This window comes from Tenrec ecaudatus, chromosome 14, assembly GCF_050624435.1.
Source record: "Tenrec ecaudatus isolate mTenEca1 chromosome 14, mTenEca1.hap1, whole genome shotgun sequence".
NCBI lineage: Eukaryota > Metazoa > Chordata > Mammalia > Afrosoricida > Tenrecidae > Tenrec > Tenrec ecaudatus.
The window spans coordinates 29,019,546-29,163,100 of NC_134543.1; the positions used below are offsets into that span (position 1 = coordinate 29,019,546).

General features: G+C 50.9%; 1 protein-coding gene, 1 long non-coding RNA gene and 1 other non-coding gene across 3 annotated transcripts; 1 reads left to right on the forward strand and 2 right to left on the reverse strand.

The window, feature by feature from the left end:
• Positions 1-2,245: 2,245 nt before the first annotated feature.
• JDP2 (Jun dimerization protein 2) lies at positions 2,246-51,478 on the reverse strand. Its single transcript, XM_075531339.1, has 4 exons — positions 51,338-51,478; positions 41,740-41,960; positions 8,445-8,549; positions 2,246-3,240 (listed from the first exon to the last, which is right to left on the reverse strand). The coding sequence occupies exons 2-4, from the start codon at positions 41,938-41,940 to the stop codon at positions 3,055-3,057; spliced, it is 492 nt and encodes a 163-aa protein (XP_075387454.1). The 5' UTR covers positions 41,941-41,960; positions 51,338-51,478; the 3' UTR covers positions 2,246-3,054.
• A 588-nt stretch (positions 51,479-52,066) lies between these two features.
• Positions 52,067-61,861, forward strand: LOC142426033 (uncharacterized). The gene is made up of 3 exons (XR_012779717.1): positions 52,067-52,789; positions 54,507-54,722; positions 58,291-61,861. It is a non-coding gene; the product is annotated as an uncharacterized LOC142426033 (long non-coding RNA).
• Positions 61,862-94,803: 32,942 nt separating this feature from the next.
• Positions 94,804-94,944, reverse strand: LOC142427172 (small nucleolar RNA SNORA48). Its single transcript, XR_012779986.1, has one exon. It is a non-coding gene; the product is annotated as a small nucleolar RNA SNORA48 (small nucleolar RNA).
• Between the last annotated feature and the right edge of the window lie 48,611 nt (positions 94,945-143,555).

Here is a 143,555-nt window from a genome sequence, read left to right on the forward strand (position 1 = left end):
GGATGGAATAGGAAGCTGTGGCGAGGCAGCGGTTAAAGCGCTTGGCTGCTAGCCCAAAGGTTGGCAGTTCAAGCCACCGGCCACTGGACAGCCTGCTGCTGTCAAGAGTGCAGCCTGGGAGCCCCGTGGGGGCAGTTCCACTCTGTCCTGCGGGGAGCTGTGAGCCAGCATTGGCTTCAGGGCAGTGAATTTGGTTTGTCAACGGGGATTACATCACCAACTTCCAGGTGAAGACTGATGGAGGTGACCTGCGGAAGATACTTCCCAGGTAGAAAACACTGAGAGGTTAACAGGAAGGTTTAAGACAAGTGAGCGCCTTCCCCTCCCTGGTGGGGCAGAGTTACAGAGTTCAGCTGCTCATCAGAAGGGTCAGTGATTCATACCCACCTGTGATCCATGAGAGAACGACGTGGCGGTCTGTTACCATAAATAGTGACAGTCTACGGAGCAGTGTGCTCCGTCCTGGGGGTTTCTACAAATTGGGATCGGCTTGGCACAGTGAGCAGGGTCTGGTTCTTCATGGTGAATCCTTCTGGTTACCCGCAGGAGTGGTGGTCATGGTAACGAGAAAAATCCCAAGCTGGGAGACAGCATCGAGGATGGTCAGGAGCCTCTAAAGTGGAGAAGCTGACTGGGGAGGCCCAAGTCTGGGACCCGAGGGACCTCGGCCAGCAGCAGGCAGTGACCCTGTGGGAATGCCCACCAGGTCTCTCGGAAGCCCCTCGATGTCCACGTCATTGTTTCTCACAGCTCAAAAGATGTTAAAGGATTACAGTCGAGGGCTTGTGGGGATCTGGCCACAGCTGAGAGTCCTGTTTGGCAGGCAGGGCTCAGCTGGAAGCCCACCCTGGCCGTACTGGTTGGAAAGAACCAGAGCTGGATAAGTACAGGGTCCCAGAATGTCCCACCTGACTTGGGAATCAACCCAAGGTCACCTGAAGCCTCCTTATGAATCCCCAATTATCAGACTCCAGGGATAGAGGAGAAAGAACAGGGATTAATTAGAAGGTGGGAGAACTGGGTCCAACTCCCAAGCACCCCTCTCTTCTTAGCTCGGTGAACCTTTGAAAGTTCACGCTGCACAATGGAACTCACAGAAGGGTCAGGGCGTGAGGCCACATGAAAGTGCCCAATAAACGGCATCGAGTGTGTGACATCTCCAGCCAGGCACACACTCCCCTCCATGATCACACAGCTGGGGTGCCCAGCAACGGAAACTGTAGTGGCGGCCTCAGGCTGCTGCTTCTGGTGCAGTGAGACATTCAACCACAGGGACCGGCAGGGAGCCCTGGGCCTTTGGAGGTAGTTCTGTAGCCTTGTTAGCTGGTGGCCTTGGACAAGTCGTGTAACCGCTCCAAGCCTCGCTCGCTGTAAAATGGTGGTGACAATGCTGTCATGGTGCAGTGGATGGGGCTACATATGCTTGGCACATCCGAAGTCCTCTGGAAATGATGGCTGCCTGGTGCATCTGTCTGGGCCTCGAATCCTGCACCTGTGAAATGGGGCCGATCGCTGCCCTGCAGGTAGGCTCTTGTGAAAACAAAAAGAGGCCTTGTATGGAGAAGCACGGGACTGGGCTCAGGTCTGGAAGGTTCCTGAGGGCAGGCTCAGGCCAGTTTAATCCCCCGGGGAGCCCTCAGCTGTCTTATACAGGGCCTAGCACACACGGTGGGCCCGAACCAAGCCTGTTGATTGCGACTCGTGGCAGCCCCCCCCCCCATCCCCCATGTGGTACAGGGTGGGACTGGCCCACGGGGTTTCCTGACTGTCATCTTTGTGGATCTATAGGTTGCCTGGCCTTTCTTCCACGGCACTGCTGGGTAGGTGCAAACCACCAGCCTTGAGGTCAGCTCTGCTGCCCAGGGTCCTTGCGCACACGGTCGGTACTCGGTAAACATTGTGGAATGAACGACTGACTTTCAAAAGACGATAGCTGCAGGGTTCATTAACTCCCCTTGGCCTCAGTGTTCTCATCTGCAAAATGGGCATTATGAGAACCAGCGACCTAGAAACAGATGTTCCACAAATTCTCCCGCACTAGGCGGGGGCAGGAGGCACTGAGTATGCCTGGCACCCACCCATATCCCCCAGGCACCCCTGTTCCCTGGGTGTTCCTGTTTCCCAGGCAGACATGACAAGAGGCAGCGAGCAGGGTAAGTAAGAGTAGCGTTTACTGAGAGATACAAGACTGAGTACTATGAAGGGTTTACAAGGATGGAAATGCACCTTCCCCTCCCCCACCCTACCCCCCAGCCCCCCACCCCCCCTTAGAGACTACAGTACTTAGGACTACGCACAACAGCCTAACTGGTGGGTAGCTGTTCATAACAAACAAACCATAGCATATTTATACTGTATCACATCGAGTGATTATAGAAATCCATATATATAGTGCTTGTATAAAACCTTTTTTTCCTTTTTTTGGTAAAAAATATTAAAAAACAAAACAAACCCAGAAAGTATAAAAACCATGTGCAGTTAAAAGCACTGCCAGGACAGCCAATCTGTAAACATTCGAGTGAGTATGTGCTTCGGAAGGGCGCCCGCGCCTAGTGCCCGCAGCAAACTCCAGCAGGGTCGGTGGGGTGGGGAGGGGGGATGTCCAGGCAGAGGCAGAGCCGACGGTGCAGCCGGGGATCCCCCGCCTCAGCCCAGCTCGGTGGTGGGGGTAGGGGCAGGGACAGGCATGAGACAGCTGTACTCAGTCCGATCCCCAGTTGCCTTTTGGTTCTGACCCATGGCTTTTCCTGGCAGCTCAGAGATGCCCTGGGTAGGTCCCCTGGCAATAGAGAGACCAGAGATGTGCCCGGCAGGGCGGCCCTCCATTCCTCCAAGCCAGGTCCCAGGCAGGACAGCCCCCCCGTGGTGGCTTGACTTTGGTCTCAGTGCTTGGTCCCCCTGGGGTCCTCGGCCTGCCCTCCCGCCGTCGGCACCTGAGTCTCACCCAAGAGCTCGCCGATGCTGGCTGCGCTGGGCCTCCTCATAGAGAGTGTCCCCATCCAGAGGGCCCGTGGGCCCCTCCTCGTCTGCCCCCTTCGCTCCTCCCAGCCATGGTCACTTCTTCGCTAGCTGCTCCAGCAGCGGATTGCCTTCGGACTCGGGGGTCTTGACGCTGTCGGTGCGCACGATGCAGGTGGGCCGGTGCCGGTTCAGCATCAGGATGAGCTGCTGCCGCTCCTGCTTCAGCTCCTCGATCTGTGTCTTCAGCTCCGCGTTCATGAGTTCTAGTCGCTCGGACTCCTGTGTGCAAACAGAGACAGGGCTTTAAGCACCACCAGGCCAGGGTGGGCTCTGGCCACTGCACCTGTCATGGAGCCCAGGAGAGCGGACCTTCTGTGGGCCTGTCACCTGGGACACTTGGGTCACTGGCAGCACGAGCCTGGGTCACATCCGTGGCCAGCCTGCTTATCTGCTTGGCTCCTGGCTCTCTTGGTCCACCCCAGCCACACCTTGCTCCTCGGAAATGCCCCACCCTCCCCTGCCCCTGTGGCCTTGGCCTGAGGATCAAAGGCTGGGAGGAGGATGGAGGCCACGTGGCACAGAGCAGGCGCAGGGAGGTCACAGGAAGCAAGCACTCTGGTGTGTGAGCCCTGGCGTTGTGGGTTCACCAAGCCCAGCGAGGGCATGTAAACCCCCCCCCCCCCTGAAAACACCTGCTTCCTGGCTATGGCGTGCCTTTGAGCACAAGTTCTAAGTCCGAGCGGCCCAGGGAACCGGGAAGGGTTCAGAGACCGATGCACCCCCAACGCTGCTCCCATGGATGTCAAGATGGAATCCAGGTGGCCAGACTGTGCTTAGAAAAACACTGTCGGCATAACTGCCTGGGTTTAAAAGACCTCTGAGAGGGCTAACAGCCAGACCTGATGTTGGGCTGGAAGGACAGATTGACTCTCGCTGCATGGAGAAGAGCGGTTTGGGTAAGGAGGCTCAGGGTCCTCCTTCCAACAGGTAATAGTCAGTGAAATTGCCACAGTTCAGTCAGCGCACAGCCCTGTCTGCAATAAGCAGGATCCTCTTGATGGTGGTTGTGGGGCACCTTGTTTTCTTTTTTAGGATCAGCCAGGTAAGTCCTGGATTGCTAACTGCAAGGTCAGTGGTTCAAACCCACCGGCCACTCCAAGGGAGAAAGATGAGGCTATCTGTTCCCATAGGATTTACAGTCTCAGAGATCCTGGAGGGGTTTCGCTAGGAGGATCGACTCCACTCAACGGCAGTAGGGGTTTGGGGGCAGAACGGCATTATACTTTGTTGATTTCCAACTGCTAGGGTACATCGTAATATAAGGGTCTGAACACGCTGCTAGAATCTGGTTTGGGTTTCACTTCCATCCATACTCAAGAGGCACTGGTCAATGCTACAATGTGCAGATTTCTTTTTTTGCGTGCACGCATGTGCAGAAAAATCTGCTTTGAGCCTCGGTTGTCAAAGTGGTGGACATTTCTCTAATAGCCCAAAGAACCCAAACCCACTGCCATCGAGGCGATGCCAGCTCATTGTGGCTGACCCTATAGGAAAGGGCAGAACTGCCCCCTGTGAGTTTCCAAGCCAAGTTTCCAAGGTTCTCAACCTTCCTCATGTGGTGGTGACCCCCAACCATCAAATTATTTTCACTGCTACTTCATCACTGTCATTTTGCTATTGTGATGAATTGGGCGACCCCTGGGAAAGGGTCGTTCGACGCCCAAAGGGTCGGGACGCACAGCCTGAGAACCACTGCTGTACGTCTTTATGAGAGTGGAAATATTGGTCCTGCGGAGTGGCTGGTAGTTTTGAACTGCTGGCCTTGAGGCTAGCAGCCCAACCTGTAACCACTGCGCCACCAGGGCCCTCTGCTTCATAATGTGCTGCAGACCACGGGCTAGGGTCTTCGCGTTGATGAGGAAGGGGACTGTTCTGCTCACATCTCTGTTTGCCACTTGACTGTGCGAAATAGAGAAAAAACACAGGCTGTGGGACCTTACCGATCTCTTTCCCTCTCTGGGCCTCCGCTTCCTCCCAGAAAATGCAATTGACCAAAGGGACTTTAAGCATGAGAACTTCTTTGCATTTAAAGGAGTCCCTTGACTGCTCACTGAACGGCTCGGGGGTTGATTCTACCCAGGGGTCCCTCAGAAGAAAGGCCTGGCCATCTAATGCCTTAAGGTCCCAGCCATTGAGAACACCATGGAGCGTAGTTCCATGCCAACACACAGGGGGTCGCCAGACATCAGCATCAACTCAACAGCAGATGGGGGTGGGCCTTCAAAAAGCTGCTGGAAAAACCCCATTATCTTTCATCCCATTTTCCCAACCACATATCTCCTTTGTACCCCGGCACCCCGTAAATGTTACACTCTTAAATAATACCCTCCTGACACAGCCAGTCTGCGGAGTGTTTGACTGCTGTGGGGGGTCCTAAACCTCACCTTGGCCTTTGCTTTCCAAAACCAGAGAGGAAGAGGAGAGGTGAAAGGCAGGGGGAGAGCTGGCCTAGGGCCCAGACAGACCCGCCCACATCTCCCTTCCAGCAGCTCTCCCCCACCCCCACCCTGAGTCTACACATTGCCTTGTCTCCTTAGCTGCCCCCTTCCCTCACCGGCCACAGAACTGGCCTCCCTGCTCCCCCTTTGCAGCTCCAGTCCAGGCCCCAGGCTACGGCCCTGTGACCTGATAGCTCATCACCCTCATGGGGACACTTGGGAGAGGGACAGATCATCCGGACAGCAGGCACAGACGGACTGGTGCAGGCAGTGCGGCAGCATGTACAGGCTACCTGTCAGGGCCCTGCCCGCCTTCTGCATGCATCCCCTCCAACACGCAGCTGTGGCCCTTCCGGTGCCTCTAGCCTTTGCCACAGGTGTTCCTGGTGCCTCCCCCCCCCCCGCCCCCACCTGCCCTTCACCTTCTAGCTCTGGTGGCTCTTTTCTGTCTCAATTGAAGCAACTCTTCCGTGGCCTGGCCAGGCAGCTCCCAGCTCCCTGGGCCATCCTGCACCCCTCAGCCGCGAAGATACCTCACATCTGTCGTTCCCCGGGGGCACAAGTCTGCACGGCCACTGAGGCCCTTGGGATTCCTCCGCTGACTCACCGTGTGGCCTCTCTGAGCTTTGGACCCATCTCGAAGATGGAAATGAGTAGTATCGTCTCACTGGGCTTTGGTACGGATGCAAGGAGACATGGAAAGTGCCCAGCACGCAGAGGGCACACCTGGAGTGGGACGAGAAGCCACTGCCGTTCCTCTGCCTGCTTGCTGCTAAGGAAGTGTCTACCTGGGCGCACCTGGCCTGCTTCCTGGTTGACGAAGGCCCGGAGGGCGGATCTGCTGTGGGCTGTCTCCATTCCCTGCCGGAGTTCTTCCAGGAAACCAGCTACACGATATGCCATCTTCAAGGTCCCCCGTGAAGCCCATCTCTTAGAAACTTCTGGAAGACCTCCAGCCTGGCATGGTACATCTCTTCCAGGGGGTCTCCCAGCTTCCTTTTAAGTCCTGCTATTTAACAACAGCTATTCCCTGGCCCTGGGGGCTCACAGCACACAGGCATCTGCACCTGTGGCCGAAGGATCGCCCTCTGCTCCTTGTGAGCCTGAGGAGGGAACTCTTGGTCAATCTCGTGCCCCAGCGCATCTGGCACAGAGCGGGTCTGGCAGTTCCTGATTAAACAGACTTGTAGGATCAACAAATGAACAGATGAGAGTCAGTATAGCAGAGTGCCAAGGTCTCAGGCTTTGAAGTTAGGCCCACACTTGGACCTCACTCCTACCGCCCAGTGGCTAAGGGATCCTGGATATGTTACTTGACCACACTTTCAACTCAAGTTCACCCTCTGTCAAATAACAAAGAGATCCACCTCGTTGGGTTATAGAGAAGAAAACAAAATATGCATATAGCGCTCCGAGGTGCATCCAGTTTTACCACTGCCAGCCACTGTGGCCAGTGCGGACTATATAGACACATGCCTGACCCATTCGTTATGTGAAGGAGCCGGGGGCTTATGCACTGGGCGGCTCAGCCACAAGGGAGCAGCTCTGATGGAGAAAGATGTAGCCATTTGCTCCTGTGAGGATTTCCAAGCAAGGAGCAGTTCTAGTCCGTCCTACAGGACCGCTACACTTTGGACTGGATTGTGTTATGATGATACACTGACACTGTTCTTATTTAGGAATAACACAGGCGGTGGAGGGGCACTTGGGGGGACTGGAGATGACAGGTCTAGACTAAGGACTAATTGGCTTTCCAGTCACGTTCCTTCACTGCCGAGCCCCCGTTCTGTGACGCAGAGGAGGCAGCAGAGACAGGGCTGGGAGAGAAAGACGGAGCACCTTGCCTGGTGCCTTCTCGGGGAGGACAGGGAGCTGCCCTGAGGGCGCAGCAGATGAGCAACCCTTTGCTGAAAGACCTGAGCCTGCGAAGCTGACCTTGGGGCTCTAGGAGCAGCAGCAAGGAGCTTGGGGTCGCCATCAGAGGAGCCGAGGGGCAGGCATATAGGATGCAGGATGGGCAGAGCCCCCTAAGAGAAGGAGCCTTTCTCTGCACACAAAGTACTAACTGGTCCAGGAAGTCCACAAGGTACGAACTGGCCCACTGCCCACAGGCATGTCCCATCCCCAGGCTTCATTAGCAACCAACCCGGCAACTGATTGACCACGGTGCCAATGTGGGTGGCTGTGGGACTCAGCCAAGGGGGCCGTGGCTCCTCCTACCTCCTGACAAGATTGAAGAGTAAGTCTGTCCCTTCCAGGACTGAGATGCGTCCGTCCCATGCCATGGGCTTCCCAAAGACCTCATCGGCATGTGAGAGCCGGACACTGACTAGGGAAGAGGCCGGAGAAGAAGGATGATGCCTTTGAAATGTGTCGGCAAAGAAGACTGACAGCACCACGGGCTGTCATAGGGACAAATGAGGCCCCCTTGGAAGAGGTACAGCCGAAAACGCTCCTGTAAGCAAAGATGGGTAAGACTGCGTTGCTTTAGACATGTTGCCAGGAGAGACCAATCCCTTCGGAAAAGGACGTTCATGCTTGGGTAAGGGAGGGGGGCAGGGCATCAGTGAAAAAGAAGACCTTCCACAAGACGGATGGACACAGTGGCCGCAACTGCGGGCTCAATCATCACAACTGGCCCAGGGCTGGGCCCAGGGCTTTGCTCAGTTGGGCAAAAGGTCACTATCAGTCAGACCAGACTTGAAGGCTTGTAAGGGCAACAGCACCTCCTCGGGAACTTTTGGGGACCTGGCAGGGGACCAGCCCTGCCTAACTTGCTGATGGAGGCCTGAGTGGGGCATGAACGCTTGCAGAGATGCCAGTAGGAACACTGCTTCCTCAGCCACCTGGTGATGTCTCCCGGTCCAGAGTGCACAGGCCACACAAACATTACAGGCACACACACACACACACACACACACACACACACACACACACACACACCTCACACACACCCCCAACCCCTCCACCAGCCCCCAGGCTCACCCGCTGCAGAAACTCCGTCCGCTCCTTCTTCTTGTTCCTGCACCGGGCCGCGGCCACCTTGTTCTTCTCCCGGCGTCTTTTCCTTCGCTCCTCCTCCTCATCGAGCTGTGAGCGCAAAGAGCCACCGGTCAGGGCCCTCCTGACACACAGACAGATGGCGATCTCTTCCCGCCCCTCTGAGTACACCCACTGTCTGCCATCCACTGGCTCCTGACTGAGAAGATGGCGCTGTTTCCCAAAGGAGGGCACACTGGGGGTGGAGTCTTAGGAAGGCAGGGCCCAGCTTCTGTGGGTTCCTGAGTCTACTCCCATAGACGGACACGGGAATGGGGAGGCTTGGGCAGTGGGGCCCTGTTTTCTCTTCCTGCCCGCCCCCACCCCACAAGCCCTCAGGGCACAATTGTCCAGGACAGTGGTTACCAGGCACTTCCTTTAAAAATGCCTTGGGCCTGGGCATAGACTTCAAGTTCACACCCCTTTCTCTTGCTGGCATGCCTGCACCTGCCCCTCTCGCCCTCCGTTGGGATTTTCGCTCTTCACACTTCTCCCCATCAGCATCCTTCCTTCTCACTCCTTCCAAACGCGGAGCTCTCTCCTTTGGCGGCTTCCCATCCCTCGGCTTCCTGCATCTGCACATTCTGCCCCCAGGATGTCCCAGGGGCTCCCGAAAGTGGCCTGCATGGGGCGCCAGCCACAGGCCTCTGGTTCGCCACCAGGCAGGGTACACCCAGGACACACCAGGGAATTTGCCCCGTGTGAAAGCCCATGCATTACACAGGCAGGAGAAACTCTGTCCTTCAACGCTGCCTTTTTGTTTTGTAATTGCTTTGTGTCCTCGTTGAGAATGTGAGAGGGGGCTTCAAAACATCCCTGGAAACATTCCATTATATATATTTTTTTCATCTTGCATTTTCACTAACTTTAAAAAAATTAAATACTTTCATTGGGGGCTCTTACAGCTCTTATCACAATTAATACATTAATCCATTGTGTCAAGCACATTTGCACATATGCCGCCATCATCATTTCAAAGCATTCTCTTCCCACTTGAGCCCCTGATATCAGCTCCCCATTTCTTCCTCCTCCTTCCCTCCCTCATGAACCCTTGATAAGTTATAGATTATTATTTTCATATCTTACATCATCCTCTGTCATCCCTCACTCACTTTTCCATTGTTTGTCCTCCTGGGAGGGGGTTATAGATTGATCCTTGTGATCGATTCCCCCTTTCCTCCTCCCACCCTCCCCTAATCCTCCTGGTGGTATCTCTACTCTCATTGTTGGCCCTGAGGGGTTTATCCATCCTGGATTCCCTGTGTTTCAGGCTCTTATCTGTAGCAGTGTGCATGCTCTGGTCTAATCTGAATGGAAGTCATGATAGTGGGGGGAAGGAAGCACCAAAGAACTAGAGGAGAATTGTGTGTTTCATCGGTGCTATACTGCACCCTGACTGGCTCATCTCTTCCCTCTAACCCCTCTGTAAGGGGACGTGCAATTGATGAAGAAAGCTGATGGTGAATAAGCTGATGGGTGAATAAGCAAATGTGAAGAAATCTGATGGAAGAAAACTGATGGTACCTGGCTATCAAAAGATATAGCATCTGGGGTCTTAAAGGCTTGCAGGTAAACAAGCGGCCATCTAGCTGAGGAGCAACAAAGCCCACATGGAAGAAGCACACCAGCCTGTGTGATCACGAGGTGTCATGGGATCAGGTATCAGGCATCTAAGGCACAGCACAAAATCATACCCAAGGTGAATGGAGGTGTGGGGAGGTATGGAGTAAAGGCAAACAAACACACCTTGAACTATTTATAGGCTTTTCCATTTTTGTCAGTGACGTTGTTGTTGTTTTTGTTATTGTTTTGACTTCCTTTGTTGTTTTGTTTGGCTTTGCCTGGTTTTTGTGCTTATTAATGTCCCTGCATGTTTATCTAGATAAGAGATAAACAATTCGGAGATGAAAACAACAGAGAAAGGAAGGTGGGTGGGTGGGGTGGGTAGGGTAGAGGGAGGACCAACCCAGGGACAAGGGAACTACAAGTGAACTAAAATCAATGGAGAGAGGGGCATAGGATGCCTACGGGGCTTAATCCACTAACTTTCAAAAGCCCCCGGCGTACAAAGCAGAACAGATTCCACTTAGACAATTTCTACATGGACAATTACGGGATGCTGATTATATTCCTCAAGGGATGCATCCATTCTCGGCCGCCCCCCCCTTAAACACGGTTCCTCCTCCATTCACATAAAACTCACTGCCCGCTAAGGTGCCCATTTAACCTTTCACGTGGTCCTTGTCAGTGGAGCCCGTGGAGATGGATCTCCGAGAGGAGCACAGGGCTCGAGGCAGACAGCAGCCCTGACTCTGAACCAGAACTGCAGTCAGGTCTCATTAACAGGGACCAACGCTCCTAGCTGCCCCTTCATTGCCTATTATTTAATCCTCACAGCCTTACGATGAAGGAGGGGGGAGAGGACCTCAAAAATCTGTGCGTGGGGGGTGGGGGGGTGGAAAGCCATTCATTATCTTGGACTTCTGTTTTTCCATGAATCTTTTAACACGTGCTTGTCCTGTACGCCACTGGGCAAGCTGCTGCCAGAGACCAAAGTGTTGAAGGCCACGATGTCACATGAGGACTAAGGTGTGCCTTGCCCACGCTGAGGCTATTCCAGGGCCTCGTCTGCACGCGGAAGCTGGACGGGACATCAGGAAGGGGAGGGGAAACTGGCTGCCTGTGAAGTATGGCGTTAGCAAAGCCAACACATCCGTCTTGGAGGAAGCCCCGTCAGAATGCGCCCCAGATGCAGAGATGGCCAGACCTTGCCCCTGCGATTTGGACGTGTCTTGGGAGGGCTTGGTAGAGGAGACCCAGTACTGAGGAGGGCGGTGCAGGACTGGGCGCAGGGCTGCATCCCATTGCACACAGTGCCGCTGAGTTGGAACCGACTCCGAGGGGCCTAACAAGGTTGTGTCCCATTTTACAGATGGTATGAAGGAGGCTCAAGGGCCCCATCTGCCCAGGGCCAATTAGCTGTATGACTGGGAAATGGCGGAGACGGGTTTCAGGTTCAGCTTTCTAGCCTGAAGGTTCTGAGCCTCCTGCTTCGGACACAGGGACCACGTGGCCCCAGGCCACCAGGATTGCTTTGATGCGGTGCCTCCTGCTGTCCATTCCCTCCCAGGAAAATCTGGAGGACACACCTGGCCAGCTGGGCCAAGGACAGCCTAGAGTCAGGGGCCACTAGCAAAGTCTCTGGCCTGCCCTGAGCCTGCCCGCTCTCTCACTTCTGGGACCTGGGGAGTGGCCGTGTGGCCTGGGGCCTGGAACGAGACTTCGCAGCCAAATGGGCTTTAGGCCATGAACACAAACAGCTTCACTGCACGAACTCCCAGCATGCTCTAGGAGCTCCGGACAGAGGGCCCAGGCACGAGGCCGTGGACACAGCCCCTGGCAGGGCAGCCCTCTTCTTCTCTGCCACCTCTTCCAAGCTGCTCCCTGACGTGCTCCCAACAGACTGCGCGTCTGGCTAGAGAGGCAGTTTGTCAACACGCCTCCGCCCGCACACCACCCTGCCCCCTGGCCTCCTTTGAACGCAAGCCAGCAGTGACAGCCACTCTGGCTGACCCGTATCTGGGGAAACAACCCTGGGCAACATGCATTCTGCGTCACCTCGGCCTCACCCCAACGCGGCCGAGGTAACCGTGACGGCCGGTGGAGGGAAGCAACTGGAGGAAGTGGCTGGCCGTGCAATCTCCCCTTGGCCCAGGGGGTTTGCCCACAAACTGCCAAGGTGATGTGTGCAACCTGGGCATGGCTGCGCACAGGGCCCCAGCACCTCCCTCCGAGCAAGACCGGGCTCTGGGAGGGTGGTGCTGGCCCAGAAGACACCCTTTCATCCTCCAGAACCTAGCTCCTGACTGCCGCTGCTGCACCAGGCCTCATGTGATTGCTCAAGTGTCCTGGGTGCAAAGAGGCTCAGAGCTGGGAGGAATTTCAAGAGCTGAATGAGGCCAGGCTGAAGCTCACTTCAGGGGCTGGCACCCACACCCTCCCTGGCCTCAGCCTGCCCACCCTTCAATCCCTTATTGCATGCCTCCCTGCCCCTAGCCACCTTCTCTAAGCGGAAATGACCTTCCTTTCCCAATTGGCAAACTCCTGCTCGAGCCTCAAGAGCAAATATCACCTTCTCCAGGAAGCCCCCTCTGACTTGCAGGTGGGCCAGGCTGCTTTCTCTCTGCTGCAGTGGCCCTAGGAAGAGCCCCTTTGGGAGTCTCTACTGCCTCCCACCCAAGTTCTGTTTACCAGGGTGTCTGTCTGTGCTGCTCAGTTGGAGGATGGGGAACCTGGGCATACCCGGTGCCTGGCATGGAATGTGGCACTTAGGGGGGACTCCCCGGGGCACCGAGTGGAGTGTCTAGAAGGACAAATGCCACTGGCTTGGATTCTTTAAGTCCGAACGCTGTTCCTGGCCTGGTTAGCCTATGCATTAACCCTTTCGGCCAGCTTTCCTAAGGAGCCTTCTCTGCTGGGGAGGATGGTCCTTGTGTGTCGGTCTGTCTGATGCAAAGCTTGGTCATGGTCACCCTAACTGCACCAGGTCTTCACTAGCTCTCAACTCAGGCCACCAGCCCACAAAGGTGCCACAAGGGGTGGCGCCCGTCTTGGGCTATCAGAGGCTAACCTCAGCGGAGGAAGCTCCAATTCAGATTCAGAGGCCCAGAGCCCAGACGCAGAGGCAGCTCTGTCTGAGGCCTGAGCAGACTCTGAGACAACCAGGCGACCACATGTTCATCCTAAAGACCCCAGGTCCACAGCCATCAGCATCCCAGGTCTCTCCTGCACCCACACCTTACCAATCTCCCCCCAAACCAGAATGTTCCCAAAAGCCATGGCCACGCCCACTCCCCTGGAACTGCAGAGCTTCAGGGCAGACAGTCTCCCGAGACCCGCCACCCTCTCTGCTCCCCGAGAGGTCCCCACACCTTCCTTCCGCCTGGGCCCAGCCTGCTCTAAACCTTTGGAGTCTCTCTTGTCCCACCCCCAAATCCAAGTCGCTGCCTCCCCACTCTAGATGCTTCTTGAGTTCTGGAAAGCATTTGGCTACAGGAGGCTGAAAGACAGCAGAGAGTGAGACCAGCACACACGTGCACCGATGACGTCGAAACCCGGGACTGAGTACAGCTGCTGGGCTTTCCCATAGCCACAGCTGGCCGGGCCAGGTGATAGGACGGGGAGGCAGCCTGATGCTTAGCACACAGGCAGAACTGTGCAGTGGGGGCTGAGGAGACAGAGGGGAGCATCTTGCCTTGTCCTTATACTGAGTTCTGGCTCTGCCCACCCCCAAATCATTGGTCACACATTGAGTGTGACCAGCCCCTCCTTGGTAAGCCCATTCCTAAGCCCCTGCTGATAGATCAAGGTGTAGCCCCACACTCTCCTGGAAACTTGAAATCAGACTGGGGTGCTGGGTCGCGCCAGCCCACCTCAGCCAGGTACACATGGAGTAGAAAGATGGGGTTGCTGTTGCATGAAGATGTGTCGAGGCCAGAGACCACAGGACACAGAGAAAGAGACACTCAGGCACAGCAAGGGAATCTCAGAGATGAAGAGATGAAGGAGTGGCCGAGGGAGAAGCAGGGCCAGGGGCAGCGGAGGCCTGGAGATGCCCGAGCACACATTTAAGGGGGTCCGCACTCCCAGGCCGGTTCAAATACAGGCTCTGCCCTGAAGCATCTCCTTAAAAGGTGTGAGCTGGAGCTCTTGCCTGTCTTCTAGTGCAGACAGACGGAAAGAAAAAGACAGGAAGGACAAGGGACAGCAAGGGAGTGAGACGGGGGCAGGACAGAGAGCACAGCGTGATGAAGAGGGCCTCAGTGAACCATGGGCCCAGGGGGGTGAGCCAGACAGAGGGACAGACAGATTAGGCAGGCAGTCAGGAAGCATATGCAGAGGAAGAAACGACCAGTGAAGGCCTGGGGGACCAGGGTGTGTGCACCTGAATCTGTCCTGGAAATTCTTCTCTGGCCTGGGCCTGAGAGGGCTTCTGTCCCAGGACCCCACGGTTCCACTCTCATGAGGTCAAGCGACCCCACGCGATACTAGAGGAGCAGTAGTTGAGGGGTTGCTGGGGGACACCCAGGTCAATGGGTCTGGCAGAGTTCTCAGAGACAACGTTCTGCATCCCGCTTGGTGAGTAGAGACGGGGTCTTAAAAGACGGGGTTCTTAAGCAGCCCTCTCAGGTGCAATTAATTGTGGCAACAATTATACAACTCTTCCTGATATGCATGAACTATTGAATTGAATGGTTTGTGGATTAGGCCCCAATAAAACTGGCTTTAAAAAAATAAACTAAGGTGCAACTATTGGTCGGAAGAGCGACTAAAAACCAACAGACACGTGGAAACAATTAGTCCAACGGACTCTGGGACCACACCAACCTCAGCCTCCACCACCCGGAGACCAGAGGAACTAGGTGGTACCCGGCCACCACGGCCAACTGCACAAAGGACCACATTAGAGGGTTCTGGACAGAGTGGGAGAAACATGCAGGAGGGAACTCAGAATCACCAGCGAGAAAGGCTGGGGGGGACCCCAGAATTTGACCCTTACCCTTCAGGGCTGGAATTGGACTCCCCTCCATGTTAGAACAATCAACCATTTAAGATGCAAGGGCAGCATGTACCAAGGACAAAGCCTCAAGGGCGAGGAGAGGAGGGAAGCACAGGAGAAAGTGGGGCACGTGCTGTTGGCTGGAGGGGGGGGAGGGGGTTTGGCAACACATGAGACGAACCCAAATGTGTAAACTGCGGAAGGTGAAGCTGATGGTGGGTCCACTCTGTAAACCTTCACCCAATGCACCAGACAAAGTCTTCTTAAGTAACAACACTCCGAGAAAGTGGCAGCGGCGAGGCAGAAGGGCTCCTGAGTGACAGCTATGAACCAAGGTTTGTTGGTTGTTGTCCTGGTGGACCCTGGGTTCGGCACCGCAGCAGAAATCAATGGTTCCTGGCCCCACTATGAGAAATGATGCCCCTCAGTGACTAAGGGCGATACAGGGGACAGCACCGGAGACACAGTGTGGGAATTGCACCTGACCTGATCCCACCACACTGAGGCAAAGCACTGGGGGAGTGCAGTGGAACAGCAAGGGAATGGAGTGGCAAGGTCCCCAGGGAATGCTGAAAGTGGACTTTGGGGCCAGGGCGTGGTGCCCCAACAGACTGGACTGGAAAACGCTCCTAAGGGCCAGCAAATGATCCTTGAACGAACTACAAGCTTTTCTTTTGTGAAGTGTTTTGTTCTGTTCTTTGTCAGTGGTTTGTTTTTGTTGTTTTGTTGTCTGGTTGTATACTGTTGCTTTGTTTTCCTCTGTCTTGTTTTTGTGCATGTTAGTGTCTCCACAGGTCTGTCTGAATAGGACAGGCTGGATGAACTATCTGGAGGAAAAACAATGGGACCGACAGTTCCGGGGGGACTTGGGGTGGGGTAGGGGGGTAAGGAAGTGGTGTTAACAAACACAGGGACAAGGGAACAACATGGGACCCAAAATGGTAGAGAGGGGGAAGTGGCAGGCCTGGTGGGGAATGATCAAGGGTAAGGTTGCGTAGAGAAGAAGTATAGCTGTAGCCCAGATGGGGACGGAGCATGGTAGTGGGGCAGGAGGAAAGTCAAGGGAGATGGAGGAAGGAGCTGGGAGTCAAAGGGCATTTATGGAGGTCTAGACAAAGTCATGTACATGCAAATATATATATGAGGATGGGGAAATAGATCTATGTGTCTATATTTATAGGTTTAGTATTAAGGTGGTGGAAGGACCTTGGGCCTCTACTCAAGGACTCCCTCAATGCATGAATACTTTCTTTTATTAAATTTGCACTCTATGATGCTCACTCTCCTGACACAACTGCTGAATCCAAAGTGGGTGAACAAGTATAAATGTGGTGAAGAAAGCTGATGGTGCCCGGCTATCAAAAGAGATAATGACTGGGGTCTTAAAGGCTTGAAGATAAACAAGTGGCCATCTAGCTCAGAAGCAACAAAGCCCACATGGAAGAACACACCAACCTGCGTGATCGCATGGTCCCAAAGGGATCAGTTATCAGGCATCAAAGAACAAAAAATCATATCATTGGCTGCACACCTCCATGATACGATCGCCGAAGACAAACGGGTGCATAAGCAAATGTGGCGAAGAAAGCTGATGGTGCCCGGCTATCGAAAGAGATAGTGTCTGGGGTCTTAAAGGCTTGAAGGTGAACAAGCGGCCATCTAGCTCAGAAGCAATAAAGCCCACATGGAAGAAGCACACCAGCCGGTGCGATCACGAGGTGCCAAAGGGACCAGGTATAAGGCATCATGCAAAAAAAGAGAATATATATATATATATATATGTGTGTGTGTGTGTGTGTGTGTGTGTGTGTGTGTGTGTGTGTGTGTATACCATAGTGAATGAAGGGGGAAGTACAGAGTGGAGACCCGAGGAAGTTTCTCTTCTTTCCAAACCAGACTCACTGTCATGGAGTGGATGCTGACTCGGAGACCTCTGAGACAGCGTAGAGCTGCCTCTGTGAGTTTCCAAGACTGTAACTCTTCAGAAGGAGTTAGAAAGCACCCTCTTTATGCCACAGAGCAGCTGGTGGTTTGAAACTGCTGACGTTGCAGGTCGCAGCCCAGTGCATAACCACTCCACCACCGGAACTCCTCCTTGTCCTCATTTCTGGAAACAGCAGCACCATCTACTTCAGCAGTTCTCAACCTGTGGGTTGCGGCCCCTTTGGTGTGTGTGTGGGGGGGTGTCACACGACCCTTTCACAGGGTCGTCCGATGCATCGCAGTAGCAAAATGACAGTGATGAAGTAGCAACAAAAATAATGTTATGGTTGGGGGTCACCACCACATGAAGAACTGTATGCAAAGATTCTGGCATCAGGAGACCGAGAATCTCTGGTCTACCTGGTCCTTCAAGCAGAACACATCTGGGAGTCACTATGAATGCCAACTTTCCTCTCCGGCAGTCGGATGGGCAGGGAGCCATGATCCCTCTCAGGGCAGCTGCACATCCACCCTGGTCCATGTCCCCGCCACCTCTGTCCAGGACGACAGCAGCAGCCTCCTGCGTGCTCCCCATGCCCATTCCAACCACCACAACCCACGCCTCTCTCTCACACACCCCACGAGAGCCGTGTGGTAACTGGATGTCATTGCATTCCCACACAGAGCCACCCCGTGTGACAGAGCCCTGCTGCTCCACAGGGAGGGTTTTCTTGGCTGTAATCTTTATGGAAGCCAACAGCTGGCCACAGCTTTCTCCCACGGAGCCGCTGTGAGGGTTTGAACCGTCAGCCTCCTGGTTAGCAGCACAGCACTGAACCCTTGTATCACCGCCCCCCCAAAAGAACAACACCTCTTGCTGCCATGAGCCATTTCCCGCTTACAGCGGCCCTATAGGCAAGAAAGGTGGAAGCACCTCTGTGGGCTTTTGAGACGATGCTGTTATGGGAGCAGAATGCCCGGTGTTTCTCCTACAGAGCAGCTGGTGGTTTTGAACCCCTCTCCTTGTGGTTGGCACCCACCATGCCACCAGGACTCTTTTGTACACCTCTAGGCTCTACCTATGGGCCATAGAGTGGGTTTATTCAAAACCAAAGGCCGCTCATGCCTTTTCTCTGCCTAGACCCTCCAATAACTGCCAGCACCCTCGGAAAAAACTCCTGGCTCTCTGGAGGGGCCCACAGGGTTGAACTAATCTGCCCCACCTCTCTAAGCTTCCATTGCACCCCTCAATTCCAACAGCAGGGCCACCTGCTTTCAACATGCGAACCTCTTCCCTGTTGCCAGAGTTTGCACTTGCTGCTCCCTCTGCTGGGGCGTCTTGTTCTCGGGGGCCCAGAGAAGCCTTTGCTGGCCAGCTGGAGGTCAAAGAATGCACCTGCTCCCGCTCACCTCCCTGCCAATGCCTGTTCAGGTCCATGTCACGCACTGCACTCCCCTGTTCCTTATGCATTTGTCTGCCAGTTGTCCATCTCCACGACTCAAAACCAACCTCGCTGCCAGCGAGTCGATTCCGACTCCGAGTGACTCTGAGACAGGGTAGAACTGTCCTTTTGTTTTCTCAAGGCTATAACTCATCTTTCCCCGGGGAGCAGCTGCTGGGCTCAAACTGCTGACCTTGTGTAACCCACTGTGGCACCAGAGTTGCAGGACCTTGATTTGTCTCCTTCACAACCACCCGGGCCCTGGAGTTGAGCGTGGCACAGAATGGGGCCTCGGTGAAGGGGACTCCTTAGATCTGCAAGCTCCTTTCGTCTTCCACCCCAGTAAACCACGACCCCCAAACAGCCCACGCCAACTGCTGTGGAGGCAATTCCGAGTCATGGTGTCTCCCGCACTCCACCGGGGGTGGCTGTCCAAGGCCCTCAGTGGCATTCTCTTCCGGCAGATGGCCAGGCCTTGCTGATGGGTGGACTCAAACTGCCAACTTTTCCATTCGCGCCTGAGCACTCAGGCACGAAGGACTGGCTCACGCATTGCCCTGACATCAGTTTCCACTGGTGTGACCCATGAAGGACAGGCCCCCATGTTTACACGGGAAGAAGCAGATGATCAGGGATGTTGTCCCCAGGGCTTCCCGCCTGACTTCGGCGAGGGGTGTCCGCCTGCGCCCACCCATAGGGGCTGTGGCTCTCCTCAGTGGGCTTGCTCAAGACCTGCCTGAACCCCCCGAGATTCACACACAGTGGCAACAGGAGCCCAGACGTGACTTTGAACTCTGACTTTTCCTAAGCAGCTTAACAAATCCACCTTGAGGGGCCCACAAATAGAATGACAAATAGAATTGGCACTTTTCAACCAGAAGCATCACAAATACGGCAAGTCTCAGATGAGCAAAGCAATAGGACAGAAGAACCCCGGAGAAATCGGGGGAACCAAAGTGAGTCAGCTAGGCCATGGAAGGAAGGAAGGAAGGAAGGAAGGAAGGAAGGAAGGAAGGAAGGAAGGAAGGAAGGAAGGAAGGAAGGAAGGAAGGAAGGAAGGACTTTCTCTCAGACAACTGTCAGGGGCACAGAGAATCTGGGGGACAGCATGGGCTTTGGGCACTTAGAGACCCGAGTTCCCCAGGAACTTTGCAGCGGACTGGCAGCACCTCCTTTCCTCCCTTGTCACAGGAAGGCAATAAACCTCGCTGCACAGGCTAGCAGAAAAAGACGACGTTCCTGCCCAGAACCTGGAACACATCTGTAAACGCCAGCATCCCTCCTTCCTTCCACGTGCCAGTGGGGGGCGACTGCTGCCCACACAGTGAAAGGAGGCCAGGGAGAAAGGGGAGCAGGTCGGGTGTTTCAGGGCCTTCCAGGTGCCAGGGATTGGGCCTGGAGCAAGAGCACTGTGTTTTCCTGTCCTGAGCAGAAAGCCACATTTCAACACCAGGGACCCACAAGCACCCTGGGAAGTAAATAGCCGAATGCCAGGCATACCAGTCATTCTCCCACTAGAATATGGCTGCCTGGAGCAAGGGGCTGTGGTCCCTCCCTCCCTGCTCCCCTGTCACTCCCAACACACACACACACACACACACACACATACACACACGAAAGCAGGGAGAGATCTCAGCTGGCTGGACCCCCAGAGGGAGGCGTGAGGAAATTCCAGAGGCCAGTGACCAGCACTGATGGAAAACCGCCCCCCTCCCCATGGGTCAGGCCCCTGCCACTGTCATCTCCCCTGGGGCGGAGCTGTTGGAGACAGCCTACCCTCCGCCCCCTTCTCCCTGCGCCTGGCCAAGGTCTGGACCTCAGCTGTGAGGCTCTGGCTGGGTCCGTGAGCAGTGGGTAGAGCTGAGAGAAAATTCGAGACCAATGGCCAGTCCCCGGCTGAGGCTGCAGACTCACTCCCACGGGCCAAGTAAGTAACTTAGAACAGAGGGACTGACACACACCCCAGGGCTGTCGGGCCATCCACATTCTCAAGACAAGCAGAAAAGAGGAATTTGAAAGCCGATATCTTCCAGTTTTTAATGTGGGCGACTAATTCCATTTTGGAAAGAACCTTGTGTGAACCAAGAAAAGCACATCTGTGGGCAGAACCAGCCAGCCACGGGACACTCGTTTGCAACCTCTGGCAAGTGACCACCACAGCAGGGCTGGTTGTCAGAGGCCTGAGTTCTAGTCCCCAAGAGGGTCTCCTTTGTGACACTGGGGCAATCAGTCAATCCTGGGTCCTGCGACTCATCTGTAATAAACATAACAGCTTCTACTCGTCACTCACCAGGAAACACTTCTAAACCAAACTCTAGCTTTTAGGACAGAGTAGATATTTCAGAAACTTAAGAAGAAGAAAAAAACTTTACAGGAACAGACAGCCTCATCTTTCTCCTGAGGAGTCGCTGGCAGGCTTGAACCGCTGACCTGGTGGTGAACAGCTCAACTATACCACCAGCTGCCATAGAAGAGACCCTAACTTGTGGTGACCACATGTGTCTTGGAGCAGAACTGTCCCAGGGGGGATTTCAATGGCTGTTTTTCTAGGTTGCCAGACCTTTCTTCTGAGGTACTGCTGGGTGCACATGAATCTCTAAATTTTTAATGTAGCAACTGCACACACTGTTTGTGCTACTTAGAGACTCCTGAGTTGCCCAGATGGCATAGTAGATTATGAGTTGGGCTATAAATCCAACTGCAAGGTCAGCAGTTCAAAACCAGCAGCCGCTCCACGGGAGGAACATGAGACTTTCGACTCCAGTAAAGAATGAGTTTCAGAAACGAAAAGGAGCAGTTCTACCCTGTCCTATAGGATCTCCATGAGTCAGAATGGACTCGATGGCTGTGAGCAAGAGCCTGGTGGTGCGATGGTTAAGTACTCGTCTGCTGACCTGGAGGTCAGCGGTTCAAACCCACCAACAGGAGAGAGGACCTGGGGAATCTGTTCTTGTAAACCCTCGCCCGGCAGGCAGTTCTCAGTGGCACAGGCAGAGCTCCTGAGTCAGAATCATCTTGATGGCCCCCAACCACAACCAAGGTGGGTGCTGGGGGCCACATTTCACAGATCAGAACACTGAGGCTCAGCAAGTGTCTTTTCTGAGGTTGCCAGACTTGGGCAAGGGCAGAGCTGGGAGCAGCCTGTCACAGCACGCCTCATGGGGTCTTCATCCAGCATCCAGGGTTTGCTAGATGGCAAGGGACGTGCTGTGGGGCTTAAAAGCCCTTTTGAAGAAATTTCTACTTTTTCAGAAATGGTCACAGCTAGCTTCATAGACTCTTAGAGTCAAAAAGGGGCATCTAGCTCAATCCTGAGATTTTAAAGCTGGGGAAACTGAGGCCCAGGGAGGGAGGTGGCATGCTCCAGCTCACGCTTGAAGACAGGTGCTGGGGCCCTGCTGGCAAGTCCAGGAGATACGGTGCATCCCTCCCACTGGGCTTCCAGCTGCGTCTGGCTCTGCTCCGGCCCCTGGTCCTAACTCCCTCCTCTCGGAGCCGCAGCTCACTGCCCTGTCCTCCGACGCCCTGACCTTTCCTGTTCTGCGTCTCCCATCCCTTCCAGGAGGGGCCCACGGGCTACACACTCGCACCCTCCTCATTCTGATCACGTAGTTTCAACCGCCACCTGTACACAAAGGCCACCCAAACGTCCGTCTGCCCACTGGACCGCTCAGCCCGATTGTTCCTCAGCCCCTCCCATTCTTGAGCATGTCAAAATCTTTGCTCCCCAATCAGTCAGTTCAGCTACACTCACCACAACAGTGGCCACCAACATCCACCCAGTCTCTGGAGAGAGAAATGCAGGCTCCCCCTTGCCTGGCCCGTTACCTCCAAACTGGATCACTCGGGCCACCCAGACCTGCTTTGGGTTTGCTCCCCACTCTCTCCAACCCAACAACCTCCTAAGAAGCCTGCAGACCCTGCCCATGTGCCGGCCCCAGCCCAGCCGCCTGAGGGGGGTCTTCCGAAAATGCAGCCCCGCCCACTTAGAGGCCTCCACGGGCTCCCAACCCCCCTGGGAGGAAGCCCACGCTCCTTAACCTGGCAAATCAGGCTCAGGGGAGCTGCTCCAGCCTCCACCTGACCCCAGGCTCTCCAAACCCCACGCTCCCTGTGCCAACACCACCAAGCTTGTCTCCTTGACTCCATACCAGCTCCTGGGCTTACACTTAGCTCACCCATCACCTCCTACAGGAGGTCCTCCAGGTTGAGGCGGGGCCCCTCTCGCGGCCTCCTTCACCAGACTGCAAGTCCATGAAGGCCGAGGCTGTCTGCTCCTGTTAAGATTTACAGGCTCGGAAACCCTACATGCGGTTGCGAGGATGCCAGTGGGTTGGTTGGTTTGTTAGCATCTTATAGAGTTTTCTTCAGGAGCCCCTGTGGCATAGTGGTTAGACATATGGCGTCCATCCAAAAGGTCAGCAGTTCAAAACTACCAGCTGCTCCTCAGGAAACCCCACAGGGGCAGTTCTACCCCGTCCTACAGTCGCTGTGAGTTGAAGCCACTGGATGGCAGCGGGTGTTTTGGGTCTGAGGGAGTTTGCAGCATGTTGGTAGAATTCAGGAAATGATTGCTCCGGGGAAGACATCCCTGTGGTCCAAACGTTAAGCACTTAGCTACTGACCACAACGTTGATGGTTCAGATCCAGTCAGAGAAGTTTGGGAAGGCGAGGAAATGGGCAATCTACTCCGAAAGGTCACTGCTGCTGGAAGGAAGCCCTGCAGGAACCGACGAAACAAACCCATAGATTCCACCAGTCGGACTCCCCAACAGCAACTTTTTCTTTCTTTTTAAAACAGCGGTTCTCAACCCGTGGGTCGCGACCCCCTTGGGTGTCAAATGACCCGTTCACAGGGGTTGCCTAAGACCATCAGAAAACACATATTTCTGATGATCTTAGGAACCTCCAAGAGGGTCCACCCACGTGCAGATGCGCCCACATAAGGGAGTTCCGGGAGTGATGACAGTATCGCGCCAACCCCAGCGCATACACCTATACAAATACAGGTGTATGTGAGAGGGTTGGTGCCATAATGTACTTATGGGGACCAGTCACATGTGTGTAGAGAGCAGCTACTGTGTAGACAGCAGTTGCTATGTTAAAAATCAGCTACTGTGTTGAAAGCAGCAGTATTGGAGGTAAAATGACACTTCATGAATTATCATTACTGGGTAAATGCTTTAGTTAATGCTTTTATCACTAGGCTTTAATTATGTTCCACTTGTAACAATGAAAACACATCCTGCATATCAGATATTTACATGGCGATTCATAACAGTAGCAAAATGACAGTGAAGTAGCAACAAAAATGATTTTATGGTTGGGGGTCACCACCACATGAGGAACTGTCTGAAAGGGCTGCGGCCTGAGGAAGGTGGAGAGCCACTGCTTTAAAAGGACCAAGGGAAGCCGAGTCTCCGAGCTGGGAATCAGTGCGAGAACTCGGAAATCCCTGTTCCCTGGCCCGCATTCTTTCCACCTCACTCCTTCTATCCGAACCCAAGTCTAGGAGCGGGCTTCAAAAAGCCCCTAGGAAAATGGAAAGACAAGTTCTGGGATTTCCCTACAAACTTTTCAAAGCCCCCTCGTACAACCACTCATTCACGTACGAGCAGACCCCTACACCGGACCCCATGCTCATTGAAAACATCAAACCAGCCCAGCCAGCCAACCCCAGGTGAGGCTCTGAACCTGAGGGAGGTGACTCCCTTGGCCTCTCCTGGCACCGGGCTGGCAGTGAGTGAGTCCCTCCCAGACCCAGCTTCAGCAGGAAGTGGCCCAAAAGGGTGGGGCTGGAACAGCTTGGTTGGTCCAGAGGCTCCAGAAGGTGAAAATTCCAGACCCTAGATCACTCAGCATCCTTAGGCAAGGGACTCTAGTTCACTGGGCCCCACAGTAGTAAGGCCAGCCCAGGACACCACCGCTTTCTGAAGGGAAAGTATGACCCTCTGGGCCCATGGGTGTATCAGGAAGGCTAGTCACAGGGGACCCACCTCCTCACCGCTCAGCAGTAGAGTTTTGCTCTGAGCTGGGCCCTCCTGTCACCTGGTCCCCAGTGAAGTTTTCTGGGTGAAGAGAGCCGTCTGGCAGTAATCCCTGAGTTTTGGGGCTGGCTTCTTTGGGTGGAACAGGGAAGCGCCACTCAGTCAAAACACTGAGAAAGGTCTGGACCTGCTGCTCAGAAAAGACAGTACTGTTTTTATAAGTCTGACAACGCCAGGCGGGCAGGGTGACTCCCACCAGTGGGGTGACTTCCCAGTGGCTGCTGGGAAGTCCCAGGCTGCAGAAGAGCTACTCAGAGAACAACTGCTTTGTCCGAATGTGTCTACCTGGGGTCCTTTTCAGTGTATGGCGTCGTGGGATTTGGTTTCCTGCTAGGCCATCAATCAACGCGCTTGCCCAATTGGCAACCGCGTCAAAAGACAGGCAAAGGAGAGATATCCGCGGTTCCCCCAAGAGGGGTGAGGACCAGAAGAGACATGGCCGCGCAATCTGTTTTCTGCTCACAAACTGGTGTGCGTCTGACAGGTCCCCAAAGACAGTCAACTGCTTCCATTCATAAGAACAGCAACCGCAGCAGTGTGTGCGTGCGTGTGCATGTGTGTCTGCCTCCATCACACCGGGTGGGGGCACAGCATCAGAAGGAAACGAAAATGCAGTCCTTGCCAGGAAGAGTGATGGCCCAGACTCTTCGGAAAAGCCCTGCGTGGGCCAAAGTGGCAGAGCACTCCAGCCCCGCCCTATGAAATAAAGCCTTTGGAAGTCATTCGTCTTTCAACGTCAAGGTGAAGAACAAGGTCTTTGGCTTCATTCTCCTCCACCAACTCGGTTGTGTTTCATCTGTATTCCGGGCAGGCAGTGGAAATGGAGATCCCAGCCAATTTAAGGCAGGCATCAGGCGCAGCTCACAGACAAATTACCTCGCAGGGCGGCTGCCTCTCCTTCCCAGAGACAGAATGCCAGCTCATAAAAACCGCCCCAAGGGGACAGGGCCCAATGGGTGCTCAGCCAGGGCTGCCTAGAGGGCGGAGGGTGGAGGGTGAGGTGGCTGTTATGTGCCCTCTCGCCGTTCCAGGCTCACAGCTCCCCGCAGGACAGAGTGGAACTGCCCCCACGGGGCTCCCAGGCTGCACTCTTGACAGCAGCAGGCTGTCGAGTGGCCGGTGGCTTGAACTGCCAACCTCTGGGCTAGCAGCCAAGCGCTTTAACCGCTGCCTCGCCACAGCTTTCTACTCCATCCCTGGCATGGAAAGCAGAGAAGCAGTCACTTGTCCACGATCACAGACCTCTTAGGGGCTCGGTGGTTCTGCCCCCTGGCCACCCCCTGTGTGCAGAGGAGAACAGCTCCCTGGGCTTTCAGAAACACGGTGCCAGGCTTGTCTTCCCAGGATGCATTACCACCATGGTGTGGGCTCGAACCGCCCACCTGGGTGGCACATCAGGTGCTGCTGCAGACAGTCTGAACCAGGTGGACCAGCAGCAGAAGGACTGCTCCTTGTGTGTGATGGGGCCTCCGTGCCAGCAGCACTTGTGTGGGGTCAGGAGAGACAACACAGGCGTACACCTAGTCACAGTGCACATTGAGACTCCCCGGCTGTCAGAGCCCTGCCGCAAGTGGGGGGACAGAGGGTGTTGGGGGCAAGTGGGCTGGAGGTCCAAGCTGCCCTTCCTAGCACTGAGCCTCACTGCCCTTCCTTATCTGTAGCGTGGGAGTGGACGGGATCGATCCAAGTCTGTCTCGAGCAGGTGTGTCTGGAGGAGCAATGAGAAGTGGATGCACAGGTGTTTGATCAGCAGCTGAGTGCTCAGCCTTTGTGCCCCGGGGTCCCTTCCATGGCGCTCCCACTGCCATCAAGTCAGCTCTGACGCCCAGAGACCCTGTAGGACAGGGGAGCACTGCCCCGGCGAGTTTCTGAGACTCTCTGTGTGAGTTGAGAGCCCTGGTCCTTCGCTGGTTGGTTTCAAACTGCTGACCTTGGGGCTCACATTGCAATGTGTGACCATCCACCACCAGGGCTCCTCCCATGAGGGATGGATATGAGGAGATGGAAGCTCAGAGAGGGGTGAAGAAGAGTTTCATAGCGCCGAGGCCGGTCAGCAGGCACGGTCCCTGCTCGCCCAGTGTGTGGACCAGGGGTGCGGGGACCTGCAGGCTGATGCAGTGAACAGGGACTCTCTGGACCAGACAGTGTAGCACGCAGCCACCCTGGAAAGGGTGAAGATTCAGTCCCATCCTGAGGTGCCTGGAAAGGGAAGCTTCACCATCGGCTTCCGGAAAAACCCAGGCATTAAAAACCCTCTGGAGGGCCCTGTTACCGGGACACAGGTAGATTCGGCCTTATAGCAACCGATTTGTTTTGTTGTTGTTCTTGGTCTGGCATCAGAACAGCTTATCTGAGCCTCCCTTCTAGAACAATAAAGAAGCAGGCTCACCAACAAGCTCGGCAGCGGAATTCATTCGCTGGGAAGTCCCTTCGGGTGTGAACACCAGCAGGGCTGCAGATCTCCAAACACGGACATGCTAACTGGCCTGGAAGCACTAAGGCGTTTGCTTACTCAGAGAGCAACCCCTGGTTTCTGCAGACCCAGGCACTGCACATGCACACACACACCACTGACGAATGCACACCTACCTGGTGGGGCAGGTGGAGCGCTACTGAAATCATGAACTCAGCTCTGGAAGGAAATGGGCTTTGAGACCCCACGGCCATTCTCAGAAAAAAACACTGCCACCCAAGCTGAAGGGAGGTTGGACGTCAACTGGCACCCAGGAGCTATCAGAATTCTCTAGAAGGCTGTTGTCCGAGCTGCACTCTCCCCAGCCCAAGCCTCGGATCCAGGAGGTTTGGAGAGAGATCACAGAGCCTGGACTGACAAGCTGCTAGAGGCTGGCACCCACTCTGCAAAGCACCGAAAAGGGGTCTCACCCTGGTTTGGGCCTTTCAGGAGCAGCCTCTTTTTAAAGGAGACTGTTTTTAAAAGTGTCTTTAAAACAATTCCACAATATACTCCACATATGAAGGTGGCATTTTCTTCAAGGGCTCAATGGTACCACACACGGATGGTTCCAGGAAGGCAAACAATACCCAGTGTTTTGTCCGATACAAAACCTTTAAACCAGAGGTTACAGGGGACACCACAGGTTAGGACGCCTCCGAATATGGAAAGTACCACAGCACGCTGAAAGGACCGACACAGCTGTCTTGGCAGGACATCAGGACTGGTAAAGCCGAGGGGCAGGCCCTCCAGGAGATGGGTCGACACTGTGGCTGCAACAGTGAGCTCAAGCAGAGTGACAATAACGAGGATGGCCCGGGCCCGGGCAGTGCTTCCGTCTGTTGGGCCCAGGGTCGCTGCGTCAAAAGCATCGACTCGATGGCATCTAACAAGTGCACTCAGGTGACTCCTGCCTATTGTTTGTTTGTTTTTTTTAAGGAGCCCTGGTGACTCTGTTGGGTAAATGGTGGACTGCCAGTTGCAAGGTGAGCGGTTCAAACCCATGAGTCACTTCTTGTTAGAAAGAGGAGGCTGTCTGCTTCCGTGATGATTGACAGCCTTGGAAGCCTTATCTCGGGTTGCTAGGGGCTAGAAATGACTCAAGGGGGCGGGCGGGGGGTGGGGGGATTGTTCTTTGCTTCTGTGGGTCTCCTTTGTCCAGAACCTCCAAAAAGAAAAAAAATCCCGATTCACAGTCGGCAGTTACAAAAGGTAGTTGGAGTTACATGCAGGGGTCGGAGAAGAGAGGTCGCTGGGCGGCTCCAGCAGTTGCAATTAGCTGCCCGTCTGAAGAGGAGCGGGTCAAAGCCATCCAGAAACAGAGTGGACAAAGGGCTGGCGCCCTGCTTCCATAGAGATGACAGGTAACAGAACCCCAAGGGAGCGGCTTGACTGCGTAACACAGGGGTCGCCATGAATGAACTGAGCGCCAGGGGGTGGCAGAGGGGAAGGGCCTCTGAAGACAAGCCACAGGCGCCTGTGCCACCTACAGACTTAGTGCCGGGGACCCTGCCCTCGCAGGCAGAGGGCAGCCAATGGGTCTCTGTGTTCACAGAGGGCAGGATGGTCACAGACTCAGGGGGTCAGTAAACCCAGAGGAGGCTCATGCTCTCACTCCCAGCCCCTCCTCCATCTTTCCAGCTCTCTCCGGGCAACGTTGCCTTGGGTCTTTGGGGGACAGTGGAGCAGGGAGACCTGGCTGAGAACCTGTGAGGAGGCTCAGCGTCCCAACACATTGCCCACGGGTCTGAGGACCCCAATGGATAAGAGGGGATTAGAATGGGCCGGAGGAGGCTGAGGGCTAATGGGAACCCGACACTGAGCTTAGCACTACAGGAAACAAGACGAGGTACTCGGGGAGCAGAGGCCTGAAGAGCCTTCTGGTTTGCAGTCTGTGTTAACACGCACGCGTGCGCGCGGCACAACTAACCAGAAACAGGAGGCGCGGTTGACTGCCTGAAACTCAGCTCCCGTGCGCGCCACATGGGAAAGGGCGGCCCTGTCGTAATGGGAGTCCACGCCGGTGGACCGCTTCCTCACGGGGGCCTCCTCCTTCACTTACGATACAGCACGGCTTTTCCTTCCCAGCGAAACTGATGCTGGAAAGGTCCTCTGAACCCGCCCCAGGGCGCACTGGGAAAGTGCCCCCGAGTGGCCCGCTATCCGCCCAGCTGGTGCCCACAGCCAGTGTGCTGCCCGGGCCCCGGAGCCAGCCCTTTTGCTTCCCCTGGGCATCCCTCAGCCCCCCTGTCTCCCTCTCCTCCAAAGGGCAGGAAAGAAAGCCCAGCACAACTTTCCGACCTATTCTGAAAGGGAATCACATTTCCAATTCAAACCGGCTCTCTCGTGTGCTGTCTTCCTGAGTGCCAGGCATTATGAGAAACGCCTGGAGCTACATTCGGTCATCGCCACAGCCCCCCAAGATTCGAACTGTGATCATTGCCACTTTATTAGACGGAGACTCTAAGAAGTCACGGAGTGCCCCTGAACTTTCCAGAGGGGTCTGATTTCGGCTGAGCCCATACAGAGCCTACTGGGGGGACCAGCTCCTCTCCAAGGGAATGCCCATCGGGCAGCCTGGGTCTGACGAGTGCCTGCTGCTGACTGAGAGCTCAGGGCCCCCATGAGTTCTCAGGGGCTGACATCACAGAAGACTGGACACCAGACACCACAGTGATGGGGAGGCTGCTGGCAGAGCCAGTCAGTGCTCAAATGCAAACCAAGGCCAGCAAGGCTGTGACTCCCGCCGGTTCCGCGGGCCCCGCCCATCTGCTTCCGCAAAGACCCCGGGCAGCAGTTCTTCTCTGTCCATGGGCTTGCTCAGGGTTGGGCTCTGCTCAAGGGCACTGAGCCACCACTGCCGCCCCGGGGAACTCAGGTACAGCTGCCTTAAGCGACCACCGTCCTCCCTGACGTTTGTTTCTTTAAACACAAGCACAAACTCACAGCTTAAAAACAAATTTTTTTTCTAAGTGCTAACAAAATGATGGGGCCTAAAATGGAAATTCAAGATTTCAAAGGTGAGCGGGAAGATTCTGTTCAAGAAGGGGCAGATTGTCTCTCTCTCTCTCTCTCTCTCTCTCTCTCTCTCTCTCTCTCTCTCTTTTCTCTCTCTGCCAAAGAAGGATGAGACAAGAAAAGCGTCTGAGTCAGGAGGAAGGGGGCCAATGCTATTCCAAACAGCCGCAAATTAAAAACCAATTATGCAATGCTGGCTAAAAAAAAAGAGGAAAAAAATCCGTCAGTGGCGTGCCTCTACATTTGAGTCCTAAAACACATGCATGCCAGGGCCAACCTTCCTCCAGAGCATCCACTGGTTTGAAGCAACTGCTTGTGTGTGCGCATGCGCTCTCTCACAGGCACAACACGGAGGAAGGACCTGTCTGCTTGGTGAACAAACTCTGGGAAGGCCACCTGCTGCTGCAAGCAGACAAGCCTTCCTGGGTCCCTCCAGTGCACAGCTTTCCGTTCACACTGCATCCCGGTGTCCTCCAGGGTCCCTGGAGGGGTGGGAGAGCCCAAACGTGAACTCCAAGAAGAGCTTACGTCTCCTCCCCGGCTCAGAATTTGACCAGGAGCCACACCTAGGCACCAGGTGGAAATCACAGGAAACGATACCGTTGCCAACAGCCCAGCACGCAGTGCCAATCCCCAGAGGTAAGCGTAGGAATTGGCCGGAGGCCAGGTTGACACAGGACCCCCAGCATCCGAGTAACCGCTGCATCTACTAACTGGGCAGAGTCCCTGGACTCCACATGACCCTCACAAAATCTGATCCTGAGGACTTGGGTGGGATCTGGACAGCTGGATTTTTTTTTAAATAAAGAAATTCCCAGACCGTTTTCATGATCAGCCACGTTTGAGAATGGTTAGCCTGATTTTCACTGTGTTTTCCCATCCGAACGCGCTTAAATTCAGAAGTAGAAAAAACAAAGGGACAAACTGCCCTTGGTGGTTGAGTTGAAGGCTGTGAAAATCGGGAGGAAGACAGTTTGACTTGTCGGCTAACTAATGTTCAAACCAACAAACACATATGAAACATGCTGACAATGAACATGGAGAAGTAAAACCACAAATGCAGTATGCCTTGGGACCTAACACAGGACACAGACTCAAAAGCAGGCGGGTGACGCAGGCAGCGGGGAGCGGGCTGGGTGCAAGGCAACAGGACTGTGGGGAGCTGAAGCCTGCTTCTACTCCTCGCCTCCGGCGTCTCCTTATGTGGGAGGGTGTGGCCCTCGCCTGGCTAGGGATCCTGTGTTTGATTTTTAAGAGAAACTAGAAAATCCACATTTCTTGATTTTAAGCATAGTAAGCCATTCACCTGCAAAACCAAACAGAAACCCCACACTGTGAGGGCCAAACAAGATTCATCTCTAGAGTAGCTCCTGCCCAAGGGGTGACAGTTTGCAAGGTACCCAATCCGACCTCCCCTGAGCCCTTGACTGGAACAGGGGAGGGCTGCTGGCTTTTGGTGAGTGAGTGAGTGAGTGAGTTTGTGTATGTGGCTGAGAAGAAGAGAACGCCAGCGAGTGACTTTTCGGGGCTCAGGTTAAACAGGGGTGCCCATCTTGGGGCTTTTAGACTTCAATGGAAAATGCATTCCTGGCCCAGAGGAGCGGGGTATCTGCTGCCCCAATTGCTACTCACTTTGAAGCAGCTGGGAAGACCAACAGGGACCGGCCGGCTGAGGAGCCCAGCTGTCAGGGGCTAGGGAAGGAAAAGCCAAGGAAGCAAAGCTCTGGTGGAAGTCAGAGGGGAAAGTTCCCTTGGAAAGTCACACCGGACAAGAAAGAATTCCAAAGAGGCAGCAAAGAAGTCACACCCTGAAAAAACCCAGAATGTAGCATGCTTAGATCGCTGACCACCCATCACAGCCGGCAGTCCTGGTCCCTCACTCCCTGGCCTGCTTAATGATCCCTCCCGGTGCTGATTACTACCTGACAGATTTGATATTAAAAACAGACAATGCCATCCTGTCAACCATGTGTGTTAGCACAGCACCATGCTCCATGGGGTTGTAAATGGAAGGGGAGTTTTTGAAGCTCGATCCCCAGACCTTTCTTCTGAAGCACATCTGGGTGGATCCGAACCTCCAACCTTTTGGTAGCAGCCAAGCATTTAACTGTGTGCACCACCTAGGGGTAGTGATTTGTTTGTTTGGGGACACGCTTCCTGCCCCAAACACCATCCACAACGGAAGCTCCAGGAGCGGGGAGGCTTTGACCGTTGGATCTGTGGTTCCCTTCCCCGTGCCCAGGCTGGTAAAGGGCATGGCGGCTGTGCTTGAGAGATAGCAGCTAAACCAGCGGAGTTCGGGCAAGCAGCTGGCACCAAACTCACTGCCGTCGCACCCATCCCAACTCATGGCAATCCTACAGGACAGAGTAGAACCGCCTCTGAGTTTCCAAGGCTGTCAGTCTTTACTGGGGCAGAGAGCCTCGTCTTTCTCCCTCAGAGCGCTGGTGGGTTGGAATGCCCAACACTGCAGGTAGCAGGCCATAACCCACTGCCCTGCCAGTGGAGTTTCACATGATGTGTTCGCCAAACGACAAGAGCCCTGCCAGCACACGACACTTCATAAGTTACCAAAGCTGTCGCTCAACTTCATTCCTCTAACTCTCTTACCAAACTGTTTCATGCATCTGGCCGGGGCCTACGGAGAGGGCTCGCCTCTGCCAGGCCCGTGGCCCAACAGCCAGGCCTCGCAGAGCTGCCTGCAGCGGTAGCTGGCTGAGTTCTCCCCAGTCCGGGAGGGTTGAGGCTACAGAACTGCAGGGTTCAGCATGAATCGGGGCCACGTCATCAAAATGATGAAGCGTGCTGAGGCCAGGTTCATCTGGCCTCCCCAGCCGAGGAGAGGTCTGATTGGAGGCTTGGGAGGGACTCAGAGGCCGCAGGAATGAGCGGCACACCATAGGTTAGAGTTCTGGCTCTCAAGTCGGCCTGGGCTCCTTGCCCAGTTATGTGACTTTGGACCTCACTGACTGACCCTTGCTGGCAGGCGTAGAGGGGGCACAGTGGTTAAAGAGCTCAGCTGAGAACCAAAAGGTCAGTGGTCCAAACACACCAGCTGCGGCCGTCAGCTTTGGCTGAGAGTCAGAATGCTCTGGAAGGGAGTGAGTTCTACCCCTGGCTGAGGACATCCATCACGGGGGACTAATAACAGCAACCGTATGACGTCACCAAGTCCTGAGGAGAGTTACACAGATGATTTCATGAGCACTGTCTCGCACCATGCTTGGTGTACACAGCTCGGCCCAGTGAGATGGGGCGATGGGAGCGTCATTATGTGGAGCCGGGAAAGTGTGTGTCTGCGGATGGAAAGGTGGTAATCAAACCAACCTGGCTTCTCATGAAGACTCAACACCAACAACAATCTCCCTGCCATCAAATCAACACCCACTCCTAGCGACCCGATAGGATGGGTAGAAGTGTCCCTGTGGGATTCTGAGATTAAAACCCTTGACAGGAGTAGAAAGCTCACCTCCTCCTGAGGTGGGCGGTCTTGAACTGCAGACCTTGTGGGTTGCAGGCCAACGCATAACCTTTAGGCCGCCAGGGCTCCTTCGTAGAAAAGCCTACAGGGCCGTTCTCCGATGAGGTTGAAGTCGGCTCAGAGGGGCCTCAACAACAGCTCTGGGTCGCCTTCAGCATCCAAACTTCAGCTCCGCCACTTGGCAGAGATGTGACCCGAGTGACTTAACCCCACAAAAGTCTCTTCTCTCAATGGAGACCACCTGGCGGCCAGGAGGGGTACAGAGGGAATGGGAGCAGCGGTTGAAGTGCTTAGCACAGGCCCTGCTGCCTGTGATGGACAGGCCGACTTTGAGACAGAGCGGGTTCAGTGTCACAGCAGAGCGAGTCATGTGACCGTCCTTTGGTTTCTCGGTGCGCGTGGGGGTTATGAACACACTGTTCCGGAGTCCTCTGTGTGTGCGGTAGCATGATGGAAAATGTCGGGAGAGAGCCCCAACATGTGACGCCGAGACACAAAACAGACACGTGCTGCTTGGAAAAGGGCACCCAGAGATGTGCTTGACGCAGGGCTGCTGCCGGTCTTCAATTTCTGCGAAGAGCAATAAAGCCAAGCTCACGAGAACAAGACAGGAGGCGATTCCACCACTGGCCCGTCAGTGCATCAGACGGTGGGGCCGTCACCGTTCACTGCACCAGCATGTTACTCAAGGGGGAGACATTTCGGTGGAGCGGCCAGACCAAGACCCTGGTGGTCTCCTTCTGACAGGACGTCGGTCAGTGAAAACACCGCCTGACACAGCGCCGGAAGACACGTTCTGTAGGTTGGACGGCACTTGAGATATTGCTAGGGAAGCGTTGCCCCCCCAAAGTAGAGTCGGCTTTTACATGAGCGTGGACTAAAGCTCTCAGAGCCTTCGTCTGTGAAGTGGCATAACTGACAATGAGAAGAAGCCACGGTGAACACCTAATTAGAACATGGAACATTACAAAGCACCCATCAAGGAAAATTGGAAATCTTCAAAAATGAAGTGGGACACCCAGAACAATGTGCTAGGCAGCACTGAGCGAAAGTGGACCAGCACTGGCCATTCTGAATGCAACAACCGCATGGGCCACCGTGCTGGAATGACCCGCTGAGGAGGGATGCTGCCGCCCGCACCGTCAGAGAGAATGTGTCCTAAAGCAAGCTGGCGGTGACAGGATAATATCCGTCTGCTTGGAAAGATCCATCAATTATCCACATTTCGGCACCCACCGCTGATACCACAGATGAAATTTCAGAGTTTTGCAACGTCTAGAGTCTAAAACTGATGGAGCATGCACTCAGGACACACTGATAGTGACTCGTGACTGGAATGCAAACGTTTCAAACAAAGGATCAGCAGGTGGCAACTCTGGTCTTCATGACGGAAAGCACGCCGGCGATCCCATCCTGGAATGGCGCGCCACCAATGACTTATTCATCGCGAATGCCCTTTGTCCAGCAATACAAATGATGACCCTAACACACGGGAAGCCAATTAATGACATCTGTGGAGAGGATGATGGAGATGCTCAATATCATCAGCTAGAACAAGGCTGGGGCTGCCGGCAAAGAAGACCACCAATTGCCTGTATGCAAGTTCAAGTTGAAGGTAAAGAGCATGGAAATGAGTTCACCCGAGCCAACATATGCGCTGACTGTATCCCACTTGCACTGAGAGACCATCTCCAAGAGAGACTGGCAGACTGAACACGGATGACCGAAGAGCACACTCGTTGGGGGGGGGGGGCGCCCAGGACATCATACATGACGAACACAAACGGGTAGGAAAAGGACAGAAATAGGCAAGGACCGGTGTCAGAAGAGACTCTGAAATTTGCTCTTGAATGGAGGAGTTCAAGCAACCAGAGGAGATGCGGAGATAAAAGCTGAACAGAACATTGTAAAGAGCAGTTTAAGATGACAACGTATTATAATGAAAGATGAAACGACCTGCTGTTGGAAAATCCAAAGGAAAGAGCATGCTTGGCATTTCTCGAGTGGACACAAGTGGAGAAAAACCCAAGCCCAAATTCCAGTATTAAAGGAGCCAATGCCTAAAGTTGACATGCAATAAGGAAGAACGAAGGAAGACCGAAGAATCTGAATTGTGGAGTTGGTGCAGACTACTGAAAGGACCATAGTTTGCTAAAAGGACAAACAAATCCGTCTTGGAAGGAGACAGCCAGAGAGATCCTTAGGAGCAAGGATGGCGAGACTTTGTCTCACATACACGAGACACATTGTCAGGGAGACCAGTCCCTGGAGAAGGACAGCATGCTGGGTAAAGTCGAGGGGCAGCGAACGTGAGGAAGGTCCTCCAGGAGATGGATGGACATGGTGGCTGCAACCAGGGCCTCAAGCACAGGAACAAAATGTGAGAATGGTGCAGGACCGGGCAGGGTTTCGTTCTGCTGGGTCGGAACCGGCTTGATGGCCCCTAACAACACAATAACAAGGGCAAAATATGGAACGATGCAGGCAACATCAAAAGATGGTGGAAAGAATACACAGAGAATGAAGGAGCCAACAGACTTGGTTGACATTCAGTCATTTCGGGAGGTAGCCCATGATCAAGAGCTAGCAGCACGGAAGGATAAAGTGCAAGCTTCATGGGCGGCACTGGAAAAAGCAAGGTTCTAGGGGTGGACGGAATACTAAGGGAGACATTCCCACCAAGGATACAACATTGGAAAGAGTCACTCACCAATGCCAAGAAATTTGGAAAAGTGGTTCGAGGGCCAACCAGCTGGAAAGATCCAAATCTGTGCCTGTTTTCCAAAGAAAGGTATTTAACAAAATGTGGCTATCGGCCAACAATAGCATTCATATCACATGGAAGTGAATGTTGCTGAAGATGCGCCAATGGTTGCAGCCACACTTGACGGAGCTGCCAGAGAACCAAGTCAGAGTCCGAGAAGGCTGTGAGAGGAGGGCTATTGCTCCCGATGTCCGATGGATCTTGGCTGAAAGCGGAGCAAACCGGAGCAATGTTGAGCTAGCTGTGTGTTATTGACAATGCAAAGGCATTTGAGTGTGTGGATCACAGTAACTTACAGATAACATTGCCAAGAATGAGAATCCCAGAACATCTCATCGTGTCCACGTGGGACCTGCACCTAGACCAAAGGGAAATTTTAAATCGGGAAAGGTACGTTGGGGTTGCGCCCTTCCACCATACTTCTTCAATCTGTACGCTGGACAAAGACGCCAAGAAGCCGGTGGGAGGAGCCTCATTCACAAGATGTGAAGGATGCAGATGACACAACCTTGTCTGCTGAGCACAAGAGATGGGAGCATGTGCGGACGACGGTCAAAGACGGCAACCTTCAGGACGGACTACACCGCAACTGACGAGAACGAAGATCCTCACAGCCGGACCGACAGCTAGGGAAACGAGGAGGCTGCTGGGAAGTTCTCTTTCCTTGGGTCCGCAATCAATGCTCACGGACGCAGCCGTCAAGACATTGAACTGTGCCTTGCCTTGGGCGAACCTGCTACCAAGCACCTCTTCAAAATTATAGACCGCCAAGGTGTCACTTTGAGGACCAAAGTACACCTGATCCAAGCCGTGGTGTTTTCAATGTCCCTTATGCTTGTGAAAGCTGCTGCTGCTGTTGTTGTTGTTGGGTGCCTTGGAGTTGGCTCTGACTCATAGCTTTCCTGGACACGACAGAAAAAAACACTGCCGGGTCCTGTGCCAGCCTCACAATTGCCCCCTCATGAGCCCACCATGTGGCCACGGTCCATCCGTCCATCTCCTCAAGAGTCTTCCTTTACTTTGCTGCCCCTCTACTTGACCAAGCAGGAAGGTCCTTCTCCAAGGGCGGTCTCGCCTCGCGACATGTCCAAAGGAGCTGACAGCGAGTCTCACCCTCCTGGCCTCTAGGGAGCACTCTGGCCTTAGTTCTTCCAAAACACATCGGTTATAGCTTGTTCTTCTCGCAATGAATAGTAACCCCAAAGCAACTCCTGGCACGCAGGAATGGGGGAATGAATAAAGGAGACCCAAAGGGATTTGAGTGAGGGGTGGGTGAGCAATATCGGACATACCAGGAACTGCCAGGAGAGCAAACACGTATGGAAAACCCTCGCCGCCAGTATTTGGGACAGGTTATCCGGAGGGGCTTGTCCCACCAGGGAAATCGTGCTCGGTAAAGAAGAGGGTTGGCAGAAAGAGGAAGGCCCTTCCGCGAGACGGACTGACGCCGAGGCAGTGAGAAAGGGCTCAAACAGAGGGGCGATTGTGAGGAGGCTGCAGGACCCAGCCGGGCTTCTTCTGGTTGTGCGTGGGGGTCTCTGGGAGTTGGAATCTACGTGGTGGCATCTCACAGGAACTAGAGTGGCTTATTCTTATGCGGTAGACTTTTAGCATTCTAAAATGCCAGTGCCAATCTGCTCAGGGCAATTTGCCACGCGTACATCAATCTCTGGAACACGAGATTCTCCAGCAGTGGGCGTTTCTCTCCATCCCCTTTATTTTTGAATGACTCCCAAACTTGGTCTTGCTAGGGTCCCAGCAAGGAGCCTGTCCTTGGTCAGCTCTCACTGCAGGGCTGCCCTTACTTGGCACCAGCCCCACCTCCTCGGCTCTGCCGTGGTCTCAGCCCCCACAGAGCTGCAAGCTGACAGCACAGGGGAGGACATGCAAATAGGCCTAAAAAAGGCTTGCTATTTTCACGGCCTAGATGGTATACATTTGTGGGTGCCTGTGAGGACAGGACGTCACTGTCAGGTACAGGGCATATGCCACCAATTTGGGGTGTGTGTGAAATGTAAAAATACCCAACCCAAATAAAGGCCTTCTACTCCCTCAAAAGGAGACACTTCCAGCGCCTTGTGTGAAGGGAAAAGGGGGTGATGCTGCACCCCACCCCCACGGGCAAATCCCGGCAGGGCCAGCGCCTCCCCAAGGTGTCTGCCTCCTCATCAACACCACGGCCTCAGCACCCCGAGGAGACATTCCGCCGGTGCCTTTCAGTGGCATTATTACTACAGAGCAGCTGAGAAATGGATGCTTTCCAATCACGCAGGTGGAAGACAGAACGCCGGAAGATGATGGTCCTGCAGAAAGCACCAACCCCAAACCCCAAATCACTGCCATCGGGTCGATGCTGACTCATCTCGACCCTATAGGACAAACAGAGCCATGCTCCGGGAGACTCCGAGACTGTAACTCTTTACGGGAGTAGAAAGCCCCGTCTTTCTTCCTCGGAGTGGCTGGTGGTTTCAAACTTCTGGCCTTGTGGTTAGCAGCCCAACTCACAACCACGACACCATCAGGGCTCCTCCAGAAAGCCCACGACCTACGCCAGGACGCACCGTGTGGGTTTACAAACTCCATTCAGAAGGCTAGAATTCCAGACGCTCTCACCTCGTCACCGTCTCCAGTGAGCACCTACACTGTGCACCTGACCCGAGTGTCGTGAGCTCAAGTGTGTACAGTTCAGGGCAAGGCAGTGGCTGGGGCTAAGAACAGTCAAAGCGGTCATGCAACGGAAGGGAGACGACAGGGAGGAACGGGGGCATGCGGCGAACTGGAGAGAGGACACCACACAGTGCGGTCTGCAGCGGCCCTTTGCAGTCGCCGAGCAGCTGCCACACCAGAAGAGGGCACTGTGAAGACTGTGGGTGTTTTCTCTCATTTATATGTACCCCAAGTCCCTCCTGGGAACCTCTAGCCCTCCTGGCTCCATCCTTAAGGAGAGCGAGATGGTGGGGCAGAAGGAAGGTAAAAGGAAACAGAGGAAAGATCAGAAAGCAAAGCTGTAGATAGAAGTATAAACAGGTGGTACATATGTATATATTAACTCATAAAAATAAGACATATTGGCCTATGTATATCTATATATATTTATATGGCAATACATTGAGGTAGTGGTTGGACTGTGGTCCTTGACTCAAGCCCTTTCTCAACGGAAAAAACACTTCATACTAACAACCTGGCATTCTGTGATGCTCACCCTCCCGGCACAATTGATCATTAAAGACAAAAATGGGTGAACAACAAATGTGGTGAAGAAAGCTGATGGTGCCTGGCTATCAAGAGATACAGCGTCTGGGGTCTTAAAGGCTTGAGGTTAAACAAATGGCCATCTAGCAGAGAAGCAACAAGCCCCCATGGAAGAAGCACACCAGCCTGTGTGATCATGAGGTGTCAGTGGGATCAGGTAACAGGCATCAGAAGACTCCAAACAACCAAACAAAAAACATGTTGAGAAAGAGAGAGGCTGGAGCAGAGATCCAAAACCCATCTGTAGACAATGGGACATCCCTCACAGAAGGGTCACAAGGAAGGGATGAGTCAACCAGGGCACAATGTAGCTCCGATGAAGCACACAATATTCCTCTGGTCACTTGAGGCTTCCTCACCTCCCCACTCTCAAGACCCCAGTCCTGTCTTTCACTCAGGGCTAGACCGGAGCATGACCACTGGTACAGATAGAGCTTATGACACACAGAATCCAGGTCAGATAAACCCCTCAGGAACAGAAATGGGAGTAGTGATACCAGGAGGGTAGGGGGAAGGTAAGAGGGGTGGAGAGGGGAGGAGGAGGGAACCAATCACAGTGATTGACACATAACCACACACAGCACTAGTGGGAGGAACAACAGACAGCGTGGGTGAAGGGAGACAGCGGTCGGTGTAAGAAGTAAAAATAATAATCATTTATAAGTTCTCAAGGGGTACTGAGTGTGGAAGGGGGGAAGGGAGGAGTAAAAAGAGGAGCTGATACCTAGGGCTCAAATAGAAAGTAAATGTTTTGGAAATAATTATGGCAACATATATACACATACGCTTGTTACAATTGGTGTATGGATTACTGTAAGAGCCCTCAATAAAATGATCTTACCAAAAAAAAAAGGGTGAGCCTCGAGCCAGAGCCAGAAACTCACCACTCCCCCGTGACACAGCTACTCCATGTCTGATGCTCAGCTGCTTCCCTGTCCTCTCCCCTCTGCGCCCCCCACCACCCCACCCAGCCACCTTTCCACCTCCCATCACCGGCTCCCTCCCATCCCGTCCAGGGGCAGCTACTCTAGCTGGCCTCCTCTGAAGACCTGGTTCTCTTAGGGGCCTTTCCAGCACAAACGGGCAGCCCTAGGCTAGTGGCGTGGACAGCATCAGTGCTGAGCCAGCTGGGGACTTCTCACAAATCCCCAGGAAAAAGCTCTTCTCCTGCAGGTGAGCTGAGAGGCCTGCAGCTGTAAGGGCTGGGATGAGGGGGAGCTCTCTGTGGGCGTGTTGGGCAAACCCCTGCTCAGGAACACCACAGGGGGTGGCTGAGGCCCCCACCCGTGTGCTTGGGAAGGCAGGCCACCCCACCCTCCTTCCAAATGCTCTCCTCCAGCTCCAGGTGGGGGTCTGACGGGCAGAGGGGATGATGTCAGTAGCAGTGTCATGGTCAAAGTTAGCCCAATAATCTTGGCCCGGCCTTACTTTTGCAGCTGCGTGTTTTGGAGTTTGTCATTTCTTTTTCATGTGTTTGCTGGGAGTCACACAAAATATATATTCATCATTTGACAGACCCATGAGGACAGTGTTTCCCAAAGTGGGTGACATCCCCCACAGAGGGGCTCTGGAATGATTGGGGGTGGGGGTAGGAGGCTGTAAAAGCAGATACCTACACTGTTTTCATTGCTTGGGGGACAGGGGGAATAGGTCAAACCAGTTTGGGCACCTCTGAACTGAGGACCCGTTTTAGCAGTCCTAGTAAGAAGTAGAACTTGGACACCCATCTAAATTTTTTATACTTTAATTTTTTTTCTTCTTTCTTTCTTTCATTTTTTGTTTAATAGGAGCCCTGGTGGCATAGTGGAGTTATTCATTTGGCTGCTAACCATAAGGTCAGCAGTTCAAATCCAATGGCCGCTCCAGGAGCGAAAGTTGAGGCTGTTTGCTCCCATAAAGACTTTCCATCTCAGAAATCCTAAGAAGCAGTTCTGTCCTGTACTTTCAGGGTCCCTCTGAGTCAGGAGCGACTCGGTGGCAGTGGGTGGCTCTGGGTGCACTACCAAGCTGGACAAAGCACATGCACATTTGCACTGTGTCTCCTATACTACTGTTCATTTTTACTATCATCCTTCTCCGGCCCCTTGATGGGGGAGATGTGTGGGTGCAGCAGCAGCCGGCCCCAGCCGAGTGCTCCTCCGATTTCTGTGTCAGGGAATTCTCCTTGGAATCTGAAATGCAGGTTCGATAGATCTGGGGCAGGGAGCGGGGGGGTCTGACTCGCCTTGCTGCTGGTCCTCTGACTACACTTGGGTCACACAAAGTAAGGACCCAAGCTCTGCTGGGGTACAGGGCTGGCTCACCTCACTTTTCACGGGCTGGGGCCTCTTGCCCAGTTTCACCTCCAGGAAGTGCAGGGGGGCGATCATGGCCCCAATGTTGCGGATGTCGGCGTACTTCAGCTCCTCCGTGGTCAGGGCAGCACTGGGCAGGCCGGTCAGGGGGCCAAGCCCTGGCAGAGAGCCTGCAGTCACGGAAGGGTCGGGGATCTGCCCAGGCATCATAGCAAGAGCAGTGGTCCAGCCTGGGGTGGGAGAGAGAAAAGTGGGGACAGCGTTGTCAGCCAGGCCAAGGCTCCAGGAGGGGCTCAAGACCCTGCCCTCTGTCACTCATGTGACCCTGAGTCCCCTACCCACCCACCCATTGGCTCGTCCTGCCTCTAACGCCATCCTGCTAGAGGGAAACTTGGTCCCACAAATCACCCTGACACTGAGCTTGGCACGGACAGGAGTGTTGGCTTTGTTTGCTTTCCTTTACTACGTAAAGCAAGAGAGTGATCCTGCTCAAATGTCGAACCTTATCATTAAGAAAAAGTCCTTCATAGTTGACTGGAAGCAGATTACCAGAACTTTCTGCCAAGACACCTCTGGGTGGACTGGAACCACCAACCTTTGGGTGAGCAGCTGGGCGGTTGGCATTTCACACCTCCCCGGGACTCCAAACCAAACAGCAAAACCCCAGCCAAACCCACCGCCGGTGCATCAATTCTGACTCATGGTGACCCTATGTGGGGTTTCCAAGATGATAAATGTCTGGGGAGCAGACAGCCTCGTCTTTCTCCCCCAAACCCCAAGGTCGGCCACATGGATTCGGTCACTGATGTGTGCAAGGCATTGTGGGCCGAGCAATTCCCTGCCACGGAAGAGAAAGCCAAAGTGTGGAGCGAGGGCTTGCTCGGGGGGTGTGCACAGTTCACAGCGACAGAGCTGGGATTTAAGGGCAGCACGCGCTTCCCCAAGAATGACTGGGAGCTGCGGAATCTCAAGCACCTTTGCACCTGTTGGAGGGGAGCTATTTTGGGTTTGGCATGGTGCCTCCCCGCAAATCACATGTCCTCTTCTGCATTCCTGTGAAGGCAGCCGGAGTACATGATGAAGCAAATCTAAGTTAAAAGGACGTGTGTGTGTGGGGAGAGAGAGAGAGAGAGAGAGAGAGAGGTTCCTATGAAGATGAGACTAAGGCACAGGAGGTGGAATTAATCAGCAGAGGTTTTCCCAGAAAAGGAGGGCTTCCATCGTGTCCCCATTCTCAAAGCAAACACATCTTCTAGTCCGGCCAGACAGGGGTGGCCAGGGAAGACGGGGGTCCAGCCTGAAGGAAATCTGATAAGCTAACACCAAAGCAACTCTTAGTTCTTGCTTCTTCTTCCTGGGGGAAACTTGTTTGTAAGAACTGCTCATTTCAAGGTTGAAATGCTAGTGAAGACAGCTTGTCTGTCGGGAAAACCAGATGAATCTGGTGCCCTAGCGTCCTCTGCCATCCATCCAACCAGCCACCGGTCCACCCAGCTCCACCTCCCCTGTCTTCCATCCATGTACCTTCCCACATCCATCATTCTGTTCCTGACCACCGATTAGGAGGCAGGCTGCGGGGAGCTGAGATCAGCCGTGTAGCCTTGCCTTTTAAGCAGCCTCGAAATAGAGTTCAGGTACACTCCCGTTTCAAGGAGAAACCCCAGCTTTCTGCTTAAGATCGTGGAAAGAAACCCGCCACTGTCACGGGCACATGAAGGAGAAGCCTCGGGCCATTCTTCCACCTTCCCTGTCTCCCCCTGTGAAGAGGGGCGTATTGAGGAGGTGCTCAGACTGTCTCCCAAGGAGCAGCCCTGGAAGAGAACCCCACTCTCCTGCCTGAGGTCTAGCTGTCGAGAGAGGGATGTGCTGGGAAGACCATTTTGGCCACAAGTCTAAGCTGCATCCCCCATCCCCCACCCCCACCCTTGTTTCAGCTTTGCCAATCAATAGAGGTGAAACACGGTTCCCTCTCCAGCTCGTGTCTCTCTGTCAATAGTTCTGACCTCTGAGCGGAGAAGAACGTGAGAATTGGCCCCCTCAGACCACAAAGACGCCTACCCTACATCATGGGCTTACCTAAAGCAGCACGGGAGCCTGTCATTTCATGCCCAGTCAGCTCGCGGCAGCTGCCCAGCTGCACCGAGCTCCCTGCTTGCACTGAAGCTAGTGGCGGTGCCTCTGACTGCCATCATCTCTGCTCCACTGGCTCGACCACCCACCCAGGGTCCTCTTGGCCCCTCCTTCCCACCCACGTCCTTCTCCCCTTCCTCAGCAGCCACCATCCCCTGGGCCGTCTCAGAAAAAGATCTAAGACTCATTCATTCATATCTAAGTTTTTGAGCTGGAGGGAGGCCCGGGGCTCATCTAAACCACATCCTTATTTTGCACACGAGGAAGCTGAAGCTCAGAGAGAGCCCATGACTTGTCCAAGGTCATACAGCCAGAGAGGTGAGACTCCTGCTCCCTGGAGTTTATGCCCAGTGTGTTCTCACTCGGTCCTCTTTGTTTCCTTCCTCTCTGGGGATCCCAGAGGGGCTGACACTTTGGGGCAGGAAAAATGGTCTGCTCTCGGTGGTCTTTCAGATGTGGGCCCACAGGGGGGCCCATTCCCTTGCCGATGAGGTCCTCTACCCTGTCTCCCAGGGTTCCAGAAATAATCCCCCATGAGGTGCCCTAACCAACCCCATGGCCACCTGGGAGGAAGCCGGACAAAGAAACAACCTCTGTGACTCCTCATTTGTGTCTGTCCAACGTGCTGTGAGTCTCCCCTGAGCCTGAGCAGGAGGGGAGTCCAGGGTCCTCTCGGAGGGCAGGGCGCAGTACACTGAGGCTGTGCATGGGCAAGCCTCCCCAGCTCTCCCCCAGGGAAGACAGGAAAGTGCCCAATGCAGGGACCCGCAGGGGGACCCCCAGGATACCTTGAGCAAGCACATGGGTGGTTCCAGGTCACCTGAGCCAAAGGGACATAACTCCCACCTGCATTTCAGCAGAGGAGAAAACGTATAAAATCCCCTCACCCCAACCAGGACTATGCTACCAGGAGTCAGTGACCAAAACAACAACAAAGTGCTTAACTAGTCACAAGAAGTGGCAGTGAGGCTGGGGGAGGCTCTGTGCCTGGTGCTGGATACAGATCCCTGACGGGGGATGGAGGAGCTGCCACGCTCTCTAAGGCACAGACACAGGACAAAGCCCTCCCTGGCCAGAAGCCCCGGATCCTCCCCCAACTATAAGCCCTAAGGAGAACAGTGTTTGTTTGCTTGTTTGTTTGTTTGTTTGTTTTCCCTTCAGGGCTCACCACCATCAGAACTGCATTAGGAACTGGGATGCATGAATAAAGGATGCATGTCCTAGAGGCCGGCAGCCAAGCAGCAGCCAGGGCTGGTGGGTCTCCCATGTGACCCATCACCGAGCAGAGCTTCTAGCAGAGCCAGGGTCATCGCCAAATCCCTGCTGAACTGAAGACACGATGGAGGGATGAAGGCATGAACACGTTCACGGCGGAGCCAAGCTTGGTGAGGAGGGGAGCAACCTGTCTCTGGAAACACCGGTGCTCATTACCAGGCTGTGCTGTCGCCTCTCAGCTCTGCGTTCCCAAAGGAGACCCCCCCAACCCACGCCCCACTCCCCAGAAAACATCCCTGGGCCTTCTGCATGTGTCTCCACCTGCACCATGCCCGGGAGAGGGAAGCCAGCCCCCACTCAGTTATAACCGAAACACTAACCAAGGATCCCAACATGCCAGGGATCCGCCGCTACCGTGGGCGGCCACCCCTTAGGAGAGGCGGTCCCATAATGCCTTGCCACGCTCCATCTCGGGACAGCCTCCTGCTCCCGTGAGTCACCTCCAAGACTCTCGGGGGACCAGACATCAGCCTCCCTTTACAGAAGCCAAAGCCCCCTTTTCTATCTCATCCCCTCCCCCCTCACACACACCGAGTTTGTCACACATGCCTTCCACAGCCTGGTGCTCACTGGCAGTGAGAAGTCATCCTAAATAGCAGGGGCGGGGAGGGGGTTCCCAGAAGACGGGAGGTGCTGGAGTGGCTGCTGCCTTTGCTAATCAGATCCTCATTAGCGGCAAGGAACTGGCCCACGATCTAAGGCTGAAAGTCAAGTGTGGTGACTTGAAAAAAAGAAAATAATTGGACGGGACTCAGGGATCAATAAAAGGAGGGGCGCCGGAGAGCAGCCAGGAAGAATCTGCCCACTTCAAGGAAGACGGAGGAAAGATGGCAGGGGCTGAAGTCACCCCCTCCAACGGGCAGTTCCATATGGAAACAATTTCAGAGGGAAAGGAGAAATTACACACTAAAAGCTTTCGGAGAAGCACCCGGAGTGGCTTGCTTCTTTCTTTTTCCCTTCAGGGCCCAACACCCTTCACATCTCCATTAGGAACCGGGAGGCATAAATAAAGAGCGTGTTCTAGATGCTGGCGGGCGGCCAGCAGTGGGAAATGGAGCTCGGCGGGCCTAAGATCCAAAAGGACTTTGGCAACATGGGCCACTGACCAGGAATAGCCTGGCAACTAGCCAACGAGGAGAAGTTGAGTAAAGCACCGATCCAAGGAGGAGCTTGGCACCGGGTCACAGTGGACCCTACGTGGTGGGTGCCGTGGCGCAGCTCCCTACATGCCAGTTCACAGGAAACAGGGACCTGATGGAGCCAAGAAGCAGGAGCCTGGGGAAAGATCGGCCCGTCTGTCTCTCCCGACTGCCTCAGAAACGCATGGGCACATGCCACTGAGCACTGGGTGGGGCGTGCAGGAGCAGACAGCCATAAAGGAAACTACGGACTGGTTCAGGTCCTACCGGGCATTAGTAACTTGAAAGGTCCTTTCCCGAGGAAGAAAAGGCTGGGAGAGCTTCCGCCCCCCCACTCCTCACCTTTACACTTGCTCTGATTTACTAGAGATCTGTGAGATACTTTTAAAATAGGACTGCCTCTATCACCGAAGACTGATTTGCCTCGATGGCCAAACCTGCACAGGGCTATGCTTAGGAAGTGTCAGATAATCAGTGTCGTCACCAGAATGGCAACGCAGTTTTGTTCGGTTTAAAACAACAAAACAGATTTAAAGAAATAGGCTCTGCATCCTGAACGTCCTGTCCATAGAGATAAAGAGCTCGGGGAGGTTACAAGTTTCTGAGATGTGGTTACGTGTCCGGCTGTGATCTGCAAGGTCAGCAGTTCGAAAGCACCAACAGTTCTGCGAGACAAAGACGGGGCTTTCTCCTCCCGTAAACACATACAGTCTCGGAACCCCGCAGCGGCAGTTCTACCCTGCCGTCGGCTAGGGCTGCTGTGACTATGAACCAGTATTCACGTAATGGAGTTTGGTTTTTGTTTTCTTTTATAAATCCCTGGGCCTTTTGGTGATGGCTAGCTCCCTTTCCGATAAGCAGCTGCCCTGCACTGGTCTCAGGAGCCGGGGAGGGTGCAAGCGGCTGCAGTGGCCCCAGGTGGCACATCCCCACCCACCCTAGAGAAAGTGAAGCTGAGTGCGGGCAGGCCACAAAGCAAGGTGGATGGGCAGAGAATGGCAGTCCCAAGATCAAGGTTCCAGAGCAATAGTAAGGTTGGAAGTCAAGGGCAGGCAGCTGGCAACGGAGACTCAGCAAGAAGCCTGGGAAGATCCCCTAGAGGAAAAAGGCTGCAAAGAGGAGCCTATGGGGGGTGGGAAGGGGGGCAGGAAGGTGCCAGGTCAGTGGATGGAGGAGTCCCTGGGTGATGCAAAGGGTTAACATGTTCAGCTGCTAACCAAGAGGCTGGCAGTTTGAGTCTACCCAGAGGTGCCTTGGAGGAAAGGCCTGCCCGCCTCCTTTCTAAGAGGTTGCAATCACTGCCCACCCTGAGGAGCATGGTTCTAGCCTGATACATATGGGGTCGCCAGGAGTAGGAATTGGTGTGTGTGTGTGTGTGTGTGTGTGTCTGGTTAGTTCACTCGCTTCACCAAAGGGATGGTGACCTTTAGATACCAGACCTCTCTTCTGTGGTGAGCTCTCTCTTGGAATCTGCAATAACGGAGGTCAGCCAGCATGCATAGGACCAGGAGACCCAGAGGGAAAGCGACCATGGGATGGAAAGAGTCCCAGAACTGAGAAGAAATGCAAGTGACAGAAGGCCCTCTGGCCATAGGGCTGGTTCCCAGGCGAGAGTGGTGGGGGAAAGGGGGCCTCTTTGGAGCCAGGTGGTCTGCCCCTTCCTAGCTGTGTGACCTTAAGCCTAACCCCTTTGTGCCTCGTCTTCCTCACCTGTCGAGTGAGAATGCTAACCAAGCACGACCCTTCGGGCTGCGGATTAGATTAAATTAGGTGACACATGGAAAGTACCTGGAATGCGCGCAAAGTCCACGTCACTGTGCTGTGACCCCTTTGTAGAGGGGCCCTTCTGGAATGTTCCATCTAACACCCATCTCCTCTGACTCGCTGCTCTTCCTCTTTCCAGACCTAAAATCCCCCAGTGGGGAAGCCATCCCGAATCCAAGCACATGCCATAGAGAGACACAAAAGGGAGCAGGCACAAGAAGCAGAAAGGACGGCAGCTTCCCTCAGCGGACACCTCCTCCACCCTGCTGCCCAGATGCCCACTGCACACATCACTGGTGAGGCCCCTCCAACGGGCGGCGGCGGGGCCACCTCTGCCTCCTCTTCTGTGCCCTTTTGCCCACGGCTTCCCTGCACTTGGGTGGGTAGGGTCTCTCCTTGGGTCTCCACAGGAAGATAAGGCAAGATCAGAGGGCAGGGAAAGCCACTGGCAGGCTTTGTCGCCACATCGCTGCCCCAGCCACATGACCAGCAGGGACCCTGGTCTTCCGTGAAGACCAGAGAAATGCTTTCCACAGGCCTGCCCTCCAAACACTGTGCTCTCTTCTGCCCAGCGTAGATGCTCAGCAAACACACAGGAAGTCGTTCCTGTCAGGAACGCTGGTCCCGGGCAGCCAGAGGCAAGAAGGCCACAGGGCCCTCCCTCCTCGCTCAGCAGCTCTGTTCTGCCTCCGTGTCAGCAGTGAATAAGACAGCACCAGGCACTGAATGCACAGTGCGTTATAAATGGTTTGGCCCTTTAAAAAAAAAGTCACTGGCAAGTTCAGGCTTTGGCCATGGAGCTCCAGAGCTGAGATCCCGTGGGCTGCAGGGGAAAAAATAGAGCGAAAAACCTCCAAGAACGAAGGTCTCTAACTGGGCCTCCCACAGTCACTCAGGAGCATAAAGAAACACAGGCTGAGAACTCTAAGCCCCGGGTCGCTAAGGCATTTGTCTCTGCTGGGCTCCGAGAGGCCAAACCACACACTCGCACCAGAGTGTACACATACACGTGTGCTCTCGAGCACACACACACACACACACACACACACACATACACACACACGAAGCTTGGCAGCCCTTAAGTTCCAGAGCTGGTAACACAAGCCACGGAACCAACTGCCAAGACAAGCAACAGACGAGCCAGGCCCAGTTTCATTGGCCTCCATACGCTGCATATGGCCCAGGCCGCAGCCAAAACAGTGTTCTCACCCTCCTCGCAGGCATAGGAGACCCTCTGTTTTCAAACACACCTCCACAGAGCCTTAATTAAAGGAAAATGGAAAAATAGTGTGCCTGCTGCTCTCCCCCTGCCTGTACAGGTACGAGCATACACATCGCCACACACACTCGCTCTGTTTTCCTCTTTCTTCCATTTCAGTTGCAGGCATAATTCACTCGCCGGGGGGTGGGGGGTGGGGGGGGCAGAAAAAGGCAAACTGCATGCTGCAGCAGAAAAGACTGTAACTTGCCCTCAGTCCCAGTTCGGACTGCTCAAGTGCGCTGGGTCTGAATGAATACACAGTGGGCCAACCTGGATGGCACAGGCCCCTGCCTTTGGGGGCCGGTAGGAAGGGGAGATGCTCACAAGAGAGCGGCCCAGGGCACCACCAGCCCTTCCCGTTCTGCCAAGGACTCTGCAGGTTGGAAACGATGCCCGCACATCCTGCAAACAGGTGGAGGGAGGAGGGTGGGGCAACAGCAAGCCGCGGGCGTAAAGGAGACCGGGAGAAGCACTTCCACCCAGGTGGCTGCAAAAGGCAGGCAGTGGTTGAGCAGGGAGACCCGCGTGCCTGTCCAGCTAGTGGACCCAGCCATCACTTATTTGCACATCACCCCGGAGATGGCTGCCACCCAGCTAGGAGAAAGTCCCAGACCTCCGCCCCCATGCCTTGTAGCACTCTTACAAATCCCATAGCACCCAGCTCTTCAGGAAGGTTCTGGAACTGCCTGCAGCTCTGAACCGAGGCCAACGTAGACTAGACGGGAACAGAGAGCCTTTGAGAAATCCACCCTCTTGCTTTAAACAAGGCAAAATCTCACCCTCCCAGAGGCACCGGAATAGATCCTGCTTCTCTTCCCTCGTCCTGAGCTTTATATACAATCAGAGCCATGCTTGCACTTGATACCCGCTTAAACTCTCCCCTAGAAACCTGCAGAGGAAGATAAGCCGTCCATCTCAGCTGCTGTTAGATCTGGGGGAGAGATGAAAGCAATGGGAGAGGTGTTTTTTCTTTCCTTTTTCTTTTTAAACCCTCAGGGAAGGGAGGCTGGGGGAAGGACGATGATAAGTGAGCTCAGTTCTATCAAGGTCTTAAAAGGACAACCAGATACTACCAATCTTCCCCAAACCAAGACCCTACGGAGAGGCCACCACCTTATCAACCATGTCTCCACGACCACAGTGTGCAAGCCCACGCTGGACACGAGACCTGACACTCCGGTCAGGCCTGAGCCCAGCTTCGGGATGCAGCCCACGGGGCAGGGGTCACGCAACCTTGCAATGGGAGTTGGCCCAAGAGGGACCGGCCCATGTTCCCTTGGCGCCTGCTTCTCCAGCCCCGAGAGCTGGCCCAGGCATCTCGGCGGAAGAGTTGAGGTCTCTCCTCTTCCAGTTCCAACCACAGACCTACCACCACAGGGTCCAGCGGTCCAAGCCTAGGCCCAGCTCCCCTAGTGTCCTTTAGGGCGAGGGACAGAAGAGAGCCTTCTAAACTGGGCTGGGCCAGAGAGGAGGGGCCGGCTACCTAGAGGAGCTGGCTGGTCTCCTTATATAACCCCGCGTGGGAGGCGGTGGAGCCCAAAGTCGCCCCTGGGCCCACTCCCCGTCCAGAAATAAGAGCAGTGGCCCTGCGAGAGGCCCCTTTGCCAGGGATCGGAACCCTGAGCCCTTCTCAGCCCCCTCTTCCGGGTCCTCCGAGAGCGCGCTTCCTCCCCGCCAAGGGGACACGGGGCGGGCACGACTTTGCAGCAGGTCCTTGTCATTCCTTCGCGGCCTTTCACCCCCTCCCCACCCCGTCCCCCACCCCTGCCTGCACCCCCACGCTCGTCTCCGGCCGGAGGTTGCCTCCGCACCCGCGCGCCTGTCCCGCCGCCCCGGGACCAGGGAGGAGCGCGCGGGAGCGAGCCGGCCGTCCCGGGGCGGGCACCCAGGGGCAGCCGCCGCGCTCGGAGGGCCGGGCTGCCGCGCCCCCCCCAACCCCCGCCCGCCGGGAGAGCTCCAGCTCCGGGGGCGGCGGGAGCCTCCCGCGGGACCGTCCGTCCCAGGTGCCCGCCCGGAGCCCCCGCGCCCTGGCACCCACCGTGCAGAAGCCGCGCGCGGAGGCGGCGCCCCCGGGGCCGGGGCCCGGCTGCAGGCGCCGTGCCCGCTCCGCGCCGCTGCCGCCCGCTGCCCAGGCCCGTCCCGGCCCGGGAGCCGCCGCGGCGCCAGCCCCGCCGCCGCCGCCGCCGCCGCGTCCGCCGCCAGCGCCCCCCGTCGCGGCCGCCGAGCGTCGCTCCCGCAGGCTGTGGCGGGCGGCGGGACGGGTTGCATCAGCCCCGGCTATATAGCGGCCCCTGGGCGGCGGGGAGGGGTCGGGAATGCGGAACCGGCCGGGCTGCCAGCTCCAGACGTCAGAGGGGGGGACGGAGAGGAAGGGAGGGAGGGGGCTGGGGGGAGGGACGGGTGTGGATCCGGCGCTTCACACCCACTGACCTTCACCTCCCCCGCAGCCCTTCGCGCCCCGCTCCCCGCGCGCCCCGCGCGCCCACCCCGCGGGCCCGCAGCCGGCGAGGAAGCAGGACGCGGTGGCGGCGGCAGCGGCGGCCGGTTATGTAAGCGCATCCCCAGTGCTGCGCCGCCGCCGCTGCTCGCGGAGAGCCGGGGAGCAGCGGCCCTGGGACAGCCCGAGCCCCTGGCCTGGAAGCCCGTCTTCCTCTCCCCGGGCTAGCCCGGGCTCCCAACAACCCAATTCCATCCCTGGACACTAGGGAAGGATCGGCACGTCTGGGGGCGGGGGGCGGGGGGGAGGATGGGCAGAGGAGGGCAGGGAGGCCTCCCCCACTGACTACTGCCCACCTCGCCGCCACTGGCCTCGGGAAGCCCTGGGAGCGGGTCGCCCGTAGGCGTCCTGCCCCACACTGGGGGCTTCAAAAGCCCTTGCCCCTGGCGCTGGGGAGGTGCAGGCCTGAGACCTGGGCCTTCTCTGTGGCTCCCACACTTTGACTCAGGAGCTTTTGACACCCACACACACCCTACAGCTCTCTTCCTCTGATGGACATGGCAATGGGCGACCCGGCCTTCAGGGGACCAAGTGGCCTTCATCCGCGCACTGGGAGCCCTTGCCATCTCAGCTCACACCTTTTCATGCCTGGAGGGATGGCTCCGGTGAAGCAGGGTTTGGGAGGAAAGCATGTTGGGGATAACCACCCACTGTCCTCAGGTCCGAGGGTGACACCTGAGCCCCGAGCCCTGGGCTGAGGTAAAGTCAAGGCTCCTCCACCTGAGGCTGAAGTTCCCTTCCCTTCCCGCCCTCTTCGGAGCCCAGAGCCGGACCAGCCCCCTACCTGTCCTCCTAAGTAAGCCCTATAGGGGTGACGGTGTGTAACCTGGGTGACTGTCAGTCTCCCCAGAGTCATGTCAGGTCATGGCCCAGAGAAGGAAGGAAGTGAAAGTGGACGCCTTCTTGGAGGACAGGTGCTCAGAGCGAATGGAACAACAGGCTTGAGGCAGATGGGCGCATGCACGCAAAGCCCAAGGAGCCTGTCTCTGTCACGTGAGTACCCCATCCCTAAAGAAAAGTAAGGAAGGAGAGAGAGAGAGAGAGAGAGAGAAAGGAAAAAAGAAAGAAAACAAAAATCACCACCACCACCCTGCTGGCTGCCCTGGGGTCGGTTCCGATTCTTGGTGAGCCCATGTGTTCCGTAGTAGAAGCTCCATAGGGTGTTCTCCAACCGAATCCAGCCGACTGCTGTGGGTTTGGTTTGGGTTTAAACTTTATGGAAGCAGGCTATTCTTTGGCGATGTCACTGGGTGCATTGACAATCCCGCCTTGGGGTTCGCAATCCCAAACTCACTGCCATCAGATCGATTCCGACACATTGCGACCCTATAGGATGGTGTAGAACGGCCTTCTTTGGGGGCTTCCGAAGCTGTAAATCTGAATGGGATCAGAAAGCCTCATCTTTCTCCCAAGGAACAAACTAGCGGAGCAACTAGTGGGCTCGAACTGCTGACCTTGCAGGTCGCGGCCCAGTTCATAGCCTTCTATGCCGCCAGGGTCGAAGCGAAGTCTGCCATTCATTGGCATCATCCAGAAGATTAAAGCAAAAACGAAACTCTGTCACAACCCTATGAGCTGATCCCTATGCGTAGAACCGACCCTGTGAGTTTCCAGGACGGTGACTCTTCAGGGGAATCGAAAGCCCAGTCTCCCCCGGTCCCCGCCCCCGCCCCCGCTCCCGCTGGTGGTTTCGTGACGTTTTCATCTTTGCCCAGGCGATGAGCTCTTTCTATATAAGAGGACTGTTCTTGCACATTCTCTTCACCTTCGCCCTCAGCACGCTCTCAAACCGGGAATTTAGCGAGTAAAAAGAAAGGCAGACCCTCGCAGAACATGCATTGGAAACTGAGTCGGACTCTGATAGTCCCGCGGAAGAATATGACTCAGCCTCTGCAAGGTCCACCTCACCTTTACTACAGTGTAATGATCAAAGCTGGGTCTTATGAATCTGCTGTATGACCTCTCCCCCGTGACGTTTGGATGTTTGTGTGGAAGAAAACACTGAACAGGGACAATTTTACTTTCTGCATCTCCAGTTGGGACCTTGGAAAAACGAAACTGATCCACGTACAGGGACTAATCATTAATGTGTGTGGTTAGAGGGAGGTGGGGGTGGGCTCTCCGGAGCCCATTTTAAATCGTGCCTGGGCCACCAGCAGTCCTGCTAAGCCTTTGCTTCCCCCACAAGCTAACTATACTACAGGGGTGGCCAGTGGGGCACCAAGGAATAACTTGGGGATCATTAGTCCTCTCCACCTCTGTATAAAACCCATCAAGCCGCCCCATCAGGTGATACAGATGTTCTTCATTTTGTGTAAAATGGCATGCTGGTACAGCTTCCAGACCCCCTTTAGAACGGCACTGGCTCCCTACTAGGCCTCACTGGGCTTGGCCTTGGGGACAGGCCATAAACCAGTTAGTTCATCTATGCACAGATGAACCCTGCAAAGCTGGATGACGCTGATCTCAGTAGAGAGCAGGGTTCTCAGGTTGCTAAGTACAGCAACCCTATGGAGCAGGGTAGAACTGGCCCCTGTGAGTTTCCCAGACCAGTGCCTTAGGTGGGTAGAAACCACTCTCTTTCTCCCACGGAGCGGCTGGTGATTTCAAACTGCTGACTTTCGTGGCTAGCAGCCCAACATGTAACGACAACACCAGGACTCCTGAACAAGTGACCCAACCCTGACCAATGACTGTATTCCCTCCGCAGCCTTCATGGGCAGACTGAGAGATCGCCACGTATCCCAAGTGTATCTGATGAGGCTAAGGATTCAGGAATCCCTTGCAGATGCCAATGCAAAGACGAGCAAAGCACCCCAGAGCCAAGCAGCAGGCAAAAGACAGATGAGTCCCGCTGACCTTGTCTGCGTTCCTGCATCCCACCCAGCTGACATCAGAGCTAATGTTTTGTAGCTGTAGAAATCAGGTAAGTTATGTCTTACCAATGGCAGCTTGAATTTAGGTTTTTCCTATCACTTGCACTGAGAAAAGTCCTGCTCGATCGGCTGGGTTTGGCATCACCCACTTATTTGCAGTATAATGCTTTACAGCCTAGTGGACATTGATCGGTCTCAGGTGCTTCGCAAAGAGGAAAATGGGAAGCGGGGAAGTGAAGTGATTCATTCGCAGTCTTGTTCCTCCGCTATCAAAGGAGAAAGGGATAGTGCTGTGTAGAACACCAAACAGCTAAGATTTACATTGGTACTCATTGGAAATCTAGGAGGCACCTGGCACGATGTGGTATGTGTGTCTAAGGCACGATCCCTCCTCCAGCTCAGTGGACTTGAAGGCTGATGAACAAGAGAGCAAGAGGGGCTAAGATGTCCTTATGTGATAAAGACTAAGCACCTTAAGAGTTCTGATAGGATTACGCAACAAGAAAATAATTTGCTAAATGCTCTATTCTCTACTTACACCACGTAGAGCAAATAGTACAAGCTAGTAACTAGCTCGGTAGTAAGATGGTTCACGTACTATGCTACTAACCCAAAGTGTAGAGGCCCAAGCCTAGAGTCCCCACAGGCATCGCAAGAAAAAGTTGGTAATCTACTTAGGAAAACAATAAGCCCTTCAAAACGCTCTGAGAGCAATCTCCTCCTTGGCCATGAAACCAGAAGAACTGGATGGGGATGAACTACCATTACTAAACATGTTGATAAAAGATTCCATAAAAGAATCCTGGTCAATACAAAGACAGTGCCAAGCAGCACTTCAAAATCTCATGGAACCCACTTTCTGGAGTCCTGGAAGCTGGACGCGCACCCAAAATGATTGCCTGAGATGGTCTTTAATCCTCAAACCAAAAACATACCCAAAGTCGTCTTAAACCACGATGTCCTCCTTTAAGATCTATCTGTATGGGATCAAAAGACAACAGCAACTCGAAAGAGGAGGCAGAAACATAGGGGGCAGTGAGTTTATGTTTCCGGGCGGGGGGAACAAGTCGGGAAAGGAGGACGAGGAGGGCTGCCCAGAATGCTATCAGTGTCACTAGATTTTACTGTAGAAATTGTGGAGCTGGTGTCTACTCGGCGATACATATACCCGCAACAACAAAAAAAAATAAAATAAAAGATTAAAAACAAACAAAGAAACTCCCCGGAGCCCAATCTACTCTGACAGGCATGGGGTCACTATGAGTTGAAGTCAACACCATGACAACTGGTTTGACTAGTGAGTAGCCAGCAGACAGATTTGGGTTTTGCTGGCTCCATTTTTCAAACTTTGTGTATCAAAGATTTCCCACAAGAATCTGAATTTCTAGCAAAGTCAGGCAGTGTTGGGTATATGTGACAGTCAAGCTTAGTGAGGTTGTGCTGCAGGATTAAACATTCCCCAAAGCTCAGTGCTTAACACAAGAGAAGTTTATTTCTCACACACATAGGACAACTGTAGATCTAGGGGACCCTTCAGGGCAGCTTCTCTGATAGATGATCGCTCAGTATTACACTGCCATGTCAGCAAGTACATTCATCATCCCCAAGGCAGGGAAAGAGAGAGAAGTAATGAGGTTCCAGGTATAAAACTTAGATATTTCCTCCTGCAATGCACATGTCTAGCTCACATTCCATTGGCCCAAGAAGTCGCATGGCTATTCCTAATTCCAATGTACAATGGAGGAAAGGGCTACCAGGTATCAAGGACTGATTCATCTCTGCCAAAGCATTCATTCCCAGTAATAATGGGCTGGGAACCACTAGTGGCTGCCCCCTAGAGATAGGATTAAAATGCTCCAATTTAACAATCTTCACCCAACTTCCTCCGCTTATTCAGATGGCCTATCTTGCACCTGGGGACATTTAGTTTTGTAGCTCCTGCTGCAAACACAATGCCAGTCGCTGCCCTTCAGGTGTCCCCAGTACGTCACAGAGCGATCACCAGAAAAGTTCAAAATCAATTAATTTTAATCTGCTAATGAAAAGCAAACACATGCTATAGAAAACTCAGGATAAAGAGGAGAAGGATGGTCTCAGGAAATCATTCAGATTAGCTTTTATGTTTGCTAAAAATGATAGAGAACCGTTTCTGTGGCTGTGGCCTCCTGCGTGTCAGTTGTTGTGGTTGTGGTGGTTGTTGTTGTTAGGTGCCACCGACTGGGTTCTGACTCACAGCGCTCCACTGTACAACAGAAAAATCACCACTTGGTTCTGCACCAATTCCACAATACCTCCGATGTCTGAGCCCATTGCTGCAGCCACTGTGTGAACCCATCTTGTCAAAGGCCTTCCGGCCTTCCTCTGTTTCGCTGCCCCTCTTCTTGACCAAGCCTGATGTCCTTCTCCAGGGACTGGTCTCTCCTGACAACATGCCCAAAGTATGTGAGATGAAGTCTCGGCCAGTCTTGCTTTGAAGGAGCTTTCTGGCTGAACTTCTTCCGAGACAGATTTGTTGGTTCTTTGCGTGTCCATGGTACTTTCAACATTCCATTCCAGCACTGCAGTTCAAAGGCACCGAGTCTTCTTTGGTCTTCCTTCTGAAATGTCCAACTTGAATATGCATATGAGGCAAATGAAATGACCAGGGATGGCTTAGGTCCGGTGCACCTCAGTCCTCAAACTAACATCCTTAATTTCTAATACTTTAAAAAGTCTTGTGCAATAGTTCCGTCTAATGCAATGCATCATGTGAGCTCCTGGCTGCTGCTTCCATGAGCACTGAACGTGGATCCAAGCAAGACGAAATCCTTGACAACCTCAGTCCTTTCTCCATTGATCATGATGTTGCCGGCAATTGATCCAGTTATGAGGATTTGGGTTTTCGTTACTAAACGCACTGTCATCAAGCCAATGCTGACTCATGGCCACCCTATACAACAGAGTAGAACTAACTGCCCCTTGTGGGTTCCTGAGACTGTAACTCTTTACAGGAGTAGAAAGTCTCAACTTTCTCCCTCAGAGCAGCTAGTGGTTTTGAACTGCTGACCTTGTAGTTAGTAGCAGCCCAACTTGTAACTATGCCACAGCTACCAGGAAACAACAGGAGGAAAAGCCTTTGACTTTCTCCCCGAAGGTGGGGCCAGAGAAAGCTGGCATGGTAATGGTGGGCTGGCTTAAATCAAAAGGTCTCGCTTCTCATAACCACCCAGAGGAATTTGGCACACACAGCACATCAAAGGGTTTAAAAACAAATCGACATCTGTAGAAACACCGCTACACTGAGGGAAAGTTCCCCCTCTTCTTCTAACACAATAATGCTTGGGAGGATCAGAGTGAGAGAAAGTTATCTGGTTAAAAGTATGGGGTGCATCGGGTATAGTGGGTGTGTGCTGTTCTTTTAAACATGTGGAAGGATATCAATCCTCCTGTCTTATCACCTCCAACTTAGGTGTGTAGGTGGCCTGAGCTGACCAATCAGAGTAGTCTATTTCCCAGGTCACCGATTGGTTTAGGAATGGGTACAAACAGGACCAATCAGCATCTTCCCTGAGATTCTGTATATGGATGCTCTTTTCTTAAACTCGAGTGTAACCATGTCAACTTGTGGCTGTCAATCAGCATTTCTTTCTAGTCTTGTGACAAGAGATGGACTGAGTCAAAAACCAACCCACGGGCAGAAAAGATCACCAGACCATGCAAAGAGAGAAACGGAGCCAAACGGACCACGAGAACCTGCTGGTTGGTCTCTGGACTTCACAGTCCTGCGGTCATGACATCCTCTTCTTTGATAAAATAGTTTCCGTTGGGTTTTCTGGCACTTGCCATCAAAAGAAGGAGTAAACTCACCTGCTGCCGAGCGTCGAAGGGACGGCAGGTCTGACACCGTGGAGTTTCATCTGTTCACTGTTGTTACCTCGTCCATCAGCCACACTCAGCCACCTGAGAGGCTCCACGCTAAACGGTCTTCTCGCAACCCGTGGTTCCGTTAGTCATTTCAGTCACTTAGTCAAACCACCTTGTTTGAATGTTTCCTACGCACCCGGCATCAGGTGTCACCCTACTGGAGAAGTCAAAGCAAAAAAAGAGAAGAGATTAAAAAAAAAAAGTACCATTCCCAACCCTAGCGGAGGACAGACTGACGACTGGAGGCCCAGGAAGATGGGGGATAGTCATAAAAATGAGGAAACGGGGACTCGTGTGCTTTAAGGAAAACCTGAGGAGTTCCGCGGCCAGAATGTTATGTTTTAAAATCAGCCCCGAACCCCCCTGGGAAGGGGATGAATGACTGACGGCAGGCAGGGGCGTCATGACACAAGCCATCCACATGGATGTGCCCATAGAACCATCAAATGCCTTTAGCTCAACAAGAATGCTGTCGGCCTGTTAATGTTTCCAGACGGGGTGACTTCCACATATGCGTGGGGCTCACGAATGGACGAGGGCACAGCTTGGTCTAGGACTCAGTGATAATGAAAGGGCTAGGGCAATCGAGTTAGCGACAAAGGGGTCCAGTGGTGAAGAAGAAGAAAGGCATGGTCACAGAGTGGTAAGGCTCTTCGAATCTTCTCTCTTAGCCCAGTCCTCCCGTCTCCCCCCCCCCCCCCGCCATGCAAGCCACGGGGGTGGGTGTATTTTGGTCAAAACCAAAGCTACTGCTATTGAGCTGATGCCGGTGCTGTGGTGTCATGGCGACCCTGTAAGACAGGATCGAACTGCGCCTGTCAATCTCTGAGTCTTTATGAGAGTAGAAAACTCTGTCTTTCTCCCATCCAGCGGCGGGTGGTTTTGAACCTCAGACTTTGCAGATAGCAAAGACAGACTTTGCTGCCAGCTCTCATAGTGTGGTCAAGTACAACACAAATAAACCTGCGTTGAGTCTCTTGTATTTGTTCAGACCTGACGGGTCCATTAAATCATAGGGTTGGGTAATTAAGGGGCCTCGACATGAAGGTTTCCATCTGAAAATGTATGCATTGTACTATATAAAAGTTCCCCCCCACCCCCACGCACACAATTTTTTTCACCTACCGCTCACATCTACTGCTTTCCAAGGGGTTGAAGACCCTTCTCCGCTCATTGTTTCCTTCCCAGTCCCTGCTCCCATCCCCAGGGGTGTCCTGGATTAAAAGCTTGGGCCTCAGTTTCCTCCTTTGTAAAATCCGAACCTCCCAGTGACCAGTCACTTCAGACTCATAGCCACCTTAAGTGATATGTCTGTATGGAAGTCGACGACCTCATTTTCCTCCTGCAGATGATGGGCTCAAACGGCCCTGCCCGGTGAAAGCCTTGTGTTTACTGACCCACCCAAGGGGAGGGTAGTGTTTGTGTCTCCACAGGGAAAGAGGGACCACACTTCAACCCAGTGCTCCAAGATGTGAATGCAACGTGCCAGCGTGGAGTAGGGAACCAGTGGAGAGGTGAGAGGCCGGCTCCAATCCCAATTGCTACGTGGACACCTGCCCCTCCCCCCAGAAGAATTTATTTCAAAGGATGGCACTGAATGTGCAGCTCCAGGAGAGGGACATATCTGCTCTGAGAGCAGATGAAGGGCAGGAGGAGAGAGTGGAGCACATCATGGCCCACCAGGCTTTGAAGATGATATTCCCAGTTAGAGCAGCCAGTCCACAGAGAGGACCACATGGCCGGCCCCACTATGAGACATGACGTCCCTCACTGACCCATAGCCCTATAAGGGACAAGACCGGAGACACAGTGTAGGAATTGCACCTGATCTGATCCTGCCACACTGAGGCAAAACACTAAGGGGGTGCAACAGAACAGCAAGGGAACAGAGCAACAAGGTCCCCAGGGAATGCTGAAGGTGGACTTTGGGGCCAGCACTTGGTGCCCCATGAGACTGGACTGGAAAACGCTCCTAAAGGCCAACAAACTATCCTTGAACTAACTACAAGCTTTTCTTTCTTGTTGTGGTTTGTTTTTGGTTTTTTTGTCATTGGTTTGTTGTTGTTTTATTGTATATTGTTGTTTGGTTTTGTTCTGTCTTGTTTTTGTGCATGTTATTATCTCCGCAGGTCTGTCTAAATAAAATAGGTTGGATGAACAATCTGGAGGAGAAAACAATGGGACCGACAGTTCCGGAAGGACATGGGAGAAGGGGAGGTAGGGGGAAAGGAAGTGGTGTTAACAAACCCAGGGACAAGGGACCAACAAGTGATCCAAATCGGTGGTGAGGAGAGTATGGGAGGCCTGGTAGGGCATGATCAAGGGTAATGTAACCAATAGGAATTGCTGAAATCCTGGTGGGGACTGAGTATGATAGTGGGACAGGAGAAAATTCAAAGGAAATAAAGGAAAAAGCTAGGAGGCGAAGGGCATTTATAGAGGTCTAAATAAAGAATTGTATATATGCAAATATATTTATATATGAGGATGGGGAAATAGATCTATATGCATGTATTTATAGGTTTAGTATTAAGGTAGCAGAAGTACTCTCTCAATGCAAGAATACTTTCTTCTATTAAATTGGCATTTTATGATGCTCACCTTCCCAACACAATCGCTGAAGACAAAATGGGTGAATAAGCAAATGTGGTAAAGAAAGCTGATGGTGCCCAGCTACCAAAAGGTATAGCATCTGGGGTCCTAAAGGCTTGAAGGTAAACAGCAGCCATCTAGCTCAGAAGCAACAAAGCCCACATGGAAGAAGCACACCAGCCTGTGTGATCATGAGGTATCAAAGGGATCAGGGATCAGGCATCATCAGAACAAAAAATCATATGGTGAATGAGTGGGGGACTGTGGAGTGGAGACCAAAGCCCGTTTGTAGGCCACTGGACATCCCCTTACAGATGGGTCTCGGGAAGGAGATGAGCCAGTCAGGGTGCGAATTAGCAACGATGAAACATACAACTTTCCTCTAGTTCCTAAATGCTTCCTCCTACCCCACTATCATGATCCCAATTCTACCTTACAAATCTGGCTAGACCAGAGGATGTACACTGATACAGATAGGAATGGGAAACACAGGGAATCCAGGGAGGATGATCCCTTCAGGACCAGTGGTGTGAGTGGTGATACTGGGAGAGTAGAGGGTGAGTGGATTGGAAAGGGGGAACCTATTACAAGGATCTACATGTAACCTCCTCCCTGGGAGACGGAAAACAGAGAAGAGGGTGAAGGGAGACATCAGATAAGGCAAGATATGACAAACTAATAATTAATAAATTATCAAGGGTTCATGAGGGAGGGGAGAGTAGGGAGGGAGGGGGAAAATGAGGACCTGATGCCAGGGGCTTAGGTGGAGAGCAAATGTTTTGAGAATGATGAGGGCAATGAATGTACAAATGTGCTTTACACAATTGATGTATGTATGGATTGTGATAAGAGTTGTATGAACCCCTAATAAAACTTTTTTTTAAGCCTCGTATTTAACTCCTGCCCCACTGGAGATCCTTTAAAGCTCTCACAACCCTATACTGAGCTTACGGCTGATGCTCAGGAACGTTGAGATCAAGAGCAGACCCTTCCTCAAAGCCACTGCCATCACATCCATTCCCACACCAAGCGCCCTGTCAGACCAGGCGTGTTTCCAAGCCTGTGGCTCTCTAGGAGAGTAGAAAACCCTCTCTCCCTCAGGGCTGGTGGTTTCAAACCACTGACCTTGCGGATAGCAGCCCAGCACTAACCACCCACCACCAGGGCTCAGAAATGACAGGCAGGGACCATGACATCATTTCTGTGGTATCCCCAGTAATGGAGACAGTGGTCTGGATTCGGGGCCCTGAAAAGCATATGCTTTGAACAGACGCCAAGCGGGGTCATCGCTCCTCATTCACTGCTGGAGCCCCAAAGTCCTGTTGAATCCAAAACTGTAGAAAGGACCGTATGTTCTAGATGAGGAAATGGAGGCCCACATCTATGATGCAGACCTAGTTCAACAAAAGTTGGATGGGAATAAGTCTCCGGACTCTTTCCGCTGTGTGTGTAAAACCAATCACTAGTAAAGCATTATTTCAGCAAATGTATATTTAAGGGTTGCGGGGGGAGCCCCCTAGGATTTCTGCAGGAGATGGTGTTTCCTTTCACACTCAGCAATCCTGGGGGTGTGGCAGAGGGAGGTGTGGGAAGGAGCCAAGCCCTCCCCCCCACCACACACACACATACTCCCTACTATGACTGGGCTGTTGTGTGGGCCTGGAGGAGGGGGTGGGGGCTGCCAAGAATGGCAGGCAGAAGGTGGATTTTCAGGGCTAGGAGTGATCTTCCAGCTCCAGATTCTCCAGGCCACGTTTTGACACCGCCTTTTGAGCACACAGCCCTATGACAGTGTGGCTGAGTCCCAGGCTGGGCTCCCAGAAAGCCATCCCAGCAACCTCCTCTTCAGAACCTGGGGCCCGGGAATCTGCTGTCCCCAGGAAAAGAGGAGGAGATGTTTAGGAGGAGAACTCCCTCGTGTAAAAGGGGACCATTCTGTCGGAGCCATAGGGACCCAGAGCTGACAGAGGCCATGGGCAAGAGCTACCTCCAGTTCTCTCTCTCTCTCAAATATGTTCTCCTTTCAAAGACTCCCTCAAAAGCCCATCTGTGTGGTCTCCCCTTCAATTCCCCCCCCCACAAACACACACACACACACACACACACACACACACTTTGGGAGAAAGCTTCAGGCCACAGGGTGAGACTGGCACACCACCATGCCTTTGGGAATGAGCATTCCAACACCGGGAAGGACAAGCAATGAGCAGCATATTCACAAATGTACTATGAAGAATCACGGCCAAGGGGCATCCTGGAGTGGTGCAAACAACGAACAAGGTTGGCTGCGACCAAAATGTTGGAAGTTAAAGTTCAAAGGCCTGGGGATCTATGTCCGAAACACCGGCTGTTGAGAACCCGATGGAGCATGGACTCACGGATATGAACGGGGTTGCCAGGAGGGGGAGTCAACTCAACAGCCACGTTTCGGTTGTTTCTTTTTGTCTTTGATGGGGAGTGGCTGCTTGTTTAATGGACTGGTAGAAAACCCATCAGAACCAAACATCCTCTGTTGGTCAGAAACCATTGTCCAGGGCACCTGGTGTCCCAGGCTCATCCCAATCCCCATGCAGGGATCAAAACCAAGCAGCCAACCAGCAAGAGGAAACTCACCGCCACCAAGTCAACTGTGATTCGTCACCACCCTGGATAGAGGACAAGGTAGAACTGGCCCCGTGTGTTTCCAAGATTCTAATTCTTTGGGAGAACAGCTGCTCTCCCTCGGAGCAGCTGGTGGTTTTGAACTGCTGACCTTGCAATTAGCAGCCCAACGAGGAGCCAGGATGCCACCAGGGCTCCTCTCCCCAGGGATAGCCACCCTTTAAAAAGCCTTCCTGGGAACTTGCTTGGGGGAAAGACTTCATTGCTGACAGGCCAGGGTTTCAATGTTACAGAATGTTACAATGTTTCGATGTTACAGAAACTCTCTGGGGGCTCCCACTCACGGCCCAGCCCTACTTCTCTCAGACCTGTTCATCAAGGGGCATCCTAAACCTTGGGGTCTGGGTTCCCATTGATGGCCACATCCTCAGGTATCATCTTGTGACCCAGACTTTTGAAGTTGTACATCATTCCAGACCCTGGGCTATCGTGGTCACGAGTATCGGCTCTAGAGCCAGACTCCCTCTGTCTGCATTCTTGATGCTTAGCTGTGTGACCCTGGACAGACTACATAACTGCCCTGTCCTCAATATCACCACCATTGAAATGGGACCGGGAAGGGGGGCGGGCAGTGATGATGCTCAGCTGACAGAGGTCTGAAGAAGATTAAATGAGGTGCTGCATGTAAGGCACTTGGGAAGGGAGCTCTTTGTTGGGGTTCCCCGCCCCCTGCCAAGGCACCTAGACTTGGCTCCTGGAACCTGAGCCTGGGTCAGAGTCTCAGACTCCTGCTTGCCTGGGAGGAGAGGCCAGCACTTTTCTTCGGGAACAAACGTCTAGGCGTTCAATAACCTCAGTCACTAAAGCCAACTGGACCTTGATGTAGTGACCTCGGTGTCTCTAAAGCCAAGAGCCGTCCCACGTCCCAAATGGCCATTGCTTCAGCACTACGAGGGGCACCCAGAGCTGCGTTTTAATTGGTTCACCTCGCCCGGCTTCTGGGAGGAGGTCATGTCTGTGCCTCCGTGTCACTTTTTAAGGACCGCGGTTAGTAGTGCTAGGGTTGTGGAGTTTGAACTAAAATTGGTCAGAGAAGTTCCATACTGAAATCCTCTTATCCTCTAAGGAAAGTGAGACCCAGAAAAGCCCAATGAAATGTGCAGCCTGGACAGTGCTGGGGTTCAAATAAGCCCCACCATTTAGTCTCTTCTTTGATACTCAATATCTTCTTCTGCTTATTGCAAGGTAGGCGAAGGTTTAGGACCCACCGTTAATGTTAACTAGCTGATTACATTTTACTGAGCCCATTGGGGAAGTGGGTCAGGGCACTCGGAGTGAAGGGGCTAACGTCCATGTGTTTCTGACCCTCAGGAGGTTTCTCCTTTGAGACCAGCCTCTTGGTGGGTGGGAGGGGGTTTCCTAGCCCTACTGCATAGTAGGAATTGCCTCATGGAGAAAGTTGGCTTAGGAATGCCTCAGACCAATACCCAACTGTGGTAGTTACATAAGCTGGTGTCAATTTGTGGATTAAGAGTATAGGGGCGGAGTCTAGGCTGTCAATCAAAATACAGCCAATGAGGTTTCTGTGTGGAGATGGGCTTCCCCTGAGAATTCTAGGAAATCTGGTTTGTCGGACTTGGAGGTGGGGGAAACTCTCTGTTCACTCCCTTGGAGACTCTCTACTCACAAGGCTGACTTCCTGCTAGACATCTCTGAGGAGAAGGCACATGGACCTACCCTGATGCAGCCCTGGGAGCTGGAGAAGCCACATGGACCTACCCTGATGCAACCAGACCTCTGGGAACTGGAGAAGTCACTTGGAGACCCCTGCCAGTGCTGAGATGCTTACACTGCCACTGGATCCAAAGAGTTTCTGCCCACTAGCGTGTGATCGTCCTGTACTCACCGTCATTGCATGTGTTTTGTGAGTCTGAAGAGGATTTTATAGATTGATATCAGACATATGGGCTAATATCAGACTGATGGATTTGATCTGGACTGGGCTGGGATGCTTTCTCAATATTCAGTTGCTTTTCTATATAAACCTCTTTCTCATACACATATGAGTGTCTATGGATTTGTTTCTCTAGTCCACCTGGACTAACACATAGCCTCTCCTCTCGGTAAAGCCATGTGTGTCCTGGGACTTGAGTGCCAACCTTTCCTGAGAGCAACTGGGGCACCTGAGTTCACTAACATTACTATTGGGCCCCCACCCAGGCGTATCCAGCCCAGAAAGCTATGCCCTCTCCTTGGGAAGGCTACCTGCCTAAGCCATCGTACCACACTGCCAAGCGTCATCAGACAGAAACCAGTGGGTGCCCTCGAGAGGTGAGCCGGGGCCCTGACCTCTAACTTCAGCAGGAGGAAGAACCATTGTCAGCCCCAACCACCCGAGGCTGATTCTTGTGAGGCAGAGGTCAGACACACCTCCTCCCCAACAACCTTTTCACCAACTCTGACAGCAACCTTCCCTCCCATGGCATTCTCGTTGCCTTGACTGAGTTCATCTGCTGGCTCTACAATCCACTGCCATGGCCACACAGAACTCACAGACAATACTCATGATGATGGGGTTTAGTAGGGACGTAGCAGCTTCCAATTCGGGATCCAAAATGACTCAGCACACAGTTATTCAAACAGCACAGTGTCTTCTCAGATGCACCTCTAGGAAAGCCTCTCTCTGGGCCTGGCCTGACCTCTGACTTCTTTGGGCAAGGGTTACAAAGCTCTTTGGCTCTGCTGATGAGGCACCTCATTCTGCAAGTAAGCCTCAGTCTGAAGGCTCTCAGCTCTCTCATCCCTCAGGTCTGGAGTTGGTAAGCCCACCCCACCATCTCCTGCTGGTTTCCTGGTCTGCTTCCTCTGCTGCTACTTCTCTCTCTCAACGTCTCCAGGGCTACGGTCCTCTCTCTCTGCGTGTGTGTCTCCTGAGTCTAGATGGTTCTTCGCACAAGGACCCTGGGTCCAAAGGACATGCTCCAAGCTCAGCTCTTCTTTCTTGGTTGTAGCGAAATCCCCTCTCTGTCCTGAGATAGGCCTAGCAGGAGGGCAAAACTGACCAATCCCCTCTTCAGAATTCCGGGCACTTTATTTGTATGGTCCCACACCATATTTGTCTCCTTAGCAACCAGGAGTTCTTGCTTGGCCTCAAAGCGCATGTCATCAGGCCATTTCCTTTGTGAGCCATTAGCTCCCCAAGAACAAGGGTTACACCTGGCCACCCATTTGCCTGCCCTTCTCCCACAGTGCGTGGCCCACATTGGAACATGTAGTCAGTGTCCGCAGCAGGTGCCTGCACCCTTTCCAAAAGGCAGGTTCCAGAAGAGAAGGAGCGCTCCAGGTCTTTAAAGATGCTATGGTGGCGCAGAGACCAGGTGCTGGGGATCAGGGTCTGTGAAGAATCCTAACCAAGGTTATGATCCTGTTTGGGAATGGGTTGTCTTTGTTATGCTAATGAAGTAGGCTTAGTGGTGGTAGTGGGGTGTTTCTCTTAAGTCCTGGTAAACTCATTCCCTGTCTTCAAACCAGTTCCAACTCATAGGGACCCCATAGAACAGGATAGAACTTCCCCTATGGATTTCTGAGGCTATATGTTTTATGAGAGTAGAGAGTCTCTTATTTCTCCCATGGAGCAGCTGATGGTATCAAACTGCTGTCTTCTCGGTTAGCAGCCCAGAGTATAGCCACTCCCCCACCTGGACTCCAAGTACCACCTTATTTGGGGCACCTCTGAGATCTTCAGGCACCTTTAGGGTTGTTTTTGTTTTGTTAAACCTTCAAAGCAAACTTTTCTGTATTAAATTTCATATCATAGATAAATGTTATTTGGAAAAGAGGTACCCCAGAAACAAAAGCAAAGCAGACCCCCAAACAGCAAGAATAAAAGCAACAGGGCTCTGCCAGTCTAAGGGGAGCAGGCAATCCTAGCCGTTCTATTCGAAAGAGAATGGGAACTTTGGGAGAGAAAGGATGATGTTTATTCCAGATCATTAAATTCTGGATGGGGAGCCTCTTCTTTCGGAATGAGAACATAGCTGCTTGTGCCCCAGAACACTCAGCTGAGAAATGTCAGCAAGCGGGGCAGAGCGGGCTCTGGTCTGGGTGGCGTTTCCATTTTCCAGTATGAAGGTTGTGCATCTCACGGTGTACTCTGCTTCTGGTGGCTCCGCTTAGATTCAGACGGGGAGGTCATGTGCTTAAGGGCTCTGGCACAGGCTCTATTTACTGTCACACACACACACACACACACACACACACACACACACACACACACACACATGCTGTCCGCTCCTCATTATAAAATCCTCAGTCGCTATGATCTTCTGGATGAAGATCCCAGGCCTTCCTTCCGACGTGCCTCTGGGTGGATTTGAAGTAACGGCCTTTCAGTGACTAGCCGCCCACCTAGTCATTTGCAATGCCCAGAGACTCCATATCACCACACACCCTGGGCTCTTTGTGGTTCCACGACCCTGGACAAGCCACATAAACTCTCTGAACACCATCAGCCCCCTCCTCTGTAAAATGAGTCCTTCTGGGCATTTTCTGAGCTTCTTGTGAGGATAAGCAAGTCTTACTGGAGAAGGACATGCTGACAAACTACTTCTCAGCTTCATTCTCAACATCTGCCTCCTGTTTCCTGGGAAACAGCCATGGAAGTGGCCCGGCTTGCAAGCAGGAGAAGCGGAAGCAGTGAACGGGGATCCAGAAGAGTTGCTGAAGGCAGGGATGGACGAGGGGACTGCCAACAGTGCGCGGAAGAGCGGAGTCAAAGATAAGGGCCTGGGACTGTTCTGGGTCTCCTGCCTTCATTCAGGCCTGGCTCCGGAATGAGGAGGGGCAGGTTGATTCCCGCAGGTCAGCAAAAGGATGTCCGTGCTGAGCCAGAAATAAGAAATATTGATTCTTGAGGTTGAGTCCCGGAAGCGCAAGGGGGTCATGGGCAGACATGCGCCGATGGTGAATCCAGAGGCTTCTCTGTGCGGCTTCAATCTGCGCTGCCGGCCAGGAAGTTAGCAGCCCGGCTTCAGAAGCACTCAGGTGGCAAGGAGAGATTGGCTGGAGGAGGGGTTGCCATGACAACCAAGGGCAAGTTCAAGTGATCCAATTTGAACCCTTGGCGGCCTCCCCACCCCATCCACAACTTGGACTCTGCCTCTGAGCCTCAGAAGTTGGGGCTCCGTGGTCAGGAACATGAGGCCCTGCCCACTCCGCCTCCCCCCCTGCACTCCAAGCTCCTGCCTCCTGGGAAGCTTATTAGACTGCCCTTCCCTCTCAGGATAATTACCCGCCTCAAATAGCGTGTAGAAGACTCTGCTCCGGTCTGTTGGCCGGAGACAACCGCCTTGGGCCGCTGGGAATCAGGTGGGAAGCTAGGCGTGGGTTCAGTAAGGTGTCAGGGAAGCAGACCCTTTCATTCCATCCTGGGTTTAGGACAGTCTGTTACAGCATAAAGATTTAGGGCTCAGGTTCCCCAACTTATTTGGCCTACCACCCTCTTTTCAGAACAAAATATCACTCATCAGCCCCCACCCGGGCAAGGAAAAACGTTTAGCCTCTAGCCCAGTGGTTCTCCACCTTCCTAACGGCACCACCCTTTAAGACAGCTCCTCCTGCTGTGGTGACCCCCCCAACCATAAAATTACTTTCACTGCTACTTCATAACTGTCACTTTGCTACTGTTATGAATTGCCATGTAAATATCTGATAGGCAGGATGTAGTTTCATTGTTACAAATTGAACATCATTAAAGCATAGTGATTCATCACAAAAACAATATGTCATTATATATTGTCAAATATTTATTTCTAATGACAAATCAATGAAACTTTGTCTTGAAGCATGGTGTAGCACGGGTAACAGTCCTCACTCTGGGTATTCGTATGTGGTTGTATCTGCATGTGGGCGAACCGCCTGGAGACGGAGAGAGGAGCGGTGTCTCAGTTCCTAAGACCATCCATGGGAAATGTGTTTGCCGATGGTCTTAGGCTACCCCTCTGAAAGGGTCGTCCGGCCCCCAAAGGCGTCGCAATCCACAGGTGGAGAACCGCTGTTCTAGCCCATCACCCAGGCGAAAGCGTAGGTGTCTGCTTTGGGAGCCCCTTTGGATCATGCCAGCACCCCCCATGGAGCAGGATCACTCACTCCAGGAAACACTGATCGAAGGGGGCTTTAAAAAGTTCCTGAGATATGGAGTTGGAGCATAATGGAATGTTCCTGGGGATTTTATGAAGCCCTCCTATTTGCATTTTAATGGAGAGCTTGGAAAATCGAAATGCCTCAGCCTCAAGGAATCAACTCTCTTCCTAAGAGCACATCAGTCACCCCAGGGTGGGTGGAGGGAGAGAGAGGCACCCGCACAGAGGGTTCAGGGAAGAGGTGAGGAGCACCCTGACCGAGACTCTGAACCAAAACGGAACCGGTTGCCAAGGAGGCCACCCGACTCTTGGTGGCCCAGGGTGGGTCGGAGGACAACTGTGTGCCACAGACTTTCGGCGCTGTGTCCTTTTGGAAGCAGGTTGCCAGGGCTGACTTGGTCTCTGCCTGCAATTGACACGGAGCTGATGGCAACGCCCGGGCTGTAATTCAGGTGTCCAGTCCCACGGGCCTGGGTTTGAAGCCTTTCTGTGTGAACTTGGGTAAGAACCTCAGTGCCCTTGACTCCAAAACAGGGTCCTAAGTCACCTTACTGGTGTGACTTAGCATGGAGACTGGCACACAGCCCGCAGGCGGTCATGTACCCTCGCAGCCAGGAGCAGGCAGGGCTGGCTCTGAGGGCCGAGGGCTGGCGCTGGGGTGTTGATCGACTGAGCTTGTCCAGCCTCCGTTGTTAAGCTGTGATGAGGAGAGAGGCTGAAAAGGGGAGTACACCCATGTATTAACGCATGCGCCATGGATGCGACTAGATCTCAACGTTGTGCTTACAGCAGAGAAGAGAGAGAAGAGGCTAAAGGGGACATGGAGAGAGGAGTAAGGAGCACACCTGCCCAGTCACTGCCTGCTTAGCCTGTTGTGTTGTGAGCTTCTGCTCAAAGCAAGCCCATGCAACCAAGTAGAACTGCCTGTGTCCGTCCAAGTAGACCAGAGAAGCAACTTCACGGTCACGCATATGTCTCTAAGGAAGAGGTTTATATACAAGGACAATTGAATGTTGCGAAAACATCCCAGCCCAGTCCAGATCAAGTCCATAAGTCCAATAGTAGTAGCCCATATGTCCGATGCCACTCCATAAAGTCCTCTTCAGACTCACGCAAAACATGTAATGATGCCGAATGCAGGAGGATCACAGGCCAGGAGGATCACAGGCCAGCAGGAGGATCACAGTCCATGGCGTTGTAAGCATCTCAGCACTGGCAGGGGTCTCTACGTGGCTTCTCTGGCTCCAGAGGTCTGTTTGCATCAGGGTAGGTCCATGTGGCTTCTCCAGCCCCCAGGGCATTGTGCCATGTGTCTTGTCAGAATAGCGTGTCTCAGGGAGTGAGTGAGCAGAGAGAGGTGTGTCCCGTCTCCAAGGAGGAAATACAGGAGTTCCCAGACTTCTCAGGAGAAGGCCCTGCCCACACAGAGGCCTCGTTGGTTATATCTTGATTGACAGGCTGGACTCCTCCCCTTCACGCATCATCCTCTCAAACGGACACCAGATTGTGTAACAACCACACTGCCCCACTAGGTTTCCTTTCTAGAAGGAGATCATCAGGGACTTCTCCCTCAGAGCTGCTGGGGGTGTTCCAACTGCCCACCTTTGAGTCAGCAGCTGAGTACTTGACTATTTGTGTCGCCAGGACACCTTTACTTAGTCCAGGGAACCCCTAAATGCAAACATTACTGAGTAAATGTGTGAGCCAATGGAGACCGAAAAACCGAAAGAAGAGCAAACAGCAGGGCTGTTTTGGGTGCTCACGTTGTGGACAAAGGACCTACTTTCTCTGCAGGATGTGTGGGGGTGGCAGTGGCCAGTTTCCATACTAATGATGTACCACGGTAGTGCTGAGAAGCGGTTATAACCAAGATGGAGTAACTTTTGCTAAAGTAAATCTAGTCGGCAGGCCCGAGGGATGCTGAATTGGAACAAAAATCTTAGTCACTTTGCAGGGAGACCAAGATTTAAGGCAAACCCTCTGTTGGTCCTGCCCCCAATACTTGGTGGGCTTTATTAAGAAGACCATCAGGCCTTCTCTTCAGGGAAGCAGTGAAATGCATGGCCCCAAGCCAGCTCGGCTTCAGCCAGCTGGGTACCTGGAGCGATTCATTCGGGTCTTCAGTCTTAGTTACCTGGTCTGCGAAATGCCACGTGTCGTGTGGTTTGTCTTGGGTGCCGGCAAGCTGGTTCTGGCCCCTAGTGACCCTGAGTATAACAGAGTGAAACACTGCCTGCTCCTCCACCCTCCTCACATGCTGCGATGCTGAAGCCCATGGCTGTAGCCACTGTGACAATCACCTTCTTGGGGGCCTCCCTCCGCTTTTTCACTGTCTACCTTGCCAAGCATGATGGCCTTTTCCGGCGGTGCTCTGTCCCATAACATGTCCAAATACATAGGACAAGGTCTCAGCATCCTTGCTTCTAAGGGGCATTCTGGCCTTCATCTTCCGAGACGGATTGGTTTATTCTTTGGGACTCCCTTGGCTTTCTCCGTACATTTTCCCAGCACCATCATTCCTATGTATCCCTTTCAGCCGTCTTCCTCACCCGCTGACCAGCTTTCTCATGCTTATGAGGACCCAGGAAACACCATGGCTTGGGTCAAGGGCACTTTAGCATTCGAAGTGACATCTTTGCTCTTTAACATTTCCAGGAGGTCATTTGTATCCCATCTGTCCAGTGCACTGTGTCCTTTGATGGCTTGCCTGATGCTTCCAGGAGCACTGATTGTGGATCCAAGTAAAGCGAACCCCTCGACAATATCAGTCTTTTCCAGTTTACCCTGCTGCCATCGATTGGTTCAGGGATGAGGATTTTTGTTTTCTACCCTGATGTTGTGTTCTTCAGCGAGGCCAGCTTCTCAGACTATGTGATTATACAGGTTGAATAAGTAAGGTGACTGACACGCACCTTTCCTGATCTTAAACCATGCCGTATTCCCTTGCTCGGTTCCAATGACTGTCTTGAGGTCCATGAAGAGGTTCTGTGTGAACACAGCTGAATGTTATAGAATTCCTATTCTTCTCAATTGTTCCACACAGCCAAGTGCCTTGTCAGAGTCAATAAAACACAAGTAAACATCTTCCTGGTATTCTCTGCTTTCAACCAAGATCTGTCTGACGTCAGCAATGATACCCTTATTCCATGTCCTCTTCTGAACCCAGCCTGAACTTCTGGCAGTTCCCTGTGGATGTTCTGCTACAACTATTCTTTAATTATTTTAAGGACAACTTTACCTGCACGCTATGTAAATTGTGTTGATCAGTAATTTCTACAGTCTATTGGGTCACCTTTCTTTGGAATGGGCACAGCTATGAATCACTTTAAGTCAATTGGCCAACTAGCTGTCTTCCAAATTTCCCAGCATCGAAGAGTGAGTGTTTCCAGTGCTTCTTCAGCTTGCTGAAACATCGCAATGGATATTCCAGCAATTCCTGAAACCTTGTTTTCATCTAATGCATTCACTCCAACCTGAACTTCTTCCTTCAGCACCATTGGCTCTTGCTCATACGCTACCTGCTGAAATGGTGGGATGTCAATGAGTTCTTTTTAGTACAGGAACTCTGTGCATTCTTTGCATCCTTCAATATTTTACCCATGGAGGTTTCTAGGTAGGAAGACAAATTGGGAAAGGAAGAGAGGCTGTGTGGGACACACAGGGAGTAGCCTGAAATAACAATTAGCTAATGAATAATAAATAACAATTAGCTAATGGAGAATAAAAAACACAAACCAACGTTGTTAGGTGTTAGTGAATAGAGTCAGTCTTAGAGCAACCCTATGCACGACAGAACAAAGCAGAGCTGGTCCTGCACCAGCCTCATCATTGTTGGTCTGTGTGAGCCTGTTGCTGCAGCCACTGTGTCAGTTCATCTTGCTGAGAGTCTTCGCTGAGCTCCTGCTTTACTGAGCTTGATGTCTTTTTCCAGGGAATGTTCTCTCCTGCTAACCTGTCCAAAGTATGTGAGACGAAGACCTGCCATCCTTGTCGTAAGGATCCCTCTGGTTGGGCTTCTTCCAAGACAGACATGTCTGTTCTTAGGATACACACTGCTTTCGATAATGTCAACACCCTCGTTGAAATGCGTCAACTTTTCTGCAGCCTCCTTATCCATTGCTGCGCCTGCAAGTACTCAACAAACAGTAACTTCCTTCTTCGTCGGGTCAAAGGTAGACTCTTCCCCACTTCTCTGCCAGCTGAGAGATGGTGCGTGTTATTCACTACAAATAACGGAAAATCCACCTATCAGTGGCCTGAAGCAAAAAGTAGCTTCTATCTAGAGATAAGTAACTGCTTGTTCAGTCCTACACCTCAGCAAGGCCCAGAGACTGTTGTCTTTTTTATTCCTCAGGGTAAAAGATCGCTATCACAGCTCCAACACCACAGCTGAATTCCAGTCAGGAAGAACAGAAGACTGGACAGCACAGTGATCAGTCCCTTTGAAGAAAAAACCCCAGAAGCCCCCGGTCACAGGCACGTCTGTTTTTCACGGTCACTTCTAGCTGCCGGGAGCAGGGGATGGGGGCTTGGAAGCAAGCAGTTGTCTGCAGTGGAGGGAGGCAGAGAAGAAATTGGAAATGATAGCTGAGTCAGCCAGCCACAAGGTCAGCCCCCACTCTGCATGGAGTGCAGTGCCGTGGTGGATGTTTACCGGTGGTTCTCGACTGACCACAGGGTTCTATGCTGGCAACGCTGGTGAAGTCCATCGCATTATAAATTAAATACTTACAAAAGTAAGTTTTCAAAATAATTGCTTTTTATTACCAATATCTTTGGGTCATAGTGGTTACATGTTGGGCTGACATCCCATAGGTCAGTAGTTCAAAACTACCAGCTACTTCTCAGGAGAAAAAAAAAAGGGGGGGGGCTTTCACTCCTTCACAGTGACCGTCTCAAAACCTCACAGAGCAGTTCTTCCCTGCTCTGTAGGGTCCCTGTGAGTCAGCATTGCCTCGATGGCAGAGAGTTTGTTTGTAAGTCGGATCTCCGAACATCTACAAGAAAACGGTTGAGATGATGGCATCGGCAAAGCGTGTGCTTAAACGTGTGTGTCATGCGGCCATGCGCTGCGTGACATCTCTTGTGGCAATGGCGACCACGCAGGCACCCATCATCTCCTAAGGTTGTAAGAGAGATCTGAAATCCAATCGGACAGACTGGAAGCCCTAGTAACTGGACGCAGCAAACACGTCAGCTTCTCACATGTGACACAGGCAATGCATGTCACAGATCTCAAATAAAAAGCAATTGCACTGCCAGGCGTCCACAGCCTATGATATGTATGTCTCGATAGTCATACTAATCACTTGTGTCACTGTCTTATGTATACACTGTACTGTACTTTCTATTATTGATTTAATGAGAACTGTCGTTCCTTACCAATTAAAAGGTGACCTATAACAATGCACATACATACCACAGAGATATTGCAGGTCCCAGATGCCAACACACAAAGTGAATATTGTAACAAAGCAAGTCCCAGTGTACATGAACGATTTGTTGGCAGTCTCCAGGGACCCTGGTGCCATAGCGATTACCAGTTGGGCTGAAGTCTGTAAGGTCAGCAGTTCAAAACCACCAACCGCTCTGAGGGTGAAAGGCAGGACTTTCTACTCCCGTAACCAGTTACAGTCTGAGAAGCTCCCAGGGGCCGTTCTACGCAGTCTCAAAGGATCGCAATGAGCCGGCATCAGCTTGACGGCAGGGAGTTTGGTTTGGAGCTGTGGGTAGTCGACCGAGTGTGCGATACGAAGGTGTGACTGCGGAGAGTGTGACTCCAGCGTGGCACATTCTGCTGGAGAGGCGGCGCTGATGGATTCGCTCAAGGTCAGGCTACCACGAACCTCTGAACTGTAAAAAGTGAACGGCACAAAGCCAGGTCTGTGTGCAGGCCTTGACTCGTGAGCAGAAGCAGCCAATCTTCGGGCCCACGCGTCCCTTGAGGGTTGCATCCTCAGCTCGCTTTGATTTTCTTTGGGGAAAAAATTGTTCACAGACTCATCTAAACCAGTGCTGGTGATGGCGGTGGTCAGAGGCCAAGAACGATCGATCGACCTGGAAGTGAAACAAGACTGTTAAACAACAGGAAGGTGCGAAGTCGTGGATGCAACCAACGTAAGCATGTTCACACAATACCCAAATCCCATGATGTCCTGTTCCATAGAACATGTCAGGAATGTTAAGCAACATGGGCCTGCTGCAATGCATGACTCTGACACAATACATGACTATCACAAATGTATTCTCACACACACACTCACGAAAACAGATGGTCGTAAGTGCCCAACCAAAGCCTAACTCACTGCCATCAAGTCAATGCTGATCATGGCCACCCCATAGGCCAGGGTAGAACTGCCCCTGTGTGTGGTGGCTGGTGGATTAGAACTGCTGGCCTTGTGGATTACAGCCCAACACATAACCACGATGCCAGCAGGGCTCCTGACTGTAAGTACAGTTCATTATCATTTGAATGTATTGTAAGTCAAGGCCTGCTTGGGTGACTTCCTGGGTGCCGGGTGCTTGAAGAGGAGGAAGAGGAGGAGGTATTCATGCAGTGTTCCAGACAGATGCAGCACCGCATGCAAAGACCGAGCAACAAGGCAAGGATGTTAGGGAGGCCACACATATTTATTCAACAAGAAAGCATAAAAAGCTGGCACACAGATTGGCAACTGTTACTGAGCATCTGGTTCAGACCATCTATAAAAGAATCCCGATCAAAAGGGAGAAAAATGTAGAACAGAAGTTCAAACCCTCACAGAATCCAACATCTCTGGAGTCACTGAGGCTGGGTAAACTCCCCAAACGATTGCCCTGAGATGGTCTTTAAACCTTCAAGCTGAGACAGCCATTCCCTGAAGCCGTCTTCGGATGAAATCGTTTCACTCAATTAGTCAAGCATGTCTGTGCTGAGCGGTGTGCTTCTTTAGGGGATCAGGCTGACAAACAGCAACTCAAAAGGTTCGATGGGAAGGCAAGGAAGGTGGAAATGGTGGCACCACTTGAAGAATGAAATCCATGTCCCGGAATTGGATGTGTAGACGTTGTTGACTTGGGTTACGTCTTTTTCTTCTTCTTCTTTTAAAATCATTTTATTGGGAGGGTGTGTCTTGCTGTGTATATTCTCCACAAGAACAAAGGAATATGGGGCACACAGCTTCAAATGAGTCTATCTGACTAGTGGGCCCACAAAACCATGCTGGGCTGGGCCTTCCCACCAGAGAACAAGAAAGCACCAGCTGCCTCCTTAAGCACAGGTGCTGCAGAGAAGGCTCTGGAATAAAGCGGACAGACTCAGCTGCCTCCTGAGCACGGTCTTTTGGTAAAAGCAAGATGACGACAAGGCAGGCTGGGCCCTGCAGCCAGGGCAGGAACTCTACCTTCTGTGGAAACCCAGCCCTGGAGGCCTTGGCACCTGCTGTGCCCTCTGCCCAGAATTATCTTGCCCTGACTCCTCACTCCTCACCCCACCCTAGCCCTGTCCAGCCGGCTGCCTTCTCTCCCTTCAGATTTCAGTTTGCTGACACTGTTTCGATGTGTTTCTCTGACCAGCCCCGACCCTGACATCATGGAGCCTCCATGTACCAGGGACCTTGACTTTGTAACTGTTAGCAGAGTTTTTGTATAAGTTTTGTTATTATTATTACTAGTAATTATCTCTCCTGGTAAACTCTATGAGGACATGGGGCAAGGCTGGGTTTGCCCAGTACTGTATCTGGTGGAGCCACTGTGGGATAGGGCCTGGGCTGTGGGATAGGGACTGGACTGTGAGATAAGGACTGGGCTGTGGGATAGGGACTGGGCTGTGGGATAGGGACTGGACTGTGAGATAAGGACTGGGCTGTGGGATAGGGACTGGGATAGGGACTGGACTGTGAGATAAGGACTGGGCTGTGGGATAGGGACTGGGCTGTGGGATAGGGACTGGGCTGTGGGATAGGGACTGGGCTGTGGGATAGGGACTGGACTGTGGGATAGGGACTGGGATAGGGACTGGACTGTGGGATAGGGACTGAGCTGTGGGATAGGGACTGGGTTGTGGGATAGGGACTGGGCTGTGGGATAGGGACTGGGCTGCCAGCTGCAAGGCATGTCAAAGGTGTAGGCCCCCTACAGGCCCATGTCAGGGGAGCTAAAGAGCTGTAACACTTGCCAGAGCAGCACCCCTGAGAGAAGGCCTGCCTGCATGCATGCAGGTCTGAGGAGCTGAGAACCACCTTGATTCGAAGCTGTGCAATTGATCGATTGTCCTGTCTTCTGATTTGTAACCTGTTTGCTTCCAAGTTGATCCAAATCTCACGTTGTAGCCTGCTCCTTTTGGAAGGCACTCTGACACTTGCTCTTGACCTTAGAGAGTAGTTAAGGCAACTGGAAGAAATGAAGTGAAGGAGCTGGCCTGGAAATCTTTAAGAGCAGCTTGAGAAGGCAAAGGAAAGCATGACAAGAACAATATTCAAAGACCTGGTGTTAGAAAACCAAAGAGGAAGGGCATGCTCGGCATATATCCAATTTAAAGAACTGAAGACAAAAAGCCAAGCTTCAAGTTGCAATACTGAAGAATTCTATGGGCAAAATATTGAACAATGCAGGAACCATCAAAAGAAGATGGAAGGAATACAGAGAATCACTAAATCAGAAAGAACTAGCCGACTTTCAACCATGTCAAGAGGAAGCATATGATCAAGAACCAGCGATCCTGAAGGAAGAAGTTCAAGTTGCACTGAAAGCTTTAGCCAAAAACAAGGCTCCAGGAATTAACAGAATACCAGTTGAAAGGTTTTGACATGCTGATGAAGCATTGGAAGCATCAGTAGTCTGTCCTGAAGCATTTGAAAGACAGAAACTTGTCCCCGTGATGGGAAGAGATCCATGTCTGCACCCAGTCCAAAGAGAGGTGGCTCCACAGAATGCACGTAATGTAGAACAACCTCATTAATATCCAGGCAAGTAAAATGTTGCTGGAGATCACAACAACGGTTGTAGCAGTACATTGACAGAGAGCTTCCAGAAGTTCAGCCCGGATTCAGAAGAGGATGTAGAACAAGAGATATCATTGCTGAAGTCAGATGGATCTTGGCTCAAAGCAGGGAATAACAGTGAGTGAGGAGGGGCAGTTTACTTGTGTTTTATTGGTCATACAAAGCATTCGGCTGTGTGGATTATAATCAACTATGGAGAGCAGGTGATGCGTGGCATTGGGTAGATCTGATGCACAAAATCTCTCTAAAGTGCTGAAGAGCAAGTATGTCAGCAAATGCGGTGAAGAAAGCTGATGGAGCCCGGCCGTCAAAAGATAGAGCGTGTAGGGTCTTAAAGACTTCAAGGTAAACTAGCAGCCATCTAGCTCAGAAGCAACAAAGCTCACATGGAAGAAGCACACCAGCCTGTGTGATCACGAGGTGTCGAAGGGATCAGGTATCAGGCATCAAAGAACAAAAATCAAATCCCTGTGAATGAGGGGGAGTGCAGATTGGGGACCCAAGACCCATCTGTAGGCAACTGGACATCCTTTTATAGAAAGGTCATGGGGAGGAGATGAGCCAATCAGGGTGCAGTGTAGCAACAATGAAACATACACTTTCTCTAGTTCCTAAATGCTTCCTCCCCCACGCCCCTCACTAACATGATCCCAATTCTACCTTACAAATCCGGCTAGACCAGAGGATGTACACTGATACACATAGGAACTGGAAACACAGGGAATCCAGGACAGATGATCCCTTCAGGACCAGTGCTGAGAGAGGTGATACTGGGAGGCTGATGGGAGGCTGGGGTGGAAAGGGGGAACGAATTACAAAGATCTACATATAACCTCCTACCTGGGGGATAAACAACAGAAAAGTAGGTGAAGGGAGACATCAGACAGTGTAAGACATAACAAAATAATAATAATTTATAAATTATCAAGGGCTCATGAAGGAGGTGGGATCAGGGAGGGAGGGGAAAAAATGAGGAGCTGATACCAAGGGCTCAAGTAAATGTTTTGAGAATGATGATGGCCGCAAATGTACAAATGTGCTTGACACATGGATGGATGTATGGATTGTGATATGAGTTGTACGAGCCCCCAATAAAATGATTAAAAATTTTTTTAATAAGTATGTTATTTTGAGGACTGTGGTGTGCCTGAGCCAAGCCATGGTGTTTTCAGTCTTACTGTTTGGTGGATGCGTGAGGGTTTTCAAGGGCTACTGCTAGCTGCGTTGCCACAAATGTCCTCCAATACGCATCTGCACACGCATTTCTGTCTGCACATACCTGGGAGTGGGGCTTGTGGGCCAGAGGCAGCACATCTTCCTCCTTGGAAGGTGAGCCCTGGGCTGGTCTCCAAAGCAGTGCTCTCCTGCTAGCAACAGCTAGGAATTGTTTTACCACATATGTTCACCAACACTAGATGCCGTTCGACTTTTTCAATTTTTCCTAACTCTCCTGGATGCCCAGGATTTTCTGAAGCCCCACTCCTTCTTGCCCTCTTATTCTCGTACGGGCTGCAGGGCTGTCATCTGCCCGCATTGAGTTGATTCAGATTCACAGCCACCCTCTAGGAGAGGGTCAACACGCCCCGCAGGGTTTTCAGAGCTGAAATCTCTAAGGCTACAGATTGCCACACCTTTCTCCCGCCAAGAGGCTAGTGGGTTGCAACCACAGCTGAGTGCTTTAACCACTGTGCTGCCAGGGCACATTACAAGATCCTTGATGAAGGAGTGGGTTACATGGTAGGCTGCTAACTGCAAGGTGGACAGTTCAAAACCACCAGCCACTCCACTGGAGAAAGATGAGGCTTTCTGCTCCCATAAAGATTTACAACCCAGTAAACCCATGGAGAGGAATTCATCTCTGTCCTATAGGGTCACAGGGAGTTAGAATCAACTTGATGGCAGTGCATGTTTTTTAACTTTTTAAAAAATAATTTTTTGGGGGGCTCATACAACTCGTATCACAATCCATGCATACATTAATTGTATAGAGCACATTTGTACATTTGTTACCCTCATCATTCTCAAAACATTTGCTCTCCACACGTAAGCCAGTGGCATCAGCTCATTTCCCCCCTCCTTCCTTACTCCCCCTCCCTCACGAACCCTTGATAATTTGCGTGTTTTTGTTGTTGTTTTTTATATCACCACACTAAATGAGGTCAGAGGTGATTGCTCCTGCCTGCTTTTTACTCTAGCATGGTCTCTGCCATTATCCCCGCACAACTAAGGACTTGAAGCACTTGCTGATGAAGATCAAGGAGTTCAGCCTTCTGCATGGACTGCAACTCCATGTCAAGAAGACCCACATCCTCACAACTGGACCAGTAGGGAACATCATGATAGATGGAGAAAAGATTGAAGTTGCCAGAAATTTTGTCTTGTTCGAATCCACAATCAATCCTCCTGGGAGCGGCAGTCAGGAGGATGAAAGACCCGTCGTATTGGGTCAGTCGACTGCACAAGATCTCTTTAGCCTGTTGCTAAGGGTTTAGTTCTACTTCTCGGTTGGCTTGTTTTGGTTTTGTGTCGCCTCTTCTTTGAAGTCCAGACTATGGTCCAGATAGCTGGTACCGCAGCACAAATCATCTCTGGCTAAATGGTGGGCCGCTGTCCTGTGAGCAGACTTCTGGTGTCTTTTATGCACTGGCCGTGGCTCAAATTGACCAGCCGTACCCCGAAGAAAGATGAGGCCCTCGGCTTCCATGGGAGCACAGTCTTGGAACCGCGAAGGGTCGGAATCAGCCCAACGGCAATGACTTTGATTTTGTCCCCAGATACCACGACTTCCCCTGCCAAGGGCATGAATCCCTGTGACAAGAGATGCCAATTCTCCCAGAGGAACCAAGTGTGCCCTTCCACCCAGAAACATCTTTAGAAACACGGGTGTTTTGAAAATTCTGACTTTTAAATAAAATTCATGTGGAGTTTGCATGAGCTCGGTATTGAATGGAAACGTTTGATGGACAAGTAATGGTGCTGAAACCTTATTAGTGAAAAAAACATTTTTGAGTGTGGGTGAGTCTCCGGTGATAAATGGCTCAGTGCTTGACTCCTGGCTGCAAGCCTGGCCGTTTGGACCCGCCTAGAAGAAGGGAGCTGTCTCCCAAAGGTGACCACTCTGGCAACCCTGTGGGGCTCAGTGGTACTCGGCACACACGGAGTTGCTGGGCACTGGCGCCAACTAACACAATGACAATGAGCAGCCAGGTGACTGCTGTGTGCGGGGCCAATGGTTCTGGGCTCACCTCCACACTGAAGGGACAGTCGTTGAAATCCACCCAGAGGAACCTTGGACCGAGAGCCTGCCATGTGGGGAGCCCTAGTCACATACTACACCCTAGCCCCAAGGGAGGCTAGGAAGACAAATGCATTATTTAGGCTTTCGTTCTGCTCTGTGTAATTAAAAATAATAATATGGCTCAAAATAATAGTGATTTTACAGACAATTTTATTTCTCTATGTAATAATACCTTTGAAGGCAAGTCACGCAAGGCTGCAGTGTGGCTCCTTAAATCTCACTCAGCCTTTGCAGGTTGCCGAATGGACCAAGACGACTGCTGGAGCCTGCCTTAAGGTCTGCTGTCCAGCCATTCAGAGGGAGAAAAAGGCCCAGATGATGTCCCTTTATAATCATTTCTTGGAACTAGCTCATATTGCTTACATCTCAAGGGTTTAAACTTGGCTCCATCTAGCATAAAAGATGCTGGAATATCGGCCTTTGAGCTGGATAGCCATGTGGTCAAGTAAAACTTGGGGCTATATTTCTAAAGTAGGAGGGAAAGGACATTAGGAGAAGCTACGGGTGGTGTCTGCCACAGTTCCTAACTAGTATTTTTGTCTTCTGCTCTCGAGTGTGAACTCTGTCCACCACCTAGGCTCATAAAAATATGTGTACAGGGGACAGGGTCAGGGATTCTCCAAGCACAGAAAAGGGGGCTCAGAAGCAAGAACACCAAAAAACGAATCGAAAAAGAACACAAAAGGGCCACCGCCCTTACGATGACTTTCTCCTCCACCAGTTGCCATTGAGTCGATTCTAATGCATGTGTGTCAGCAGAACTGCACGGGATGCTCTGACTGTCACCTTTCTGAAGGAGGTCCCTAAGCCTTGCTTTCGGGGTTCTTTCTGGGTGAATTCGAACCACCAACCTTGCAGTTAGTAGCTTAGCACTCAAACGCTCGTTCCATCCAGGGCCTCCATTGCTGTAACTACAGCCAGTTATGAACTGACGCATGCAGTGGTGGAGCATTTGAACAATGGTATCTGACAGAGGAAGACTGGAACGTGGGGCGAAGAGAGATTTGGAGGCACCGCTGGAAATAAGGGGAGCACCCACCTCATACAAATCTTAGTTTTCCAGAAAACGTTGCCCTGATATGGTGAGTGCAAAAGAAGACCCATATGCCTAAATATTTAAACCTGCAAACTAAGCTAGTAAACTGTTTGTCTTAAGCTAGGTTCTCTGGAGAATCAGAACCAAGTAAGCTGATATATGTGAAGAGAGAGAGAGAGATAAAGAAAATGGCTCAGGCATCCGTAGAAGTGGGCAAGTCCAAGCCCAGGCAGGTTCCAAGTTCTTGAGTCCATTGTTAAGCTGGAGGCTTCCCTTGACTCAAATAGCTGCCAGAGCCAATGAATCCAAGATCCACAGGAAGACCGCAAGCTGGTGGCTGCAGAAGCGAATGAATCCAAGATGGGCAGCTCAGATGGCAGGCTGCGGCGGACACACAGGATGGACAGACAATATGGCAATTTTTCAAGTCCAAAGAATTGGAGGAAGATGCAGGATCCAGACCCAACAGGCTTTTCCACGCACCCACTGATATTGGAAGCAGCTCCCCGCACTGCCACTCCACCCGAGGAAACACCCTTGCAATGATTGCATCAGGGCTGTGATCTGAATAGGGGTCCCCTCTAATCTTCTTACAGCTTCCATAGCAGATCCGACTATGGAGACGATTACATTTCATTAGGTCACATCATGGGGGGCTTACCAGGTCTTAACAAGCAATCCAGTCAGGGTCCTGACCCAGCCTAGTGAACACGAAACTTCATGGGGATTTTCTTTTCCGATCTTCACAAATGACTATAAGATTCTCGATGGCTAAGTGTGAAGCTGGAGCTCTCATAGCATAATGGGGGGAAGCCACCAGCCTAGGGCCTGGTCCTTTCTTTCTCCACATCCCACCATGTAAATACAAGGCACAGCCGGCCTATGCCCAAGCCAGTCCTCACCCAGCCCAGGGCCTCCCTTGACTTGAGAGGGTGGCAGTGGGGTCAGACCCACACAGACCCTGGGAGTGGCCTCTGAGTCTCCTAAGGTGGTGTTTTTGCTTGGGCTGTAGCCCCATGGAGGCCCAAGCAGGGGGTCTTCCTGGGTCTCAGGGTGGCATCGGGTCACATTGCGCTCAGTGATGTCCGATGTAAGCTGTTCATTGGCCTTGAAGTCCGTTCCGGCGCAGAACAGAACTGCTCCATCGGCTTTTCCAGGCAGCCCGCCAGCAGCGTCGGGCGAGCTTTAACCGCTTGTGCCTCCTAACCGATTGCTCCAGCCAGAGACGCCTGTCTTTTTTGTTTGGTTTTGTTGGGGGGGGGGGGGGGAGCCGGAGGGAGTTGTTTGAGGAATAACTGGAACTACTTTGAGTTTTCTCTATTAGATCTGGGAGCTGGAAATTCCCCTAGCTACCGACCACGGGAGAGAGCTTTCTTGAGCTGACGACAGTGTGCTGGGGCAAGGACTCAGCACGAAAGGCATCTCTCCGGAAACCAACCCAAACACGCGAGCCAAAAACCTAAACAGAGCCAAACAAGCCGGGCATCCCAAGTCCTTCGCCGCCGCCGCCGCCGCGCGCGGCCCCGGCTCCTCCTCGGCTCCGCCTCCGCGGCTCTGCTCCAATCAGGCTCCCTCCCGGCGCCCGCGCGGCCCCGCCCCCGCCCCGCCCCGCCCCGCCCCGTAATCCCTGCCATGGCGACGGGAAAACAACACACCGGCAGCTGCGAGCGGCACTGCAGAGCCCTCTGAGAAGCAGGGGCCAGGAAATTCCATGACGAGACCAACTCGGAGAAAATCTAGAAATCTTGGAGAGGAGTGGAGGAAAACGGGGGGGTCGCGGGGGAGACAAAGGGGCATCCCCAAAGCCCAGGCCGTAAGCAAAAGCCAGACTCCCTGCCACTGAATCAATGCCGACGCATGGCCACCCCAGAGGACCCGGGGAGAACTGCCCCCAGGGTTTGCGAGTCGAACGCTTTACCGCGCCTCTGGCTGGCGGTATCAAACTGCTGACCCTGCAGCGAGCAACCACTACACCCCGCAGGGCACCTTCCGAAGCCCGGAGAGTGTGAAGTTGGTGATCCGGTGCTTCCACCACCTTCATTTACCCACCAGCACACAGCCCCGACCATCCCCCAAACGGTCAACCTCTGAGGGAGAACTGAGTGGGTGAGGTGTGGGTGGAGGAGGGACACGTGCGCGGACACTAGGCGCGCTCAAGAGCTAGTAGTACTGTAAGGGAACTCAAGGGGTCCTGTACACACACACCACACACACACAACACCCCCAGGGAATGAGCTTGGGGAAGCCTGGGCAGGTGTGGCCCAGAAATCGATGTACTTTAGAAGCTCAGAAAGCCGATGGGTGTTCATCTGGCCACAAGACAGGACAGGTGAGAAAAAAGAAAGCAAGGCGGCTCTCTTCCTGGAAAGGGGGCGTTTCGGGCCCAGTGACTGGGAGCCAATGGCTCCCTCTGCTACCTTAGCGTGCTGCTGATAGCTGACACCCAGGCTGCTAACACCTGCCAGCAACACAGAAGCTGGGTGTTAGGACTGCAGATTTTGGAAGCTGCTTATGAAACAGATGACTAATCCCTAGGGGCAGGGAGAGGGTGCAGCTAATGCCGAGCTCAGCAAGAACTCATAGGCTATCTCGTTGATCTCACGCAGTGTTGATAACGTGCCAACTGTATGCCGGCTCGTCCCTGGAACCAGGAAGACAGCAAAGCTTGGTCTCCACTCCAGAGGGCCAGCTGTGCCTGCAAAGGAATGTCATCAGACGCCGAACTCCACAAAAGAGGAGGCTAAAGTGTTCACTGGAGGAAATGGCTTTCAGGAGGGCACGGTGCAGAAAGGAGAAGGAAGAGGTGTCAGTCTGAGTTTCAGAGTCTCCCTGAAGCGCGCCATCTTCTGGCCAGCCTGCCTTCTGCTCCCTCACGGGCTCTCAAACTCCCCAACTCTTCTCCTGTTTTGGCTCCAGTCTTCATCCTTGGCCTTGGGCCCAGTACTTTGCATTTAGCATCCTGAGGCAACTTCCTACGACTCAAGTCCAATCAGCTCGCTCCTCTGCTTGAAAACTATGGCTTCCTATTTCCCCCCAGAAGGAAGGCTTCCCTGTAGGCTCGCCTCAATGACTCCGCAAGGTCATAGGAGCGCCAGCTTCTATCTAAATGTCCTCTCTGCCCCCCCCCCCCTGCTGGTTGGGCTCATGGTGACAAAATGGTTACAGCAATAGCTGGCCTCACTCTCACAGAAGAGTGAGAGTTCTTTGGCCAGAAGGAGAGAGTTCTTTGGCCAGCAAAGTTGCCAGTCAAGTCTCCCTGATTAGAACTGGGTCATTCATCCATGCTCAGGAAAGATGGGATTTTGCTGATTAGCCCAGACAGGGCCTATTTGTCCTACCCCAAGACCTACAGTGGGGTCATGTCCCCCCAAAGCACATGGACAGCCTGAAAAGGATGGGTGTCTGAAGAGGAAGGAGGGAGGGGGAGGCTAACGAGGCCACCACCCTGTCCACTCTGCATTCTTCCAGGAGGAAGCTCTCCTCAGGCTCCGCCCAGCTTCTTGCTGCCTGCTCTAGTTAGATGATTTTATGTCAAGTTGAAAATATATGAAAGCGTAGGGGTGGAATCCTGCCCATTAGCTCACCACAAACAGCAGAGCAGGTGCTCCAGGTAAAGGGAACACTGGCTTCTCCCCCAACGGGCGGCTGTCTTATCAGCAGACATCCCACTTCAAGTAAATAAATCAGGGCGAAATTGCAACTGGTCTGTGAAATGTGTGAATTTTTAAATATCAGGAACTGCTTTTTTCAAATCTTCTATCCCGGGCAGGACAAGCACAGGAGCAGGCCAGATAGAGCCCGAAGGTCAGTTGGCTGTGCCTGCTTTGAGTTTCCCATGTTCCAGGTGGGAGGTTTTTCACCGGTGAACTGATTTTGGGGATGCCACAGCTCTCCTCTCCAATACTTCACCGACGGTCCTCTAGACGATGCTAAGAAGCCTTAAGAGTTTCCTTAGGCGGCCGTGAGGAACTACCACACAGTGAGTGGCTTGGAACACCCAAAATGCATAGTCTCTCAGTGCTTGAAGCCGGAATTCCAAACTCAAGATGGAGGCAGAGCATGCTTCCTCTGAAGGTTCTCAGGACAGAGTCTTCTGGACTGCTTCTGCTGGGCCCGACAGGCCTGGGTGTTCTTTGACTTGTGACAACGTAACTCCAGTCTTCTTCATGTCCACGTGGTCATCTTCCTTCGGGCTCTGTGTCACTCCACATCGCTTCCCTATTTTTAGAAGCGCACTGTCCTATTGCATTAGAACCCTGGTGGTGGAGTGGCTTGTGTGTTGGGCTGCTAACCACACATCGGTGGTTCAAGCCTACCAGCCGCTCTGTGGGAACAAGGTGAGTCTGTCTGCTACCATGGAAGCCACGGGGAGCAATTCTAGTCTGCCCTGCGGAGTCACTACAAGGCAGAATTGACATGAATGTGTTTCCCATAATGAATTTGGGCCCACCCTACACCAATATGCCGTCGTGTTAACTGATGATACATTTTAAGACACTTTTATTGACATATAATTCACATACAAGTCAATGGCTTAAACATATTTAAAGGAATTGTACAAGCATCACCACGATTTTATAACAATTTCTTCATTCTTGTATCATTATGAGCCCCCCATTTCCTCCAACCTTCCCTACCATAACCCTAAGAAACTCTGAATCCAGTTACTGTCTCCATAGGTAAATACCTATCCTAGATTTCATATAAAGAAAATGATACAAAGAAAACAAAACACAACAACAAAATGAAACAAAAAAAAACTCAATCCAAAAGAAAGCAGAAAACAATGAAGCCTAAATGATTTCAAAATGAGTCAAAAGGAAAAGCAAATGGAAGGTGGTAAAAGACGATAATGCATATATTTATTAGTGAGGTGGGGTGGTTCTTGGGCACTGTTGAGTCAACTATATGTCATAGTGACTCCGTGTGATTGCGTACAACTATCTCCATAGATTTTCTTGGCTGTAATCTTTTTTAAACAGTTTATTAGCCCCCAATTCACATCTCAAACAATTCAACCATTCAATCCTATGAAAAAGAGTAACGTAATCACCACAATCAGTTTGGGGACTTTTTCTTGGATTCCTTGTTATTAGCTCCCCATACTCCCCAACGGCCCTTTCCATCCCCCCAAACTCACTTCCATCAAGTCAATGCTGATTCGTAGCTGACTTAGAAACCCCTGTGGGTTTCTGAGACTGGAACTGTTTACAGGAGTAGAAAGCCCAGTGTTTCTCCCACAGAGCTGCCGGTGTTTTCAAACTGCCCACCATTCGATCACAGCCCAACAAGTAACTCTTACACCACCAGGGCTCCGCTATACCTCCAATAAACCGTTAATCCACTTACTGTCTCTCTAGATTTCCTACCCCAGATTTCACATGCAGAAAAAACATGCCCCAAATAACCAAAAATATAACAACAATCACAGAGGAAAACCTCAATTGAAAGGAAAGCAGAAAATATTGAAAACTAGAGCAAATTTAAAATGGGTCAAAGGGAAGATCAAATGATAACGTATTAAATTTTAAACTACCTGCACCTGCAATTCTCCTCTTTCCAATGCACTCTGCTTGAGAGCAAGGCTGTTCCCATCCCTGGTCTGTGGTCAGAGGGGATTCCCCGGAGGCTTAATCCACATGTATTTCCCCTTCACTTTTCTTTTTTAAACTGAAACAACTTGAAAATTAGTCAAAGGATCAAATGATAAGATATTACCTTTTAACCTAACTATATCTTCCATAATCAACTTTCCAATATTCTCTGTCTGACAACAAGCCTATTCACGTCCCTTGACTGTGGTCAGAGGGGATTCACCGGAGGCCTAATCCATGTGCAAGTCTATCTGCAAATGGACGTTGAGCCCCACTGTCATCTGTAGTGAACTGGGCTTTACCTCAAACTCACCTGTAGCCCTTGGACTTGCAGCTGAAACTCGCTAGTGTGAGATGACTGCTATCCCAAGAATAGAACTGACAGTCATTGGACTTTGGCTTGGATCTCTTGCTTTGAGGGTGTCCAATGGGTGGTGGCCGGGACTCCCATATACTTACTGTATCACTGCCCTCCTTGCTTTATTATGACACGTATTAATCCGATAGGTGTGGGATTGCCATTCTCAGCGAATATTATTGAAAGTTTTGTCCTATCACCAACCCCTATTGATTGTGTAAATAGTGTCCAGTTATTTAATAGTTTAATTTGTACAAGTCAACAATTCATTGGCCCTATCAATAAAATTACCTCATGTCACAGAGGAATGTTTGATAATGTTCTCTAACAAAATGACACTGATGTCTCTAAGGTGAACCAGAGACCCATCTAAACCATGGCTAGATGAATGGATTTGGGGCTCACCCTTAATTCTGGTCCCAATCTGAGAACAATTCGTTCTTATGACATGGCCCTGCTTGATGCTCCCTCCCCCTCATGAAAAAATCACGGAAGACATGGGGTACATAGCACAGTGTGGCAAGGAAGCCAGGTGGTGTCTGGCTATAAGAAAGAATAGCAGCACCAGGGGTCTTAAAGTCATGCCTTCAAACAAGCAGCCATCTAAATGAGGTGTCAACTAAGTCCACATGGAAGAGGCACGCCAGTCTGTATGATCCAAGAATGATGAAGAATGTCATCTAAACCCAAAGGAAGGCATGGTATCAGAGCTTAAAAGATAAACACTTGGTTTACAGAAGACATTACATTTTAACCTTACGATGTCTGTGGCAATCTACTTTCCAATGCACTCTCTCTGAAAAAAAAAAACTGATCACATTCCTGGTCAACGGACTGAGGGGACTCCAGAGGGCTTGATCTATGGATAGGCTCTGCCACTGGGGTTGAGACATTCACTCTCGTGCCTAGCCTTCTGCAAACCAGGCCCTTGAAATGGAAGCTCTGACACAGCGACCACAGGCTGGCATGTTCGGTCCGTTTGTCCTTAGTTGGCATATCACTTAGATGGCTCCTTGTTTGAAGACAAGCCCTCCAGACCCCGATGTTATTCTTTCTGATAGCCAGGCTCCATGTGATCTCCTCACTGTACTTGGCTTTAGGACCCATATCTTCAGTGATTACTTCATGAGGGCAAGTGTCAAGCAGGGCCACCTGATAAGAACTGATTGTTCTTAGATTAGGGTTTATGTCATTCCGTGCAAGCTCAAAATCCATTAATGTATCTAAAGCTTACATATATATACCCCGGTCCAGTGGAGGTGCAGTTTCTTGGGAAGTGATATAAATAGCCTCCAGGGGACACTTGATAATTCTAATGCTAATATCCTTCATCCAGTCAACAGGACACAATGAAAGACAGAGTGGAGGAAAGGAAAATATAGACACATAGGAAAGCTTTTTAGACTAAACGGCACAGAAGGTTTGCTTACACAGATGGAAACTTTAAGAGACTGAACACTGTTTAAGAAAACAACAAGGATTAGAACTGAGAACACCTTCAAAGGTCCTCCTTCCAAATCATGTCACATTTACAGATGCCATTTAAGACATCTTTTAGGGGCCACAATTCAACCCCAAACTGTCATCGAGTATTCCAAATCATCTTTAATGGATATGTTGTTCCTAAGCCGTCTTGGGGCCAGTTTGTCCCCTCTTACAGACCTGCTGCACAGGGACAGAGGCCGAGGGTCCCCGGCTAAAGCATCAGGTCCAGCTGAATAATACAAGCAGAGTCCTCTTTGATCAGGAGCCTCCTGGCCAACCACTGGCCCCTGCCCACCAGAGTTTCAAGCGTCAGTTATAGAGTAAATGTAATTACCTGCATGTAATGTGTCATTAGAATTGTTAGAAGAAAGTAATATAAATTAGATCAAAGGAGAAATTAGGATAATTTGAGCACTCATCAAACAGCCAAGCTGCTGGAAATAGATTCCATCGTCTCCCTTCCTCATAATATCCAGGGTTTCTTTTCTTTTTTTTTTTTTAAACAATTTATTAGGGGCTCATACAACTCTTATCACAGTCCATACATATACATACATCAATTGTATAAAGCACATCTGTACATTGTTTTCCTTAATCATTTTCTCTTTTTTTCTCCTCTTTTCTTTTTTTACATTTTATTAGGGACTCATACAACTCTTATCACCATCCATACATATACATACATCAATTGTATAAAGCACATCCATACATTCCCTGCCCCAATCATTCTCAAAGCATTTGCTCTCTGCTTAAGCCCTTTGCATCAGGTCCTCTTTTTTTTTTTTCCTCCCTCCCTCCCTATCCAGGGTTTCTTTTCTCTCTCTCTGTTCCACTTGGAGTGGTTACTGATTACACGGAATCGCTCCAGGCAAGGAGCTACCATTAGTGGGTAACAAGAATGAAGACATAGACCCTAAAATTCACTGTCACAGAGTTAATGCTGACTCAGAGCCATGCTATAGGACAGAGCACAACTGCCCCCATGGGATTTAAGACTAATCTGTATAGGGGTAGAACATTTCCTCTTTCTCCCTCTGAGTGGCTGGTGGTCTCAAACTGCCAACCTTGCTGTTAGCAGGTGTGTTAGTCTGGGTAGACTAGAGAAACAAAATTCACAAACACTCATATCTTATCAGAGAGAGTTTTATATAAAGGGTAATTGTACATTAAGCATCCCAACCCAGACCAGTCCAAGCCCATAAGTCCAACACCGATCTACAAAGTCCTCCTCAAACTCACAAAACACACGCAATGATGCCAAATGCAGGAGGAAAACCAAATCAGTGAGCGTGTAAGCATCTCAGCACTGGCAGGGGTCTCCACTCAGCTGCTCCAGCACCTAAGGCTGCATTGGGGTAGGTCTATGTGGCTTTTCCTCAGGGATGTCTCACAGGAAGTGAACCTTGTCAGCTGAGGCAGGGAACTAGCTAAGGCAGCCGAAATTGGTCTGACCATCAGAAAGCAAGAGACCAAGGCGAGACTCACTGAGCCATGTCTCTCCCTGCCTTTCAATTAATCTCACATGTGTTCATTGGCCAGGTTGGCCCAATGTACTGTAACTATTGCAGCAGCTCAACACATAACCCACTGCTCCTTCAACCCCACAAAAGCCTGTGAAAAGCTAAGGGGTTGTCATAAATGCCAGGTGTTTATAGATATCATTTATAGGAGAACATTTCAGACTCTCACCAAAACCAATCCTATGACTGTCAAGGCGATTCCAACACACAGCTCGCTGATAGGATAGAATATAGCCGCCTCGTCTTTCCCTCTCAGCAAAGATGATGGGTTCAAACCACAGACCTTCTGGGTAGAAGCCCAGTGCTTTCTCACTTCCTTCATTAGCAGCCCCCCAAATCACAGACCCGTTACTTCTTGTTTTAAAGTCAATATGAAGACACGTGGTTTCTAGGTGGCCGTGGTGTTGTTAGTGTAGTTTCTAGGTCTTGATGGTGTTGCCATCAACTCCACTCTGACCCGACGCACAACAGAACGGGATACTGTACGGTCCTGTGCCATCCGCACAATTGTTCACATGCCTGAGCCCGTTGATGTAGCCGCTGTATCCATTGAGCTCATCAAGGGCCTTCCTCTTTTCCATTGCCCCTCTACTTTACCAAATATGACGTCCTTCTCCAGGGACTGACCTCTCTGCCATGTCCAAAGCACGTAAGCCAAAGTCTCGCCGTCCTTGCCCCTAAGGACTATCTGACGTTACTTCTTCCCACACAGATCGGCTTGGTCTTTCAGCGGTCCCTGGTGCTCTCAATCTTCTTCTCCAGCCCCACAGTTCGAACACACCAGCTCTTCTTCAGTCTTCCCTACTTAATGTGAGGCAAAGGAGCATACCACGGCCCGGGGCAGGTGCACCTTAGTCCTCAAGTTAAAATCCTTGCTCTTCAATACTCTCAAGAGGTCTTGTGCAGCACATCTTTTGATCTCTTGGCAGCTGCTTCCGTGAGCATTGATTGTGGATCCAAGCAAGGCAAAATCCTTGACAACTTCAACCTTTTCTCCATTGATGATGATGTTACTTCTTGGTCCAGGTGTAAGGATTTGGGTCTACTTTACATTGGGTTGTAATCCACACTGAAGGTTACAATCCTTGATCTTCATCAGCCAAGCAAGGTGGTGTCGTCTGCACATGTCAGGTTGTTAGTGAGCCTTCCTCCAATCCTGATGCCACACTCTTGTTACAATCCAGCTTCTCTGATGATGTGCTCAGCATACAGACTGGACAAGTATGGCGAGAGGAGACAACCCTGACACACAGCCTTGCTGATGGTCAACCATGCAGGATCCCCGTGTTCTAGTCACACAACTGCCTCTGGCTCCATGCCCAACTTGCTCGTATGCAATGAACTGTCCTGGAACTCCCATTCTTCCAGTCAATTCTAACTCACGGCCACCCTGTAGGGAAGGGTCACGCTGCCCCTGTGAGTTTCTGGGACAGTAATTTTTGATGGGAGGAGACAGCCTCACCCTTCTCCCAAGAAGTGGCTGGTAGTTTTGAACTGCTGACAAGATGCCATCATTTTACAAACATTAGGGGGTCTCTTGGGAGGGTTATGTCATTGGGGTCACCCTCTTGAAGGTGCGGTATATGTTTTTTGAGGGGAGGGTATGAAAACCAGGACTAATGAATCTATAGATTCAGCAAGTGAAAAAGGGTTTTGCCAGGAGGGGGACACAGCGGTGGTGGTGGGGTGAAGGAGTAATGACATTCAGGGGGCCATATAGAAAAGAATGTTTGGAAACTGATTGTGGTAGCAAATGGACAATTCTGCTGGATGTGACTGAACTAGGAAATGATTTGGTATATGTAGTGACCCCAATTAATTTGTAAAGAGTGAGAAAGAGCATGCATGCCATTGAGGCCCATCAGGGGAATGGGAGGAGGGGAGCTCGCATTCCACAACGGGAAGAGCAGAAATCAGACCAGAACTTGAGCATTCTAAGATTTCAGAGATGAGACAATTTTTGACAATTGGAAACTGAGAGGTTTGCTTCTATTCCTATGAGAGTCTGTGTGTGTGTGTGTGTGTGTGTGTGAGAGAGAGAGAGAGAGAGAGAGAGAGAGAGAGAGAGAGAGAGAGAGAATAGATACACACAAAGAAAGACCAACTCCTTTCAAAAACAGAGAGAGTAACGTTGTCAATATCTTCCTGTAACCTCATTCCACCAGGCAGCTTCGTGACTTCATTAGCACTTCAGCTGTGGCACCTTTGTCTCTGTAACCCAGCTCCCAGGACACCTGGGGAAATTCTGGGAGACCCACTTCCCTTTGTCTCGAGAGAAGGCAGGCGCCAAGTGGAGGTTTCTGGTCAGAGTAGAGTGGCTGCCAATCCTTAGGGAGCAGATGGGGACCCAACTTCCTGCCACTGGGAGGACTGTGCCCAGGGACAGTTGCCTTGGAGGCTGGTTTCTGGACACATTTCTAAAGCATGGTTGCTTCTTACATAAGAAAAGAGAGGTCGCCCTGATTGAGAATCTCCTCATGCAGCTCTTTGGAACTAACACCTACATGGGAAAACCGCAGCTCTCTGGAACCTCAGAGGGATAAGTTCTTCAGGGTTAAAAAGTTTCTTTCTTTCTTTCTTTCTTTCTTTCTTTTCTTTCTTTCTGTCTTTCTTTCTTTCTTTTTAATATGACCTAGGCATGAAACAGCTCTGGCCACGATCTAGGCTTCAAGCTAGGATGAATACAGGGCTGCCAGTGTGCTCTGCCCCTGACTGATACCAGAACACCACCACCAATCAGGTGCTTTGCCCATCGCCAGGGGATCAAAAAGTTTAATTCTTGAAGGCCCACAAAGTCAAATCTTTTTGACAGATTTATCTATAATATATATACATATACATATATATACATATACATGTATATATACATATACATATACATCTTTGCTTTTTTAGCCAAGTATTGGGAACCTGATTTCGTCTTTCCTTGACGCCTTAGTGAATCAATCAGCTGTCGTGTTTTGTTTTCCTCATGAGCGTGTGCAGACAGCACAGTGGTTTCCGGGCGTTGTACCGGATTAGAGCTGGGATTCTGAGCACCGCATTTGCAGAAGGCTTGTGGAGAAGAGCGAACGCCCAAAATTCCTTTGCAGAGTCCCCACGTGGATGGGTGCAGCCTTCCGGGAATACCTTCAGACCACCGTTAACTTGGGGGGTGGGGAGATGAGAACAACCTGCCCTCAGGCAGAGTGCCTTTGAAACTGCATTACCTCCACCCATCTCTAGCCTGCGCGCTGAGGAGGGGCAGTCTCCCTTGGGGACTTGCCTGGGTGTGCCCTTGATGGACAGACCATACCAGGGGTCAAATAGTCGTGAGCCCTGCCCTGTCAGGCTTGCCTGGACTGCCTGGTTCAGAAAGCCATCGGAAAGCTCTCCCTTCTGCCTAACATAGTGCACTTGCCCATCACAGTCCCTGTGCCTGCTTCTGTCGCCCCACCTGTAACCGTGACGCGCTGAGCAGCCGTCAGTCATGACTGTGTTTCCTTTGTTCCGTGCCTTATTTAACTGCACATCCTCGGAAACCACATTAGGATCACCTGCTAATGGGCTCTCTCCTCCCTATGAAATATCATTGTCTCCGTCTTCGCTTGGTCCTGCTTCAGACAGAATTCATGTTCTTCCACTATACTTGAGATTGGGGTCTCTTTTGCACCCTAACTCAGTACGCCCGGAGCAGCCTTTCCACCACGGGGGAGGTCTGGGAGTATGGGAAGGGCATCCTGGGTAGGGAGGAGATTGAGGGACAAAAATGAAACTTCTAACTGGTTGGAAAGCAAGCCTGCGGGGATGGGCTGTGCCTCAGACCACCTCTTCTCTCACATGAGAGTGGCCAAGAGATGGACCGCACACTGCTTCTCCTCGGGTGAACCTCCAAGGTCTAGTCCACTCTGAGGGCCCTGCACGCCAGAAGTAGGATGACGCAGGGCTGCCTTTGTCCCTCAGCTCAGGGTGGGGAGAGAGGACGGACCCCAAGGTCAGCAAGCCCTACAGGGGGAACCTGTCCCGTAAAACCACCTCCTCTGGAGTGTTCTCCAGGTTCCCAGAGTCTGCTCTAGAGAGAAGCTCATGTTTCTCTCGGTACCTGAATTAATTTAATAATAACTTGTTAAAGTGGAAAATATGGTTCAACGGGCCTGGATGGAGGCTAAGTTTCGGCCTTTATAACAAGCTCTCCGGGGGTGGGTGTTCCTGCCCAGGAGCACTGGCTGAATCTGTTCCAGGCACTAAGCGAGATCAGGATGGTGATGCTCCCGGGAGAGAAACGCAGCTCTAGTTGAGCTTGGAAGCTGTCGGTGAGCAGAGGTGGTGGCTCTGGTTACACCGGGCATGGCCGTGGTTGTGGTAACAGTGGTGATGGTAACGATGGTAGGTGGCACGGTGGCAGTGGTGGCAGTGGCAGTAGTGGTTAGCATCTTACATCACGTACAGTGTGATCATTTCCAGAGCATTTTTCTCCCCATAGGATTTGGAGTCAGAAGACTTGGTTTTTGAGCTGCAACTCCACCACCTGCTGGCTGGGGGCCCTGCCTGTCCTACATCGGTAAAGTGATAATCCGCCCAGTAGGATGCTCACGTCTCCCAAGGTTGCTCTGAGGATCACAGTCTACAAATCCAGCTCCCAGAGGGATTTGTAGACTACAAACAGGCAGGGGGGTGGGTTTGATCCTTTCCTCTGGGTGCCTGGCTAACAAGAGAGCGGCTTCTCAGCAGTAGGACATTCCAATAAGCAAAAGTCTGCAGTGTGATGTGGGAGGAACCGGTGTGGTCCCTGGTCTGCCGGCTCATCTCTGCTTTTGCTTCCACCAACAGCCGTTGGATCTTCCAAGCTGAGAATTGCCTTCTTCCTTGGGTCTCTTTCCTGAAGGCTACACACTCCCAGAAGACGATACATGGAGAGTACAAGCAAAAGGAGCTCTCAACGTAGCACAAGGAGGCCTGGAGCCTCGCCCCAACCCAGCCCCTCGGTCTGTCTAGATCACAAAGGCTCGGTATCCCCACAATCTGGGGGATTAAAGGGCTGGCCTCATTTTCCCCAAGAGTCCTTCTAGCCACCCAGGTTTATGGTGCTGACTTGTGTGTGGTGAGCTCCCTCCCCATGTGGTCTTCTTTCAGGACAGGGCAGACGACACAAAGTCAGGGGTATCCCCACGGCTATAGCCATAGTTCAGCCCAGAATTGACGCTGGCCCAAGGGCAGTGAAGTGGGCCTGTGGACACTACCAGGCCGCAGATAGCTCCTGCAGCCCCACCGCCCTGGGAGGGAAGCTTGTTTTGGGGGAAAAAAAAGGCCTGAGAAAACTGTGCTGCTCCAAGCTAGAAGTTGGTTGGACACATTAGGAGCTCAGTTGCCCCTTTCCCTTAGTATCGGTGACCACTAACCTGTCGCTGTCTGCGGTGGGGGTGACCCCCAGGCAGAATTTCACTGTGAATAGGCTGCAACATCTGCTCACACACATAGGCTCCAAAGCTGCCAGGCCCAGGTGCCCAAGGATGCCCAGGGACCCAAGGATGCCTACCTAGGATGCCCAACGTGGCTTCTGGTCCAATTGACTGAGCTGCCCGAGCCTTGGAGACTAGGGCCTGGAGTGGGCAATCGCATGGGCCCTCATTTCCCCTTGCCCATCCTGAAATGGCTCAGAGAGAGGCTGAGGAATCACCTTACCCATCTCCAAATCCAAACTCACTGTCAGCAAGTCCATGCCAACCCCTAGCGACCCTATAGGACAAGATACAACTGCCTCTGTGGGTTTCCAAGACTCTAAATGTTTACTGGAGTAGAAAGCCCAGTCCTTCTCCCCAGGAATGGCTGGTGGTTTCAAACTGCTGACCCTCCGGATCACAGCTCCTAAGAAACAGCTGGTAGATTCGCATTTCGGACCTTGTGGTCAGCAATCAACACATCACCTGCTATACCACTAGGACTCCCCCCAACCAGAGATAACCAAACTCAACTCACAGTCATCCGGACCATGCGAGCGACCCCCCCTGTGGGTTTTTGAGACTCTAACTGTTTACGGGAGTAGAAAGCCCAGCCCTTCTCCCCAGGAGCGGCTGGTGGTTTCGAACTGCTTACCATGCGGATGACAGCCCAACTCGTAATTGGGCATTTTCCTTTCTCGGGGTTCCCTCACAGGTACCATTTAAGGAGCTGTCCAGGGTCCCAGGTAGAACCCTGTACCCAGGGGCTGCGCAGCTCCTTGTCCACCCTCCCCCCAATTTCCTGCCTACCTGGTGTCCACCAAAGCACCCTGAGGCCTGAGGGTTAAACGGTGAGGTCGAGCAAAGCCTGTCTCCAGTCCTCCATGCTCTCCCACCCAGGCCTCCAGGGCCTGCCCTGGCTCCTTCTCCACAGCCCCATCCTCTCACTCTGTGGCTCCCAAGTCCTCCAGCATCCTGCCAAAGGGGAGGGAGGCGGCACTGGTAGAAGAGAGGAAGGAAGCAGTCATTCGTCTAGGTCCCTTTGGAAATGTTGCCTAGCGGCCTCCTGGATTCTGCCCTGGCGGCAAAAAGAGGCTCCTTCAATCGAGTGGCTGCCCCAGATGCAAAGAAGCATCGAAAGAGCTGGATCCATCCACAGGCCGCCAGGCGAGGGTGTAGCCCAATGGCTGTTGTCATTGTTGGGAGCTATGAGTCGGGGCCCTAGCTCACCAAGACCCCATGCACAGGGGGCTCAGACTGGAGTGAGCTACAGTGTTTTCACTGGCTGGATTTTGCAAGTTACCCATCACTACGCCTTTCCTCCGAGCATGCCTTGGCTTGGAAGCTTCCCTGAAGCTGGTTCAGCGCCATAGCAATGAGCACACAAGCTTCCAGGGGAAGATGGGTGGTGGCTCTACGGGAGGTCCATTGGCTGGAATGGAACCCCGGTGCCCCACTTGGAAGGTGCAAATTCTCCCCCTTGAGGACGGCTGCCAAGTGGGAGAAAAGCTGCCACGGAGCTAGACATGTCCTCTAGCAGGAGAGCAGGGAAAGCTGCTGCGTGAAGGGGCTCTTGCGATGGGAAGTGGGTCTGGATCCGCGTGCTTCCTTGGGCTTTCCAAGCAGATGGAACAGTCAACACCTGTCAGCTGGAACAGACAGGATGTGCTGGGAGGGGAGTTTGGCAGGGCATAAGGTACACTCGGGGTAATAGGAAATACATTTCCAAAGGTCAATTGGAATCCAATTAGGGAGGGCCTTCAGTCATCCTGAGGAATCTGGATTTTATTCAATAGACAATGAAAACCTTTGAAGGCCTCTTAGTAAAGGAAGCGGCTTACTTAAGGGCGAGAAAGTGTTCAGCACCCAGAGCCAGGCACTTTACAACTGTCATCCTGTGTGATCCCTGCAGGCAGGCGAGAGCCCCATTTCACAAGTGGGAGCGTGGAGGTTCAGAGAGGGTAGGATCTTTCCTAAGTGACACAGTTAGCAAGTACTTGATATGAACTTTGTGCTGGAGCCGCTTGAATGAGGTAAGTAAGGATAGCCCATTTCTGATTCACAGCTACCCTACAGGACAGAGCAGCGCTGCCCCCTGCGAATTTGAGGCTGCACCTTTTTAGGAGAGCAAGCAGGATCGTCTTCCTTTCATAAATAAGGATAAAATCCAGCAAAACTGGCACAAGCTTTAAGGGGTGAGGGTGAAAAATGTGAGTTTTTCCTAAGTATGGGGTTTATTAAGGAAGTTAATATGAGGGGGTACCCCCCCAAAATGAATTTTTTCCCAAAGCTATGCTGTTGTTTTTGTTTTTGTTTTTTACAAAGAAACTTTATTACTTTCGAAGTACTCTCCATTACCCTTAATATATTTGTCAAATCTGTGATTCCAGTCTTGGAAATATTTTTCAAACTCATCTGTTTGGATGGCTGACAGCACCTCCCTTGCGTTTTTCTTCACCGCTTCTACATCGTCAAATCGCTGTCCTTTCGTGTCCCTCTCCATTCACGAAACAAACAGAAGTCTCAGGGAGCGAGGTCGGTGAGTCAGGTGTGTGGGGTAAGAGAAGCATGCTGGTTTTTTACCAAAAAGTGGCGCCCTGAGATGGCTGAGTGAGCAGGTGCCTTGTCGTGGTGGCAAAAACAGCCCCCCATCTGCCACAAATCACACACTGTTACACAATCTTCTCAGCACCTCGAAATAGAAACTCTGGTTAACCGTCTGACCTGGTGGAACAAACTCCAAATGCACTATCCCCCTCACACCAAAAACAAGTGAGCATCTTCTTGATCTTTGATTTCACTTGATGAGAGTTTGGTTGGGTTTGGTGGCAGTGGTGTCTTCAACTGGCTTGATCGATGTTTGCTTTTGGGGTCGTAATAATAGCACCATGTCTCGTCACCAGTAATGACCTTGGAAAAAAGCCTGGGTCGCTTCGGAGTTGTTCCTCCAAAGCACGGCATGCTTCCACTCCACGCTCTTTCCCCGGTCAGTCAGAACCCCCGGCACAAAGTTCTCAGCGACCCTTCTAATTCCCAAACCCTCTGTTAAAATTTGCGGAACTGAGCTCTGAGATAGTCCAGATAATTTCGCCATATCATCAGTGGTCCATCGTCAGTCTTCGAGCACAAATGCGCGAATTTTGTCAACATTTTCATCTGTTCAGGAAGTTGACAGACATACAGAATGAGGTTTGTCATCAATCCATATTTCAGCTTTTTAAAAAATAAGAAACGTACACTTGAGTTTTCCCATAGTGTTGTCCTTGTAAGCTGTGTTCAACATCGCAAGTTTCTGCAGCATTTTCCCAAGAAACAAAATTTCACAGCTGCACGCTGTTCTCTTAAATCAGCCATCACAAAAAAAGAGCTCGAGCGAAACTGCGTTGACAAAAAAATTCACATTGACCAGAGAGAACCTTTCCAGGTGATGCCACTGGGTGCACCAACTCAGAGCAAGTTGATGGGTTCTCACTTAGGTGGGGGAGGGGGTTCTACAAAAGCTTCACCCAGTGGAGCCTTTTACCGGGTACCCCCTCATAGGTGGCACAAAGTGGCAAGGATACATTCTGTCCACATATGGCATCTCTACACAGACATCTTCCTCTGTTCCTTGACCTGTCAGTCACTGGTCCCGTAGCTTCTGCCATATTTTGGGGGTCTGGAAGCCTTGTGTTGTGCCTTGTGGTCTCCGCATAGCCCCTCTTTTGTCTCATGGTCTTGTGTTTCAGCCTCTGGCTCTTCTTGTTTCTGAGGTGGTGCACTCTAATCCAGTGGAATGGAAAAACTGACCAATCCTATCCCTGTTCCACTCACCCTATTTGCATATCCCATCCAACTGGGAGCTCCCCAGACAAGGATACCCATGGAGTCTATCCTAATTCAGATCAATGCTTTGGGACCGAGAAGAACTGCTCTGTGGGTTTCTGATGCTGTGAATCTTTATGGGAGCAGAGAGCAGACAGTCTCACATTTCTCCTGGGGAGCAAGCAGTTGGTGGGTTTGAACATGTAGTCAGCAGTCCAACGCTTACTGCACAGCACCAGCAGGGCTCCTCTACAGATGGACAGAGGGCCCTCTTCAAGCAATTCCACCTCGCCACACTTAGTGGTCACTCTGGAACCCTTGCATAGGTCCTGGGGACTTTCAACTTAGTACTGAGTTACTACGAGTTATCAAGCTGTAATACACATGTTCAATTCCATTGCCCCTTCTCACCAAATGAAAAAGCACTTTATTACCTGGCTTGCTCCTCTCACAAATGAGTGTACACAAGTTTTAGACTTTGTATGTTAATAAGCACAATGCAGACTACCTTTGATGGACTTTTAATGCAGAGAATATATATATATACATTGAAAGCCCAATTAACCCAGGAGCTTATGGACTTTTAATAAAGACATATTATTGTGAAAAGCCCAGGGTGACAATTATTTATCAGGTCTCAGCAAAAAGCGGTGTCCAATAAGATATCAGGGTGCTCCAAGGGGAAAATCTAGAAGAACAGACTGTGTTTCAGGCAGTACATGCAGGAGTCGAAAGCTAGATGATCTTAGGGACAAGTTAGCAAAGAAATAGCTTTCTCAGTAGCTGGATGGTGCCCGGCTATCAAAAGATATAGTGTCTGGGGTCTTAAAGGCTTGAAGGTAAACAAGCGGCCATCTAGCCCAGAAGCAACAAAGCCCACAAGGAAAAAGCACACCAGCATGTGTGATAATGAGAGGTCGAAGGGACCAGGTATCAAGCACCAAAGGAAAAAAAATCATATCATCTGTAGACAACTGGACATCCCTTGCAGAGGAGTAGTGGGGAGGAGATGAGTCACTCAGGGTACAGTGTAGCATTGCTGAAACTCACAACCTTCCTCGAGTTGTTAAACGCTTCCTCCCCCACCACCACTATCATGATCCCAATTCTACCTTATAAACCTGGTTAGACCAGAGGATGCACAGTGGTGCAGATAGGAACTGGAAACACAGGGAATCCAGGACAGATGATCCCCTCAGGACCAGTGGTGAGAGCGGTGATACCAGGAAAGAGGAGGGAATGGGGTGTAGGAAGGGGGAACCGATTACAAGAATCTACATGTAACCTCCTCCTTGGGGAATGGACAACAGAAAAGTGGGTGAAGGGAGACATTGGGCAGTGTAAGATATGATAAAATAATAATATAAATTATCAAGGGTTCATGAGGGAGAGGGGGGTCAGGGAGGGAGGGGGAAAATTGAGGAGCTGATTCCAGGAGCCCAAGCAGAAAGCAAGTGTTTTGAGAATGATGAGGGCAATGAATATATAAGTGTGCTTTACACAATTGATGTATGTGTGGATTGTGATAAGGGTTGTATGAGCCCCAATAAAATGATTTTAATAAATAAATAAAGGAAAGAAATAGCTTTCTGTGGCTCAGCAGAAGAAACAGGGAGAAAAACCATTAACTAAACCATTGAAAAGGAAAGTATGGTCCCCAGTGGAAGCGTTGGTGAGAAATAAGGTGCATTAGGCAAATGATGGTCCATAAAGCAAGAAAGGCGCTTTGATTCTCACTAGGAACCTTGCCTTTGAATGACACAGGTACTCGACTATAGAGAAGGGATATCATCAGAGTCCACTGTCCACACAAAATACACTACTCTCTGCGCCATGTAGTGCTCTTCAGCTCTTAGACTTGACTGTGGACGGAGAAGGGTTAGCACATTTGACAAGGTAAAGACATAGAAGCAGCCGACAAAGGAGGTGAAAGTAAACACAACAGAATCAAGCTCACTGCCACCGAGTCAAGTCCAGCTCCCAGTGACCCTACAGGACAGAGGAGAGTGGCCCCTTTGGGTTTCCAAGACCTGCGATCTTTACAAGAGCAGACAACCTCACCTTTCTCCCGCAGAATGGCAAGTGGGGTCTGACTGCCAACCTAGCAGTTAGTCGCTTGGCACATAACCCACGGTGCCACCAGAGCTCCTTGTTGAAAGGAGAGGAGAGGACACAGGAGGCAATGTGAGCATCGTCAACTACTGTGAAAGCTGACCCAACCAGTGATCACCCCCATTTCTGTCAGGTCGATTCTGACGCATGGTGACCACATGAACTGCTCCACGGGGCTTTGGTGGCTGTAGGGTTTTACCAAAACAGCTCCCCGGTGCTTTCTCCCACAGTGCTATAGAGGGGATCCAACTCGCCATCGTTAGAGTATCGGTTCTGCACGGCTAGAACGGCATCAAGAGAGGACCTGAAAATAGTCATTGCACGAGTTAGGATTCAGGAAAGAAAATGACTACGCATGTTGAACAATGCCTTGCTGTCGGGTTGATTCCGATTTATCCGAAATCCATGTCCATGGAAGCAGCAGTGGAGAAGTTGGATGGAATGTCTGCTGCACAATCTCGCTCTAAAGTGTTCAAGGCAAAGGTATGACATCGAGGGCTCAGGGGCACCTGACCCAAGGCATGCTATGTTCAACGGTCTCATGCGCGTGTGAGAGCTGGCCAGTGAATAGGGAGGGCCAAAGACGAAGACCGTTTGAGTTGTGTTGATCAGCGAAGACCCTTGGCCACGCCCTAGACTACCAGGGGAACAAACCAACCTATCTTGGAAGAAGTGTAACCAGTATGCTCCTTAGGCATGGGGATGGTGAGATGTCCTCTCGCATACTTTGGACATGTTATCAAGGTCCTCTAGAGGACCCAGTCCCTAGAGGATATTGCGGTTGGTAAAACATGGTGGGGGTGGGGTGGGAGAGGGGTGAAAGAGAAAGAGGAAGATCCTCAACACAATGGATTGACGCCAACTATAGCCACAGACACAACTGAGGCACAGGCCAGGCCGTGTTTCAGTCTATTGGAGGTAGAGTTGTTGTGAGTCGGAATCAAGTCATTGGCGCTTACCAATCCTACATGTTCAAGAATAAGGGATCTTTTATAGGTAATAGGCATTACACAGTCGTGGGACTTGGCTAATAGTCTTCCTAAGACAGTGTTTCTGTGTCTGGTACTGGGCCTGAGGTCAGCAGGCCCGGCACATGGAAAGAAAAGACAGAAAGAGGTTTGAGCAAGGACAACCTGAAACCCACAAGAATTGCCTCCAACCTTGATGATGCATGTGACCGGCAGCACAGGCTGCTGCCCCATCATGAAGTTGTACAAGCAGCCAACTGAGGGCTCAGAGAAGCTGGAGGAAGAGAATTGGGAGGACCTGGGGGAGCACGGGCCCAGAGGATGCTCCTATCAATAAGGTGAACTGGCTAGACATTGTTACCCTGCAAGCTGCAACCGCACCTGCAGGACTCCACCCTTCAGAGAGTCAAGCCATAGCTGCTTCTCTCTGACCTTCCAAAACGTGCACACATTTCCCCCGTGGCTAACCGTAATGCAGAACCACAGGGGAAAGGGAGTTTGGGGAAAGGTCATTTCTGGTTAGTCAAGTGAATGGCGAAGGAACTGCTATACTCTGAGAACTTGGCAATGGGACCATTGTCATTGTGCAGGCTGGGTTCACCGGAGGCATATCGTGATACTGACCATGTGGGGTGTATGGTGTTTGTTATGGTCCACACCTGTGAAAAGAAAGGAAAGGGAGCAGGTGGGGTAAGGGGAAGGTGAAACTTGGACTGAGGCCCAACCAAGCCTTGACTAACATGGGACAGCCCCCCAAAGAGAGTATTGACCACTCATATGTCCCACATTGGGATGAGATAACCTGACCTTCATTCACATCCTCCCTTTGATATAGATAGTCTGAGCATCTGAGTTTCTCCTGGAAGGGAGGAAATGTGGACAAAGCAACTATGGTAGCTACATAATCTCCTGTCAACTTGCAAAGGGGTAGCCTGTCAATCAGGCCACAGCCATTGAGGCCTCCATGTGGATATAGATTTCGGAAATGCCTGTATTCCTCCCTGGAGACACTCTCTGCTTCATCTTCCTGCTGACAAGCCACATGAAGCTACAGTGATGCAGCCAGAGCCCTGGAAATGGAGGAGCCACGTGGAGACCCACGCCAGCGCTGAGATGCTTCCACCACCGCTGGATCCACAAGACTTTCCACCCACTGGCCTGTGATCTTCCTGCATTCAGCATCATTGCATGTGTTGCATGAGTCTGAAGAGGAATTTATGGACTAGTATTGACATATGGGGTAATATCGGACTTATGGACTTGATCTGGACTGGGCTGGGATGGTTTCTTAATGTACAATTGCTTCTTAATATAAAGTTCTTTCTTACACACATATGAGTGTCTCTGGATTTGTTTCTCTAGTCAACCCAGACAAACACAGCAACTGTCTACAGTTGAAGCTGACCCTGAAGGAGAGGGCAGCTGAAGGCCATCTGCTGCCCGGGCTCCCCATAACTGAGCAATAAGTCCATTTTTGAAGTGGCCTGGGAGGTACACCTCCATGTGTACCCAAGGGTGGGGGTGAGCTAAAGCCCACTTGGATCAGAGCAGGGAGAAAGTAGATGACAGTCCCAGCTGGCCCACCAGAACACAGTAGTACTAGAATATCCACGGATTTGGCCATCTCCCCCCAAAGGATGTCCTAACACCTGTACCTGTATATGTGACTGAGTTTGGAAATAAGATCTTTGAAGATGGTCGGTTAGCTTGGCCTGTGTTGTAGTGGAGTGGGTCCTAATCCAGTATCATTTATGTCCTCATAGAGAGAGAGAGAGAGAGAGAGAGAGAGAGAGAGAGAGAGAGAGAGAGAGAGAGAGAATAGGAGTATAAGGACTCAATATTCAATTCCAATGCTATCTATTATCAATTTCGATGCAATGTCACTTCCATGCTGCTCCATTCTGTCCCTTTAACTGCAATCTTGGTACTTACGCCTCTGCTTCTTTCCACCAGAGCTAAGTCAGATCTCACACGTTTGAAAGGTACAGTCTGCCGACAGTGACCAGTGTGCCCAAGATGCCAGCCACAGCCGGAGGACCCCCGGGCCACGCTCACTTCTGACCTGCCGGCTCCCACCGCTCCCTCAGGTTTGACCATCTGCTGGAATGACTCACAGAACCCACCGTGCTAGAATACAGTTTTGTTTTAGGGGCAAGGATACAAACAGAGAGGTCATGTGAGGGGGTTCTCAGCATACAGCTTCCACCCCCCAAGCAGTCGGTTGTGGGTCCCATGGAACTTGGGTATCCAGATCTTTTACTGGGACCTCATGGCTGGGTCCTCTTCCCTGAGGTCAACCGATGTCCCATGCGTGGTCTTTCGAGCAGGGCCAAAGCTCAGGGGAGGCACCTCATTAGCATAGCCTGTGAGGATGTCCTGGTCTGGAGCCCTCCCCAGAGATATTTTCATCACAGAAAGCAATGTCATTTTACCCGTTAGCTCTAAGGAACCAAAGACCAAGACCAAATTCTTTGGGGAAAGTTCATTGTCAGCTCCCTGGGAAACACAGGCACACGTTCTTGTGATGTTACGGCTACAAGCCAAGGGACACCTGGCGCTTCCCGATGCCAGGACAAAGGCAGGGAGAAGGTTCTCCCGCCAAGCCTCAGAAGGAATCAACGCAGCGAACACATTGGCCCTGGACTCCAGAAAGCAGAACCTGAGATGAGAAACTTCTGCTCTTAAAGGCGACCCCACCTCCCTCCCCCAGGCTGACAGAGGCCGGGCCTTTAAAATTGGCGGATGTTCTGCTGTAGGTGGGCTCAACAATAACAACAAAATGAAATCAGTCCACAGAGAGGACCACGTGGTCGGCCCCACTCTGAGACATGATGCCCCTCACTAACCCAGAGCCCTACAGGGGACAACACCGAGACACAGTGTGGGAATTGCACCCGATCTGATCCTGCCACACTGAGGCAAAACACTAAGTGGGTGCAACAGAACAGCAATGGAATGGCGAGGTCCCTAGGGACTCCCGAAGGTGGACTTAGGGGCCAGGGCGTGGTGCCCCAACACACTGGACTGGAAAACACTCCTAAAGGCCAACAAACAGTCCTTGAACTAACTATAAGCTTTTCTTTCTTGGTGTGTTTTGTTTTGGTTTTTGTCAGTGGTTTGTTGTTGTTCTTATTGTTTTGTTGTATATTGTTGCTTGGTTTTGTTCTGTCTTGTTTTTGTGCATGTTATTATCTCCACAGGTCTGTCTAAATAAGACAGGCTGGATGAACAATATGGAGTAGAAAACAATGGGACCAACAGTTCCGGGGGGCCATGGGAGAGGGAGAGGTAAGGGGGAAAGTAGTGGTATTAACAAACCCAGGGACAAGGGAATAACAAGTGATCCAAATCCGTGGTGAGGAGGGTATAAGAGGCCTGGTAGGGTGTGATGAAGGGTAATGTAACCAAGAGGAATTACTGAAACCCAAATGAAGACTGAGCATGATAGTGGAACAAGAGGAAAGTAAAAGGAAATAGAGGAAACAGCTAGTAGGCAAAGGACATTTATAGAGGTCTAAATAAAAGCAGGTACATATGCAAATATATTTATTTATGAGGATGGGGAAATAGATCTATATGCATATATTTATAGGTTTAGTATTAAGGTAGCAGAAGGACATTGGGCCTCCATGTAAGTACTCTCTCAATACAATAATATTTTCTTCCATTAAATTGGCATTCTATGATGCTCACCTTCCTAACACAATCGCTGAAGACAAAGCAGGTGAATAAGTAAATGTGGTGAAGAAAGCTGATGGTGCCCGGCTATCAAAAGAGATAGTGTCTGGCGTCTTAAAGGCTTGAGGGTAAACAAGCAACCATCTAGCTCAGAATCAACAAAGCCCACATGGAAAAAAGTACACCAGCCTGTGCGATCACAAGGTATCAAAAGGATCAAGTATCAGACATCATCAGAACAAAAAATCACATCACTGTGAATGAGGGTTGTAGTGCGGAGTGGAGACCCAAATCCCATTTGTAGGCCACTGAACATCCCCTTACAGAACAGTCTCAGAGAGGAAACGAGCCAGTCAGGGTACAGTGTAGCAATGATGAAAAATACAACTTTCCTCTAGTTCCTAAATGCTTCCTCCCCACCCACTATCATGATCCCAATTCTACCTTACAAATCTGGCTAGACCAGAGGATGTACACTGGTACAGATAGGTACTGGAAACACAAAGAATCCAGGTCAGATGATCCCTTCAGGACCAGTGTTGTGAGTGGTGATACTGGGAGGGTAGAGAGAGAGTGGGTTGGAAAGGGGGAACCTATTACAAGGATCTACATATAACCTCTTCCCTGGGAGACAACAGAAAAGTGTGTGATGGGAGATGACAGATAGGACAAGATATGACAAAATAATAATTTATAAATTATCAAAGGTTCATAAGGGAAGGGGCGTGGGTAGGGAGGGGAAAATGAGGAGCTGATGCCAGGGGCTTAAGTGGAGAGCGAATGTTTTGAGAATGATGAGGGCAATCTATGTACAAATGTGCTTGACACAATGGATGGATGGATGGATTGTGATACGAGTTGTATGAGCCCCTAAAAAATAATATTAAAATTTTTAAATCATTTTATTGGGGCTCGTACAACTCTTATCACAATCCATCCATCCATTGTGTCAAGCACATTTGTACATTTGTTGTCATCATCATTCGCAAAACATTTTCTTTCTACTTGAGCCCTTGGTATCAGCTCATTTTTCCGCTTCCTCCCCTACACGAATACTTGATAATTTATAAATTATTATTATCTTGTCATGTCTTACACTGTCCGATGTCTCCCTTTACCCACTTTTCTGTTATATGTCCCCCAGGGAGGGGGTTATATGTAGATCATTGTAATAAGTTCCTCCTTTCTTCCCCACCTTCCCCCTACCCTCCTGGTATTGGTATTCTCATTATTGGTCCTGAGGGGTTTATCTGTCCTGGATTCCCTGTGTTTCCAGCTCTTACCTGTACCGTGTACATCTTCGGGTCTAGCCATATTTGTAAGGTAGAATTGGGATCATGATAGTGGGAGGGAGGAAGCATTAAAAAACTAGAGGAAAGAATAAAAAGAAAAGAAAAAAAAGTAGAGGAAAATTATGTTTCATCGGTGCTGTACTGCTCCCTGACTAGCTCATCTCCTCCCCACAACCCTCTGTAAGGGGATGTCCAGTTGCTTTCAGATGGACTTTGGGTCTCCACTCTGCACTCCCCCTAATTCACAATGATATGATTTTTTGTTCTTTGATGCCTGATATCTCATGATCACACAGGCTGGTGTGCTTCTTCCATGTGAGCTTTGTTGCTTCTCAGCTAAATGGCTGCTGGTTTATCTTCAAGCCTTTAAGACCCCAGACGCTATATCTTTTGATAGCCGGGCACCATCAGCTTTCTTCACCACATTTGCTTATGCACCCACTTTGTCTTCAATGATTGTGTTGGGAAGGTGAGCATCATGGAATGCCAGGTTTCTAGAACAAAGTGTTCTTGCATTGAGGGAGTACTTGAGTGGAGGCCCAATGTCCATTGGCTTCCTTAGTACAAAATCTATAAATATATGCACATAGATCTATTTCCCCATCATCATGTATAAATATACTTACATATGTACATGCCTGTATTTAGATCTCTATAAATGCTCTTTGCCTCCTAGTTCTTTCCTCTATTTCCTTTTACTTTCCTCTTGTCCCACTATCATGCTCAGCCTTCATTTGGGTTTCAGTAATTCTTGGTTACATTGTCCTTGATCCAGCCCTACCAGTCATCCTACACCCTCCTCACCATCAATTTTGAATCACTTGTTGTTCCCTTGTCCCTGGGTTGAAATAAATATTTGTTGTAAATATTGTTGCCTCTAGAAGACCAGACCAGGTCCTAGGAGCGGTAGAAGTCTATTGTCAGATATATTTCCTTTTGTACCGTTTTCATATTTTAACCATCTTCATGTCAATTCATTATTTGTAACATTTTGAAAAATTTGAGTCTGCCTCATTCCCAGAGTCACATACCAGGCAGACTCACCGGGCAGTGCTGGACAGGACTGGTTGGAGTAGGCAGAACGAACTCTTGTTTTCTCAATGAGGGGTGGGGGTTAGGCAAGCTGGGAGTGCCCTGGTCTTGTCCCATCCAATCCCAAGGCAGGCAGCTGGCCAATTCCTTCTTCTTGTGCCCTTACATGGATGCATGTCCAGACTCTCAGAGTTGGGGAATGTTCCAGCCCTGGCATCCTTGGATTGGGGAACTCCCGTTCTTTTTCTACCGGTGAGCTACTGAATCTGTGCTCACTGAGACCAGGGGTGCCCTTCCCACTATTGGAACCCCTCCTCAAATTTAACACAGAGGATTCCGACTCCACCACGGGGCCCAGCCCAAGGAATGCTGGCAGTTGGGTTGGCAGAAAGCAGAGCTTCTCCAGTCGGAAGCCCTCTTGGAAGACTAGCTAGATCAGGACAATCCACATGGTAGGGACAACTGGTTAGATGGCATCCCTTGGAATTTCTTCTAACTTCTTTTTCTAGATTTACAAATGAATTTAATGATAGTACAGGAAGTTGCTCATAAGACCATCAGCCAAACACAATCATTATTTCCTTGCTACATTTTTCTCTCGGTTCAATCTTCTCTGCATCTTTGTAGGAAAATCTAGTTATAATCACATTGTTTATAAATGCTGACTCCTAGGACCACACTAGATGGGTCTTGGTAGGATGAGAGAAGAATGTGGAACAGAATCTCATAATCCAAAAGAGAGAGACAGAGAGTCAGACCAAGGCTGGTTAAGGCTGAAGGATTCCTAGATACAATCGCCCTGAGATGCCCCCCAAATCTTGGACTAAAACGAATCTTGGAGATTGCTTTACAGCACACTAATACATGGCCTAAAAATAAATAAGGAATATCACCTGTCAGTACTGTGCTCCATGAGAAAATCACCTACCTTAGACCACATGGTCAACAATTACATTAAACCCAGGATGAGACGGTCATGGGGCAGGGAAACTAGATTCATGGGAATGGAACAACCAGAGCAGAAACCAGGAGAATGCCCACACATGGGAAGAATGTCACCAAGGTCACTGAGCGTAAATGGTGATGGATGGGACCCTACCTTACCGTGCAGAGCCTCACCTGCAACAAAACAAAACATTATGTTAAGCCATGTTTGACTCTTGAATTGGCTGCCAAATTGGTATTCTACTCATTGGCCAGGTTGTTATATAGTCTTCATAATTCTCACGTTAAATAGCAGCATAATATAAGCTTAGGTAATTTGTCCCCAAATATAATCACACAAGATCCTGGTGTGCAATAAACAATTGAACATATTTGTCTAAATAAATGATATGTGTGTTTGGGTCGTAATTTTATTTTTACTATTCTATTGTGGGACATTGAAGCAATTTGTTTCCAATTCTTTACACACATGGTGTCATTTCTTTTCTGGTTATTCTTCCCATTTTCCTCCAAAGGATCCCCAGACTGCTCTTTGCCAGCCTCCCATCCCCATCCACATGAATTATGCCTTGGGTATCATAAATCAGCCAGATGTGTGTTGAGCAATCACCAATGCCCAGCAGTAGGTTACATGAGAAGAGCCAGACCAAGCTAATCCTTGGAGTACTCATTTCCTAGAGTTGCCATAACAATTAACAAAAACTGGGTCATTTAAAACCATCAAAATATATTCTTGTTCCGTTCTAGAGGCCAGAAATCTGACATCAAGGTCCATTCTCCATCATCTGAAGGCTCGAGGAGAGAGTCTGGCAATCCTTGGTATTTCTTGGTTGGTAGATCATTGCCATCTCTGCCTTCATTGTCACATCATCCTCTTCTCTGAGTCTCCATATGTCCTTCCCACAGTTCGAAAGACATCGGTCAGTGGATTTAAGACACACACACACACACACACACACACACACACGGCCCTTGTATATGATCTCATCTCAATCCTTAACTAATTGCATCTTCAAGAACCTTATTTCTCAATAAGGTCATATTCTGAACTAGGAGAGAGGAAACAGGGGAGGGAGTGGGTCAGCAGAGTAGGAAGTCCCCAGAGTCCATGAGGTGTCCCTTCTGAGCCAGGGCCCTCTGTGTCCTCAGAATCAATGTGCTCTGTCAACAGTCCTGTCCCATAGAACACCCTGCAGGCTGAGATTGGCCCCCCAGGCCTTGGCAGTGATTTCATTGCATTGCTTATGTTTTTCATGGGAGTTTAAACACTGAAGCATAATGAACATGAAACATAAGCCCTCAACCCACCATGGCATTTGAATCAAGTTCAACTGGGTTCAGCTCATTCCATTACTTACAATTATGCAACAGCTTTTCGACCCAGCTCGCTCCCTTAGGTCTGGCCCACTTACAGCCAAGACAAATTGTGCGTTTTCAAAGCCGTTGAAACACTGAGGATAATGGGTGTCTGGGCAGATGGTGAGCATCACCGGGTCCTCCCGGGCCAACGGGGGAGCCACTCCAACACTCCGGAGAAGGAAACAACTGAAGGATACACTGGGATCAGAGCTTGACGCCCATGTCCCTTTGCCTTGCTCTCTGCACTTTTCCAGCCACAATCACGCTGCCACTCTCTGATGCTTTGCACTGGGCAAGGACCAGAGTCTTGGGCGTCACCATGTGACTGATGCAGCCCCTGAGGCCTAGGGAGATCAGGTGACCTGTGTAAGGTGCCGGAGACAACACAGGGATTCGGGTATTGTCTCAGAGCTTAAATTCTGAGCACCCCAGTTTACAAAAGGCTGTGGATGTCAGTGACAGCCCCAAATCCATTTACAGAGTCCTCACATAGATTAAGCTTCCATTGAATTCTTTCTGATCATTCACCAGGCCCAGTGTCTTGGGAAGTAGATGACCTCCACCTCTCTCCAGGCAGCCCAGGGTGGGGCTGTCTCTTAAGGGCTTGCCTCGGTGTGCCCTTGATAGAGGTCACCAGACTGGGGATGGTACAGGACATCACATGACCATGAGCCATGCCCTATCAGTCTCACCCTAGACCAATTTTGCAAGCCTTTCTATCTAACATAATGTACATGCCCTGATCTTGACCCTGTTCCTGCTTCTGCAGTCCCGCGTGTAACTGTGATATATTTTTCTGTCCTCCATCATGGATGTGTCACAGTTCCTTTGTTCCTACTTAACTAACGTCCGATTGGGAATCACTGAATGCCATTTTGACCTGTGCTAATGGCCTCCCTCATCCGGATGGTGTATCTGAGTCTTTATGTTGGGTTTGCCTCTTTTAAGACTTAATAAAGAGTCTCTTTAAAATGTATTTGAGATCAGGGCTTCTTTTTTATCCTAAAACAATAGAAATGAAGCCCAGAGGAGACAATCCAGGTAGACAGTGACGAGCAGGTACAATACAAAATTTCCATCTCTGCATGCAAGGTGGCTTCTCTGGTGGTCCTCAGTGCTGCCGGAAGAAAGAGGAGAGCTGAAGGGAGTGGTCGGTGCTCGTGAGAGTTGGACTATAAACAAGGAAGATGCCAAAGAGCTGCTGCATTTGAATTCTGGGTTGGTGGCAAATATTGAAAGTACCATGGACTGCCAAAGAACAAATACATTTGTCTTGGAAGAAGTAGAACTAGAACATTCCTTAGACAAGAAGACAGCAAGATTATGCTTCCTGTAGATTGGACATGTGATCAGGAGAGAGCAGTCCCTGGAAGGACACCCTACTCAATAAAACAGAACGTCCAAAAAATTATAGAGAAACCCCCAGTTAGATGGACTGACAGGTGGCTGCAACAATGGGCTTGCGCATAACGACAATTGTGAGGATGTCGCCGGCCAAGCGTTGCTTCTATTCTGTTTTACACAGGGTTGCTCTGAGTCGAAATTGACTCAACAGCAATTGACAATGGCAACAGGAACTTGTGATCTAGAGGTTGTTAGGTGCTGTCGAATTGATGCTTTTGAATGACGGTGCCGGGGGAGACTATTCAAAGTACACGGACTGCCAGAAGAAGAACTGAATCTCTGTAGCAGAAAGCTCTTTAGAGGTCAGGATGGAGAGACTTCATCTCATGTCTTTGGGCATGTTGTCAGGAGAGACAAGTCCCTAAAGAAGGATAGCATGCTTGGTAAAGTAGAGGGACATCTGAAAAGAGGAAGTCTTTCCACGAGGTGAACTGGCACACTGGCTGCTTCAATAAGGCTCAACCATAAACAATTGGAGGATGCCCTCGGACAAGTCCCATCTGTTTGTTCTTTTAACAGTCCACGGTACTTTCAACTGTCAACATCCCTTGCCAGTATCACTCTTCAAACTCATCAATTCTTCTTTGATCTTCCTTTTTCAATGTCCAATTTCCACATGCCTATGAGCCCATTGAAAATACCATGGCTTGGGTCAGGCACCTTAGTCCTCCAAAAATAGCGTCCTTGTTTTTGGCACTCTAAAGAGGTCTTGTGCAGCAAAGTTACCCAGTGCAACTCATCTTTCGAGTTCTTGACCGCTGCTTCCGTGAGCACTGAGTGGGAATCCAAGTTAGACACAATCCTTGACAACTTCACCCCATTTGCTCTTGATCATGATGTTACGTATCGGACCAGTTGTAAGGATTTGGGTCTTCTTTACATGGAATTGCAAGTCATACTGAAGGCTATGGTCCTTGACCCTCATCAGCAAGTGACTCAAGTCCTCCTCACTTTCAGCAAGCAAGGCTGTGTCACCTGCATATCTCAGCTTGTTATTGAGCCTTCGTCCAATCCTGATCCCACATTCTTATTGATATAATCCAGCTTCTCTGATTTATTTTCTCAGCACACAGACTTAAGTGTGGTAGGATGATACAACCCTGATGCACACCTTTGCTCATTTTAAACCATTCAACATTCCCTTGTTCTGTTCACCCAACTGCCTCTTGATCCATGTGCAAGTTCCTAATCAGCACGATGAAGTGTCTGGAACTCTCATTCTTCTCGAAGTTATCCATAGTTTATTATGGCCCACACAGTCGAATGCTTTGGCATAATCAATACAACACAGGTGAACAACCTTCTGGTATACTCTTCTTTCAGCCAAGGTCGATCTGGAATCAGCAATGATCTCCCTTGTTCTACATCCTCTTCTGAATCCAGCCTGAACCTCTGGCAGCTCCCCGTCAATGTACTGCTATAATCATTATTGGATGATCTTAAGCAAAATTTTACATGTGATATCAATAACATTGTTCTATAACTTGGGCATTCTGTCAGATCACATTTCTTTGGAAGGGCTTCAAATATGGATCTCTTCCAGTCAGTTGGCCAAGTAGCTGTCTTCCAAATTTCCTGGCGTAGTTGAGTAAGTGCTTGCTGTGCTTCATCAGCCTGTTGAAAGGTTTCAACTGGTGTTCCATCAGTTCCTGGAGCCTTGACTTTGGCTAGTGCATTCAACGTCGCTTGGACTTCTTCCTTCAACACCGCTGGTTCTTGCTCATGTGCCACCTCCTGAAATGGTTGAATCTCTGCTAATTCTTTTTGGTACAAAGACTGTGTATTTCTCCATCTTCTTTTGATGATCCCTGTATCATTCAATATTTTGCCCATAGAATCTTCCAATATTAAAAAATAATAATAATAAATTAAAAAAAAGAATCTTCCAATATTGAAACTTGAGGCTTGAGTTTTTCCTTGAGTTCTTTGTTTAAGATCTGCTTCATGTGTTCTTCCTTTTTTGTTTTCTAACTCCAGATTTTGGCACATTTCATTGTAATATTTTGTTGTGTCTTCTCAAGCTTCCTTCTGAAATTTGCTGTTCAGCTCTATGATTTCTTCCTTTCTTCCACTTGCCTCAGCTACTCAATGATCCAGGGCAAGTGTCAGAGTCTCTTCTGACACGCACTTGATCATGTCTTTCCTGTCTTCTAAATGACCTTTTGCTGTCATCCTGAATTATGTTCTGATGTCCTCCTATAAGTCATCAGGTCTTCGGCCATCAGTGTTCAATGTGTCAAATCTGTTCTCGAGATGTTCTTGAAGTTCAGATGGGATAGACTCAAGGTTGAACTTTGGCCCCTGTAGACTTGTTTTCATTTTCTTAAGCTTCAACCTGAACTTACATATGAGCAACTGGTGGTCTCCCCACAGTCAGGCCCTGACCTGGTTTTAGCTGCTGATCTTGTCCCTCCCCACAGAGGTAGTCCATTTGTTCCCTGTGTGTTCCTTCTGGAGGAGTCCGTGTGTTCTTGAAAACAGTATTTGCTGTGAACAATTCATTGGTCTTGAAAAATTCTATCATGCAATGTCCAGCTTCATTTCTATCCCCAAGAACATATTTTCCCAACTATTCTTCCTTCTTTTTGTTTCTAATTTTTGCATCCCAATGACCAGTATTTATCAATGTATCTTGATTTCTTTCTTTTTTTAATCATTTTATTAGGGGCTCATACAACTCTTATCACAATCCATACATACATCAATTGTGTAAAGTACATCTGTACATTCATTGCCCTCATCATTCTCAAAACATTTGCTCTCCACTTAAGCCCTTGCATCAGCTCCTCATTTTTCCCCTCCTTCACCACTCCTCCCTCCCTCATGAGTCCTTGATAATTTATTAATTATTATTTTGTCATATCTTGCCCTGTCCAATGTCTTCCCTTCACCCACTTTTCTGTTGTCCGTCCCCTAGGGAGGAGGGTCACATGTAGATCCTTGTAATCAGTTCCCTCTTTGCAACCCACTCACCCTCTACCCTCTCAGTATTGCTACTCACACCCCTGGTCCTGAAGGTATCATCCGCCCTAGATTCCCTGTGCCTCCAGCTCCTATCTGTACCAGTGTAGCCAGACTTGCAAGGTAGAATTCGGATCATGGTAGTTGGGGGAAGGAAGCATTTAGGAACTAGAGGAAAGTTGTATTTTTCATCGGTGCTACATCGCACCTTGACTGGCTCATCTTCTCCCCTAGACCCTTCTGCAAGGGGATCTCCAGTGGCTTTGGGTCTCCACTCTGCACTCCCCCCCCCATTCACTATGGTAAGATTTTTTGGTCCTGATGATGCCTTATACCTGATCCCTTGGATACTTCGTGATCGCACAGGCTGGTGTGCTTCATCCATGTGGGCTTTGTTGCTTCTGAGTTAGATGGTTGCTTGTTTACCCTCAAGCTTTTAAGACCCCAGTATCTTGATTTCATGTTTGATCAATTTCCATCTGAAGAAATTAGTAGACTTCTTCAAATTCCTGATCAGTAGCTTTCATGGTTGGTGCATAAATTTTAATAATAGCTCTATTGATTGAATTGAATTTCCTTAAAAGCAGACAGATAGAATCCTATCACAGGCAGCATTGCACTTCAGAATAGATTTTGAAATGTTCTTTCTGATACCCCTTGTCTGTCAGTTTGTTGTACTGTGGTGGCTTGGGTATCGCTAAGATGCTGGAAGCCATGTCACTGGTGTTTCATATGCCAGCAGGGTCCCCCACGGTGAACAGGTTTCAGCGGAGATTCCAGACTAAGAACGGACGGCAAAGAACTCAGCTCCCCCCTTTGGAGGAAGGAGCCGCTGTCAACCTATGCAGAGCTTTGAAACGTTGTCAGCAACTGAAGTTCCTAATGAGTGGAAGTACAACAGTGAATGCTGTGGGATGCATAAAAGCAAGAGGGAGGGGATACACAGTCACTGAACCAAAACCAACTAGTCCATATTCAACCATTTCAGGTAGCTCATGAGCAAGAACCAATGGAATTGAAGGAAGAAGTTCAAGCCGCACGGAAAGCATTAGCCAAATGCAGAGTATGGCGGAGGAACGGGCTGCGCCCTGAAGGAGAAAGGAGCCACTGAAAACTGTATGCCTAGAATCCACGTTATCACACACGAAGGGCTCCTGAATGGAAGCAGCACATTGTGGAGACAGAGGCGGAGGATGGGCTCCTTGAGCCGGAGGGCACTCAAACCTGACTAGTGAGCAGCTGCTCTCTAAAAGTGAGGTCAGCTTCGGTGACCTAAACAGAGTACAGCCCGTGAGAGTGCAGCCTTCCGGATCTCCATTTGCTGATGGGACACGACTCAAGGTAAGGAGAAACAGCTGCCAAGAATCTACCAAAAATCAGAACGTGGAATGCACAAAGTACGAATCCAGGAAAATTGGAAGTCATCAAAATGAGATGGAACTCATGAATAGCCTAGGCATTCGTGAGCTGGAATGGACTGGTGTTGCCCGTTTTGAATCAGGCAATCAGGTGGTTTTCCATGCCGGGAATGACACCATCGAGAGGCATGGCATTGCATTCCTTGTCAGAAAGGACATTTCAAGATCTATCTAGTCTGACAAATAGTCAGGGCTCAATATATGAGTTTTGATTGACTTCAACTTAATTAAAAGGCAAAGAGGGTATCCACTTGGCTATGTAGCATCAGGCTCAGTGAATTCTTCCTGAAGAGACTAGCAGGAGAAGTCTGCCTTCTGAGGCTCTAACCTGAGTTGTAATTGATGTGCTTATTCTGTGGCCTTGAGAAAGAGGTCTCCTAGTCTGGGTTCCCTCGCCTGTAAAGGAATGTGGGGAATGGGGACCAATGATCTCTAAGGTTCTTTCCGACACTAAAATTTTGAACTCAGGCCCTAAGGGGTTAACGGTGCTGGGGTTGGGCCTCTACGGCTACCCAAGGGCTTCTGTTTTCTCGGCTATCAAGGGAGGAAGTGGGGAAGAGGCAGTTCTCCAATATCCTTGGCCTGTTTCTCTTGGGAGAAATTGGGGGTGGGGTGGGGGTGGGGGGTATGAGCATGGGTACCTCAGGGGACATCCTCCCCTCTGGACAATGTCGCTCTGTGACACCTCCCATGGAGAGGGGTGAACCAGGAACTACCAGCAAATGTCCCCGCTTAATAGCTTTCCATTTGTTTACCAAAAAAATATTGTTCTATCATAAAAATTCCCAAAATAGTTCCTTCCCTGGCCAGACTGCCTGGCGGGCGCCCAGCTCGGAGCCCAGCCCCCTGGCCACACGCTGTAGGCTAGGTGAAATTAGCTAGGCTGGGAAGGCTGGGGGCTATAGTGTGAAGGCCACCAGCGTGGCACTTCATGCAGGGTGGGGCTCAAAGGGCTGGTGCCCTGGGGTTGTCTGCTGGGTGGGGGGCGGGGGCTGCTCTGCACAGAGGCAGGATTTTCCCCGAGAAGTTCAGCAGACTCCTTTTCATTCTTTCTTTTTATTTATTTTGCTGAAAGGGTTTCCTCCACTTTCTGTGGAGGTGGAAGGGGTCATCGCTGGAGATGGAACAAATGTTTTACCTCTGGAATGTTCTCTCCCACCCTCTTGTTCTGGACTTTTATCCCACAATTCTCAACTCAGAGTAGTTCTTCAGATAGAGTCTTCAAAGCCCTCTCCCCAAAATGAGCCAAGTTGGGGTGTCAGTTATAACTTGCAGAATGCTGCCCTTTCAATGTGCAGGATTCAGCTCTATATGTACTTCCAAATATTTATCCCTTGGTCTCTGCCAGCCGGGGAGGCCTGGGAGCAGAGAGCATTGCTCCATCCTTAGCTCCGTGCCTCCAACATACTCAACTCAATCGCTGAGGTAGTTAGTTTATTGTGCCAACCTGGCTGATAAACACATGTGGGGTTAATTGAATGGCAGAGGAATAAATGGCTCAGTGAGCCTCACCTTTCTAGTTCTTGGGTCTCTTGCTTTCTGGTGTTTGGACCAGGGTGTAGCTGCTTCTGCTGGCAAGGCTCACTTCCTGCAAGCCATCCCTGAGGAGAAGCTACATGAACCTACCCCAATGCAGACTGAGTGTGGGAGCAGCCACATGGAGACCCCTGCCAGCGCTGAGATGTTTACACATTCACAGACTCAGGTTTCCTCCTGTCTGTTTTGTGAGATGGAGGAGGATTTTGTGGATTGGTGTCGGACAGATGGGTTAATGTTGAACTTGTGGGCTTGGGCAGCACTGGGTTGGGATGTTTTCTTTGATGTGCACCACTTAACCTTTATATAAAAACTCATATAAAACTCATATATATAATACATACATATGCTTCTGTGGATTTGTTTCTCTAAAGTACCCAGACTAATACAATTGCATTGCCATCGAGTGGATGCTGACCAACAGAAACTCAATAGGGCAGAATATAACTACCCACGAGAGTTCCTGAGACTGTAACTTGGTATGGGAGTAGAAAGCCCCATCTTTCCCAGCAGAGCAACTCGTGGTTTTGAACTGATGACCTTGCAGTTAGCAGTCCAACATGTAACCGCTACACTACCAGGTCTCCTCTCTTACATAGTCGGCATTCAGTAAGTATGCATTGGATGAATGTTCCCTGTATGAGAGACCCCAGACTTCTCTCCTAATTGGATACCAATCTCATTGAGGAAAGCCTGGGGGAACCCACAGGACCAACATGGGCTGTCAGGTGCTGAATGACCTCCAACCACAGGGTTAGCAGTAGGTCACTAAGGCCTGGGAAGGCTGGATGCCTCTTGCTCAGTAGATGGCACTTTCACCTTTTACTAATTTAAAATTGAGTGAGATTAACGTACCAGACACTGCTTAATCCTGATCATCATGCCTGTCAGTTAAGAAAGGTTTACCATGCACCAAGCCCTCTGCTAAAACAGTTTACAGATATCAAGCTGCTGAATCGTCAGAATGGTCTAGTGCAGTGGTTCTCAACCTGTGGGTCGCGACCCCTTTGGAGGTTGAACCTTTTCACAGGGGTCACCTAGACTATCAGAAAACACATATTTCCAATGGTCTTAGGAACCAAGACACAGCTCCTCTATCTAGCTCCAGGTGGGTCCAGCTACATGCCCATATGCCCACATACGAGTACCTGGGATAATGACATCACCACACCAACCCCATCACATACACCCCATACAAATACAGGTGTATGTGACAGGGTTGGTGCCATAATGTACTTATTCGGACCAGTCAAACATGTGTAGAGAGCAGCCACTGTGTAGAAAGCAGCTGCTGTGTTGAAAGCAGCAGTATTGGAGGTAAAACGATACTTCATGAATGATAATTGCATATTGCTTTTGTGATTAATTACTATGGTTTAATTACGTTCAATTTGTAATAATGAAAATACATCCTGCATAGCAGATATTTACGTTACAATTCATAACAGTAGCAAAATGATTGTGGTTGGGTGGGGGGTCACCACAACATGAGGAACTGTATGAAAGGGTCTCCGCATTAGGAAGGCTGAGAATCACTGGTGTAGTGAGATAGGCACTTTTATCATTTCCCTTTTGTAGGATGAATTGCTTGAGGCTAAGAAAGGCTGACTCACTTGTCCAAGGTCACAAGAGCTTGTAAGACCTCCAACTGATTCAATAAAGCATACCCATATCCTGGGGAAACCCCCTTCATGTAAAGTCTGCCTGGCTGTGGATTTTAAGCCTATCTGCTAAACAGCTTCACAGCAACACCCAGATTTGTGGTTGATCACATAATTGGATACTTAGCCTAGCTAAGGAACCCTGGTGGCAGAGTCGTGCAAATTGTACTGGATATAATGTAGAGACGTTAGGACCTGAACCCATGTAGGATTCTACTTAGCATACTGTCATTCACACCCACCATAGAAAAATCAGACCCTAGAACCAAGCAAAAGAAAAGCAATCCCCTGCATCCCACCACACAGAAATAACCACTATAATCTTTTCAAAGAGCTTTTTTTCCTCATTTTTATAAAAAAGGCAAGTGTGTACAAATGCCAGGTTGCCATATCCATTTCTCATAAGGGGAAAATGGTATGATATTCTTTTGAAATTTAAAAGTTGAGCCTTTTCTCTGTCAAAGAAGCCGCTGGGTGGCATATATGGTAACCATCGGTTACTAATCAAAAGGTGCTGATCGAATCCTCCTGGGGATGTGGGGGAAGGGAGCGTGCTCAACTTCTGAAGGATGATAGCCTGGGAAAAGCCGACACAGAGGGTTTTTCCTGCCCTGAAACACCCTGAGGTGGCATCAACTCAATAAGAATTAAAATGATTTTCAGAGTCTTGGCTCAAAGAAAACAATGGGCTCAGTTCCCTGTTTTTCCAACTCCCTCCCATGTCCTGGGGCGTGATTAGTACTTATACCAGAAAATCAGCTTGATAGCCCCATTCTAAGCAGGTGACAGTCGGAGTCACTCCAAAAGGACCCCCTGTGCGTCCTGCAGGGAAGCATGCTCAGGAAGACTAAGTCACCTCCATGAATCGCATCTGTGCCCCGAGACCCTGACTCATCCTCCACACACGGAGCACCTGGGAGAAGGCAGGCTCCCCGCTGCACTGAGGGTCCCTCTTGAAACCAGATGACCTGGGCAGCAATGGAAGGACTGCTGAGATGGAGAGAAACATTGAGAAAACAAACACTCCCCTTTGCCTCCCTGAAACCAAGCGGTTTCTTTGCCCAGGTGAGGAGAATGGAATAATTTGAAGAGCAACAGGGTTCCGTGTTGAGGGCTAATGGGGGGGGGGGGGGCGTTCAATACACTGGGCATTTTGTAAGGTTCTAGCCCCCTTTTGCTTTGCTTTCTTCAGTATTTAGTTGGGGGCAAATCTGGTCCAAGATTTGGCTGAGGATTTGCAAAAGCAGTGGTTTAGATAAAGTACATGGACCTTGACCTTTGAACGGGTTCATACCCAGGATTAACCTTCACAAGAAAATGAAGTCACCAGCCACGGGCTTCTCTGAGGGTCGGGCACTTCTAGACCACGGGCTAGTGGAACTTGATGACTGCCTTTCCAGTGAGAGGGCGCCCAGTCACCACGTGGAGTCAAGCATTGGTTTCAGAATGTAACTATAAATAGGGCAGGTACTTCCCGAGATTCTATGGCCTCTTGTGCCCGTCCAGCCCACCGCACTCTGCAACGGGATTGCGCGAGCCAGCGCCCCATTGCCAGCCAGGTATTGTTTATGTGTTGAACCGCCCGGTTCCCTGCCTGGGTTAAGACGGTTTGTAAAACTACACGCGGGCAATGTGCTGAAAGCACAGCACTAGGTGGAGGAGAATGAGACTGTTTTTATTTTTAAACTGAAGATGCCACCATGAAACTTTAGGACCTCAACTGTAGGTTGTGACCCTTGCTAGAGATGTGGCTTCAGGTTGGAACATGAGCTTCCTAGGGGACATAGCAACCAAGCCAACATAATCAGCTACATGGTTAAGGGTGTTCGTAAAGTAAAAAGCATATGCTTATGAATCTGTTTAGCATCTGCACAACTGGTCCTGGACTAAGGCTTAAGAGAGAGTTCTCTCGTGGATCATTTTAAAGAAAGCAATGGCCTGACCATACACATAACCCTCACCCCATACCCACCCCTGCTATCGAAGCTATTCCCACTCAGTGACCCTCTGCAGGGTTTCTAAGGTCTCATCTTTTTTGTCTCAAAGAGGGGTGGTGGGGTTTGAACCGACAACCCTGAAGCTGCCATCCAGGGCTTACCTGCCAGCACCACCAAGGCTCCTTCCAAATACCACCAGGCGTCCCAGGAGATTTTCTCTTAAAACATCCTTCAGGGTGGACTGCAAGCTTCTTACCCAAGGAGAGTTTGTTAGAAAGCATGTCCACAGAAGACTAAAACCACACAGTGCGGCTCCAGAGCTGGTGATACCTTTCTTTTAAGAAGGAAAGGACAGGATGGACTATCTAAGCCTCAGACTCTCTCTCACTCGCTTCTATTGCTCTGAATCAAGCATTCACCAGCATTGTGAATATAAGGAGTGAGAAAGTTAAGGTTTATTGTGCCAACCTGACCGATAAACACATGTGGGGTTAATTGAAAGGTGGAGGGATAAATGGCTTGGTGAGCCTCGCCTTTCTAGTTCTCAGGTCTCTTGCTTTCTGATGGTCGGACCAGGGTGCAGCTGCCTTACCTAGTTCTTTGCCTCAGCTGGCAAGGCTCACTTCCTGCAAGACATCCCCAAGGAGAAGCCGCATGGACCTACCCCGATGCAGCCCTGGGTGCTGGAGCAGCCACATGGAGACCCCTGCCAGCGCTGAGATGCTTACATGTTCACTGACTCGGCTTTCCTCCTGCAGTCGGCATCATAGTGTGTGTTTTGTGAGATGGAGGAGGACTTTGTGGATTGGTGTCGGACATATGGGCTAATGTTGGACTTGTGGGCTTGGGCAGCACTGGGTTGGGATGTGTTCTTGATGTGCACTTACCCTTTATATAAAACTCCCCTTTATACATGAGCTTCTGTGGATTTGTTTCTCAAAAGTACCCAGACTGATGCACACTGTCAGAGGTGCTTCCTGCTAACCGTCATTCCTAGTGGACCTATGTCAACTACACAGGAGGTTAAACAGCTTCAAGGATTAACCAATCCATAGAGTTGTCATACAAAACAGCACTCCTATGGGGACATGCATTCCCATTTCCAGCAAACGCTTCATCATTGAACTTCTGGAACAGAAAGTGGGCGATTTCCTGTCCTGCATCACGTACTGGTCACCACGAGCCACTGGGGAATGCCCAAACATTTAAAGAAGGACCCGTTCTTTCAGAAATGGTCACCTCTGTAATTCATTTGAAATACTGATGCAACAAATATTGTCACAACAAGAGTTCCTTTCTGGCTGTGCGTCCAGGTGTGTTCAGATGCAAACACAGAAGCACACTGCAGACGCCAAACAGATTCCCAAGGTGGGACTGTGGGATGACACACGAAGGCAGGGTTTGGTATTGCCGATTCCTGCTTTGTCCTCTGGGGATTTGGAGGGAGGCGCGTGGGATTACAATCTTCCTCTTGTAACGCAGGTGTTGGCGAAAGGCTTTCTTTTCTTTTCAGATGACTGAAGATGTTGACATTCCTTACCAAAAACCAGCTCTCGGGCTTCATAAAAGAAAGTCTTATGGTGTGTCTTAAGTGCTCGTTCACACAGCAGGGCAGATTCCCTGTGAACAATTTCTTTCTTTTTTTTTTCTTTAACATTTTATTAGGGGCTCATACAACTCGTATCACAATCCATACATATACATACATCAATTGTGTAAAGCACATCCGTACATTCTTTGCCCTTTTCATTCTCAAAGTATTTGCTCTCCACTTAAGCCCTTTGCATCAGGTCCTCTTTTTTTCCCCTCCCTCCCTGATCCCACCTCCTTCATGAGCCCTTGATAATTTATAAATTATTATTTTGTCATATCTTTCCCTATCCGGCATCTCCCTTCACCCCCTTTTCTGTTGTCCATCTCCCAGGGAGGAGGTCACATGTAGATCCTTGTGATCTGTTCCCTCTTTCCAACTCACTCACCCTCTACTCTCCCAGCATCGCCCCTCACCCCCCTGGTCCTGAAGGTATCATCCACCCTGGATTCCCTGTGCCTCCAGCTCCTATCTGCACCAGTGTACAACCTCTGCTCTATCCAGACTTGCAAGGTAGAATTCGGATCATGGTAGTTGGGGGAAGGAAGCATTTAGGAACTGGAGGAAAGCTATTTTTTTCATCAGTGCTACATCACACCCTGACTGACTCATCTCCTCCCCTAGTCCCCTCTGTGAGGGGATCTCCAGTGACCGACAAATGGGCTTTGGATCTCCACTCTGCACTTCCCCCTTCATTCACTATGGTAAGATTTTTTTTTATGATGCCTTATACCTGATCCCTTCGATACCTTGTGATCGCACAGGCTGGTGTGTTCTTCCATGTGGGCTTTGTTGCTTCTGAGCTAGATGGCCGCTTGTTCACCTCCCTGTGAACAATTTCTACAGAAGTGATTCGGTGACGTTGGTGGGACTCTTCCCTGTGTGTTCTTCACAAGACAGGCTCCTGCTCCATTCTTTTGCTCATGGAACTAGACATGCATCTAGGTGAAACGTAACTGACTCCTGATGGGTTAAATATACAATGGGAGTGAGAACAACAACAAAACCCCACCATTCCCACTGGTGGCCTCCCCGTGGGATTCCAAGTTGAAATGGCGTCTTTCCAGAATCCGGTTGCCAGGCCTTGCTTCTGTGATCCCATTGGACAGGTTCAAACCCCCCAACCTTTAGGGTAGTCGTTGAGCACAAAACAAACCAACAAAAACACCTGACTGCCACCGAGTCGATTCTGACTCACAGAGACCCTGTAGGACACAGTAGAACTGCCCCTGTGAGCTCCCAAGTCTGTGACTCTTTACGGGAGTAGAAAGCCCCGTCTTTCTCCTTCAGAGTGGCTGGGGGTTTCGAACTGCTGCCCTCGCAGCTAGCAGTCCAACCTGTAACTACTGTGCCGCCATGGCTCTTTAAAATTAAAGGAAGGCCATCCTAAATCCCGGGTCAGATCGTCACTGACTTGCATGACCAAGAATAAGTTCCCTCACCTCTCAGAGTCTCAGCCTGTACCTCTGTGGAAGCACGGGGCCAAACCAGATTTAAGTCTGTGAGGTCCAAGAATTGGCCCCTTGATGGGAACTGCGTGCCTTGGGGTTACCCACACAGATGCTGCAACTCCCATCCCAAGGCTGGGTGCCTCTGGCCACTCTTTCCCAGGGAAGCAATCCCGCTTAGGCAAATAGCGGCACACTCTGACCTCCCTCCTCTTTCCCTGTGCACACAAACCCCCGGGGCTGCATGCTGCAGAGCATAAACAGAGGATGTTCATACCATGAAACTATGAGGAAACAGCTGACGGCATCATGACAAGGGGCAGGGACTTGGGAAGCCTGTCAAGCCATGCCGCAATGTTCCATCATGTTCACCCCACTGGGGGCAGACCTAGACGTGTTTACTGAGGCTGACGACTCCCTGGGCCCACCCGCCAACTCTGGATCCCTGGCGGCCCAATAGGGAAACTGCAGAGAGGCAAGAATAGATTTTTGTTTGTTTGTTTTGTTTTTTGTTTTGCCTTCAGCTCCCACCCTCATCGGAATGCTTGCTGGTTGCAGTCTTGCCGTACCTTAGTCAGATAGCCCTGCCTGAGAGTTGGCATTCACAGCGCAGAAATGCAGGTTCCCTCCCAGGGAAACCAGACAGGAAAAGGAGGGGTCCTCTGGATAGCTGGGTGTGGTAGGCCAGGTTGACTAGAGAAACAAATCCTGAGACCCTCATGCATGTGAAAGAAAGAGCTTTTCGTCAAGGAGTAATTGTAGATCAAGAAAACATCCCAGCGCAGTCTAACTGAAGTCCATCAGTCTGGCACCAGGCCATGAGTCCCTCCTCAGACTCGCACCGTCACAAGCAAGGGTGCAGAACGCAGGCAGATCACAGGCTGGTGGGTACAGTCACGTGGCTTCAATGGCAGTGGCTCTGGCAGCCATTAGCCAGCCCGCAGGAGATGAAGGCAGAGAGATGTGAGGGGGGAGGGGGGTTCCCAGAGCCCTCCTTAGGAGAAGGCCACGCCCACAGAAAGCACCTGATTGACAGGTTAGTCTCCACTCCTACACTTGTATATATGTTCCGCTTGGCCTGCAGTTACATAACCACCACACCGGGTTTGGTTTTATAACGCTTCCAAGTGACGGGGGCTTTTCTGCCATCTGCCCGTGGATGCGTGGAGAACAGGACCAGGAACGCACGCATTGTTCTGTCGCCGGGGCGTAAGCCGCCAGGTGGACCCACGCTTGTGGGCATGACAGCACCCAGGAGGTCGCCATTCACTATTGTGGGACACTCATCCGTCAGTTGGCCACAGAGCAGGAGGGCTCAGCATGCGGGAGGGGCTGGGTTTAAATGAAGTGTGGGTGGAGAGTTGGGCCAGAGGAGAGGAAGCTGTAGTCAAGGACCGGGAAGGACGCGGGAAGAGGGGTCACCATAGTGCATGGTGCTGTCGTAGCTTGCTGATGCTGATGCTCTGACAGAAGGACAAGGGAGTGTCGGCCGAGAACAGACTCTTCTTTCCTCCCCGTTCTAGAGGGCAAAAGTCCCGATCGGGGTCTCGGCCGAGCGGATTCCTGGCCATCGTCCAGTGGTACCTGTCCTCACAGCATGCCTCCTGCGCTGCAGGTCAATCGACTCCTTGGATAACTCAGGAGTAAATGGGCTGAGGACACCTCCAACGCGGATAAGGCCTTGTTGACACCGTAAGGAATCTCCCTTTTCTAAGCAAGAGTGCAGCCGCAGGTAGGAACTAGCTGCCTCCCCGTGGACGGATGCCTCTGTCGGTGACGATCAGGATCAGAGTCGAACCGTGCGCTGTGGAGTTTTCAATGACTGGTTTTTCAGAAGTTAGTCTCCAGGCCTTTCTTCAAAGGCATTTCTGGACAGACTGGGACCTCTGACCTTTCTGTTAGCAGCAGAGGACCCCAACACCTAGTTGGGGGACACAATTCACTCCGTAACAGTCCACCTAGGCCAGAGTCTTCCAGAGCCATGACCATGTCCATGCCAGAAACCTTCTTAGTCACCCTGGGCTGCATTGGTCCCCCGAAGGTTTGAGATCCTGTATACAAGAGGACTGGCCATGAGCTCTTAGAGCCTGGCACGGTGGCATTTCCTGTGTGTGTCTGCAAAGGGCCAGCCCAGGGGAGGAGCCCCTCATGGGCAGAGGCGCTTCATCCCAGTCCGTGGTGCAACTGCCGAACGTGAGAGAATGGGCAAGATAGCCAGAGTGGGGACAGGACAGAAAGGACCCAAACCCACCCCCTTCCTCCTCATTGTCCAGTCCAAGCCTTCTTCCCAGCCCTGCTCCCCTGAAATCTTTCTCCGCAGACTTCCATCAGAGGCAGCTCCCTCCAGCTCTTTCTGTGGGCCTTTCTTCTCTCACTCGCACCAGCATTTTCTAAAAGAAGATTCTGGGAGTGTCTTGTGTCCCCAAGGACTTTCAGAGAGAGAGGGAGAGAGGTGTGAAGCTGCTAAGATCAGGTGGTGCCACAATGACAGCCCGGGTGGAACACCAGGGAACACCTCGCCTGGGGATTTCACAGCCGACTAACGCTGGTCCATCCTCAGGGCTTGTTTCACAAGTTCTGCCAGAATGGCCTCCACTCTACTCAGTCATCTAACTCACTGAAATTAGCTCTAGGGCCCACTGTGGGCCAACCACAGACGCCCCCCCCCCAACAGTTTTATCGGCGTATAACCCACATATCAAACACCAGTTCAATCCATCCAGGGGAGCCGTGTAATCACCACTACAATCCGTGATGCTTGTCATTCTTGTCCTCATCGTCGTTATTGGCTCCCCACCTCCCACCAACCCCCCCACTCTGCCAGGCCCCCAAGGAACCATTCCTCCAGCGACTGTCTCTGCAGATTTACCGATCCTGGATTTCACACCCAGAAAATCATTAAAAAGCAAACAGCAACAAACTAACTAAATAAAGCAGATACAAAACCTCCATTGAAAAGAAAGCAGGAATCTTTAAAACCAGGGCACATATAAATGGGTCATAATGAAAGAGTGCTAAAGTTTTACCCAAACTGACTCTCCAACAATTCACTTTCCCAGGCTTTCTGCTGGGGCATCACGGCTCTTCACAGGGGAATCCCCTCCGATCACAGTGGAGGGGTGGGAACAGCCCTGTTATCAGAGAGGACTGTCTAGTCTAGTCAGTTATGGCACACATAGGTCAAAGTTGAATACCTTATCATTTGATCCCTCTTTTGACCCATTTTAAAGTTGTTTCACCTAAAAAAATATATAGTAAAAAATGAGGGGAAACTACATGTGGTTTAAGCCCCTGTTAAATCCCCTCAAACCATAGACTTTTGAGGCTCCAGTGAAATAGTTCATGGGAAGAGTTAGCAGTGGCTGGAAAGCAGCCATTCATATCACATATTTATTAGGATTTCCTGAGTGCTGTCAGCACCCATAAAGATTTACAGAGCCGTGAAAGCCCTATGAGGGGTCACTAGGCGCCAGAATCCACTAGAAGACAGTGAGTCTTGTTTTTGTTTCGGGTGGTCTGGGGCATGCTTGCGATGTGCCAAGTATTATTCTAGGTACCAGGGATACAACCTTGAACAAAACAAAGTCCTGTTCTTTCATTTAATGAATTGGGATTCATACAGAGAGCAAATCATTCCATAGTTCTATCCCATCCGACAGAATGGTACGTTTCCTACCACAGCTCCCAGCATTCTTTTCCGATAATATAGAATCTCTATGAACCCCTTGACATGATCGATCACCCCTTCACCACACCACCACCTCTGTGTCCCCCTGATGTTCTCTGTTTAGTGGAGTGGCTCTTCACTTCCATAGGGGGATTAAAGGCAGGTGACTTCACCTGGCTAATGACCAGCTTCAATTTCCCCTCAGAAGGCAAAAGAAACTCTCAGGAGTCTGAGTTTTATTTGCTTACTTTGGGGAGGAAAGGGCTTGAGCAGAAAGACCAGATGGCCCTAGACAATCCACCTAGGTTCCTGGCCTCCTGGGGCAGGGGGGTGGGGGGTGGTTCCTCCTCTGATTAAGGATCCACCCCAGCAGTGATTTTTAATTGACTGAAAGTTCTACCAAATAAAGGCAAAAACCACATTGTGTCTCTCTTCTAAAGACTTTTATGGTACAAGTTCAACACTCAAAGAGTACTCATCTCTCTCCAAGGATGAGCTGCCTCTGACACTACAGACCAAGTTCCTCTACTTCAGCTTCCTCTTGCGGGCCTCTGACTCAGCCAATTTCCCCTTCTCAGGCCGCCTGAAGACCTCTCTCAGCTCTCTCACTCCAGTGTGCCTATGGCCGCCTCAATCATATTTTCCCCTGTAGCGTCTGGTAACTTCCCAGCCAACGTTGACCGTGTGTCTGTGACATCTGGGAGGTTAGACCTGGTATTAGGGACAGAGTTCATCTTTCCCAGACGCCTTTTCTCTTCTGCCTGATCCCTGGATCTCAGGAAAACCTTTTTTCTCTGCTTCCCATTCTCTATTAAAGTTGACTTTGCAGACTAAGCCAAGGACTTCCCCTGTCAGCAAGTTGTGCTAATTGTCCAACTTGTACAACCTCCTTTAGAGGTGTCCCTGGGGACAGGGACGGGGGTCACGGGATCCCTTGATTCTCCTTGTACGGAAGCCCATCCGTGCTGCTTTACGTCTCCACAGATGTTCCACAGGAACGCCTCCCAGTCAGCCTCCCAACCAACCACTTCCTCATCAAGCATTTATTCCCTGGAAAAATTGCTCCGGACTGAGCGCACTAAGAAGGCAAGTTCAAGACGGCGGGGCAGGTCTCTCCTGGACGAGCTTTGGTGGACAACAGTTTAAAAGGAAAACAAGATCCCAGGAGGCCCCCAGCCACCCGAGCACATGACCCTTTTGGCTCTGTTACAAAGACCTCCCGTTCCCCCAGGAGCGACGGCCCTCTTGGGGAAGTGGCTGTGTCAGGGATCGGAAACTCCAACTCAGCGCCACAGCTTTTCAGGAGCTGCCTGGGCGGTGGAGAATGACTAGGCTGAGGAACGGTGGCCGGGAGCCTGTGTGGCTAAGATGGAGGAGACCAACCTGGGGAAGGGACCCTCCGCCATTGTGACACCTTTCTAGATAGACATGACATGACAGCGGGTGGGGGACCCCTGGGATGGTTAGAGTTGGTGCAAGTAGACACTCCTGGAGAAGGTAAGGGTGAGGCCCAACCTACCAATGAGGATGCAGCCTGATGGCCCTCCGGGCGATGTGGCCTTTGGTGTAAGAGAGAGACTGACCAGAGCCCCGGTTCCTTTGCCACTTCGCCACCTGCTGGAGCTGGGTCCCAAGACCTGGACCCACAGACACCAGCCTTCCGATGGTTGTTTGACTACCATTCTTAAGGAATCAGAGAAATGGAAAAGTCTTTATCTTGGAGATATCACCTGTATTTTTTAAAGCCTTTTATTAGGGCTCTTACAGCTCTTATAACATTCCACACATCATTCGTATCAAGCATATTTGTACACATGTTGCCATCATCATTTTCTAAACATTTACTTTCTATTGGAGCCCTTGTGTCAGCTCCTGTTTATCCCCTCCCCCCACCCCTTGTGACCCCTTGAAAATTTGTAAATTATTATTGTTTTTACATCTTACACCAACCGCTCTCTCCTTTCATTCATGTTTCTGTTATTCAGTCCCACCTACCCGGGGGGCAGGGGGGGTTAATGCATTGATCAGTGTGATCCTGATCAGTTCCCTCTTCCTCCCCTCCCCACCCTTTCCTCCTACCATCCTGGCATTGCTACTCCCATTTCTGTTGCTAAGGGTTTATCTGACCAGGATTCCCTGTGTGGTGAGTTCTTATCTGTACCAGTGAACATGCTCCGGTCTAGTCTGAAGTGAAAAGCAGGACTGGGGTCACAATAGTGGGGGCTGAGGAAGCCTCAAAGAACCAGAGGAATATTGTGTGTTTGTTTCACTGGTGCCGTACTACACCTGTTTGACTCCTCCCTTCCTTGTGAACCTTCTGTGAGGGGATGTCCTATTTCTACATATGGGTTTTGGATCTGTGCTCTGCCCCCCCTCGTTCTCAACAATATGTTTATGTTGTTGTTTTGGGTCTTCTGGTGCCTGTTACCTGATTCTGTTGACACTTCATGATCACACAGGTTGGCGTGCTTCTTCCATGTGGCTTGTTACTTCTCAGCTAGATGGCCGCTTGTTTAACTTCAAACCTTTAAGACCCCAGACGCTATATCTTTTGATAGCCAGGCACCATCAGCTTTCTCCACCACATTTGCTTATGCACCCATTTTATCTTCAGCAATTGTGTCGGGAGGGTGAGCATCACAGAATGCCAGGTGTTAGAACAAAGTGTTCTTGTGTTGAGGGAGTACTTGAGCAAGGGCCCAGAGTCCATCCACGACCTCAATGTATTGCCATATAAATATATATACATAAGCCAATATCTCTATTTTTATGAAATAAAATATTAACATAAGTACACACCTATGTTTATACCTTTATCCATAGCTTTGCTTCCTAGATCTTTCCTCTGTTTCCCTTTACCTTCCTCCTGCCCCACTTACCCTTCTTCTGCCTCTTAGTAACTTACCCTTGACACCCTTCTTCTGCCTCTTAGAAAATCCTCTCAGCTAGCTTGCTTTGCTTCAACACCACCAGAAGCTCTACCTCCTCCTCGTTGTTGCTTTTAATTTCCTAGTCGTGCCCTTGTCTATGGTGTTGTTTCCTCACCAATCCTTTCCCCTGGCTCCTACTGCCCCAAGAGATCACTCGTATTTTCAGGGTCTTTCCATTTCCCTGAAAGGAGCCCTGATGGCGTAGTTGTGCATGGAGCTGCTATCTGCAAGGTCAGCAGTTCAAAACCACCAGCCACTCCGTGGAAGAAATATGAGACTTTCTACTCCCGTAAACAGTTACAGCCTCACAGGGGCTGTTCTACCCTGACCTATAGGGTTGCTATAAGTCAGACGAGCCTCACATATTATAGGTGATGCATAGAGAGTGGTTGGGTGAATGGCTTCATGCTCGTTTGTAGAGTTTGACATCATTGAACATTCTCATTCCCCACAAGAAAGTAATATAATAGCCATGTTATCAGACAGGGAGCATTGTAAAGTTGATTGTGGCAGACATAGGCTAAAACATAATTATCTTGACCTCCCTTTGACCTATTTTAAAGATGCTTCAGTTTTTACAAAAAGAAGAGGTGAAGGGGAAATACACATGGATTCAGCCCCTGGTGAGTCCCCTCTGACCATGGACCATGGACCATGGGCCAAGGATGTGAGTAGCCGTGTGATAATGCAGTGCACATTGGAAAGTGGATTGTTACACATGCAGGTAGATTAAAATCTTAGCACCTTATCATTTGAACTCCCTTATGATCCATTTAAATTTGTTCTAGTCTCAAATATTTTCTGCTTTCTTTTCTATTGGCATTTTAATCTGTTTTTCTTTGTATGTTGTTAATTTGGGTTTGTTTGAAGGGTTTTTTTTAATGTTTTTCTGTATATGAGATCCAAGATAAGTAAATCTATAGAGACAGTAGCAAGATTGAGATAGTTTATTGTGCCAGCCTGGCCGATAAACACAAGTGTGATTAATTGAAGGGCGGAGAGATAAATGGCTCAGTGAGCCTCGCCTTTCTTGTCTCTCGCTCTTTAATCATCAGAAGAGTGTGCAGCTGCCTTGCTTGTTCTGTGGCTCAATTTAAAGGGTAGACTGCCTGTGGGACACCTAGCCTGTGGACTGTGTCGCTGTAAGTTGAGGTCCCTTTAAGACCATACGATTGTAATTTACATGTCTGGAGCTGGGGACTGACAGTTGGTGACCTGGCTGACTGTTGGTGACCTGGCTGACTGTTGGTGACCTGCCTTGCTGTTTGCTGCCTGTGCTGGGATAGCCTACCTCTCTCTACAGAGGACTACCTGGCAGCTCTCTAGACTTGAAGGACTGCCAGTGTCTCACAACTCTCTCATGGGAGTGAGTTGCACTGAGCCATTTGTACTGCTTTATAATTTAACTGTTCATTTCTTGTATTATATATCTGTATATAATTTAACAATTCATTTTTGTGTTATATATCTATCTTTATAAATATATGTATATAATTATTAGCAATCTGGTTTTGTCTCTCTAGAGAACCCTAACACAAGGATTAATGGTTCCTTGGGAGTATAGCAGGGGTGGGGTTGGGAGAAATGGGGAGCTAATAACGATGAGTACAAGAATGAAGAAACTGTTCTAACATTGATTGTGGTGCTGGCTGTACATCTCCTCTTGATACGACTCAACTATTGAACTGTATGGTATGTAAATCATATGCCAATAAAACTGGAAATAAATAAATGTTGGGAATTTTTTTCATGTAAATGTATGAAGACTTCAAGATTAACTCTTGTAAGAAGAAGAGAGGTCATAGTGAACACATAAAGAAAGCCATGGGAAGATAGAAATTGGAGTTCTGTTACCACTGGCCAAGGAACAGCAGGACCACCAATGCTGGAAAAGGCAAAAGTCTGCAGAGTGCACATGACCCCGCTGACACCTGGGTTTCAGATTTCCAGCTTCCAGAACGGTGGGAGAATAAATTTTTCTTTCTAAGCTGCTCAGTTTGTGGTAATCTGTTATGGCAGCCCTAGAAAGCTAATACACAAATATTTGGCATTCTTGCCATTATTTTGCATTCTGTTCTCATGACAGACATCACTAATCAATCATCACAACTCAATACCACTGCCCTTAGAGTCCTCTTCAACAGTACATTCCAAGCAGCCTTTACCAATCAATTAGGAATCACACATGAAAAATTATCTACTTGTCATCCCTGCTCTGGCCTATGATGGTTTGTCATATTTTTCTGTCCTAACTTATGCTGATGTTTCTGACAACATTGTTTATAAAAATATGTGAAAACTTAGAGATCATACAATGCAATTCAAAAATACAAGATTAGCCTGAAGAATCCCGTGGTAGTTAAATAATCTGGTGGTGTGTTAGTCTGGATACTTTAGAGAAACAAATCCACAGAAACTCATGTATGAGAGTTTTATACAAAAGATAAGTACACATCAAGAAAACATCCCAGCCCAGTGCTGCCCAAGCCCACAAGTCCAATATTAACCCATATGTCCGACACCAATCCACAAAGTCCTCCTCACAAAACAGACGCAATGACACCAACTGCAGGAGGAAAGCCGAGTCAGTGAACGTGTAAGCATCTCAGTGCTGGCAGGGGTCTCCATGTGGCTGCTCCAGCACCCAGGGCTGTATCAGGGTAGGTCCATGCGGCTTCTCCTCAGGGATGTCTTGCAGGAAGTGAGCTTTGCCAGCTGAACCAAGGAACTGGCGAAGGCAGCTGCACCCTGGTCCGATCATCACAAAGCAAGAGACCTGAGAACCAGTAAGGTGAGGCTCACTGAGCCATTTATCCCTCTGCCTTTCAATTAACCCCACATGTGTTTATCGGCCAGGTTGGCACAATAAACTAACTACCTCAGGTGTCAACTTGAGACTATTACGAGTGAAGGGGTAGACCTCATTTGCAGGTGCAACAGAGATAAATAGCTCACTAGAAGCCAGATACACATACTCCCTGTGAGGCACTCCTGCTGACAAGATACATGGACCTAAGCTAGAGATCCGGAGCTGGAGGAGCCACATGGAGAACCACGCCAGTGCTGAGATGCTTCCACTGCCACTGAATCCATGACTTTCTACCCACTGGCATTTGGTGTCATTACATGTTTTGCATGAGTCTGAAGAGGAATTTATAGATTGTTATCAGACATATGGGCTAATATTGAACTTATGGACTTGATCTGGACTAGACTGGGATGTTTTCTCAATATTCAATTGCTCTTGTATATAAAGCTCTTTCTTAGACACATAGGAGTGTCTACGAATTTGTTTCTGTCGTCAACCCAGACTAACACACCTCTTGTATTGCAAGGGGGAACACTGATGGGCAGAGGTTAAGCAACTTGCCCCAGATCAGAGTGAACGGCCTGAGAATACCTTATGTCGAGTTACACCCACTGCCATCGAGTCAACCCTGACGCATAATAATGTTCTACAGGGTTTTCGAGGATGCAACCCTTTATGGAAGCAGATAGCTTTGTCTTTCCCCCTAGGAGCAGATGTTGGGTTTGACCTCAAGTCCTGCAGGTGACAGTCCAATCCTTATCCTACAGCACCACAGGGCCCCTTGAGATCTAGTTCGTGCTTTAGAAATAGCAAAGTGCCTTGATCTGAAGTGTCTCAATTGACTCTCCATTCAGTCAACAAATATTTACTATGTTTCTGCTGTGCTCCGGGCACTACATTAGAGATCAGGGAATCAGCAATTATGGGGGAGGGGTAGAGCTTAAATTTAAAAGCGTGCTTTCACATAATCTCATGTAGCTTCATGGCCTAGGCAGGGCGGGAACTGCTCTCTCTGACTGACGTTGCCAAGTGCAATCGAGTCAGTTCTGCCTCACAGTGACCCTGCATATAGTAGAAAGGAACCCTGCCCAGTCCTGCACTGTCCCCGCAATTGTTACTGTGTTTCAGCCCATTGACTCAGCCACCGGTCAGCTCAGCTCTTCAAAGGTCCTCCTCGTTGTCTCTGGTCTTCTACCCAGGGCTCTCCTGACAGCATGTCCAAAGGATGTGAGACCAGTCTCGCTGCCCCAGCTGCTAAAGAGCCTTCTGGCTGTACTTCCTCCCAGACCAGCTGGGTTAGCTTAGGCACGGACACCACAGCAACACCAAGAACCCAAACCAAACCAGTGGCTGTTGGGTTGGCTCCACCTTGGGTGTCCGAGTTGTCCCGGCTGTGACCTTGCCCAGGCAGATCCCCAGGCCTGTCTTCCAAGGATCGTCTGGGTGGCTTCCAATATCAACCTTTTGGTTAGTAGTTGATCACTTAACTGTGGGTGCTCCCCAAGACCGTTGTGGTTATTGTTGGTGAGGGTTATCGAGTCCATTCTGACTCACAGGGACCCGGGGTGGCAGAGCGGAGCTGCCCTGTAGGCTTTCTAGACTGTGATATTGATAGGAAGACATCCCCAGGTCTTTCTCCACAGAGCTGTTCCATCTCTCGCTATCTTGGGAGCGCTATACCTCGGTCCTTGGCTTCTCGCAAGAAAGAATTCACGCCCAAGCCTGGTTTGTGATCCAAGTGAGTTTTATGAAAGGTAAAAGAAGTTTCAGGTTTACACAGGCACCTCAGGGCACTTCACCACCACCACCACCACCACCACCACCACCACCACCACCACCCCGCACGTGGAGTCCTGAGGCCAGAGGAGAATGCTGCAAGGCCTCTGAGGAGCAGCTTGAGAAGCAGAAGGGGCCAAAATGCTCTGGATTCTGGCTTTGCAGGTCCTCCGCTGAGGGGCGTGGCCAACGATCCTGATTGACCCCCTTGGCTGAATTGAATTCACCTGGCCCAGATGGGCCAATCCAGTGTAATGCCCACTAGGTACACCACCCCTTCCTGGCCGGAAGCCTGAACCTCTAAGCATGCGCAATGGCCGCCCCAGTCCCTATGCTAGCTACCTAACAGAGCCACTGAATGGGTTCAAAGTGCCCATCTTTCCGTTGGCAGCTTAGCACTTAACTAGTGTACCACCAGAACTCCTAACTTAGGCACTAAAACCAAAGCCCCGCAAAAGCCACTCATGATCATCATGTGCTTCCAACTCCTGACAGAGGGTCTCCATGGCTTTGTCTCACGTACTCTGGACAGGCTGTCCGAAGGGACCAGTCCCTAGAGAAGAGCTGCTATGCTTGGTAAAGCAGAGGAGCCGTGTGGGGAGAGGAAGGCCCTCAACATGATGGAGTGCCACGCAGTGACTGCACCAATGGGCTAAAACCCAAGAAGCCTGGTGCGGCTGGCGAAGGACCAAGCAGTTTTTCCATCTGTGGTCCATGGGGTCCTTATGAGTCAGCACCGACTTGATCACACCCAACGACGCAAACAACAAGATTACACATCTTCATGAGAGCAGACAATCTCGTCTTTCTCCGGGGAGCTGCCAACCTGGCAATGAGTAGCCCCCAAACCAAACTCAAAGCAATGACCATTCAGAGAGGATGGAATGGCTGACCATTGGTAGTTCTGGAATGCACATCAAGTCACTCTTTGGGGATAAGATCACCCCTGACATGAAATGTAGGGAAATTTCCAAACTCACTCACCATTTGTTTATCAGCTATATCCTCCTTTCAAGAAGGAAAGATTGGGGAGAAAGCTTCCTAACTCCACCTCACCTCTCAGGAAGGGATTGGCATGGAATTCTCCCAACCCTACTTAGACAAATTTACAAGGCTTTTTCTGCAGACAGGTGGTCTTGGGCCCTATCGCCTGCAAAAGACGGTAGGGAAAGCACAGGTCTGGGGGTGCAGAGGCCTGGCCCCCGCCCCCATTTCTTGGCTCTAATCAGCTCGCTCATCTTGGATAAGCCCCTTCTCCCTGCGACTCTACTTCCCCATCTACTAGGGAAGATGGGTCAGCCCCAAGGAGCTCTCTGCTTCATTCCCAGTGCTATCTGACTCGTCTGCTTGACCGAGAGAGATGGACTGCCCACCCAGACGCCACCTGCTCCTTTAACCGGTCCACCCAAAGACAACTGTTTGTTGTTGTCTGTTTACTACAGGTAAAAAATCCAACCCAAACTCACTGCCATCGAGTCCATTCCAACTCACAGTGACCCCGTAGGACCTGTGAGCTTCTCAGACGTAGCTCTTGATGAGAGTAGAAAGCCGTCGTTCTCCCGCAGAGAGGTTGGTGAGTAGCCCAGTGAGTGACCACTAGGCACCAGGGATCCTACTGGTAAAAACTGGACACAATCTAAATGCAGTCTGCAGTCCGGTGAGGAGGGTCGTGCCGATGTTCTTTTCTTGGCACCGTAGCCCCAGGAAATGTCGTCAGTCAGAAAACAGCGCTACACCTATATCCAGAGGTAAGGCTGGATTCCCAAGGACTGAGCTCTTCGAAGGAAGGGGCAAAGGGAGAGAACTGGCTGGCAATGAGGGCGCTGGTGGGAGGGGGGAGTAGTAGGAGGTCTTCCTGGGCATGTCTCCTAAGCTCTGTCAGAGTCACAGCTCCCCAGGGAACCCTTTCCGCCCTCTCGTCTCAATTCCCCCTGGACAAAGGCACTCTGGGGGAAGCTCTTTCTCAGCAAGGGACTTGGGTTGTGATCGGCATCGATTATCAAGGAGAAGAAAGGTCCATCTCCCACACTGTCAGGCGGGGCCGTGCCAACTGGTCACAGGACCCTCCCTTTCTGCAACAGGGATTGCTTTGTGTCAAGGGGGCAAGATGCCAGCACAACGGCTGGGGCAACGGCCGGCTGCCCAGAGGCCTCACAGAGCCCCGGAGCGTTTGGGGAATTTCAGGCTGGGGAGGAAGGAGAAAGGAGAACTTCGGCTCGTGGCGCTGCTGTCTTCTCCAGGTTCTTGTCTGGGGGGATGGCAAGGTGACAGACAGACCACTCCTGGGTTATGATGCACCCACACGGCGGCCCGAGGGAAAGAGGTCAACGGAGCCCTGCCAGAGGGGACGGTATTGAAACCTCCTCTGAGGGCGTGGATGGAGCCTTGGTGCTGGAGTGATTGCGCACTGGACTATGACCTGCAAGGTCAGGAGTTTGAAACCACCATGACTCCCCGGAAGAAAACTAGAACGTTCCACTCTGCCGTTACAGGCTCAGTGTGGGGAGAGGAGGGTCCCCAACAAATCATCACAGGTCCGGTAGGTTCAATTGTACAGCGATAATAAGTAAAGATTATAGTAAAGTCAGAGAACATGAGATAGAAGAGGGATTGGAATAATGGAGTCAGACACATTTCGTGGTAGCATGCTCACCTCCTGGATGGCCATGATCTTACCGGCCAGGTCCGCACACAGCGTGGGCCGAGGCGAGGTGGGAGAGGGGCCCTGTAGGAGGCTTGAGGAGCCGGCACGAGGCTGGAGGACAAGGCAGGAGGCTGGAGGACCCCGTTTATTGCTAACCAAGCAAGTTATATCTACTTCAGGGGGCATGATTGCAGGTAACCACACGTCACAGGAAGGGACTGTACAACAGGAAAGGGATGTACAGTGACAGGAAGGGGATGAGCACATGATGGGTGTACACATGGGGTGTACACATGATGGGAAGGGGAGCGACTAGGTGTATACATGTGACAAGAAGGGAGGACCCTAGATTCATGATGGCGGCCTAACCTTGGTTACTATTGAGTGGGCTTGACCTCTCTGGGGTCTCCTACAAGGAAACAGACAACTACATTCGTTATCCGAAGGGAGTGCGCCCTACTTGTTGGGAATAAACAGCGATGACTTCTTGCTCTGGATGGCTGATAACCCCTAGGGAGAATAACCCCTGATCTACTTCTGATGACCTCCAAGTGTATAGTCATTTGAAAGCAGCTAAGTTTGGCATATATTTGGGGGAGACAACTTGGGAGAAATCCTTCTGTTTCCCACAGCTCAGAGACTCAGTGAGATAGTTAAAGTTTATTGTGTCGACCTGGCCGATAAATACATGTGGGGTGAATTGAAGGGCAGAGAGATAAATGGCTCAGTGAGCCTCCCCTTTCTGGTTCTCAGGTCTCTTGCTTTCTAATGGTCATACTAGGGTGCAGCTGCCTTAGCCAGTTAGTTCCCTGTTTCCCCTGGCCAGGCTCACTTCCTGTAAGACATCCCTGAGGAGAAGTCACGTGCAGCCCTGGGTGCTGGAGCAGCCATGTGGAGACCCCTGCCAGCGCTGAGAATGTTTACACATCCACTGACTCAGCTTTCCTCCTGCTGTCAGCATCACTGTGTGTGTTTTGTGAGATGGTGGAGGACTTTGTGGATTGGTGTTAGACATATGGGTTAATGTTGGATTTGTGGGCTTGGGCATCTCTGGGTTGGGATATTTTCTTGATGTGCACCTACCTTTGTATAAAACTCCCTCATACATGAGTTTCTGTAGATTTGTTTCTCAAAGCACCCAGACTAACACACTCAGGCAGTGCGACCCTGTCTTAAGTGGTTGGGCGGGTGGCAGCGAGAGCGAGTCTGTTACCAGGCAGGCCCAGAGTATCGCAGAAAGTGGTGTGCTAATTCCTTTACCTGTTTAACTTGAGAAATTTGTCTTTAAAGCGTGACACTCATTACCCACCTTCTTTACCGGTCTTGCCCAATGGAAGGAGATCTTTCCTAGGTGACTCAGGGTCATTGTTAAGAACATCGGCGCAGACTCGCAGCTGAACTTGAAGCCAGAGACGCAGTGTGTGGGCCCTTGTGCTGCACGGCTGGTGCTCCCAGCAGCCAGCTCTGAAATGTGCTGTCTGAGAGAGAGAGAAAATTCCCTGAGCTCAGCGTGTTTTCCCTTCAGAAAAGTGCAAACCACGCGCCCTCTTCTCCACAAAGGCAAAGCAGAACCCGGGGCCCCAGTAGCGTCGCTCACATTCTCGTCTGTGAAACCGGAGGAACCGTGTGATTGAATGAGATGGTGCATGCAGAGTGCTTAGAACGGTGCCTGGCATCTCCCCAGTCAATATGTTGGCTTACTGTTTACAGTGAAGAAAGAGACACAAACAAGTCTCTAAATAATCCCAGATCTGGGGGACTGAGTCTCCCTACTGTATGGTGTTCCCCAGCAACTGCTAGACCTCGGGGCTCACCAGCCACTGTGCTGATTCCCATCTACCCAGCTCACCCCCAGCCTGCGCCTGGCCCAGGAAGACTGGGCAAGAAGAGATTTCCTGGGTCAGGGACCGTTGAGATGGAGCCTTCTGCCAATGCTCACTCCGGGCAGCCCCCAGCAGGGCTGGCAGGCCCTTTTGTAACTGTCATCCCCTGGGAGGGGATGGGCACCTTGTTCCTCGCAGGGAACCCTGGCTGCACCTTCACCAGTGTTTGGAGGGTGCGGGCCCAGGGGTATGGGGCCGATGGTCCTGCAGCCTCCTTGCCCAGAAAGCTCCAGAAAAGCACACTCTCTTCTCTGACCTCCGAAGTGACCTTTCAGTAGACAGGTGACTTCGCCCGCATGTTTCCAGCAGGGCAGGAGTCCTCTGACTCCGTCTGGGAGGGCAGCCCTCAAGTTCAAGGCTGCCTAGTTGCATGCCCCTGCACCCCCAGAAACTCTCCCTGGGATTCACCAAAGGCTAGAGACCCCTGGCCCCGCCATACCTCCTCTTCAGGTGGCCATTAGCTGTGCTGTGTCGGTTCCTTGTAGGGAGGACCCCAGCCCCCAGGAGGCCCAGGGCTGGGGTGCTGGTGCTGGCCACACCCCTCACCTGAGGCCCACCCCCTTCCTTTCTGTAGACTGCTTTGGCCCCTGCCTTGGCCCGCACCTTGACCGCCTTCAGACACCTTCCAGGGTCTGACTGAGGTGTGCCCATGCAGTGCCCAGGACGAAGGACATTGGTGGAGCCCTTTCCCCTCTTGTGCCAAAGACATAGATCCAAGGGGCTTCCTAAAATGCCTGAGAAAATCTCATCTTTCTAATTTCATTTTCCAGGAACTTTTAGAAGCCCCTGGTACAACTCCATCTAACATCACCCCTCTTCCCAGTTCTGAGAATAAGGAACACGGGGGTCCCTGAGTCGCAACCTCGTAGTAGAGATAAGTTTCTGAGATGCAGCGCACAAGCATCCATACAGAAGCCCCTGCCATCCACCACCGTCATCTTCATGCCCAACCAGGGGTGGGACCCAGGTCAGCCCTGAGAAGAGTGAGGGTCCTCGGTGAGGAGAGAAATGGCCTCGCCCTGGGGACTTCAGGCGAGGAGACGGAAGAAGAGAGAGCGCCAAATATCCAGAAGCACCTTTCTCAGGACCAGCTCCAAAGTTCT

Coding starts and splice junctions, on each gene's coding strand:
- JDP2 (XM_075531339.1), bottom strand. CDS start 41,940: ATGATGCCTGGGCAGATCCCCGACCCTTCCGTGACTGCAGGCTCTCTG. Junction 8,550..41,739: donor CCCAGCCCGTGAAAAGTGAG/GTGAGCCAGCCC, acceptor TTGCGCTCACAG/CTCGATGAGGAGGAGGAGCG. Junction 3,241..8,444: donor GGACGGAGTTTCTGCAGCGG/GTGAGCCTGGGG, acceptor GTTTGCACACAG/GAGTCCGAGCGACTAGAACT.